Source organism: Oreochromis aureus, linkage group 17, assembly GCF_013358895.1.
Source record: "Oreochromis aureus strain Israel breed Guangdong linkage group 17, ZZ_aureus, whole genome shotgun sequence".
Lineage (NCBI taxonomy): Eukaryota > Metazoa > Chordata > Actinopteri > Cichliformes > Cichlidae > Oreochromis > Oreochromis aureus.
Window position 1 is genome coordinate 22,301,538 of NC_052958.1, and position 144,179 is coordinate 22,445,716.

The following is a 144,179-nucleotide window of genomic DNA, read 5'->3' on the forward strand; positions in this document are numbered from 1 at the left end:
GGATAATGGTCACTTCCTACGGTAGTGTCTGTTCTGATGGCCCGCTGACTTATTCCTGCTAGGACAGTTGAGACCAGAGTTAAATCCAAAACTGACTCCGTTCCATGAACAACATTACATCTGGTCCCCCTACCATCATTCAGGCACACCAAATTGCATGTATCCATCAATTCCTCAATTGATTTACCATTAGGATCTGTGTGTGTACACCCTTGCATTCCATTGAAGGATAAGTACCATGATTACATAAAAGAACATCATGTTTCCTGACTTGACTGATAATTGAGGTTTTCCCTCACTTCTTCCCATGTCAGTCCTACTAACCCCAAGTGGTTAATCGCTGCCTTAACAATAAGCTGAATTTTCTCCTGCTTAGATCTCACATCAGCTGTGGTGTTTATCACTCCTGCAATGAATGTAACCAAAGCCATCTTATCAGTAACCATACCATTCGTGTTGATCTGGGTAACTCCTTGACCCCGAGATGTACCCTGTCCTGGGTTGACGTTGACCTGTTCACTCACTCTCATCACCCTCTCTGCTTCAGCATAGGAGATCTTCTTCTCCACCCTCACTTTTGAATATGATTTTCTTGTTTCATTCTCTCACATCCAGCATACGCAACACTGTGACTCCCACCACAACTACAACACTTTGGTTGAACTCCATCTCCACATTTCCCATATTTGTGATCTCCACTACACCAAGCACATCTCCTCTTTTCCTTACAGTTTTTCGCTAGGTGTCCAAACCTTTGACAGTTAAAGCACCTCAGAGGTTTTGGAACATAGACTCATACTGGATAACTAATGAAACCCAAAAACACTTTCCTTGGCAGATTTCCTTCTTCAAAGTGTATCAGGATACTTTCACTATCTACCTTAATTCCTTCTTTTGTTGCTTTCATCCTGCCCACAGATATCACATTTCCTCCTTTGATTTTGCTTTTCAGATCATCCATTTTCACACTAATAGGCACCCCAGAAATTACCCCCTTGCATCGACCTCCCTTCTGTGCACCCACTTGCCCAACATTTTCCACTTTAAACTTCCCCAACTGCTTTAAGTTCAAAGCCTTGTTGAGCTGCTCTTCATTTACACATTGCACAAGAAGATTTACATTGCATCGCGGATTGAATTGAATCCCAACGTTGTAAACTGTAATCGAATGGATTCTAGAAATCACTATGATGATACCCAGCCCTAGTAAAGAGCCAATAATGGTGAAACCCGACTCAAGTCTTTTTGTTATTCAAATCTTACAGATATTCACTCAAAACGGAATCTAGCCACAGTTATAAAAGTCACTCTCTCGTCTGCAGAGTGGTCTTCTTAACTAAAGCACTTACTTTACTAAAGACTGTCCATTTGATGTCTCTGTGTCTGTGTGGTGGATCATAAATTTGATTAGTTTTGAAGTTGTACATCTCTGTTCCTTACATTTCGTGTGATGCCTTTATTATTTTGTTATTTGTTGTTTTGGCTTTGTTTTCGAATAGAATATGCAGTGGGAATATAGAGGGAGATAAGTAGTGAAAGTTTTGCCTGGGTTGATTGTGCATCGATCCATTGTTAATGCCTCAGGGCTCCAGTAGGTGGGTTCGCGCGCCTCCTCCTTCACTCAATACAGACGAGTGAGAGTGAGAGCTGCGTGTCTGTGCCATTCTTTCATCTCTCCTCACTATTTCCCCTGTTTAAGGGCACAACATCTGCAACACAGAGACGGAGAAAAACAGGTGAGTACATCAGGATTTATTTACAGAACTCTAACTGTCCACCTTGTTCTCCAAACATCCTGTCTCTTATATATAAGAGACAAATATTGTTCGTTTAATATCTTGGCATTACTAAATTTGGCTCAATGCTTACATATATGTGTAAAAAGAAAATGTATGAGCTGTGATAACTGTTTCTGATAGAATGAAGAGTAGACTGATATATTAAATATTCCTTTATTGGGTGAGAAAATCATACCATGTCATAACTCCTTAAGTCATACAGAATAGATATGACATAGCTTGCCATCACCAGTGTGTGAATGTGTGCATGAATGGGTGGATGACTTGATGTGTAAAGCGCTTTGGGGTCCTTAGGGACTAGTAAAGCGCTATATAAATACAGGCCATTTACCATTTAGATATCAGAGCCTTAAACAGGCTGACTTCTGCTAAATGGGTCAAACTGGGCAGAAAGTACACAAACACATAACATCCTTATAGAATATGATGTAACACTGTACATCAACTTACCTCAGAATATATAAAGCATATAAACAAACACAGCAGTACTACTAGTCCAAAATACTCAAAGCTTCATAGAACTGAAACAAACATTTATTTTTAGCTCCATTCTGCTGCTGATACATACTTTAGGTTTCTGAATATTAAACTTGTTGCTGCCTTTCATAGTGTGTAACTTGAAGGCCCTGAGTACTTTCTCCCACACTGAAAACACTGGAATGATAACATTATTTGAACATCACCTAATTAGACTGATTCAGGACAGACAATTAGTTATGTTAAACTTTCCTAGCAGTCCTTCACAAACAGGGAACAGTCTGTCTATTCTCTCCATCTGTCAGCTGCTGCTGGCTCTTCCTCCTCCTCTTCCTCACACACTGCTGAGTTTGTCCTGGTGGATCATCAGGGGTGCAAAGCCTCACAGATGATGTGCAGCAGTGGGTCCCTCAGTCTGTCCTCACTCTGGACACTTGCAGTTGTCACACATGGAAATCAAATGTGTGATAAGCTGCAGGATTCAAACACAAGTGTAACTTATAAATACATGTTCATACTTTTATTCCACAATCAGAGAGAAAGAAACAGAGAGAGTGCAGGACAGACAGACAGGTGACAGTCTCGGGTGTACACACTGCTACAAAACAGCACAAGAGAAGGAGGATTTAGTGTTTGTGTTATTACGAGTGCTAAACAAGAAGAGTTCCCAGATGGTCCAGTGGACACACGTGTGACTCCTGTGATTAAAGCATCTTTCTTTCAGCTTAACGAGTGAACCGTCAGCTCGTTCAAACACACGTTAAAGTCCGTTTGGCTCGACACCACCGAACAGAGGCAGCAGTATAACATAGCTAACATTAACAGTGCAGTGAATCCTGCTTGTGCCGTCATATTCAGGACTGCAAACCGAGCAGCATCACTGACTTTCAGCTTGTTGAAAGTCCACACCCACCACTGCGCTATGAAGTCTGGGATATGTTGGGCCATGAGGGATACACCGACCCATCCTTAAAATTCAGGAAAATGAAACAGACATGTCAGGGCCGCATTTCAAGCAGACTTTGAATTGGGACTATGGGACAGCCTTCGTCGCATCGCTGTGACGTAATCGGCCTTAAAATGTGGCCTTAAAGGCTGCAGACCCTGAATTGGGATACAGCCTTTGTCAAACGCAGGTTTAAATGCAGATGAAAATGTCTCTCATACATCTCTCAGCTGTTTTACTTTAGAAAGGGAGAAAAGTTGTGCATGAATGTTCTTGTTCCTCGTTTCATGCTCCACTGTGACAAAGTCCAGTCTGCATATTCTGTCTGTCCATCTTAGCTTTCGAGGAGAGAAACTTAACTGTTTCTTAGATTTTCAGAGTTGTTCAGTTCATACAGGAACTGCAGCACTGTTGCTGTTTTCTGCTGGGCTGGCTCTAGACAGGCATATATGAGGGAGCAGACAGAACTCTAAAGGGGGCACATGGTGGCAATGCAGGCGAGAAAGGTGTGGTATATTTTGATAGCTGTCTACTCACTGATTATTTTTGCAATTAGTCGACTAATCAGATCATGCATCCATTGAACGTAAAACGTACAGCTTATTGCACCAGCATGCATCTGCTCTCATATAACTATCATTAGCTTACAGCTTGAAGTGTTTAAAGCAGGAGTGGACAACTCCAGGCCTCGAGTGCCGGTATCCTGCAGGTTTTACATATCACCCTGTTCCAACACACCTGTATCAAGTGATTAGTTCATTCCCAGGCCTCTGGAGAACTTTAAGACATGTTGGGGAGGTAATTTAGCCATTTAAATCAGCTATGAAATATTGCTCATCAGATTCTAACAACTAAAAACATGACATTTACCTTAATTGGATAGCCTATATCGAATATATTCAAAGTCAACAATAACACTTCTCAATATTGCTAATAACAAAACTAAAAAGAGTAGGCTAAAAAACTGGGCCTCTAAAAGAACACCTGTTACAGAAGAAAAATCTCAGTATAAAACCTGGTTTGGCAAATCAAAATCTACTAAACCATAAAAATAAAGATGTCTGACTGCAGGGTTTGAATAATTTTAAAAGTCATCAGATAGAAAAAGAAGCTCAGAGTAAAAACAAGACGGATTCATGCAAAGTCATTTATTTCTATGGTTTCTATGGGCGAAAGAACCACACTGTGAAATATCCATCAAATGTTTTTAATTTCATATCGTTCACAGAAACATTAGATAACAGTGACAAGAGTGACGATGTCAGCACCAGATTCAAGTCAGCTTCACTTTGATAAAATCTGAAATGAATTTACAATAAATATGAAACTGGTGAACGTAGATAGAAAACAAGACGGAGACGGTTGTCTGCTGCAGTTAACCTGTACTATCTACTCTTGGTCTTTTAGGGGGACCAGGGTCACACTCAGTGGCACTGACACTATCAGCGTCAGGGACAGAACTGTTTATAATTTGCCTAAATGCTTCTGCCACAGATGGGTTATTAATGCACAGTGCACCACCAGGCCTTTCGAACTGGGATGGTTCTCTGTTTGAGTCACCAACACACATCCAATTTTCACTGTCAGAAACACACCATTTGGAATGATCACATCCATGTTTCCATTCACCTGCAGCAGTTTTTACTGACGTGATGGTGACTAGTTTTTTTTTTTCAGTTTCAGAAAGCGGACGTTTTTTAGGATCTTTGGGTTCGCTGCGCCAGGTCTGGATGTACAAATTGCTCTGTAGTGTGTTAGCAATGGTGACATAAAGATCTCCTTCTGCAAAAGGAAAGACAAACATCAAGAAACCATCAGATAGTTTTAAAATAACAGAATAAAAAAAGAAAAGTGTTGCTTACAACAACCCCGACTCTACTTTCTCTTTCTGAGAGTTTATGGGAAATTCCAGCTCTTGTTATTTAATCATTTCTTTTACAAACATCAGACCTCGTATGATCTCTGCTGCTACCCTGCACTAACTCTGCACTGAGGCTGGGTCACACTAACACCTTAATGAAAGGTCTCCATGGCAATACAAACTTACAGCACAACATGTGTGTTCACAGGATTTATTTTTCAGCTTCCACAACATTTTCATACCAGGATCATTATTTAATGTTAAATGTGAGTTATTTTTAGAGTTAAAATCTAAATAAAGTGAATTTTGAACAGAACTACTCTGTAAAGTTAGATCTACTCATAACCAATGTTCCCTCTAATTTTTCATGTGTCTGAGCGAACGCACAAACCTCCTGAGCGGTCCCTTGGACCACTGTGAGCGACATCAGACGTGTGCACTGTGGTCACGCCAGCATCAAATCCATCCAAGTTACATGGTTTATTAAAATAATCAAATTACAGCATTTACATTTATGTTAGACTACTTTTAATTAACTGCTTTAGCCCACTTACAATGAAAATTAAAAAAAAATCTTGTTCATGACCTGTGTAGTATGTTAACACTATTGGAAGTAAAAATAACTTGAACTCCAATTTTGAAAACACAACTTTCTTTCTTTCTTTCTTTCTTTCTTTCTTTCTTTCTTTCTTTCTTTCTTTCTTTCTTTCTTTCTTTCTTTCTTTCTTTTTTTAATAATAAAGCTCTGACTTGTATTATGAGTCTGTGGTCTGGGAGAGAGTCTGTAACTCTCTGTCTGCAAAATACAGTATATAATGACCAATGTTGGGCAATTACTTATATAGTTACTTCTTCAAAAAAGTAACTGAGTTATGCAAACAACAAAGTTTTTTGCAGCTGTTTACCTAAAAATTCAGCCAAGGCGGTTTTTTAAATAAACATTTCAAACTATTTACAGAACAATCAGCTGTTCTGTATCAAATCTGATGCCACACAAATTATTTGTGCCACTCCAAAAAATAATTTCTGTCCACTATGAGATAAAGGAGAACAACAGCCTGATACCTGCAGGCCTGACAACAGGACATGTATCACTCCTGTAACACCTGTAACATTCAGCAGTCGCCTCATTGTTCTGACACACACAACAAAACTATTGACTACACTACACACTAACTACACAAGATTTGCGCTAAACGTGGCAAATCTCTCACATCTCAAAACACCGCCGTCACTCCTAAAACTTCCCCCCTCCCTAAACAACAAATGCCATGTTTTGATTAGTCGACATTATTCGACCAATGGGAAAGGGTGGGGGGTGTTTTGGTTTTGTTTTTGCTCACAGGTGGAGAGTGCTTTCGAGCGTTTTCCTTATAAATCTCCGTTTTTACCGTTTCTTCCCGCAGTAAATATAAACAACGATAGTATTCAGGAAGAAAACCAAACATTGCAAATATTTTTATCATAACTCTGGTTTTACGTGGCCTATCAACACAATTTAAAAACTGGTATAAAGTCCACACTTTTTCCGTCAATTGTTCCGTCTGTCCTGCTCACATCTCCAATGGTTGTACACGTTGTCATTAATGTGGCTTCACTCCACATCAGCTACGCCGCTTTGCCAGCTAAAAGACCGGTGTCGGCACATAAGGACGCTGTCATAGCCTGTCAACAACGTTGATTAGCTGCGTATATACGAATGTGAATCGCATCATTGGCTGGACTATGGGATAAGGTGGCATCCTTCTAATCCCATAGTGGAGCAGCCAGTCACTTACTGACTAACACTGCAAAACAGAATTGTTAAAGTATTCATTTTAATTTCAATTCAGGTTAGATTTTTTTTTTTTGGCGCGCAACGCAGATTTTTTTCTGCGCAGAGACCGTGCCAGCAGTGCGCAATTGCGCATGCGCGCAGCTTAGAGGTTAACCCAGCTGATGATTCACAGGCCAAAACGTTAGAGACGTTAGAATAAAGGGCTGTGTTAGGTTGGACGTTTCACACCTTGCAAATAAGATTCCCAGCTCTTTGGTGGGGAAACTTCTGAAAATCACAATTATTTCACACAAGAAACTCACCGTGTGGTTTTAAGATCTATTTTCTTTAATGACTGAAGCAGAAATCTCACCTTTAGGATCCCTTTCCTTTGAGACTTGTTTAACAAAGCGTTTAAACTGCGAACCACCGGCTGACTTCAAGTTTTCATGGTAGGGAAGCGGTTGTGGTGCGGTGGAAGAATCTTTGAGTTTTCCCCGATTGTGCTCTTTAAATATATAAGCATTGATATCTTTAAGATGCTGAGCTGAAAAACATTAAAATGAGGGATGTACATGTTATTGTGTTAAGATTTCACATACACTCTAGACATGAAGAAATAACTTGGACATGCTGCCTTACCTATTTGTGCAGACTGTGCAGATTTCAGTGTTACACACATAAATATCTGTGCGTACTTTTCCCCAGTGTCAGGATAGAAATTATTGCTTTCATCTCCTGCGGGGAATTTTGGTGTGCTGTGTAAAAGCCAGACTACATTATCCTCATCCATCATCACAACTCCTGCAGAACAAGAACATGAAAGAGCACATGTAATTATTAAGAAGAGAACATCTGCTGAGTGATCTGAGAATAACAGCAGCTGTGGTTCTGATGCTGAGAGGTGAGCGTGAAGAAGGAGAGCACATTTAAATCAGGTGTATTTTTATTAGTATTTCTTGTGTTATTTTTATTAACATTAAAAAATTATTTCTACCTACCTTTGCTGTGGCCATATTCTTTTAGTGCATTACAACTTGGTGTTTGATCATTGTATGCAATGAATCCAAAATGTGGTGACTGCTTATTCTGAAAGAATCCACAAAAACATAACATAAATTTTGTCTTTCCTCAAAGGGCATACACACTAATAACAGAAACTCATGGAGTTATTCTCACTTTTTCAAAGTAGGGATTCAGGGTATTTGCCAGGACACCAGCTTGGTTGTTGACGAGCTTGTTATTCTTTTTAAGGTTCTGGTTGGTTGAATCAATGTAAACATAATCAAACCCAGACTTGTTCTTGTACAAAATAAACCTGGTGATGTCAGAGACAAGTCAGTAAATTCAAAGATCACAATAAATGATGAGAAGTGTGACCGAGCATGGAAGAAGAAAATAACAAACTCGGTTATACCCGAGTCTCACAAGCACCTGTATGAGTAAGAAGAGATATGACTGAAAACCTTTAACTATGAATAACAGAGCCTTTTATGAATAGTATTTTCCACTGACTTCCTCATGATGCTAAAATGTGATGAAGCTTGTGAAACTTTGCAAAGTGTTTTCTTTCCCTGTTTCTTCTTTTGCAGTAAAGTGAGAATAAGATGAGTGTTAAAAATAGATCTGCAGGGCTGGAGAAAGGAGGCAAGTGTCACAGTTTTGTGTGTTGTCTTCAGTGTTTTAATGCATTAGGTATGTCTAATATCCCTGTTTTAACTTCCCATTCTTGGAAATGACGTTATTTATGAAATGGAAATATATAAAATAACTGATAATAACAGTGTAAAATAGTGTTACAGTGTCTGAACATCATCTATGACTATGTTGAAACACAGGTGCAAAAGGTACCATAGCACAGCTTTGAAGCACTTGAAGACCAAAGTCACTAATGTGTAATTCAGTATATATGAATGAATAGCTCAGATGTTGTCTTACCAGTCTACATCAAAACCATTTTCATTTTTACAGGATATAGCGCCCTCACAATGTGAGCCAAGCAGACCAACAGTGAGGACAATCATCCAAAGCACATCCTGAAAGAACAGAATAATAATAAAAAAAAATCATGTTAATACATCATCTTCCCTTTAGGATAAAAAAGAATTAGCCCACCATTACAGGCTGCAGTGTCTTTACAGGTAATGACATAATGCAGTATCACAGCATGACTTGAGTTCACAGGTTATTCTGTGCTGCACCAATTGTGTCACCATCCTAATACAGACAGAAACTAACTTACCATCAGGCTGAGTGAAGAGTGTGTTAGTCCTCTGCTGAACTGACCCTTAGTTATAAAGCTCCAGAATATGATTTGTGTTAGATCTAAACTCACAGACCTCACTGTCTCAGAGACCGATCCTTGTGACCAAAGCAAGACCACAGTGCTTGTGTCTTTTACTTGCTGGCAAGGGAAGCCCGGTCAGGGTCTTAGAGTTGTAAGCCCTTCACCCGAACTCAGCCGACTCCGAACCTGACTTCCCTTACAGCTCCTTTTATTTGGTGAAAGCAGACATACATCCAAGGCAAGCATGTGTGCGCAGCATCAGCATGTGTGTGTGTGTGTGTGTGTGTGTGTGTGTGTGTGTGTGTGTGTGTGTGTGTGTCATCTCCTGTCATACCATACATGGCGCAACCCTTTAACATCTCCAGTCACTCTATTTAGGGCATGAACTTTTAACAAACCAACATATAAAAAGCAGAAGAGAGCAATCCTGCTAAACTTATAAAAACAGGAACTTGTGGTTTCTTGTGTGCAACACAAAAACTACAGCGAAGAGACTGCTTACTACATGCAAAGGCTAAAACCTAATACGGAATAAACATTTTATCAGCATGTGACTTTGCACAAATGACAATTTCAACAGAATCAACTCTAACAATTTGCACTGACTCATGGTCAAGAATTTTTAGATAACTCACACTGATATGAAAATGAATAAAACAGGAACTTCTTCATTTTGTACCAGACATGGCAGGAAACGTCTTTGCTTGCTGTCAAACTAAATACTTCATTAGAATTTTACCCATGGATGTTTAACACAAGCACCAAAAAAACTAAAAGTCATTCTTTTATAAGTGATGCCTCACTACTATGGGGGGGGGAACTACTATGGAGAACTTTAAGACATGTTGGGGAGGTAATTTAGCCATTTGTATCAGCTATAAAATATTGCTCATCAGATTCTAACAACTAAAAACATGACATTTGAACCCGTCAGGGCTGCCCCCTCAGCCCCCTCCTTTTCGTATTAGCTATTGAGCCGGTGGCAATAGCTATAAGAAGTAATCATGCCATTCAAGGCATTTCGCGGTATGAGCATAAATTATCTCTCTATGCCGATGACCTCCTGCTGTTTGTATCCAAGGCTGAGGTAACAATTCCCTACATTCTTGAACTTTTTGATACATTTGGGCTTGTGTCAGGCTATAAATTGAATTCACACAAGAGTGTATTACTGCCTCTAAATATACCTCTTTCCACATTAGCAAACATTACTGTTCCCTTCAAGACTGCAACACACAGCTTTGTCTATCTAGGCATAACTGTGACGAAAAACTTCAGTGATCTCTTTAAAGAAAATTTTACTAAGTTACACCTCAGTATGCAACAAGACTTGTCGAAATGGTCGCCGCTTCCTCTCTCGTTAGTTGGGAGAGTGAATGTAGTTAAAATGTCCGTATTACCCAAATTTCTTTATCTGTTTCAAAGCCTCCCTATATACATTTCGAACGCTTTTTTAAAGAAATTGGACTCTGTAATTACATCATACCTTTGGAACAATAAGAAACCACGTTTGCGTAAAACACATCTGCAAAAGTCAAAGCAAGACGTGGGCCTGGCTCTACCTAATTTCTGTTATTATTACTGGGCCTCCAATTTACGCTGTCTGACCTACTGGCTGCACTTTCAGCACGATTGCAGCGGACCCGTATGGGTAGAAATGGAGAAGCTCTCTTCTGGTTCTTTCTTGCTATCGTCTGTTGTAGGTGCATCTATCCCGTTACCCAAAAACCTGACAATTGAGAATCCTGTAGTTAATAATACTATCCAGATTTGCTTTCAGTTTAGAAAACATTTTAATCTTCTGAAGATTTGCTTAGGGAGCCCAGTAGCTTCCAACTATGCTTTTTCCCCTTCAATGTCTGATGCCACATTTCAGGGCTGGCAGAGGCGGGGGCTGAGATCTTTAAAGGAGCTATTCATTAACGGCACGTTTGCCTCGTTTGAACAGCTGACTAATAAATACAACTTACCCCCTTCTCATTTTTTTAGGTACCTACAAATACGACACTTTCTTTCAGGCTCTATCCCAGGGTTCCCAAATAAACCCCCTAATGATGTAATGGATGACATTATGTGTTTTAACCCGGCTAAGGAAAAAGCCATATCATCAATACTTGTTCTGATTTTGTGCCTGGGTTCTTCCTCTGTGTCTGCAATTAAGCGATCCTGGGAAGAGGATCTTAAAACCTGTATTACTGAAGCAGACTGGGGCAATGTTTTAAGTAATATTCACTCGTCCTCCATGTGTGCAAGACATTGCCTTCTGCAGTTTAAAATAGTGCACAGGGTTCATCTTAGCAAATCAAAATTGGCAAAGATGTATCCCAGATTGACCCAACGTATGCGAAAGATGTAAATTGGCAGAGGCGACCTTGATCCATATGTTTTGGTCCTGTCCCAAAATACAAAAGTTCTGGACGGATGTCTGTGGGGCTTTGTCATGCATATTTGGGATAAGAGTGCCGCTTAATCCACTTTTATTTTTATTTGGGGTCAATTCCGATGGTCTGGCACTACCAGCAGGTGGTCAAAGACTTATTGCCTTCTCTACACTACTGGCAAGACGTCTGATACTTTTGAAGTGGAAGGACGCAGCCCCGCCCACAGTTTCGCATTGGGTTAAGGATGTACTATTTCATCTTAAATTAGAGAAAATTAGGTTCGTTTTGAGAGGCTCTGTAAATAAATTTAATAAAGTCTGGAAACCCTTTTTGATATTTTTTGACCAACCATCTACGCAGGTTCAGGAATGACATTTATTTATTTATTTTTAATTATATTTGTTTGCTTATTTTTCCTTCCTTCTTGTTCTGTATACCTTGGCTGGTGTTATTTTGCACTGATTGTAAGTTTTTTCTTTTAAACTTTTGATTACTTGACGGCGAACAGGGGTGTTGTTGGTTAGGGTGGGTTTTTATTTTTATTTATTTATTTTTTCTCCCCTCTTTTACTTTTATTTGATGCTTTGTATTTTTGTATTTTTGTATTTCATTGTGGAAAATAATAAATATATTAAACACTAAAAACATGACATTTACCTTAATTGGATGGCCTATATCGAGTATATTCAAAATCAACAATAACACTTCTCAATATTGCTAATAACAAAACTAAAAATAGTAGGCTAAAAAACTGGGCCTATAAAAGAAGACCTGTTACAGAAGAAAAATCTCAGTATAAAACCTGGTTTGGCAAATCAAAATCTACTAAACCATAAAAATAAAGATGTCTGACTGCAGGGTTTGAATAATTTTAAAAGTCATCAGACAGAAACAGGGCCTCAGAGTAAAAACAAGACGGATTCATGCAAAGTCATTTATGAACCACACTGTGAAATATCCATCAAATGTTTTTAATTTCATATCGTTCACAGAAACATTAGATAACAGTGACAAGAGTGACGATGTCAGCACCAGATTCAAGTCAGCTTCACTTTGATAAAATCTGAAATGAATTTACAATAAATATGAAACTGGTGAACGTAGATAGAAAACAAGACGGAGACGGTTGTCTGCTGCAGTTAACCTGTACTATCTACTTTTGGTCTTTTTCGGGGAGCAGTGTCACTTTCACTATCACTATCAGTGTCACTGACTGTGACACATCAGTGTCACAGTCAGTGATACTGACTCACAGTCAGTATCACTGACTGTGAGTCAGTATCAGTGATACTGACTGTGACACTGCCAGTGATACTTTTAATTTGCCTAAATTCATCTGCCACACGTTTGCTATTAATGCACAGTGCACCACCAGGGCTTTCGAACTGGGATGGTTCTCTGTTTGAGTCACCAACACACATCCAATCTTTACTGTCAGAAACACACCATTTGGAATGATCACATCCATGTTTCCATTCACCTGCGGCAGTTTTTACTGACATGATGGTGACTAGTTTGTATTCGTTGTTAGTTTTAGAAAGCGGACGTTTTTTAGGATCTTTACGTGTCCTGTGCCAGGTCTGGATGTATAAATTGGTCTCTAGTGTGTCAGCAATGGTGACATAAAGATCTCCGTCTGCAAAAGGAAAGACAAACATCAAGAAACCATCAGACAGTGTTAAAATAACAGAATAAAAAAAGAAAAGTGTTGCTTACAACAACCCTGACTCTACTTTCTCTTTCTAAAAGTTTATGGGAAATTCCAGCTCTTGTTACTTGTTATTGGCAATATTGAGAAGTGTTATTGTTGATTTTGAATATATTCGATATAGGCTATCCAATTAAGGTAAATGTCATGTTTTTAGTTGTTAGAATCTGATGAGCAATATTTTATAGCTGATACAAATGGCGAAATTACCTCCCCAACATGTCTTAAACTTATAAAAACAGGAACTTGTGGTTTCTTGTGTGCAACACAAAAACTTCAGCGAAGAGACTGCTTACTACATGCAAAGGCTAAAACCTAATATGGAATGAACATTTTATCAGCATGTGACTTTGCACAAATGACAATTTCAACAGAATCAACTCTAACAATTTGCACTGACTCATGGTCAAGAATTTTTAGATAACTCACACTGATATGAAAATGAATAAAACAGGAACTTCTTCATTTTGTACCAGACATGGCAGGAAATGTCTTTGCTTGCTGTCAAACTAAATACTTCATTAGAATTTTACCCATGAATGTTTAACACAAGCACCAAAAAGACTAAAAGTCATTCTTTTATAAGTGATGCCTCACTACTATGGGGGGTATGCTCACCCCTCTTAATTCAGTATTTTACAGGTTTTAACTGTGTGGTCTTTCTGTCTTTCTGGAAAATGTAGGCCAACTTGTGAAATGAGAGCGTGCACCGCCTTTCAGAACTGTCAGTTTTGCTCGTTTCATGCGTCCTCTGTTGATAAAACTGATTTTTTTTTTTTATGGATCTTAATGTTTAAAGACAATAGCGAAGGTACTGACCTGTGTGTCTCTTTAAACTGTAGATGTTAAATTCTAAGGCTGAGTCTGCTTGGCATATGCTGTGTATAAAGGCTCTGGACCTTTTCAAAATGACGTAGAGGCGACTTTAGTGTTATTAATTTATTACAATTTCAGTTTCTGGGAGGTTTTCAGTTTTCCCTCCTGTGTCTATGGCTGGTGCAAGCTTTTTGTTTATTTGTGAAACTGAGCGTGGTTGTGGACAATTCCGACTGTGCTGTTTGATTTGAGTTTCGTGTTGGATCCCTTTCTTTAATTGTTAATTCTCTGCGAGCAGTGAAGAACCAAACTATGACTTACAAGTTTTTGCAGTGCCCCAGTGGACAGTGCGAGGTTCTGCTGCAGATCCCAGCATGAAAGCTGAGGGACCAGTCAGCTGGTGGAAAGACTGGTTGATGCCTGGACGTGTGTTGGAGTCGACTTTGCTACCTGCACAGAGCGTTTCTGACAGGCGGGCGTTGCTTATGCAAAAGAGAAAAGCAACAATACGGCGTGTTTCTCTGCTCCAAGACATCCGCGGTCCTTTCATACAGTAAGCATGTCTGTTAGAGCCTGCACTTCGTAAATGTCTGTCTGTCAGCGCTGATTATTCAAACCCTGTTTAAAACGTGACTGATTTGTTGTCCAAAAACATTTCCTCTAAATTTGCAAAGTTACTGATTTAAAAATATATATTTTCAATTTTTAGCTGGATGTCAAACATATGAGAGACTCTTGAGCATATTTATATAACAAAATTCACAATGGTATAACCATGTTAAATAAAAGATGCCCAAGTGTGCATCAATGCACTCTAATGCAAGCCTTTAAACTGTATGTTGATAAGTACATGAAGTTTATCTCTACCTCTATAGCTCATACATTGGAATAAATGTATTCTTTTCGATACTTTATAAATATGAAACTAAAGATTTTGAGTTCATGCACATGGTGAAACAAGAATCTAAATCTTTGTGTCACAATGATTTCTATAAAAACATGTTGTTTATGGGGATAATGTGACAAATCTTTTGTGGTCCCTATTAATGATCAGTGGTAATTGAAGAGGAAGCTTGAACCCAGGCTCTGGACATTTTCATGACAAGTGACAGCGCAGACATCTGCTAATGAGAGAACATGTTTTTCATCATAAAGACTGTGATGTGAAGCATCGTTAAAGTGTCACTTCAGTAATGCTGCTGAGAGAAAGAAGTGTTGACTCATGTTTTTTAACAGATGACTTAAAACACTAAACTCTAATTTCAGGGGTTTATTTTAAGTTTACAAAATATAACACCTGGTAAGACGATGAGTTTTACTTCTCACTGTCCGCGTTATGTGTATCTATTTATCATGTATGCTAATTTGCTCTGTGGACTGTAAAATGTTTCATTGTGTTCATGAAATGAACCAAACTTCCACTATCTGCATCTTTTACTGTTTTTCTGCTTTTGTTCACTCCAAGTTTGACAAAACCTACAGATATCCAGAGTTAACTCACTAACATCGTGGAGCAATCTCAGTGTACTTGGCTGCGTTTCCCCTAAACACAACGAGTTGACTGAGAGAAATGCCTGTAGTCGTCCACTTTGGTCATTGTGAACGCTGAAGGAGATTTGATCCATAGACACCTTATACTAGTGTTTCCTACACTTAATCCAACACTACTATGTTCTATTTAAATCAAGATTCCTTTTATAGTTTGCAGTGAAATTTGTTAAACCATTGCTTAATGGGCCAGAAGTCACTCTTTACTAACACATTGTAGACAAGTTTATTGCTGAACGACACAGCTCACACACTCTTTAGATTTTTGAAGTTTTGTGTGTAATGGTTTAGCCTCTCACACCTTACCCTTTTCTCCCCAGTATCACAACAGTATGACTCCCAAAGTACGTCTCAGTAAACAAACAAGGACTCTAAAGTCAGAACAGAAAGATACAGCTAGAAGATTAATGACTGCGTTTTTTATGATGCGTAGTAAACTACCCCCTCTTCTTCTCTGTGTTGTTGTTGTTCGTGTGTGTGTGTGTGTGTGTGTGTGTGTGTGTGTGTGTGCCTTAGAAGTCAAATAATACATTAGCCACACTTACAAAAAACATTTGAATTTCATTTAGAACTGAGATTCTACGTTGTAAGCAGAAATCTTATGCTCAGCCAGAATCATGTTTCCCCACTTTCACAATGCTGAGGTGTCAAATCCACGACCCCCAACAGATGGTTTATTAAATGTGGGCGAGAAGGGCAAGTCACCCTTTACTCACACAGCCTCACACACTATAGATTTTTAAAGTTCTTGTGTATAATGGTCAGTGTTGGGGAGTAACGGAATACATGTACCGCCGTTACGTATTTAGAATACAAAATATGAGTAACTGTATTCCGTTACAGTTACCGTTTAAAAAGGTGGTATTCAGAATACAGTTACTTTGCTGAAATAAATGGATTACACGGCGGTACTTTCCTGTTTCATATTCTCGCGGGTCAGGACTGTTTGGGTTTGTTTGACAGCTATGTTCTGTTGTTCCAGGCGGCAGCGTTACGGTTGCCATGGTTACAGGGTGACGCTCTCTCTCTGCGTGTTTCCTGGGTGAGAGAGCGCTTTTTTGTTGTTGTTGTTGTGCTAAGCTAATAGGCAGAGTGCTACAGGCATAGGGCTTTGGAGCGTGATGTCACGGGAGGTGGGCCACGCCCCCTTCCGCCATGACAGTAGGCTAGACACAGGATACAGCTTCAGCTATGGTTTGTGTTGTGTTGTCAGTTGCAACGTTAGATCACACGATCGTGAAGGCAAGAAGCTGGATAATGGGCTCTCTTTTCATCGTTTTCCATCCTGGAGGCAACGTGAGGGATCCCATGTATCCGATATTACTAAACAAAGACGTCAGGCTTGCATTGCAGCGGTGAGACGAGCGGATCGAGTTCTGTGCAATCCCCAGCTTTTTGTTGGTTTGGTCTCCGCATCTTCTTTCCGGTGAGTCCTAAATTAATTCATATCACTATTAAAATCCTTTTAGTGTTATTTTCAATGTGCTGAGGTCGTAGATAATGAGATAAAACATGCTAATGTGTGACGCTGCAGAACCACGTCATGTCATCATGTCGACTGAGTAGCTTATGATTTAGCATTATTGCAGGCAAACCAGCATATGAAAATGATGATGTAACAAATCCAGACTGGGCACCAACACTGCTCATGGGCCTCTAAAAACATACTAAATTGCTCTCATTGTACACTAATCCGCACATAACTTCCAGATGAATCACACACCTGTCATTGGAATATTGGTGTACATTTACCTTATGTGTATGCACTAATTTTTATCTTACAGGCTTTTGTTATGCAGCTGCAGAGTCTGAAGGTGTGCCCCGTGCAGAAGTAATCGATGAAGACCAACAACAAAATCACCATGTCATGGAGGCTGTGGACAGCAGTTGTGTTGGACAAGTGGAGGTTGAGGTACCACCTGTAAATGTGGAGAGTGGTGATCGGACAGACAGCATCACAGAAGCTAAAGGGCAGACGAAGGATTGTGTGTGCAATGAACAGGGCAGAGCAGAAATAAACACAACACTGCTTGATAAGATTGTTAAGGTTTGCTGTGTTTTGGTGAATATGTGCCCCAGTGTGGTTGTCAAACCAGCGCCAAATGAAACTTGCTCTTGTTGAGTATTCATAAAGCTGTTGTGTTGCATGTGTGGTTCATTGTAAATAATTGTACTTTGTGTGAAGTAGTTTCAATAAAACAGAAAAGAATAGTATACATGTTTTTTTTTTTTATTCTTGATCTTATCACATGTACTTAGCAAGTACATAGAAATGAAATGCAAACTATTTACATGGCAACACACAGCTGGCATCAATCTTGAACCACAAAATGAAACATTACAGGCTATTTAGAGCAGCACATTGTTTGGAGAAGTATTTCCCAACAAGTTCAGGAAGACACACTTTAAGAAAGAAGTCTTGTGCTTGCTTTAAACGTGGTTCCCAGAAATCCACTTCAGGGAAGATGCGTATCACAGCAAGGTCTCTCTGTGTCCACACAACGAGGTCACAGTGGTCGGTGCGGGTAACAAAGATTTGTGTTTGTACCTGACAGTAGTGTATCCAGTAATGGTGACAAATCCTCCAGCGTTGCAATAGGAATCTGCCTTTTTTGCGATCGCCTCCTTTTTGCCTCTCAAAGGCAAAAGGGGTGTGTGTTTATGTTTTCATCAAGACCACGTTTTTGGGCAGCTGCTGAGGAGAAGTCAATGCTATGTGCAACCTCGGGCTGTATCTTGGTCATATTTCCGGGCAATACCCAATATGCTGGCTCGTCTATTACAGTTCTGGTGCCTCTGATACGCACTGTAGCCTCGACTTTAAACAAAAGAGCAGCGACATGGGTGCAGGTCTCTGCAACTCCGGCCATGCATGTGCAGTGAGCAGCCTCAACCCTTTCATTGGTGCTCACAATGACCCATGGCTGTAATGCAGTTTCATTCAGTCGTTGTGAGTGCTGTACCTGAAACACACAAAAACCACTTTTAATAAAAGGTCTGTATAATGAACCAAGGCTAATATAGATGGTTTGGCTGTACGTGCAAATCAAAAACTGTAACAAGGAAGTTGTTTAGAAAGTTATCAAGTTCAAACTGACTTACCTATGTCCTATCGACAACGCACTCGCAGCGTGGAGGCTTAAAGATGGACAAATCTTGCACCCAGCCGTTCGTGAATTGGATGTGGGCCTCCAGGGATTTATAATTCTTAAACTGGTTTGCTGTGTATGCGATGACTCCACAGACAAGGTATGCAAAGATCGGGATAGGACAAAGGCGGTAGGTCGTCTGGGTTTCCACTCCACTTCCTTATTTCATACGGGTCCACATTACCAATGCACGCAATTTTTTCAAAGTACTGTCTCTTGGCGTCTGGGCACAATCGGTCGCGATACAGCCCTTTGTCTTTTGCGCTGATTTTGAGCATGGTTCTGGCAGTCCCGATTCCAACAATCCAACACTGCGCTTGTTTTGCTTTCTAGCCTACTGACATGGCGCCGCGATCCCAAAATGCACTGCGGCGTGACGTCAACTCCAAAGCCCTATAGCCCTAAAGAATGTAGCATGATGGGCAGTGTAGTCCGTGCTGCAGGGAGAATGGACTACCGTACCCGTTATGTGTCTGTGAGCGAGGGAGGGAGAAAAAGGAAAAGTCCGAGCTGTCACGGAGCAAAAACGGGAGCTGGAAGCATGTAAATATAATAATAACCACTGCAGCCAAGAAGAGTGCCTGACGAGCCCATTTGTAAGTAAGCTATTAAGACTCAACTGTACACTGTGTTCGTGTTTTCCTCCGGAAAAAATAAGTTCCGTTGGAGCAGCCTTTCAACGCCTCTCTCTGTCTCTCGGAAGCTGACCCAGACAACAAAGTAAAGCTAGTTTTCAGCTACCAGCCCGACACGGAACCCACCGTATTAGCCAGAGGTCCCTTTACTACGGTTCGGAGCCGCGGACCTTCAGTAACAGTAATAAATCACAGCAATAGTACATTCACGTAGTTGTAAACAGCATGATAATATATTAAGTATTCCAAAGTATTCAGAATACGTTACTCTCATTGAGTAACGTAACGGAATACGTTACAGAATATATTTTGGGGCATGTATTCAGTATTCTGTAGTGGAATACATTTTAAAAGTAATCTTCCCAACACTGATAATGGTTTAGCCACAGATGCAACTTCTACTTTTGATAAAGATCACTCCATCTGCATATTTCGTAAGAAATGAAGCGTCTTTGTTAAGCTCTTATCTATAAATGTCTACACAATAATAGACACCGTGTGCTCTGTGACATTATAATCTTCTGCTTCCATTGGTTTGCATTTTAAACTCCCAACCTTTCAGGTTGTTATGAACGGCTTATATTTCTAACATTTTGTGATGTAAAAGTGAACCACGCGGCTTTTTTATTTTCTGTATGATGGAATGACTTAAGACACGAGTTGTTTAAACAATTATAAATGACAGTGTGATGGCCATAGTACTTTATGTGGGTCAAATATGTTAAGGATGATGTTTCTCAATGTAAAACTGCAAAGAACTTTTGGATAGGATACAACATCTTGTAAACAGTTACCTCAGAACCTGCTGAACCTCCTCAGATCCTGTACTGTCAGATCTATGTAACGTAAAACTTTCCACAGCACTTCCACTTAAGTAAGTAACCAAACACATAAAGTCACCCTTACCAATAATCGACTGTTCCTTGAAAAGAGTAGCACAAACAGATTGTGTTTAGGGAAAACGCAGCTGGGATGCTGTCGGGGCAGCAATTTTTTTTTTTTTTTTTTGCCAGTGCCCGTGATGCCACCCTGGGCAACCACCCATGTCGCCCGTATCAAAAACCGCTACTGATGTGAGCACTCTGACAGCTCCACCACTTTCACTGTGCATTTCTAATATTCACTTATTTCCTGACACTGTAAAATGCTGTCACTCACTCTGAACATGGACAGATGAAGGTTTACAGTTAAGTAAGTTAAGCAGAGGTAAAGTTCATAAAAACTATGTACAGTACTCTGATTATACCCTTTGGATTAGAGCTGAAAGGCTACAGATCCATCATTATTGAACATTTGATTTAAAACACATTTTTGTGTTGTTGTACAAACATTAGAATTGTGCAATTGTTTAAATACTATTGGACCAAACTGTATCTTTGTGTCTTCGTACATTAACACAGTGACCATCATTTACTTCACACTGGAGATGCTGAAGCTCTGAAGTTAAAGAAAAACGTGTAACTGTCCAAATACTGAGAGCGTTTTTTAGCATAAGAATGAATTACAAATGGATAAAATGAATAAAGTGATCACGCTCTGAAGTCATTCTGATTGGTTGCATCGGTCACAGTGTTTGAGTGAAAAACCTTTGTGATGATGTAAGGAGGCCAAATTACACAACCCATGTCACCGTCTAAATACTGACAGTATGTACCACCGGTATCAATACGTTCTTCTGCTGTTAGAAGGCCTGAATGGCACGTGAACAATAATCAGCTTAACAGTTACAGTCAGAATCAGATTATTAATCTTTCAAGATCAACACAGACAGATCTACTTAGTAGTTACTCTACTTTCAAATATCCACTGTCAAGTTACAGAACACCGAGTGAAAGTGGAAAAAAAGGAAAAAGTACAAAACAAGAAAACATAACTGATATGAGCTCTTAATTTCCCCAGGTGATCATTTACATTAATATTTAAATTTTTCTGTCCTTCTTATTCATTATAAAATGAGTTATAATATCACATATGCACTAATTTGCATAAAGCCCAACAAATAATGTATTAAAAAATGAATAAGTGAACTGTGAAAATAATTTCTATACAAATACATAATAAAAGTGCCACATGCTACAGTTGTTGTTTTGTAATAAGGAAGACCTGTTACAGAAGAAAAATCTCAATATAAAACCTGGTTTGGCAAATCAAAATCTACTAAACCATAAAAATAAAGATGTCTGACTGCAGGGTTTGAATAATTTTAAAAGTCTTCAGACAGAAACAGGACCTCAGAGTAAAAACAAGACGGATTCATGCAAAGTCATTTATTTCAGCCTTTTATGGTTTCTATGGGTGAAAGAACCACACTGTGAAACATCCATCAAATGTTTTTAATTTCATATCGTTCACAGAAACATTAGATAACACTGACAAGAGTGACGATGTCAGCACCAGATTCAAGTCAGCTTCACTTTGATAAAATCTGAAATGAATTTACAATAAATATGAAACTGGTGAACGTAGATAGAAATCAAGAGCGAGACGGTTGTCTGCTGCAGTTAACTTAGACTACCAACTCGTTTTCTTTTAGAGGAACTGGGGCCTGTGTCACAGTCAGTGTTACTGTCAGTGTTACTGCCAGTAATACTTTTAATTTGCCTAAATTCATCTGCCACAGGTTTGCTATTAATGCACAGTGCACCACCAGGCCTTTCGAACTGGGATGGTTCTCTGTTTGAGTCACCAACACACATCCAGTCTTTACTGTCAGAAACACACCATTTGGAATGATCACTTCCATGTTCCCAACTACCTGCAGCAGTTTTTACTGACATGATGGTGACTAGCTGGTATTTTTTAGGACGTTTATTAGGATCTTCAGGTTTGCTGTGCCAGGTCTGGATGTATAAATTACTCCGTAGTGTGTCAGCAATGGTGACATAAAGATCTCCTTCTGCAAAAGGAAAGACAAACATCAAGAAACCATCAGACAGTGTTAAAATAACCCAGAATAAAAAACAAGAAAAAAAACAAGAAATATGTTGCTCACAACAACCCTGACTCTATTTTCTCTTTCTGAGAGTTTCTGGGAAGTTCCAGCTTTTTTGATTTAATTTTTTTTTTTTTTTTTTTTTTTTTTTTTTAACAAACATCAGACCTCGTATGATCTCTGCTGCTACACTCCCCTGCCGAACTCTGCACTGAGGCTGGGTCACACTGACACCTTATGTTCACAGGATTTATTTTTCAGCTTCCACAACATTTTCATACCAGGATCATTATTTAATTTTAAATGTGAGTTATTTTTAGAGTTAAAGTCTAAATAAAGTGAGTTTTGAACAGAGCTTCTCTGTAAAGTTAGATCTACTCATAGCCCAGCTGATGTTTCACAGGCCAAAACAGAGAGGTTAGAATAAAGGACTGTGTTGGGCTGGATGTTTCACACCTTGTAAATAAGATTCTCAGCTCTTTGCTGGACAAACTACAGAAAGTCACAAATGTTTCACACAGGAAACTCACAGTGTGGTTTTAAAGGTTTTTTTTTCCTTAAATGAATGAAGCAGAAATCTCACCTTCAGGATCCCTGGTCCCTGAGATTTGTTTAACAAAGCGTGTAAACTGCTGACCACCGGCTGACTTCAAGTCCTCATGGTAGGGCGGTTGTGGTGCGGTGGAAGAATCTCTGAGTTTTTCAGGATTGTGCTTATCAAATATATAAGCATTGATACCTTTAAGATGCTGAGCTGAAAAAAAGTAAAATGAGGGATGGATGTGTTACTGTGTTAAGACTTCACATACACTCTAGGCATGAAGAAATAACTTGGACAGGCTCTTACCTATTTGTGCAGACTCTGTAGATTTCAGTGTTACACACATAAATATCTGTGCGTTTGTTTTCCCACTGTCAGGATAGAAATTTGTGCTTTTATCTCCTGCGGGGAATCTTGGTGTGCTGTGTAAAAGCCAGACTACATTATCCTTATCCATCATCACAACTCCTGCAGAACAAGAACATGAAAGAGCACATGTAATTATTAAGAAGAGAACATCTGCTGAGTGATCTGAGAATAACAGCAGCTGTGGTTCTGATGCTCAGAGGTGAGCGTGAAGAAGGAGAGCACATTTAAATAAGGTGTGTTTTTTACTATCATTACAGAACGTTATGATTGGATCTGCTGATGTCAAATCCTGCTTTCCATTAAAGACACAGAGAAAGTCACTGTTACAAAATAAATATATTGTTAGTGCTTATTTAGTGCTTATTGTTACTTGTTTTTAATATAGTTTGCTTCCAGTTTAAGAGAGGGCCAACTTTGAGTATAAACTAGGTCGGAGGCTGACAGGAAACTGCATGCTTTTGCAGAGCACAGGAGGTGCAGACAGAAAGTGAAACTAAGCAGAGTGCACTCCAGATCGAAACTGTGTGTGACGATAGCAGAACTATATATATATATATATATATATATATATATATATATATATATATATATATATATATATATATATAATATATATATACTATATGTTCACCCCAACTTCCTGTTAAAAGGGAGTTTTTCCTTCCCGCTGTCGCCAAAGTGCTTGCTCACAGGGGGTCATATGATTGTTGGGTTTTTCTCTGTACCTATGGAGTGCCTTGAGGCGACTTTTGTTGTGATTTGGCGCTATATAAACAAAGTTGAATTGAATTGAATTGAATATATACGCCTTTTGGCTTGCAATGTTTTTAGACCTGGGGGTGCGTGCTCGTGTCTACAGGTCTCCGTTTCCGGAAATGTACAATAAAGATGATTTTTTGAGCTTGACCACTCTGAGTCGGAAGTCTTTCTCTCTCGCTAAAAGAATTCAAAAGAACCAAAATTTAATAGTCACTCGTGCATTTCCTTCCTGGCTGTGAGCTTATTGTCCATTGTAAGTTAGTAACAAGCTAGTTTCAGTGATCCAGTTTACAGCTGGTTTAAAATGCAGCAGTGAGGTGGGAAGCCTTAATATACTGAACATCTTTCACCTGTCCTGGTATTCTTACATTTACAACCATGTTCAGATTAAACCCAGGGCGAAATAGTCGATAAGAAAAATTTATATTATAATTTATGTAGTCTGAGGGGGAACTCAGTGTTTTATTTCTCTTATATTACATTTAAATGTGTAAAATTAATAAACCAAACTGACTTGTACTCACACAATCAGAATGTTTTTATTGTGACACATCACAGGTTGGAGCTTTGCAGCAAACCCAATTTTTAATCTTGAGAAAAAGTTCCTGCAGCTGAACTGAAGAAATTATTAAGTATTTTGCTTTCCATAAAAGTTTACTTTCAGAAATAATTGTTTCTACCCACCTTTGCTGTGGCCATAGGTGGAACTTGCAGTTTTTCCATTTGGTGGTTGATCACTGTACGCAATGAATGCAGAATCTGATGACTGCATATGAAAGAATCGACAAAAACATAATATAACTTACATATTTTCTCAAAGGGCATACACACTAATAACAGAATCTCATGGAGTTATTCTCACTTTTTCAAAGTAGGGATTCAGGGTATGTGCCAGGACACCAGCTTGGTTGTTGACAGGCTTGTTATTCTTTTTAAGGTTCTGGTCTTTTGAATCAGTGTAAACATAATCAACCCCACACTTGTTCTTGTACAAAATAAACCTGGTGATGTCAGAGACAAGTCAGTAAATTCAAAGATCACAATAAATGATGAGAAGCGTGACAAAGCATGGAAGAAGAAAATAACAAACCCTGTTATACCCGAGTCTCACAAGCACCTGTATGAGTAGAGATGTGACTGAAACCCTTTAACTACGTGACAGGTGGTGCCCATGTGTGCAGTAATAACAGAGCCTTTTATGAATGCTATTTTTCACTGGCTTTTTCACTGGCTTCCTAAAAATGTGATGAAGCTTGTGAAACTTTGGCAAAGTGTTGTCTTTTCCTGTTTCCCCTTTTTTGCAATAAAGTGAGAATAATACAAATGTTAAAAATAGATCTGCAGGCCTGGACAAAGGAGGCAAGTGTCACAGTATTGTGTGTTGTCTTCATAGTTTTAGGTATGTGTAATGTCCTTATTTTAATTGCCCATACTCCCCAAATGAAGTTATTTATGAAATGGAAATATATAAAATAATTGATAATAACAATGTAAAATAGTGTAGCAGTGTCTCAACATCATCTATTACTTTGTTGAAACGCAGGTGCAAAAGGTACCATAGCACAGCTTTGAAGCACTTCAAGACCAAAGTCACTAATGTGTAATTCAGTACTCCTGAATGAATAGCTCAAATGTTGTCTTACCAGTCTACATCTCCACCAATTTCATTCTTACAGGATATAGCGCCCTCACAATGTGAGCCAAGCAGACCAGTAGTGAGGACAATCATCCAAAGGACGTCCTGAAAGAACAGAATAATAAAAAAAATATCATTTTAATGACCCTTCCCTTTAGGATAAAAAAGAATTAGCCCACTATTACTGGCTACAGTGTCTTTACAGGTAATGATATAATTGCAGTATCACAGCATGACTTGAGTTCACAGGTTATTCTGTGCTACACCAAATGTGTCACCATCCTAATACAGACAGAAACTTACTTACCATCAGGCTGAGTGAAGAGTGTGTTAGTCCTCTGCTGAACTGACCCTTAGTTATAAAGCTCCAGAATATGATTTGCATTGACCCATGGTCAAGAATTTTAATACCGTTAGATAAATTGTATTGATAGAAAAATGAATAAAACAGGAGCTTCTTTGTTTTGTACCGGACATGGCAGCAAGTTCTTTACTTGCTGTCAAAATACAGTGGCTTGCAAAAGTATTCGGGCCCCTTGAACTTTTCCACATTTTGTCACATTACAGCCACAAACATGAATCAATTTTATTGGAATTCCACGTGAAAGACCAATACAAAGTGATGTACACGTGAGAAGTGGAAGGAAAATCATACATGATTTCAAACATTTTTTACAAATAAATAACTGCAAAGTGGGGTGTGTGTAATTATTCAGCCCCCTTTGGTCTGAGTGCAGTCAGTTGCCCATAGACATTGCCTGATGAGTGCTAATGACTAAATAGAGTGCACCTGTGTGTAATCTAATGTCAGTACAAATACAGCTGCTCTGTGACGGCCTCAGAGGTTGTCTAAGAGAATATTGGGAGCAACAACACCATGAAGTCCAAAGAACACAGCAGACAGGTTTGAGAAATTTAAAGCAGGCTTAGGCTACAAATAGATTTCCCAAGCCTTGAACATCCCATGGAGCACTGTTCAAGCGACCATTCAGAAATGGAAGGAGTATGGCACAACTGTAAACCTACCAAGACAAGGCTGTCCACCTAAACTCACAGGCCGAACAAGGAGAGCGCTGATCAGAAATGCAGCCAAGAGGCCCATGGTGACTCTGGACGAGCTGCAGAGATCTACAGCTCAGGTGGGGGAATCTGTCCATAGGACAACTATTAGTCGTGCACTGCACAAAGTTGGCCTTTATGGAAGAGTGGCAAGGAGAAAGCCATTGTTAACAGAAAACCATAAGAAGTCCCGTTTTCAGTTTGCCATAAGCCATGTGGGGGACACAGCAAACATGTGGAAGAAGGTGCTCTGGTCAGATGAGACCAAAATGGAACTTTTTGGCCAAAATGCAAAACGCTATGTGTGGCGGAAAACTAACACTGCACATCACTCTGAACACACCATCCCCACTGTCAAATATGGTGGTGGCAGCATCATGCTCTGGGGGTGCTTCTCTTCAGCAGGGACAGAGAAGCTGGTCAGAGTTGATGGGAAGATGGATGGAGCCAAATACAGGGCAATCTTGGAAGAAAACCTCTTGGAGTCTGCAAAAGACTTGAGACTGGGGCGGAGGTTCACCGTCCAGCAGGACAACGACCCTAAACATAAAGCCAGGGCAACAATGGAATGGTTTAAAACAAAACATATCCATGTGTTAGAATGGCCCAGTCAAAGTCCAGATCTAAATCCAATCGAGAATCTGTGGCAAGATCTGAAAACTGCTGTTCACAAACACTGTCCATCTAATCTGACTGAGCTGGAGCTGTTTTGCAAAGAAGAATGGGCAAGGATTTCAGTGTCTAGATGTGCAAAGCTGGTAGAGACATACCCTAAAAGACTGGCAGCTGTAATTGCAGCAAAAGGTGGTTCTACAAAGTATTGACTCAGGGGGCTGAATAATTACGCACACCCCACTTTGCAGTTATTTATTTGTAAAAAATGTTTGGAATCATGTATGATTTTCCTTCCACTTCTCACGTGTACACCACTTTGTATTGGTCTTTCACGTGGAATTCCAATAAAATTGATTCATGTTTGTGGCTGTAATGAGACAAAATGTGGAAAAGTTAAAGGGGGGCGAATACTTTTGCAAGCCACTGTAAATACTTCATTAGATTTTTACCCATGGATGTTCAACACAAGCATTTTTCCTGCTCTGCTGGCAACTACAGTTTTACAGTTTTTAGCAAATATTACTCCAAGAACTACAGAGCTTTATTCATCCCCAAATTGCTGATTAGTTGCTTTTAACAGCTGTTTTCCAACAGCTGGTTGAACTGACGGTCATCATACTGTATATGTGATCAACAGATTTTTCTTTGTCAGACTTAGAATCAAACAAAAGGATATATCATAAATATTTTTTTCAAAAAAGACATTAGATACCACCATTGGTGTGAGCAGAGGTTATAGACAACCTTCGGGAGGGTATGATGATTGTACCGGCTAATGTTAGTAGTTATTGAGATGTGACCTTACTTCCTGTTTAGAGGGTTAACTGCTGATTTTCATCAACCATAATGTATAAACATTACAGCCATTTAACATATAGACCTTGATTCCTGGTCTGTTGCTGGGTTTTCAGCCAGTCTTGTATTATCCCTGTTGAGCACAGCTGGAAGAAATTAAGACTTTACCTGCAACAGGAAAAAGTTATGTAGACAGATTCTGTTTATGTGTATGGAGGTAATTAAATCCTTTCAATTATACTTTAGAAAATGTTCCTTTTCTATCATCATTAAACCATGCTAATCATTTCCTGTGTCAGTTCTGAAACATGAGCTACCAGCATGTACAGGTGTCACGAATACAGAGTCACAATGGTGCAGTCTGTCTTATATGCAAAGGCTTCATTTTCCAGTCACTGATAACAGAGTTTTCACCAAATATCTGCAGGTAGTTTCCCCATTGGACATTTTCTTTATCTGGACAGTGAAAGCTCATTATTCCTCTTTGCCACACTGGTCATCTATTCTAACAGCCACTTTTTACCTCACCCAAGTTGTCCACCGATTATTTCTAACTGCTCACCCAAACATAGGAGACTAGATGCATTCCTAAGTTCCTTTATGCTGAATTAAATGATGAACAAATAATTTTATTGTAAATGTGTTAAGGAGAACCCCCCACACACAGCGGTTAGCAGCTTCACTGTCTATTTACAGTATATGTGTTTGCAGCAGAGTCACTTTTCTGTGCTCTCCCAACTCAGCCATCTTCTCCACGTTTGTGGGTAAGGTGGATAATCACCAGACACTTTAATAGGTACAGCTTTGGAACCAATTATTAAGATTAACATTTATTTGCACATTTATTTACAAATCTAATGACAAATTTTAAAAACTGTGTAAACTGTAACTTTGTTGTTAAAATGGGAGCTTAACTGATGTCACAGAAAGGTATGATTCAGAGTGTAACATGCGGTGGAGATGAAGCCAGCCACAGAGGTGTGCAGGTGGATGAGCACCAACTAATAATTTTCCACAAGTACTCATTTATTTTAAATATCAAAAATAAAAGTGCCAGCTCTACCACACATTACTTGAGAGCATACTAGTCCACTTACACACCGAAGAATCCATAACAGAGATGGTACACATGAAGGACAAATTGGGGGTGACCTACCAGTCATGACACAAGAGGCGCCACCATGTGGTGATATACTGCATTACAATAGCAACTGTTACAAGAGATGACTCAATGTTATACTGTGAAAAGATTTTGTTTATTATTCAAATATGCTTTGCTTGTAACTGTGTAAACTCTGAATGACGATTCACCCTGATAAAACATGAAACCTTGCCTATGCTTATCAAATGCCTGTGAAGACAAGTTCCTGTGCAAAGAGCAACGGAAAATGCCACTTAAGCAGACGTTTAGTATAGTACGGACAGAATGTTTAGTAAGATATGCATTTGTCAGTTAAGCAATATATTCTGAGAACAGGCGGAGACTGCCTCCGTCTGCTGTGTAACCTACATGCCTATATAACCTGCAATAAAGAAGAGTACTGTGTGACTCTCTCTCTCTTTAGAGAGTTCACCCATGTACATATGATTTTTTATATTGTCTCACTGTGTCTCTGTTTTACTTTGGCAGCTTTCTATTTGGGAAATTTTCCCCTGACATATACCTAGGGGGTCAGCCTACTGGGAGAGGTCACCCAGAACAAATGTGGTTTACGAATGGAAAGTTTGTTCTGCTTCACCTTTTTTCTACAGTATATAGCAATAAATAATTAGGACCATACTTACCTGATCAGAGGAGTCAACCCCAATTGTGGCCCCATTTACAAGAGCCAATGGGTCATAGTGGGTCACTGTTCCTGGTGCTGACTTTTTAAAAGTTTTTTCACTCACTCTGACCTGGGGCCTCTCCCATGGGACTCTCTCTGAAACGTTCAAAAGTCATCCATGTGGAGATAACATTAGCAAGGAAGGTTGTAATTGTAGTGTTGATAAGTAACCCAGGATGCAAATGTTCGGGATAAAGGGATCGGGCAGTCCAGTATGTCTGATAAATGGTCTATAACTCCAAAAGTGCTGACAGGAGTGCAGTGCCAGATAGCACACTAACAGCTGTCTGTAGTTTTCTGTGTGCAGTGTATCCATGTATGAGATTCCCTGAATCCAATTTTATGTAGTTTTTCACCTGTGGGGCCTATTCTGTGGATAACTTTATACTGTATATATGAGTCTATATCACCAATAGTTGATGTTTAAGTCGGTCCCAACATGGAACGCTGTAGAACTCCATAATTAACCTTAGTGTGTGAAGAGGACTTTACATTTACATGAACAGATTGGAGTCTATTAGAAAATTATTATACAAACCACTGCAGCGCAGTACCTGTAATGCCTGCAGCGTGCTCTAATCGTTCTAATGGGATATTATGGTCAACAGTATCAAACGCAGCACTGAGGTCTAGCAGGACAAGCACAGAGATGAGGCCACTGTCAGAGGCCATAAGAAGATCATTTGTAACCTTCACTAAAGCTGTTTCTGTGCTGTGATGAGCTCTGAAACCTGACTGAAACTCTTCAAATAAGTCGTTCGTCTGCAGATGATCTGTTAGCTGTTTAACAACTGTCCACATGGCACAAGCAGTAGTCTGATATAAGACCCAGGGAATCATGCTAACTGTATTACATAGCTGTATTCTCATTGTCTATGGTTACTAATTAAGAAAAGGTTTGTAAGGCACATTGGGGAGCGATGTGAACTATTGGTCATATATGCTCATCAACCTCTTGTTAGGCACAGAAAAACTGAACTAAACTGAGATGTAAAATTAAAATGAAGTATTCCAAGTTGAACAATACTATTTGCAGTATAGACAAGATATTACAGGTAAAAAAACAGTCCATGAGTCATGAGGAGGAGTTTTAAGGTTTAATCCACCACAGGTAGGAATGATTTTTCCTCCACACCCACAATGACCCTCTTATTAGATACAGCTGTTCAGTGAGGGTGTGGAGAAAAATGATAAGTGTTAGCAATAATGAAACAAAGACACGAGAGGCTGAGAGAAAGATACTGTCAAATGTTTAATCCATTCAGTACAGGCTGTTTATCTCAGTGCAAGTGCCAAAAACAACAATATGGAGCCGTGTTTGGTTTATGTACACATGTGAAGTTTGGCCGTGAGAAGCAGAGCGGTTTGAAGACAACAAACTGAAAACAATCGAACAAACAGCAGCAGAGAAACAAAAAAACAAAACAAATGAAAACTGGACCCTTGGACAGACCGACTGAAAGGTAACACAGAGAGACAACCGTCGTTTTTCTTCATTTCAATCACCCACAAACACAAGTCAATGAGCAAAATTAATGGTATATATATTTATATTTATATATCTAAAGTGCATTATGGTACAAAAATATAGAAGGTCAGCAGCACCTCGATACATTTACAAAATAAATACACCATTCAGACAAAATAAATTACTGCAAAAAACTGAACATAATTGAAATTTTAAAAAGGGAAAAGCAAGGATTCACAAAGAGTAAAATCTGTCGCCCTGCCGAGCGCCAATAAGGTTTTTTTTCTTATCATATTCTGCTATCTACTCTGCTATATTTAGAATATTTACACACAATAAATATTTTCCAATTTCTTTCCAAACAATCACAGTTACAGAGTCTGTAATGTGAGCATTTAGGAGTCCACTCCGACCGTCCGAAGGTTTCTGCAACACAGAGACGGAGAAAAACAGGTGAATCAGGGTTTATTCACAGAGCTCTAACTGTCCGCCCTATTTTTCAGACATCATCATCTCAGCTCCACAACACTGACACAGCACAGAGTCAGCGCACTGCTACACGCTGCAGTATCTGCAGCTGTAACGCGGCACACAGGTGTTCTGAAAACTCTCTAATCATGTGATCATGTTCTGAAAACCAGGTCAGCTGTTTGGACTCACCTTCGTCAGAGACTGACGGCGTTTTAATGCAGCGCCCTCTGCAGGCCGAGCAGAGACCTCCACTCCAGGTGGAGTCCGCTCCCCAGTTCATCCTCCAGCCTCCAGCCCAAAGAGCGCGCCCTCCTCTTCCTCTTTTCCCCTTCCCTCCTCTTCCCAGCCCTCGATTTCTTCTTCTTTTTGCCCGACACTTTAATCACGCCGTCTTTGTATGTCTGCGACTTGTTGGTCTCCTGTGGCAGGTTGGTGCCCTCCTCCTCCTCCAGCCGGAAGCTGATGGGGAGGTTCTTGGTGCCTCCGGGGGGTTTGGAGTGCAGGGTGCTGCCGGTGGTGCTGAGGTTGATTCCCAGGCCGACCCCCGGCACCCCGGCGTCGCTGCTGCTCCCGCCTCCCCCGGTGGTCCGCACAGGGAGGTCACGGATCTCTGCCGTGTGGACTTCGTCCAAAAGCGCCTTCAGGAGTAAAACACGCTCATGTTCCATCATCATCCGGCCTTTGTCGTGCATCAGCTGAGCGTGACTCACCGAGCGTTTCCTGAACAGAAGAAAGAGAGAAGGTTTGTTTACATGAAGCTTTTCATTCGAAAAGATTTTCAATCAAACAAAAACAACAACGTCCTTTTAAATGTTTCAGAGCTCATCTCTGCAGGTTTCTCCTTAAATAAAAACACCCTGAGGTGACTCTGGCTGGAATCAAAAGTGTTACCATTGACACCACAGGAAGCACTTCAAACTGAACCATGCAAAATAGAATAATATTTTTATTGTTGAAAAATTTGGTCTAATATTTGTTTTTACAGGCTTATTGATGAAGCTAAACACATGTGCATTATTGTGGGGTCCTCTCTGTTGTCCACATACTTTTGGCATTTTAGTGTTCACCTGACTGACCAGCAGAGGGCAGCACAGGCAAACAGTTTGAAATGAAGCAGAAACCGTATCCTTCTTCTCCTTTATAAATGTGACGGCATTTCTTGAACACAGGTTTCGCTGCTGTCTTTCCTCTCCAGTTGTTTTTGGACAGCGCTGTTGCATCCATGCAGAGAAATGACCTGATTCATCAAACCACAGCCGTGCCGTTGCTTTCCAAGCCTTTTAAAAGTGATACAGAAGATCCCCGCCCTGCACGAGGAGGTCCAGGAGGGCTTTCTCTCCTTTTAGATGAACATGAGTGCAGCCAACGCTTTTCACTCTTCATCAGCGTGGATGTTAACCGGCACATTCGTGGCACTCAGACCCTTGAGGGATTACAAAAACTGCTGCCACAAACACTTCGTGCCAATTAAATGTGGTGGAGGAAAAAAAAAAGCTGCTGTGATTCTGAAATGAAGCTGCACATTCCTCCACACTGAAAAAGTGAGTCATAAAAAATCTATCGACTCTATTTTAGCTGAAAACCCATCAGAGGAGTTCAGTCCTCAAGTCAGCAAAAACACCACGAGAGTTACGATCATTTAGGGTCAACTGCAGCAGCGCCACAGTTAAAACTCCACAGTTTGAAGAATGAAGGCCTAAAAAAATGAAGCTGCAGTTCCTCTGACGTCCAGCAGAGGCTCCAGCAGTGAGTTTACAGCCTGACACGGTGTGTCCGTGGATAATTTCGTCCTTCATAACACCTGTACCAGGGAGCACATATTTAAAACTCACCCGTTTAACTCAACTTTCATCTTAAAGCATCTTAAGCTTAAACTTTCATCCATCTTATTGATTTTAACAAGCAGTTTCATGCTGGTTTAACCAAACCACCAACACGCTGAATCCAAGCAGAGCCTGCACAATTTCACCTCCACAACATTAGTGAAGTTTCTCTCTTAAAGTTCATCAATTTTTTTTCAATACGAATCACAACGATGGCAGGCTGCTGTGTCGCAACACGGGGTAACAGCTGATTTAGGTTTACAAGTTGACCGACACCATCGTCAGGATTTATGCTTTCCATGGTGCGTTAGGGTAAATGGACCCGTTTCCACTCAGCTGATCACTCATACCACTCAAAGACTCACACACACACACACACACACACACACACACACACACACACATTCATACAGCGCTTTTATCTATGTCTCTTGCTTTCTCTTGTTTTGCCCCTCAGGTTTTTGAGCTCACATCCCCTGCAGCACCTCCTGTGAGCTCTATGCAGGACTATGCTGACATGTGTGAGTCCTCATACAGAGGCTATGATAATTACTCAGTCTCAGTTCGAGGATGCATCCCCTGTTACAGCACAGAGGTATAATCTCAAAAATGCTGAAACTTGTTAAGTTTTATAAATCAAAGATCTGCAAAGCTGTGAGGGATTCAGGCTTTGCTGCAATGTTGCTTTACTGCGAGTCTCTGAGACTAACAGAGCAGCGGACACGGGTCGAAGGCTGCACACTGCTGAGCGCCAACGCCGCCCAGACACTTCAGGTGTGTGAGCACACAAACAGCTTCAGATACCGGAGGTTCCCGTGATGCCCTCCTCCTCCTCCTGCTTCATAGAGCAAACTGAGTAAGTGAAGCCTGATGACTGAGCTGCCGCTTCTCATTCAGCTTTTCCTGCTGAATAATAAAAATATCCAGAGCAGAACACACAGGCGGCCTCAACAGCAGCTTGTGTTTATATGCATACAGATATTTCCTGTAAATCGCCGCCTTTGAAAGCCGATCTGGTTCTGTTTTACCTTTAATAACAGTCACATCAAACACTCCACAGAGAGGAGGAGGAGCGGGAAAACAGGCCGGGACATCCTGCAGTGGCAGCGCTCCAGCGCCCCCCGTCCTCAGCCTGCTGGCTCTTAATTGTTTCTCTCTGTGGGAGACGAGTGAAAGACGAGTGTTTCCTAAAGGCAGCGGCGAGTGGTTAGAGATGATTCACGACCCTGATGGCTGACGGTACCGGGCCGCTCTGATTCTGATGAATCTTTCTGATGTTACGACACCTTTTAAAAGAAATTTGCAACTTTTTTTTGTCTGGCAAATAAAACACTAGAATTATTCCTGCATTAGCCCAAAAACAACCACACCACAAGACACCCAGAAAAAAAAATGAAGAATACCACAAAATCCTGACAGTCATTGTTATTATTATTATTATCATTATTTTTATTATTATGATTGTTATTGGCTCCAGATTTAAAGGCACTTTTTTTAATCACTCGCTGCAGATTTTAACTAAAACTTTCACCACTAGGGGGCAGCACTAGCTGAGACGTGTTCTCCCTTTTTAGTCGTGCTCTGGGTTCACCAATAGTTGTTGCTTTTACTCCGTGACCAATTTAACAGTTAAAGTTTAAATTTAATCACTGCGCCATCTCCTGATTCAAAACAGTATTACAAGAAAAGCTCCAGTTTGACTTTGTTAAGATCTCTAAAATCAACAAAGAAATGCTTTGCACATAAAGTCAGCGCAGTCGAGAGGTCATTACGTCGACCCGGTGATTAAAAACGAAATAGTTTTAAGTTTAAAAGATTTGAAATACCTTGAAACAAATTAATGTGCAATCATTCATTTGTTAACGTGTAACTCCTTAACAGAAAAAATGAGACATATCTTTCATAAAACTGCTTTATGACTACCTAAAGTTCACGTTTGACAGCCTGAGAAGCACAAATTAAACATGAAAAACCATGAAAATTTATATTTTTTTAGTATAAAAGAAAACATACTGAACTACAATCGAGTCTACGGAAAACAGGGTCAGAGGTCAATAGCTCCCACCGCTGGCTGATTTTTGATCTCTTCACTGCGCTCTTGTTTTTCTTTCCACCCAGGTAGCGTGAACCCCGTCCCCCCAAAAATCCCATTAGGTACATATCACACACGGCGAGGGAAATGTCTGGAGCCCGTTAAGGAAAAGCCGGAGCTCTGAATCACTCCGCTCTCCTCCTCCTCCTCCTTCTTCAGCGTCGGCTCAGAGCATCCTCCCAACGCTTACATCCAAAAACCATCTCAGCGATATGATCTTTCCAAAGTGGAAAAAAAGCTCCTGAAGTGTGTTTAAAATTCTGGCCGAGCAGCGTGAAGGAGCATTTATTCTGCTTGGCATCAAACAGCTGAGCAGGTTTGGTTTGGTCCCAAGCCGAGCCGAACATCAGCATTATTCATCCAGCTCACTCCCAAACGCTCTGAGAGGACAGCGAGGGAGGTCGGAGGGGTTTATCGCACCGAGATGGTCTCTGCTCAGGGTAAACATACAGGTGGGCGAGGGCTAACTAAACACAAACGAGCACATTTTCCAGCCTGCAGCTCACCCACCGTGATGAGGCGAGCTGCTGGAAGCACATGAAAAGACTCAAAAATGAAATCCAGACTTACATTCTGCTGCTCAGGGCATCAATCGGCCGTCCAAAGTGCGGCACCGGAGAGCAGAGCAAGAAGACAGCAAAGCACCACTGCTGCAGGACTGTCCTGGAGAAGAACATTGTTTCTGCAAAGAGAAGAAACAAGAAAGTCATCTCTCTCATTTCACCAAACAGTAGTTTAACCCAAACACGAGAAGAAAAGTTCACAGGAAACTTACGTTCCCACAGCAGCACAGAAACAGAAAAACACAGAAAACGAGTCCTTTCTCAAACTGTCTCAAGAGAAAATCCAGGTGATGACACCTTTAGGGGAAAAAAGCAATCCCGACAAGCTAAAACTCATCCAGCAGCTCCTCTTTGGTTTGTTCCCAGTTTAAAGCCTCCTCACAGAGTGAGCAGGGAGGTCATCCAGCTGCAGCTCCAGCGGTTAAAGGTGAGCCCGACTGCAGTGCTGCAGGTCGCTCTGATGGGAGCGTTTGTTGCATGCTGCCTGAGAGCTGCTGCAGGTCAGAGACGGGAAAGGGGAGGACTTGTTAACAGAGAGGAGGGCCTCCTCACGCCTCCTTCAGGGAGGGGAGCAGAGGAGGAAACATGGCAGGAAGGTGGCGCTCGAGCAGCAACAAAAGCAAGAACCACAGCTGGAGCTACGGAGGTCAGTTAGTGCCAACAGCACAGAATCTGAGGCCACAGACGGCAGCACATACTTCATAAAGTCAGTCATTCCTGCAGCTGCATGTCAGCCTTTCACACTGTCACTGCACAATTATCAAGGTCTAAATCATCACAACAAGGATATTGTTGTGATGTAAAAAACATGAACGACATTTAAACACATTTTTAAAGCAACTTTTTATAACTTCAGACACCAGTGTATATATTCTGTGTCTAATGTAAGCTAATGTAAGTGTTGCTCACTGAGAAAATAAACATCACATCTTTTGGATTTTAGTGGAAAATCACCCCACACCCTACTCGGCATCATTTAATCACTAAATGATTAATTAATTTAATTTTTTATTAAATAATAAAAAAGTTATGTCAACCCCTCACAAAGCTCTTAATATTCACCCGGTTTTCTGTATGACATCATAGCAGGAATATCTTTGTTAGGCCATCAGAGGCACATGAGCCCACCACATGTTCTTCAAACCCTCCACATGTGAGGGGCAGCCAGTCAGAAAAACTGAAAGCAGAACATGTATTTTTTTTAAATTGGTTTTCTTCAGTGCTGATCACAGCTCGACTGTGATTCCCTTTTATTAAATCTCAATATTCAGTTCAGTAAAACCGAAAGTGAAGTCTGTGATATCAGGCGATGGCAGCGTCGCTGTGCCTGAACTTGGTGATGGTTTGTGAGTGATGCACACTGACAGCAGGTGTCAGCAGCGACCGTGAGCCATCACTGGCCTTTAGATTCGAGGAGTTAGGTGGTTTGTCTCAGGTACGATGCCTCTGAGGACAAAATCAAAGGAGGGTGATGAGGTCTGGCAGGTTCAGCCCTGACCTGTCAGTGCAGCGAGGACGTGCACAGAAAACAAAACACGTGTATGAAGACACTGCAGATCAGGACATTTTGAAACTATGAAGAAAGTTGAGCGGTCCATTATTGTTTCATATTGTTGTGAGTGAGACGTGAGAGTTTACTTTAACAAGTATGCAAAACTGTACTTTCATCTATCTTAATCTGCAAATGGGATGTAATTAAATTACATACATTTTGATAACATTTCACTGTAAAGTTCATTAACTTTTAATCCTAATATTTCATGGGCTGACTTGTTCATAAGAGTAGAAAGGGAAAGTTTAACAACCTTAAAGTTACGTAAAATAAAGATAAAAATCCTGGAAAAGTTCAGATTCATCTGTATTTAGTGTAGCTCTGCATTAGCTCCATACGCCGTGCGGGAGGAGAGCTTACATAAGAGCGATGACAGTGTTGGTGGTCTGAGGCTGTTTGATCCTCACACATGAGGAATGTTTCCAGCTGAGTCGTATTTAACGTGATTAGATCAGATTAGATCAGATTCCTGTAATCAGGTGTAGAGATCAACGTGTGGGGACGGAGCTGCTGACAGAAATGATTCAGTTTAATTACAACAGATCAGATTTATAAGTCGGGAGAAAGCGAACATGCAAATATGAGACTTACACTCTGGAAACAATACACTTCTGTATTTTAAAGCCTACTGAAGCAGCTGGTTTCCATCATGATGTTAAAAAAAACACTCATAGTAACTCCATGGATAGACTGTATGTGAAAGATGGACATAGCCACCTAGCAGTTTCTAGACTCCATTTCAAAGCGTCACCAAGGTTAAAAATAAAACAGTCACAGAGGATTTCTACCCAGGAAACAGTGTGAATCATAGTCTGTTGAGTGTACACTCTCCATAAAGCTAGGCTCCAGTGAGATTTGAACTCACGACCCCTGGTTTACAAGACCAGTGCTCTAACCCCTGAGCTATGGAGCCTGGTATGCAAGGTGAAGCTCCACCCACCACACCTGGCCAGCACTCGGGTGAGAGGCCTCCCTCTCATGAAGTCTGTGAGCTTCTAAGATTTTGGGACATGCACAAGAGCTAAAGCAACACAAGAGTGAAGTTTAAACTGATGTTTCAAAATACATGTCCCACATTGTATTAACTACTTAAGTTAGTTGAATTTGACCTCAAACTTCAGTTTTTGTTTTTTTTATGATTTTTAGACATTATAACTTCATTAAGCTAGTCTGAGAATTGGCTACACTCCCACTCAAGCTCTAAGAACAACCTTTAAGAAAACTGTTAATATTTGTGACATATTAGCAATTTCTTTGTTTTTTTAGACATGGTAGGTTTTTATTTTTCAAATCTGATGAGCCAAAATGAAGTAATGAATTTTGAATTCTATTGAATGTTTGGCAGAGGAGTTACAGCTAAAACAGGCGGCACGTCATCCTGAAAGCAGAAGAAATTTTTTATAGTTTGTGGATTGAACGGCATATTTGTTTAAAAAAGCTTTGAGTAACGATGTCTTGCAAAAGCACCAGATTTAAATGTTTTATTTAATTTTGTCCGAGAAATGTGCATAACACACCTGATGTAAGCTGAATTTATACTTTTAACTGCTGTTTAAAAAAAAAAAAAATTCATTTAATCTATGAAATACATTAACAGTGCAGTTTTGCAGTGAAACAGATAAATGTTCTGATCACTGAGAAAACTAACAGACCTGTTTTACTCAGTATGTAAACATTAGATGATCAGAATACAAATCTTTACATCAAACTTCTGGCTTCAAGTGGAGCCCCCAAGTTTCCTAAGTTAACCCCCACATACATGAGAGCAAACAAGAGTAAGTCAGACAAACACGGCGGGCAGCAGCACCATCGCCCTTCCCCGCTCTGACTGACACTCGTTGAAATATCAGCAATGTGTTCCAGCTGTCGCTTCCCACAATTAAGACCAGATCTCACAGAAAAACGCAGTCCAGCGCACACTCAGCGGGTCTTATCTCTGCGGCGGGGAAATCACTGGCGGGAAAAAATGTTTACTCAAGCATGTGGCACCGACATTTTGCATGTTTGAAGCTGAGATTTATGTGCAATTGTACAAGTTTTTATAACCCAGCGCCATGGAAACGCTAGGTTCGAAGCATGATTAGAAACAATAGACGGGAGATTGATGTTACTGACGTTTCAGCCAACTGACGTCTGAGTGCACACAAACATTTCTTGGCTTTCTCCTTAGGAATGTGAGCACCGATTCCCAAACAGGAGTTCCACTTAGATATAATTACAGTTTATAAATTATCCTTCATTGTAGCATGAATCCACCAACAGCATCAAAACCACATGATCTACACTACTGTGCAAAAGTCTTAAGCCACCCCTCATTTCTGTCTATTTCTTTGAGCCAGACTTTGTGTATTTTGTTTTTTTTATTTTTTTTTTATTTTCTTTAGCATTACTTCTCCAGGCTTTTACAGTTCTTCTTTGGACTCTGGCTGCTTTTCGACTCATTTCAAGTCCAGTCCTTGTACTGATGATTTTCAGAGGAATGATTTTTTTTTTTTTGTTAAGCCCACTAAATCTAATTCTTATTTCTTCCCATTTCTTTAGCTGAATCTGTGAAAAATGCCAACGATAACACAGTTTGACAGAAAACTGTATTTTTGCATAAATGAGGTGATTCCCAAAGAGCTGTTAGCTAAAAACCGAGCATATGTCAGCACGGTGTGAAGTGTCAGTTTAAAAAAGGGAGGAAACTGGACAAGTGAAGGACAAAAAAAAAGAGAGTGTGCGGCCTCAAAGACTTTCTACAGCAGATGACCGATATCTGAAAGTCATGTCAAGAAGAAAGAGGAAAACATCCAGCGAAGACCTCAGAGATGCATTTGGGCCATCAGCTGATCAATCCATGTGCGAGAGGTATAATAGTGAGTTCTCTAAAGTCAAAATCCAAACTGCATGTAGCCACTGTGATAAAACACAAGGGTTTCTAAGCTTCATTTTCACATCTCAATGTTAGCATTTTAGCCTTCACTAGATTGTTTTTTTGGAGACAGAAGCGTCCATGCTGACCTGTTTACAGATGGCCTAATACTTGAGAGTGTTCAGGCTCTCTGCACAGCAAACACCTCACTGAGCATGTGCCAGAAAAGTAAACGGACGCTGGTTTCTGTAACTCCTGATGTTTGTCCTGCACTCCTTCCTCCTCCTTCTCTTTTAGACGTTTCTTCTCTTGTCCAGCCAAACAGATATGAATAAATAAAGCTAAAACATCCTAGCTGGACCCTCCTTGAGTTACATGCAGACTCTGCCTTGGCTGGCTTTCTGTATTTAAAGAGCTGGACCTGGGTTTATGTTGGGACAGCTTTAATCAGTGTACCAGCTAACCCGAGCCTTCATCAGCTCCTCTAAGCATAAAGAGCAGCATGAAAGGTGAAGATTAGCCCACCGTGCGCTCTGAAAATGTTTAGCTAACATCACTGACGGCCTCCTGGAGTTTCAGAAGGGCTGTGCTCCTCCTTCGTGCACATATAGATATTTATCAGGGGTTCCCTGCAGCACGGACTCTGAGTCTAAGGCAACTGGTGCAGTTGAGTCAGGCTGTGTTTTCAATTTACCCAATTATCTCAAACATTTTGGCTTGGCGACTGTGGTCTATTGATGCGTCCTTGATTTTTACCCAGAAATAGCAGCTTCACTGTAAAGGTCACTGCATGAACATGAGAAGCACACAATGAACACATTATTTGTTAAACCTGCAGGCTGCCAACATGAGCCCTGGACGCGGTGATGCAACAGAGCTTTCTGCTGCGCTTTTCATTCATTAGTGATCATAAACAGAATCCATTGTTCCCTCCCCAGTCACTGCTCGCAGTATAAAACAAGTCAACATTTGATGGTGAATGATTAATGCCAGAGGGAATCAGGGGAGTCGTTTTCCCCACAGTTTGTCTGCAAATTAGTCGAGTTCCTTCCAGTTTATGAGCTCCTCAGGTTGGAGCTGATTCAGGAACATGAAGTCCAGCAGATCCTCTTTACACCAGAGGACAAATGGAGGAATGCCGTGGGTCTGTGGCGGGAAACACGACCTGTCCATGTCCCTCCTCCTCCTCCAGAGGCTGGAAAGAAAGCTCTCATGTGCTTTTGGCCTGTGAAAGCCACTTTACCTGCATGTAAACAGGTACAAGGAAAAAAAAGTCTTTTCCTGGCAGCGAGCAGCCTGTGGGGTCTGAGCCAGGAAAGCTGTTTTACATTCACAGAAAATTGCTGGGTTTTGGCAGAGCACCACATACACAAAACAAATGTCCGCTTTTAATCTGTGCGACGGCGCCCCCGCCTCCCCTGCCTCTCTGCTTTTGAAAACAATTCTACACACAAAGCCATGTACTGTTGGCGTGCACCCCCATCCATGGCCCTGACTCCCTCCTGAGAGCCCCTGCGTCTCCTATAAGTCGTCACAACATGGTCAGGTAAGGGGTGTCTAAGGAGATGCTCAACAGAAAACCTGCCACAACACTGAGGAAACATTTGGACTTTGCTAGAGTAGCTTTGTATGGTTCACAGCTCAAAGTAATCCTTCTTTATCTCACATCGGGCCTTGGTGCAGCCCAGTGGCTCTCCTGTCTCTTTAAAACAACTTTCTTCCACCCAAACTCTGATAAGCACGCTGTGAATTTCCAATCGTGTCAGCTGGTCATGAGGTCGGGGTGGGGAGTAGAAAACTCTGGGAATCTCTCTGCAGCAGCTCTCATAGTCAAGGAATTACTGTTTGTGGTTGGACCACGGTGGTGGAGCATGTGTTCCTGTGGTGGGCGTGGGTTGTATAAAGTGAATGAGAGTAAAACAAGAGGGTGGGAGGCTGAGAGTTTCTGTCCATCCAAATACAAACTGTACATTCCTGAATTCCTCCGGTCAAACATGTCACCGCTGAGCGAGGACGGGGCCGCGAGGAGGAGGAGGTAAGCCAGAGGTCAAAATGAGAGCGAGGGGAAGGCCACCCCTGAGCGAGGGAGAGGGAGTGACTACTCCTGGTCTCTTCATCATCGCTCAGTCATCTTCATCCATCACCCTTCCCCGCGGCCTCCAGTCCTCACGGCGAAAACTCCTTTGTGATTTAGGGCGAGTCTTACAGCTACCATCGCGCAAGTGCCATCACGTCTGTTCAGAGTGTGAGGCCAACTCTTGTTCCAGCAGTGTTCATGCCTCACTTCAAGGTGGAATAATCACAAATACACACTCGTTCCAGTCAGCTGCACGACATTACACAGCAGCACAAAAATAACTCAGTCAAACTTATTCATATGTTATTAATGCACAACACCAGCTGTAATGTTACACCACCCACCAGTAACCAGGACTGCAACCCAGAAACACCACCCGCCAGTGATGTCAGTCATAAGAAGAACAGCTCCATAATATTTTACTATTTTACTATTCAGTATCTATGATATTTTTGACATTTTCTATTTTATTATTACAAACAACACATGCACAGTAATGACTTGGTATGAAGATTGTTTCGTAGTAAGCTAATAAATAACCTGGTGATGTAAAAAAGAAAGAAGGCTGCTGCGACTAGCACTGTTAGAGCTAGCCACTCTCCACAAACTGATAGCAACACCTAAATCACAAGAACAAGTGCAACAGACTCAAATTAGCAACACAGTCTTTCACTACTTTAAACTACATAGATATGTTTAATTATTTCCATTCAACAGATTGTCTGAAGCTAATGTTAACATTAGCGGTACTATGTTGCTATTATATTTGGATGATATGCGCTTGTAGAAAAACAATCTAGAAAATTAGATTTGCCATCTATTAAAAGCAATAAAATAATTTTTAATGTACAAAGAAGAATATACAGGTAGTTGGGTTGTGTAACCACACTGGGTAAAAGCTGCCCCCTTGTGTTGAAAGTTTAAATTTTCCTCGTGTTTTTTTTACATAAAGTACCCCTACAGAGTGATTTTAATCAGATTTAAATTATGGCAGAATATTTATTCTATGTCATCTACATTTTGATTTTTTTATATAAACCTTGTGAAAAAATGCAATTGTTTCTTTTTCAGTTATTTTTCCTGCCTGCTGGATGTCCGTGGGGTTGCTGCTGTATGTTAGCTGTTTAACTGGGCACGAGTAGCCTCCACAGTTGGTTTTAATATTCCCTTAGACTGCCACTTTCTTTGTCGTCATGTAACAGCTGGATCCTGAAATATTCTAAAGACATTAAGTGAAGTTAGTATGTTTTTATAAAGGCTCCTCTGCACTAATGTACAGTTTATGCAGGATAGTTTCATATGTGTCAGGACTGATAAGTTCTTATAGTTTTTACAGAGTTGTGCTGTTGATTCTTTATAAAAATACATGGCATGGGTGTAGTCTGTGTGGTTCTGTGAGTGATAGAAAGGCTTGAACGAAGTCTGCAGTGGTAATGTTGTAGGCAAAGAGAGCAGTGTTCCTCAGTTGGCTTTGTTAATCGAAGCCAACTGCCTGTTTTCACTGATGTGTCATCTAAACTCCCAACAGGAGCCAGCAACTTAAAAAAAAAAACGATATCATACGTCAGCACAAGTAACTGAAGAGGAAGAGCAACGCTCAGCAGAAGTCATTCCTGCAGTTCTCTGGCATTAACTCTCAGCAGGATGAATGTTAGAGCAGCATAGAGCTCCGAACACCAGCATCATGGAGAGACCAGGGGAAGGCGCCTGCTGTCTGCCTCTCAGGCTCTTAGGGTGACTTTTGCAGATGTCCCCACATGGGTGTGCATAATCTGCTGGTGTGTCACTCTTGGATCCCACCAAGGCAATCAAGTCCCTACACTCAATTAGATCTGATTATGGTTAGTGCTGCACTGCCAGCAAACTGGATTAGAATATGGAGAGGACAGAAAGTGGTTTTGAGAAGTTTTGACTTGCTAAACAGTCTTTATGGGTTTGGGCTTGTGATTAGATTAGCATTTAAAGGGAGACACTGAAGGTATTTGACTCTCTAAAGCAGTCTTTAGTACCAAACTGTGCTGTTTGTGAATATGTCTATGATAACAGGACCACCTGCTTGTATTTAGTTTGGATTACAGGAAGGATGAATCACTATCGGCAATTCTCAGACATTAGGATCCAGCAGCGAACAAGCTAACCCCACAAAACAGAAAACATTTCCTCCTGAATAGTAACAAACAGGCTAACTGTAAAAAAACCCCTTAAGAATCCATTAAAACAAACTCATTAGTGATGCATTGTAGTGATCGATCATGAGCACCACAGAGACATGAGATAACAACCTAACTAAAAACCACAAAGAGCATAAAGAATAGACATAACTTCCAGGTCAGAAACGTAAAGCCTGTGCAGAAATGCCTTTAACCTGCTTTCTATCTTAAGGCCACCAGATGCTGAACGCTGTGGCTGCTGTTACACCCCTCTGCAACCCCTATTCTTTTTGCAGTGGCCGTGCAAGAGCCTGCAGGTGTTGCCTGGGCTGAATTGACCAGTGAGGTGTTGATAAAGACATGTCTGATACAGATTTCGGAGAGGCACACTAGTTTTTGTCTTTATGCTCTATGCAATACAAACTATTTTAGCAAAAGTAAAATAAAACCTATGCTTTTTGAAACTTTGATGTCAGTTTATGTTGCGGCGTGTTTATATCATAACATAAAATGGGGGCTCATCCAGGATATTTTGGACTCTATTTTGGATATTTTTGTAAACATGAAGAAAAACAAAAATTTAGTTTTTTTTCATTGGGTGAGTGATGGTTACAGTGTTCACTGTGATTGAGCAAACTCTCATTAGTTGATATGTTTCAGGCATCGAAGCACTTGTTTGTTGTTTTCCTTTATTGTTTAAGTTTATCATGTTTGGTGGTTTTCCTGGGGTACGCTTCAGAGTTTGGTGGACTACATCCCTGGTCTGCTGCCTGCTCTCAAGTTTTTGTTTAAAGTTTCCTTGAGCCGGGTACTCCACTGAAGAGTAGGTAGGTAAAGTTTTTTGTTGATGGTGTATTTGGGAGTTGCTCAAAGTAAACCAGTGGCACTGAACTCTGCAGGAAATAGAGATCAGGTTGAGACCACTCATTATTTATGGTCCTATGGTTGAAGCAGGTGGGCCTTATGTTGAATTGGCATATAGTATGTAGTTGTAGCCATGTGTGTTGATCTAGTACACCAGTGTTGATGGATGCTAAATGATGAGGTGATTGCGTTGTGCTATTACCTTTAGAGCTGTGGAGAATCTAGCTACTTTTGTTGGATCACTTGTGAGTGCTGTTGGCCAGGTGATGGAAATAACACTTTGTGGTGCTGAGCCACTCTTGTCGAGATCATCGTGTAGAAATGGCTCTCCATTTGTAGTTGGTTGCTAGTATGCTCCCCAATTGGTTGCGGCAGATGGCCGTCCCTCCCTGAGCCTGATTCTGCTCAAGGCTTTTTCCTGTTAAAAGGGACTTTTTTTCTTCCTACTGTCACCAAAGGGCTTGCTCATAGGGGGTCATATGATTGTTGGGTTTTCTCTGTTATATTATTGTCTATCTGTCTTAAACTATAAAGCTTGTTACCCACACCTGGTGAGGTGTGGATAAAGACCTGGGTGAGGCTGACTTTGGAGAGGCACACCAGTTTTTCTCTTTATGGTCTTTGTGGTACCAACTATTTTAGCAATAGTAATATAAAACCTGTTTTTTTTCCTAAACTTTTGTCTCAGTCTCCACGTTTATGTTGCGGCTTTTGAGCCGGCTCATAACACTGCAAAAAGACTTCTGGTCCTGTCAAAGTACAGTATATAAGGAAAAGAGCTCTGACTTCGAACCTTACTAAGCTTAAGGACTCTGTCACGCAGTTTGGATCATACTGAACAAAAAATAAAATGTATTTTATAGATCCTGGTCATACCGATTTTCAGAATGGAGGATAAACTGCATGCTCATTGGCTAGCGACAAATTGTTAGCCAATGAATGGTCTGTTTTACAAACAGACCAACCCATCTCATCATATCCAAATTTTTGCAGTCAAGATGGTGATGGCACAAAGCTCATCGAGATTTCAAAACTCCGCTTCAGAAATTAAATGATGAGGTTATTTTTTTACTTTTGTTTTGTCCTTGACCTGAGTATGAAAATAATGTCAAACCAAATAATTTAAAAGAAGACTCTTCACTTTTCATTTGAAATATCACGCTGAAAAACACCAAAACACTTTCACAACATTTAAGTTTTCATTAATAGTTAATACCAGAAAATAACAACTAAAGGCTAATGAGCTAAAGGCTTTTTCTTTTTCGGGGGAAACCAGAATTTTTTAAAACCTTTTTTCTCATTCAAAGTGATAAAAAGCATATCTCAAATACAGAAGTAATACAGATGAGTCAAATAAAATAACAAATATAGAATTAAAGCTGTTCTGAGACTGCAGCATGCAAGCTAACAGAAAATCTTTTGGTGAGGCATCTGTAGACAGTATAAAACATGCACATAGGTAATTCAAACTTCTCATCACTGGCAAAAGAGTTCTTATAGAAACAGAAATATGCAGTCCTAATATGAAAGTTTTTCCTGTGTGCTATGGTTACTGTTTGATGGGAAGTCTGAAAATGTTAATAAGTAAGAAAATAAATTCCATGTTTCTCAGAAGTGGAATAACATATCTTTGACTCATGTGCCAGTCACCTTTAGTTGCAAACCAGGTTTTCCCTGGAATTCACATACAGTGCTGTGTTGTGCAGTAAAACATAAATAATATGACAAGAAAAGCATAACATGAGAATCGGATAGGACTCATTCTTCGGAGAAAAGCTAATGTTCCTTTTCTCTGATTCACAGGATGAGGAAGGACACGAGTCTGGGACTGTGACGGGAGCACAGTAGAAAAAAAATCCACTCCCTTCAGTCTTTCCTTTAGTGGTGGATCATTTTAAAGCCTCCTTGTATCTAACAGCTATTTTATGGTTTAAACTGATGGTGACAGCATTTCTTCTCAATGAACACAAAAACCCTGCATTATCTTTCTGCTATGTTCTGTAAAATCAGATATTGCTCTAATGTTAGCTATGATTTCTGACAGATTTTCATACACAAAATGACCACTACCTCTTCCTCACACGGACTACATTTATATTTCATATATAGTTGGTAGTTAGTAGCTGTCTAGTCTATTCAGACTGGTACCTGTTACAGCACGCATGCTCCATTGTCCCTACTATGCTCAGTGTCACATTTTTGTACTTAGAAAAATAAATAAAAAATTCTACATGGATGTAATAAAGTCACCAATAAACACAATAACCATGCTAATATTTAAATCTTTCCAATTTCTGTACAAACGGTACAGTCTTTTGTCCTTTAAACTGTACCTCAGCATGCCAACACACTCAAAACTTTGTCCAAACAGGTTCTCTCAGTTTTAAAAGACCCAATCTTGACCCTATCAGACCGACTCAGGGGCAATAATCAGTGTTATTGGTTCTGGGTCAGATTTAAATTGTTTTTATTGCGCTTTGTTCTCTTTGGACCTGGATAATTTGCCATCAGAGTCATCTCTTTAAAATAAATGTAACGTCCACTTGGTCATTCGTCTAGATTTACAGGTAGGAGCAGGATTACGTTTAGTTTTAGTCATATATATAAAAATGGATGGATCGGTAAATAAATATGAAGATGTTAGCTTATAATACATTTCTAAATAAGTGTCATAAATAAATTTTTGCATTATATTATTTTCTGTTAAAAGCTATTCTATAGTTCTATACAAAGATTTGGACATTAACCTAACTTCAACCCCAACCCTAATCCCAATTTGCTGTTCAGAAATGTGGTGGATAAGACAGAATTGTCTTTCTATGAAGGACTACTCTGCAGACTGAAGCACAAACCCAACATCTTGGTTACTTTACTCTGTTCAAAGTCGTCTCCCTCCTTCTGTGCACATATGACAACAATTAATTGTTTTGCATTTTGTACTCACCAGTTTTAGAGTTCCTGTCTTCTTCTGATTACGAATCCAATGAGGAGTTGTAAAGAAAATCAAAATTTCCTCACTCCTCTTGTCATTAGGGGTGTTCCTCTGAAGAGAGAGGAAGGTTTGTCGGCGTCTGCCGGAGTGTTTCTGCTCCTGAAGGTTTGCAAAGCCTTATAAATAAGGTTAAGCCCTCCTGATGACATCATATGCCGGTCACTGCCATCATCACCGCCTCATGGTAGCAGCAGAAGCCATAAGGCTGCATATATAATTAGATGGATGAACTTACTCACTCTATCTGCTCTGCGCTCCTCCCACATCCCTTCAGTTTAACAGAGGAAACACAAGACACCACAACTTCACTTCAATTCAGAGTCAGAACTAATGACACATGTGAGCGCTCCTTGTTGTGTTTGGTTCCCGGCCAGTAAATTTGGTTTCTTCTACCAGTTGTGGTTGTTTTACTCTTGCTTTGTTAAAAATTTCAGTGTTTTTTACTTTTCTGCACGTCACTGAGGCGTGCCAATAAAACCTACAACCTTAAAAATATTATTCTTTCACCTTCTTAACCTTTACTTAGGCAGATTAATGTGATAATTTAACAACCAGTCATGAAAACAGAATTGAGACAGACCAGCCGAGGTGGGTGTTGTGTCTGTTTTTGTCTCGGTTTTAATTCTACTCTATTAAATAACGACCCCCTGCTGCAGACTTTTGTTTGCCTGTCCGGAGGCGGGAGGGAAAAAACAGAAAAGAGAGAGAGCTCCAAAACATGGTAGTAGTGGTTTGTCCGTCACGCCTTCCACTGCTTGCGTAGCATCCCTCCTAATCTCCAACACGAAAGCAAAGCGCTCGGGTTTCCAGCCATACCATCTGGTCTGAGGTTCTCTATGTTTAGCAGAGGGTCGTGGTTTGAGGTTGTGAACGTCAGGTCAAACACTCCATCGCAAGTCGAAGCCAGACGTTGCCTGCCTGCCATTTCCAGTGTGCCAGGACTGGCTGCCGGAGACGCCAAACAGTATTTACTGTACACGGCGACCTTATGTTCCCCACAGAAATGCAGCAAAAGTCAATTTGTGTCTCTGCTGGGAAAGTCTTCATAGTGCAACCATGAAAACTTTTACAAGGGATGTGGAAGTGTTAGAAATAAGTTTTTGTTTTTTTTTAAATAAACATCCTTTTAACATAAATTGTAATGTATGCTCATTGTAGAGTTGATACACTCCTCATTAGAAGGATACAAGCACGTGTGAAGGGTTAACTAAGAGGGATAGACACAGTTGAGTGTTGAAAGCTAATTATTATGCGCTTACACAACACAGTTTCGGACAGGACAGGTTGCTTGGCCTTCGGTGTATAACAGGGTGCTCTAGTCAAGAAATAGAGACTTTATTGTGTCAGTTAAAGCTGACATCAGCGTGGAAATAAAAGATCCTTGGTAACAACTGTAAGGTAGGGAGGAATTTTCGCACACAGGACAAGATCCCTGACTGGAGGTCAAAGACTGTTACCATGCAGAAGGACCCCGAGGAGAACAAATCAGGGACCGTTGAGTCTAAACTATCAATTGCCAATCACAAATATTTCCTGTTTCCATATGTCTAATATATACTTTAAATTATCAGCGCACCCCTGCGACCCTGAAAAGGATAAATGGAAGTGAATGGATGGATGGATTGATTATCAGTTGTACTTCACAGCTCTGTGTGCAGACTGCCTGACGTCCATAGCCTGAAGTCCACAGCTATGCAAGCCGAATCTTTAACTGCCTGATAATAAAATAGTGTGAACTGCTAGATTGTCTCCTGAACTTCTCTCAGCAACAAAGAACTCCACAGAAATACATGAATGTTCCCCAGAAATAAATATGCACCGTTTACTCCAGATTTTATACTAAATATGGCTGACGAATGCTGTGAATGGGAAATCACACATGTGGGGCTACCTGCTGTGGCGACCCCTTCTGAGTAAGCAGAAGGGGTCTAAGCTAAGCAGTTTTAAATAGGTAAGATTACTGTAAGTAAAAATGACAAAATCACAAATTAAGGATTTGCTTTGATACGTATGTACATCTTTACTGTTTTTAACTAATTTTTACTTTATTGGTTTTTTAAGGCCCTTATCTGTGGCACTTTTTAGACTGTAGTATTTTTACTCTTTATCATTCTGCTGTAACACAAACCTTGTGGGATCAGTATCTAACAGATAGAATTCCAATTTTGACTAAAATGTGTACCGTGGACACACCAACAGGTATATACTGAACAGCACACTGTGCTCAAGGCGAGCGAAAAATTCCTACAATGCTACTAACGAAGACGTAACAGGAGGAAAGCCTCTCACACTCAGCTGTAAGATTTTGAGATTGTGTCATTTATTATTTTACTATAGAATAAGAATTTAGTTCTTCCATTGGCTGTATTTATTGGTCATATAATTTTTTACACAGTTAGAAAGCAATGCTTCCCAGTCTCTTCCTCACAGTGACCAGTAACAGTTTTTTGATTTACAACCCTAACCCTAATCCCCTAACCCTAACCCTGTGCTGATACATAAGCAGATACCTGAGGTCAAGGTATCAATACTGTACAGAAAACTGGATAAGAGTACCACTGGTACCTTTGAGGCTTTTGTACTTGAGTGGTTGAGCAAATAAAGTATCTTCTGAGGGCAGATGGTGCTGGGGGAACCGTGGATGGTTTAAGGCTGAAATCATTAACTGATTAATCAATTACTGGATTGACAGAGACATAATGAGAAACTATTTTCTCAAAATCTCATTTTTGATAGAATGAGAAACGCTTTTGTCTGCTTTGAGTACATGTGCACATTTTTTAAAAATAAACTACAGACGTATTCACCTGGGACTACCATTACGTGGTGACCTAGAGTAATTTATGAAAATTGTGCAGGTCATCTGTGATCTAGATCTTGTGCAAACCTGCTATGTCTATAATGTGCGAAGTCAAAAGTCCACTGCAAATTACTTTCCATATTTCACCAAACACAGGTCCTTTCTTCTGCCCCTTTCCTGCCTGAGAACAATAGAAGCTGTGTTGACATTTACAGCTTCTGCTACATTACACCGTTTTGAGCGCAAATTTGGGAGGAATTGTGTCGCCCCCCCCCCCCATCAAGGTGACTGTTAATAGAAAGCGAGCGAATCAAGTTCAGGTCTGTCAAACAAGTAAACTCTCAGAGGATAAGCAACAAAAGTTTTATGGGGCAGTCTGCTAACATTAACCGTAAGTTGGTAGCAGATGTCTGTAAATTTGACCAAACTTTGCCCAGTTTGAATGTACAGCAACAAACAGATGTGGGTGGGTAATTTTAAACTGACACCAAGTATCTCAGTTACATGAATTCTATACAAATAAGTTTATGTATTTTAGTTTTATGCCTTTTAACAAGAAACTCATCATCCAAACATCCTGAAAAACTGAGCTTATCAAAGCTTTCAAACTAGCATCATGTTCATATACAGTGTACATCCATGAACATACAGCATTTAATAACATTTTACAGATGCCTTCAGACCGTGTTGCACCTATTTTTTATGTCATACGTCTTAGTCAGTATAAAAGAGCCGCCGTTGGAAGTTTTGTTTCATTTTAAAAACACGAATTAAGCATTTTGTCCCTTGTCATGTTAGTGTCAACTGTTGGTTGAAATATGAAATCGTGATACAAACACCTCCCACTAAGAATAATGCATAACAGTATTTACTTTCATTTTATAACACACTTCAGTGCTAACAGTCTTTTTACAACCCTTACACATTAGTAAAAATCTGGATCAGTCGGTTATTTTGGCTATATCAACCTGTTAGATGATGAGTCGAAGGGGAAGTTTGAAACAACATGTGGCTAAAGCTTCCTGTTAGCATCTATGCTGACATAACTCTCATTTTTGGCACGTCAGGGTTCTGAGAAACTAGCAAAAGCAGAGCGTTTGAAAGAAGCAAGGAGGTCCTGAAGCAATTTAAAATTGAGTGTTTCTCACATTAAATTATGCAAACCTGCAAACAATATTCAGTGATTAACAAAAAAAGAATATTCTGTAAATGGCCATTTTACCATAATCTGCAGTCAGGTTCTTCAAAAAGATACATATTGTTAGAGGGCAGTAATAAAACTAACTGCCTGATAATTTGACTGAACAAACGGTTAATTGAGTGTAACTGATGAGGTCAATGTATGAGTTCAAATGAGGAAATGAAATAGGTGAAGTAAGTTGAGTGCACAAGCAAAACCATTACAGGGAATCATTTCACATTTTTCCAGCTGACCCGAGGAATAACACCGCCAGGCTTATTATTAAACGCTGCGTTCTCTGACTTCCATCTGAACCTACCAAATGTCAAATGTACTGCTCATCTTCCCCATTCATCTTCCTCCTCGTGGCCTTCAGCCGTGGAAAAGAAACAACACCGACACTTACCCAGGATCCCTCTCACACCAGCACGCAACATGGCAAGACTCGACATCAGAGGCTCTGGAAGAACTGACGTGTTCATGGAGCAACAGATTAACAACAGTAAAAAACCCTGCAAAAATGAAAATACATTGCTTGATGATCAAGTAGAAAGAGAAGCCAAAGTGTTTGCATAGAAACATGAAGAAAACATGGAAAACTAAGCTGAAGAGTGAAACAACAATTATGAAATAACATGACAAGTGTATGTTCTGCTTAATGTGGCTTCATTTAGATCGTTTCCTCTCTCTGAACAGATGAAAATGAAGCTGTAAAACGTCTCCACATGCACACCAGTTCTGTTTATTGATTGTAAAGCTGAGAGTCACACATAAGACTGAATATTAGTGCAGATACGTCTGTATCCTTCTAATGAAGCTCACTTTGAGGCTTCAAAGTTAACTAACTTCCAGACACTTTGGATTAACTTGTGTCTTTGAATAAAAGTCTTTGAAGATAAAGCAGAAACAGAGTTTATCATTAAAAGATGTAAGGGGCTAATTGTGATAAATACATTTTTAAAAAATCTGATTATTCAGAGATACAGTCAAAGTTATAGCAGTGCTGTACATTTGAGATTTTTAGACAAACTTAAATCAGAACATGGTCTATCTTATTTAAACAGACACCACCAACTTTATCTTGGTAGTGTCAATAATTTCACTCGCAAATATCAGTTATTGTCAATATCGGTGTTAATACACCTCGCTGCATTAATTCATACTTGTTATTAATGTCTGGCTCTCTTCCACAGCATGTCTTTTGCCCCATCTTCCTTCTCTCACCCCAACCGATCGCGGCAGATGGCCGCCCCTCCCTCAGCCTGGTTCTGCTGGAGGTTTCTTCCTGTTAAAAGTGAGTTTTTCCTTCCCACTGTTGCCAAAGCGCTTGCTCATAGGGGCCATATGATTGTTGGGTTTTCCTCTGTATGTATTATTGTAGGGTCTACCTTACAATATAAAGTGACTGTTGTTTTGATTTGGCGCTGTATAAATAAAATTGAATTGAATTAAATAGCTAATGTAGAACTGGATAGCATATTTTAATAGAGAGAAAAAACACGTTTTATTTGAGTATTTTCCAGTGGTTCATGTTGAAACTGGTTATTTTAATGAGGTGCGCTCGTCTGAAATGTGCATCTACTTCATGTTCAACTGCTTTAAGTTAGTGGAGCAGGTCAGGAGCAGCTCATCTGTAGTCTAAAAGCTACTGCATGTTAATGTTCTGTGTAAAGCACTCTGAGTTGCACTGGTCTTCATAGATAATATAAAAAATAAATTTGCCTTTGTAGCAGAAACAAGATGTTATTTGATGTTCCAGAGGAAGTGATGGCTTAGAGACCAGCAGTTTGCACTGACCCCATGTGAGGTAAGCACAACAAATATTTTTTTTAAACTGTGTCTGGGTAAATAATATATAAAGTCAGATATCCACGATCCTGGGATGAGAAGCAGATGGGAGGGACTGACTTTATCTCAAAAATATGACATGAAATGCAATAACTTAAAAGCGGATTTACAGTATTACTGAACTCTCATATAGTATTGTGATTTTTATTCTAATCTCACCATGATTTGGCAGAAAAAGACACCAAAAACAAACCAACCAACAGCCAAGAGAACATGTGAGATGATGCTGGTGATGATGGCGCTTTGTGTTTTTGCAGACTGCAAACAGCTTTGTGCGGACCTGACAGCGGTTTTTCTTTTTGTATAAGTGTTTTTGACAAAGAATTTTTACACAATCTGTCATTTTCATCTCCTTGACAATAAAAACATGTTGATCCACAGAAGTGGTTATGAGTGAGTGTGTGGCATTAAGGTTCTCCTTTCTCTTCCCAGAATCCTTTCCCCCCTGAGTCAGTGGGTATATATTACTATCCTGATCCTCCCTGTCAGTTCTCATGTGTTCCCCAGTATGATTTCACTTTGAGATTATAATGTGATTCAGTTCCTCTCTGTGCAGAATAAAGGCGGGCAGTTTTTAAAATGAAAACACAATGAAGAAGACAAGAAACCACCTCCATCCTGCACAATCGCAACAGAGTTAAAGGCTGGATCCAAATACACAACATGCCTTCTTCACCACCAACATTTACATGGCAGGAAACCTCTTTCATGCTACACTTAAAGGCCTGAAGCTGCCGGCTGCAGCATGTGGGGTCTTTATGTTGCTCTGAACATGCAAATCAGCAGCAGGATTACAACACAGAACAAAAAGCCCACAAACACTTCTAAGCTGTTTTCTTTATATAAAAGGATAACAGGCTGAAAGGTGTCTATAGATGATAAAAATGTTATTTACAAATGAAATATCTCCAAGGATTGAAGGCAGGTAACAGTTTCAGTCTGCTGGTATGTGCAGACTCCAATGTTCAGTCATCTCAGAGTTTTTACATTTAAATATAGACGTATGTGTTGGTGATTATTTTAGATATATCAATGCTACATTAGGTTAGGTATGTTAGAAAAGTTCTAGTTTATTATAAACAGAATAGTACGTGGTTACTTATTATCTGCAGATAGTGAGGAGCATAGTTTGGAGATGGCAGAAGGATGTGAATAGGATGACTTTCGAGGTTTTAACACCAACCAGGACTTGACCTGAACCACGGGAGACAACTGGTAACCAAAAAAAGCTAAACTAGTTTTTCACTTTCATTTGTTGTTTAGGTTTGAGACAAATATACATGTTTAGGCTGAGTTACTTAAAACTACTTGGTTAGATTTAGGTACTAAAACTCACTCTATAAGATTTGGCCGTTAAACACTACCTGATTTGCGACACTTGGATTAGCGGTTAGTATTACCTTTAACAGAGCACCCTCACTAATGCAAAGGACACCTCATGTATAAATAAGTCATGCCAGTGGCCTCGACAGTATTACTCATCAGGAATGAATTGGTCTATACAAGAAGGGAAAATATTTCAAGGCCCTGTAGGTAGGGCTTCACGGGACCATACAAGGATATCCATTCCATGTGACATCATGATGATTTAAGAGTTGAAAAAAATGATGTTTAAAGCTGTCTGGGACATGTATTAGTCTTTTTATTATGGATTTTGGACCACTGGGGAAAAAATTGGGTCATCTATTTTTTTTTTTTCAGAATTTTGAGGTAAAAAAGGTCAGAACACTCCCCTCTCCCGCAGCTTTTTTTTTTTTAAATGGCCCTACTTCAGATTTGTTCTATAGTTTAAACCTTGACTTAATATAAACATTTGCCACTGGAACAGGAGATAAACATCAGGAGCTCGGGAAAAGCAGAACAGGACAGCTTTACAAACAGAATACAGAATATAACTATATGCTGATGATGTTTTATTGCATCTTAACGATTCTTATACTTGCATTTCTCAAGTTCATAAAGACTATATAGATCAGCAAATCAGTAAATATTAGGCTATGAAATGAAAACAAATAACTAGATTAAGTTTTATTTTTATTTATGACAAAACAATTTTAGATTCCTCGTGAAGGCAGTCTGTATGTACATATATGCTAGATGATATTAAAAACCACCACAATATATATTTTCAGTTGGCTTTATACTTATTAATTTGACAGTCTAAACAGGTAACTTCAACATTAACTGTTACTTAATGTCATAATTTTAGGTTTGAGTTAAAGTTTTCTCACAACCCCAGTGATCTTGTGTATGTTTCTTTCAGCCTTGCCCAAGCTGTAACCACAGGCTAAGAGCCTGATTTCGGCCCTGCTGTTGGCAGAGTTGCAGATTTGTGGCCACAAAAAAATGCCCTCAGAAATGCATGCTCTTTGTCAACTCAGCTCCTCTGCAATGTTTACTGTGTGATGAGCTGTTTTTCTTGTGGCCGCCTTGCAGTTGTTTCCATGTGCAAAGGTGTCCTCGGAGATTAAACTTGAAGCCCACGGATCGGTAATTCCAGCCGCATTTCTTCCACTGCAGCGCCGGCACACGGCAGGCGAGCTGCTGCAGAGGATGGCGCCAGCACAATCCTATTTTTCCAGTTAGGAGTGGGTGATTGTGAAGGCCAGAAAACAGATATATGTTCACGGAGCTGACGGAAGCTGCGTCAGAGCCAGGCCGTGAGGAGATGGATGTGTTTTTTGAGAAGGCCGAGGATGGAGAGCGTGGCAGCACCGGGCAGCCAGTAAAATGTATAACTCTGCTGCAGTGGAGCCGTCTGCCTGGCTTCACTTAACTTCAATTTCCAAGTTGACTTTCCGCCACACGAAGCAAATCAGACAAGCTAACGGTGCTATAAATAGCTCTATAAAATACTGCTGCTAATAACAGAGTGCAGCACACATGAGTTTCCATTTGTTGTGATTTGGATGCAGCATCGTCACTAAAGGAGCTCAAGCTTCATTAATGGAACGGCAGGATTAAACAGCTTAATTCATTTCTGTTCAGGTTTCAAGACCGATGGAAAACATGGAACAAACACAGCAGAGTAAAGATGTTCAAGCTGCATAGTGTGACTTCATTAGAAAAAGCAGGATGTCCCCAGTGTAGTACCTCATCAGGCTTACAGTCTGTCACAGTTTACAGGTTACTGCCCGTAAACCGTGAATGCAGTTTGAGTGGAGACCCATTCACCTATCCTGTTGTGTAAGGCTACATCCACACGTATGATCTGATATCGTCGTGTTGGTGTTGTTCCCAGATCATCATCAAAATGTTGTTCCAGGTTCAGCATTGCAAGTGACCAATCACATTGTTGTGATGTTATTCTTTTGTGCGCCAAGCCATTCGTGCATTTATGAAATTCCAATGTTGCAAGGACAATATCAATTCTGCTTACCGTTTATTAAAGGGTTGGGGTCAGGGTCCGTTGATCGGCGGACAGAGGCGGTTTCTCGCAGCTTAAGTACAGTTTTTTGTTTTACGGCGGTTTTTCCCGAAGTCGCAAAAGTATGACGTCACAACATTCTGATTGGTCACTTGCAATGTTGATCCTGGAACAACATTTAGTATGATGATCTGGGAACAACACCAACACGACGATATCAGATCGTGCCATCCACACGTACACTGACATGTTTCAAAACTGACTTTTTCCTGGTCTGTTTTGAAAAATGATCTCTTCCTACATGATATAACTGTAAACGTGTCGGATCATCAAAAGCCCAAAGACAATAACATGTTCAAAAAAGGAGATAAAGTGGAAACCTTTGATGCTGTGAGACAAAATCTCAGTTTTCCTCGTCCACGTTTAAACTTGAAACTCTTCATCCTGGCAGTTTTACTAAAGCTCCATTTTCAGTGATCTGAAATGCCATTCATGTGTGGGCAAAAGGCCAAAATAGCTAGTTCACTGAGATACCTGCGTACGTGTGGGCGTGGTCTCAGGTTGATTAAATTCTGACCGTAGTCCTGGACCAGTAGTGACAGCTGTGAGCTGTAAGTGGATGGGCAGACACCTCGATGTGCTGCAAGCTCACTGGGTCGGAGGATGAGCTGAAAATATGAAAGGTCCAACTTCCACTGAACTCTATATTTCTTGTTCTTATTTCATAAAGCCTGATATTTTTAGAGTTGCTTTCTTTTACTTTTTAATAATTTATTTTTTAGCTTTCATGGGTGACTAATTTTGGAGATTTTGTTTTTTTTCTGGTAATTAGTAGAGCGTTGTTCTCTCTGAGCTGTAACAAATTGGTTTTATAAAGTGGTGAAACTGACTTTTCTAACTTGTCATTAGTGAGTGGAAATTTGTGTTAGGCTGCCTCATAAAGACTTTGGACATCCACATTACAGCCCGGTACAGGCTGACCTCCTCTGAAGTGGAGGGCTCTGGGCTCTGGGTAACAACTGGGGGTAAATCCCCCGGGCCGCCCGGGCTGATTGGATAATGCTGTAATAAGACAGCAGGCTGAGAGTCATGGTGGAGGAGCACCGCAGGCGGACTGATCTGAGCCCAGCCACCGCCGTGGTTTTGTGTGTTCACAGCTCCAGCACTCACTGGGTTTCTGTTTGGGCTTTTCCCGCTGTAGGCGTATCGCTCTGACGCAGGGTTCCCCTCCTCCCGCTCTGTGGATCTCCTCCAGTCCATGAAACGTCAAACACCTCCAAAGTTAGAAAGAGCTTTCTATTCTGGGAGCTGCTCTCTGTGTCATTTCTCCTTTTTTTAGCGTTTCCAAACATTTAGAGCAGCGGCAAAATAAAGAGAGTGAACGCTGCTTTTACTCCGCTGCTCTGTCGTGGGCAGTGATGGACACACAAGCCTCACAAACAGTCTCTGACATATGCTCTTCATTACAGAGACAGAGCTGGACAGGAGGGTTGATTTTTCAAAGTCAGCAGCTGCTTCAAGTTCATTAAGTTCCCCAAAAAGCCTGAAAAATATAAAACAGAGTCCTCAAAATTTACAGGTCTCACTTTGTGAAAGAGAAACTCAAATGATCTGTGTTTATGAAGATGGTTTTCATCTGTTTGATCTCATGTACATGAAATTTTAAAGGGTCAAAACATCCACATGTGGAGGCTGGAGGGGTTTACTAAAGACAATTATTCAAAGATTAACAGTTCTTTTGTTTTTAAATGTGATATTAATTTTAAAATGTATTTCTTGGTTAGGATTAGGGGTTATAAACAAAGGGTTGGGGGCAGCACGTGTCAAACAGACACATTTGTAAGTAATGAATTATAATTGGAAGCATATTCCATGTCAGAACCACTGATTTTATTTTTTTTATTTTATTTTGTCCCTGTGGAAACCAAGAAAACAAAGTTTTAACAAAGTTTTTTTTTATTATTATTAAGGGAAAAATGTTTCAGCCTAGTTTTTGGTAGTTCATTGTTGATAATCAGCATCAGTTGCTGGTGTGAAACAAACTCAGGCTCAGGATCAACAGAATGGCCGACTCCTTTAAAAAGACCTGTTAGAAGTCCTCTCCATGCTACCAGCACACACATTAGCTGATACTTTGGGTTTGGACCGTTGGATGGACCAATAGAGGGTTCTGGACCTGGTTTCTGTTCGTTTGTCCAGGCACATACAGTCAGTATGTGACTGACATTAACAAAAACTTGGTCAGGGCTTTAAACCGGGACAGAAAAGCACACGCAGAACACGTAGCCGAGTTTAATTCACACCAAGTCATTTCCATCCATCTCCAGAGCCCGTCACTCATTATGCAACACACCTGCACGCTGAGCTCAGCTCAACAATGCACGACAGTCTGCAGCTGCCACGGTCAATCACAGACCTCAGCACTCACCTGGGCTGCAGAAACAGACGTCGCACAGCCTATTACTGACCTTTCATCGATCATTACCCAGAAAATCATCTGAGGAGTTGCTTGTGTTCGAGTAAATGAGTCGTAGCAGGGGGCTGTTTGTCTGGGCGCCCAACGAGCATGAGCTCATTCGCACAATGTTGGCCTTGTCGCTTCTCACAGCCTGAGTGGGCTTCATCATAATGTGCTGACATGGACTGTGCTTCTAATTCAGGTTCATACGGCACAATTAGACTCTAAATATAAACTTCTTCAATATGTAAACTCACACACTATCAAATACAGAGCTTGTTTTTTTATATGCAACATAATATATTTGTATGTACACGTCATCACAAATGCATTCTTCTGTTGTTTATCTTAGTTTTGGAGCATTAGAGCTTCATTTTCCCTAAATTCTCCTAAATGTAGAATTAGAGGAAGTGGCCACAGTTTTCTGGAAGAAACCATGTTGGCACTGGTGAAGGGGCCATTCCACCTAATCCTTTTTTATGTATGTGGGTAGAGATCAGCAACATGTGCTCGATATTGTCACAGTTACTTATTGTCAGCAGATTAGACATGCGACCGTCCGGACAGCTAAATAAGAACAGCTGGTTATAAGCTAACGTGGACCCAACTAATGTTAGGCTGAGTATCCTAAAAATCTGTTTTCCTCTGATGAGCAGTTTGACTACATTCTCATGATTCACTAAAAGTTCAACAATGTTAGATTCACTCCAGAGTTTTGCTAACACCAGCTAACAGAAACAATGATTTCAAACAGAGAAGCTTGGTTTTGTGCCATACAATAACTCACCTGAGTATCATCAGTCAGAAGTGAGCTTCACCGACTGATCGACTCCTTTCACACCCTCTTTAAGTATTTAAGACTAAATACATATGGACACTAGCTGATGTAAACAGCCTGCACACACTACAGATAAACAGCAGAGTTTTTGAGGCGACTCAGGCGTAAAACTGTATGTCACAAAGTATTTGACAAATCTATTTTGAATTCCTGATTTACTGTGCTGATATTATTGAAATATATTTAGAAATAGTGAAACAAAAATGTATCTTTTACACATACAGTAGTAGAAACACACCAGCCGTGTATAGTACGACGTACAGTCAGTATTTAATGTTTGTGATCTCTCTCAGCTGACTAAAACATGTTTGTGCTATAAAAGCTGCCGTAGTTTATGGGCTTCAGTTTGGAGGAGTAAAGAAGCATAACTCAGTTCAATCTACATTTACACACCATACCTTTAAAGTTATCCTAAATCAACCTCCAGGCTCGAAACTGAACGTGCAGTTCCTCTAACATCCAGCAGAGACAGGAGTGAGTCAGTCCCCATAGACTTCTATGTTAAACCTTGACAGCAGAAATAAACATGTTTACTGATACAAAAACTGTTTTTAACATCTCTAAGATAAATTCCCCCTCCATTAAAACTGTAACAACATTATAACTCACCTGTTTAAATTAAGACTTAATGCTTGCATAATTAGGGGTGTGGCCTCTTTGACATGGAGACACAGAGTACCTTAGCCCATCTCTTATATACAGTCTATAGTGCTGCCCATCAGCAGGTTTCCAACAGTGGCATTTCATGGAGAGGAGACAGGAACTGTAAAAAAGCAGAAGAGCTCACCTTTAAACTAATTTAAACCTTTTACTGATGAGAGGTGAGTGGGGCAGTTGCGCTAAAAAGTTAGATGAGAAAATAAATTCAAAGCCATGATCACATGGCTTTGAATTTATTTATTCAAAAAAACAACAACAACATTTTACATTCACAGTAAAATGTTGTAGATTGTAATTTTTTGAACACTGGTAGAAATGTGATATCATCCTTCTTTCATCTGCTGTCCTTCTCACCGTATCCTAGCATCCTCCTCTGTAACACCAACCCTCTGCATGTAATTACGATAATAGGTAAATTAAGTTCTGTTTTTTCACTTGTTAACATAAATAATACTTGAATCTGTGTCTGCACACTCATCTCAGCCCACTGCCAGGCCATGCTGCCGTCCTCGTGCTCATAACTTTTCCATTTTGTTCCCTCTTGTTCAGACTGGATGCAGATCTGTGAGTGTGACATGTTTACTGTCCTGTTTTACAGTTCACACGCCGTCATGCCAAACAGACCGGAGGGCGTCGGGCTGATTTACACTCATTAACAGTCCAGCCCAGAAAAGCTCTTTTTTAATGTTTTTAATTATTTCTGTATTAAAAAGCTGAAAAACTCAAACTGGCTCGGCCCGTAGGATCCAAAATGAAACGGAAAATAAAAAACCCAATGGTCAATAAATAATAAACGCCTCTCTGCTGACAGTAAAACGATCATGAGAGTGTTTCATTTCTCGGTAATCTGGGAGTCCACCGAGCCGCCCCCGGGTCCAAATCTGCTCATAAATCCTACAAATGTGTTTCTGCTGGACTTTTTTAATTGAACATTTTACAGAACATCAACTCTGAACAAACACAGCAGCTAAACTTGCGCTCAGCAGCCCTGAAATCCTGCTTGCATCCGAATAATTGGGACCACAAATTAAGGGGAACATAATTGCTGGCTGGATTATTTTCTGCAGCAGCATTTTTCCAGCGAAGGAGGCTCTGCAGGTCTGAGTTGAGCACTTTGGTTCACATGACAGAACAGCTGTACGGGTTTATTACAGCTGTTTGTTTTCAAACTAACACGTCTGCTGTCAGCCTGCTTTCAATCCCAACAGTCTCAAATATGGTCTGTTAACCACAAGTAGTCCTCTGGGGGCAGCAGGTGAGCACCGGGTTACAGCCGATAACAGGACGCTGCTGACTTTCACAGCCTGTAGTCAGGCTGATTTAAACCTAAGTTGTGATCATGGCTTAGTTCATCCAAAAACCATTTCTTAACTCACCAGACCTCTGTCTCTAACTTTGATCTCACAATGATTAAAAAATCCTGTCAGCTCCAATAAAATGATCAGCATGGCTGTTCTAGCTGTCACAACAAAGTTTAAAAAGAGAATCTATGAGGTTTAGCTAAGTTATAATTAGTAGGAAGTTTGTTAAAGATGACATCCCACGATCTGACTGAAGGGTTATACGTAACGGGCATAAACGAAGACAGAAAACTAAACGGCATTTGGAGGGTCACTGAAGACATTAGCACGGGAAGTCTTGATGTGCAGAAACAAACGCCATCACACGGCAGGAAGAAGATGTTGGAAATGGACCAAACTTCAGTCCAGAGAAGGTGCAAGATGATCCTTCCACAGCTGGAGGTCAGTCAGTGCTCTGCTGCTGTTATATAGGAGACACCTGAGTCTGAGGGCTGTTTTTACAGGCCGAGCTTTAAGACGTGCTGCACATGAACAGAGATGAAAAAAGAGGCTGGAAATGACCAGCAAGGAGTGTCTGGAAACTCATGACTGTTATAAAAAGATGAGAGGCTCATCCAGCACAGGAAACACGGTTGATAAGGCAGCAGATAACAGCAGGTAGTTATGTTAACCTAAAAACAATTAAACCTTGTGTGAAGTTTAGCAGTAATAAAGACCCACCTGTGTCAGATGCAGTGTTGCCTCTGAGTCATTATATGGCAGGTTTTCCTAAATAACTCCTCTGCTTCATTCATGTTATTATGTTGAGGAAACACTGTGTTCTTCATCCTGATCAGGTGATGCCTTCTTCATAAAATCCATACCTACGCCTTATGATGCACATGTAGAAAAAATAAGAAGGGAACATTTTTCAGTTTTCTCCATCAAAATGTAACATTAATGCTCAACCTTGAGTCCCTCAGCCTTAAAGGTTTCTGTGTAGTCACACCGAGGGAACAAGTGTGCTTCATCCATCACCTGAAACCAGTCGACTTAACAATAAAGACTGTTGCTGTAGTTTTGACCCCTGCATGCTTTTTCTTCTCCTCTGTACACCTGAGAAGAGGGTGAAGTAATCCCAGAAACCTCTGAGCTGCCCGTGAACAGCAAAGCATGTAAACCTGTTCTAGCTGACCCCTAAAATAAAATAAATAAACTGTAATGAGCACATTAAAAGACCTGGCTTCAAGAGAGGAGCTAAAGGATGACATGAGGGGCTTGACAGAGCTCAGGGTCAGATAAAGAAGGATCGGTTTGAACTGTGAACTATGCAAAGCTCCTCTAGTAGAAAAATGTGAACTGCTTAGAACAGGTCAACTTTAACGTGTTGATCAGCCGCAGAGTGTCTAGCGTGTGAGCTTGGTGTGAGATAAAGGTAAATGTGTTCATGTTAAATGTTGAGAATAAGAAGTATATTTAAGTGTAATTGTACTTCATTCTGCTGTAAATACTTTTTATGTTTTTGAGTCTAGGTTAGACGTTGTGTTGCTCTGAGCTTCATTTCTGCTCCGCAGGCTGTTTGACATGGTCTCAGTCTAGCTATGGTCACATGACCCACAACGACCCTCCTCACGGTAGCCGGCGTGTGGCCCCCCTCCGGAGGCCCTCCTGTCCCCTGCAGCTGGAGGCCCACACAGTCCAGACTCTCAGTGTTTCTGCTCCCTAAACCTCAGGCACAGCCACAAATGGCGGCGGCGGCTGCCAACAAACACAGAGCTGTGAGTCTGACTCGTTTGGCCTCCGCTAGCTTTAAACATGCCCGACTGTAATGCGACGAAGGCGGGATTCCACACGCCGCTAAATAAATCAGCCTTTTCTATTTGTGAGGCAGCAGTGATGTCATCGTGTTGTCACACCGTGGGCTCGGACGCTCTCATTGGCTGCTGACAGCGTGGGCTGGCTGATGGAGACCACCGTGTCATCACACGAGGACTGAAAGCTTTTACATCGCAGCAGGCCTCGGTCTCCTTTTCTTCTGCAGCATTTGACTTATTTTCTCAAACCGTGCTCCTCATTTATCTGAATTATTCTCAGGCTCCATTGCATTAATGCTGCCTGTCTTCCAGCAGTGTCCACATGCGACAGGCGGGCTATTAAAAGCAGCAGTGGGCGTTGTGTTGTGGATAAAGTCTGTGGTGTCGCTCTAAACCCAGAGAGCTTCACTTGTTATGATACCAAAGTAGAAAGGAATACAGTTCTGGCTCACGTCAGCGGCCTCAGAGTGAGCCGGGGCTTACCCAGCCTGCCTGAGCGTCTGCCAGCTCGGCTCTGTGGTCTCACTGTAAACACTCAGTCTGATCCAACACCAGCCAGCGCTCAGACACACTTCACATCAGCCACACAGTCAACAGCACCTCTGCAGCAGACGTCACAATAAAAGAAAAGCAATAGAGAAGGTCCTCCAACACGATCAGCTGCTTCCTTTTAATGCGGACATCAGCAGAAAGAGTCCTTGGTTCCCAGTGTTAGAAGCATGAAGTGGTGCTGACATGTGGGGTGAAACAAAAGCATGAGCCCAGAGATTAAAAGAAGAAACCCAGAGGGAGTCCAGATTTTGGACTCTAACAGCTATAACATCTTCGAACACTCTGAAAAGTGAATAAACAGCGAAGAGTCCTCAAACCTGGACCATACCTGAATCTCAAATACAGACACAGCCACCTGCAGCTCTACAAGATCAAGGTTTCAATTTAGCTTTCTGGCCGCCACCATGTTGGTTTTTGTGGAGCCAGAAGTGACCATCATTAGACAAGAAGGTGAAGAAGTTCTCTGATTTAAAGTGGAGACTTATTGGACAGCCTGTTAGTCCAGTAACCTCACAGCAGCCATATATTACTTACTTTTAGATGATCTCATTAAAAAGGCACCAACAGCACAAACATGGTTCAAAGGTGCAGCTCAGGTGAAGCCTAGCAGCCAGCTAGCATCTACAGCTGCCTGTGTCAACATCCACCTTTCAGTCAAAGAGGCCACGCCCCTAATAATGCACAATTTAAAGTGGTGAATCATAAAACTAGTTATGAAGGGAGACATTATCTAAAGACCAAGTAAGTTTCTGTTTTTTGGGGGTGTTCTTGTTTTTGTTTTTCTTGCTTTAATAACATAACTGTTAGAGGAACTGCAGGTTCTCAGCCTGCTTGGATCCAATCTACAGAAATTTTGCCAAACAGCAACAATTTAAAGAAACAGTATTCCTGTTAGATGACAAACTTTGGTATTTTTCATTTTCAAAATGGGAAACCAACACCCCCAAGTTCAGAATTTTCACTATTCTACATGGATTTTGTGACATATACAAACTTTATCTAAACATAGGTTTAGGCAGCAAATCTATTTCAAACAATCAGCTGCTAACAAGTGACAATATAATCAAACCTCCACGACTATATAAATAAATAAATAAATGAAAGAAGAACTAATTTTTCTGTCTATTATTTCAGAAATCAATAAAATTATGTTTGTCTCAGAATGTCATATAACTTTTTATACACTGTTTTTATTTTTATAGTCAAATTAAAGCAGAGATAAAATCACTGATCTGTTAGATTCCGAGATAAAACCCTATACATCCACAAATTTCTAGCACCAGTGAACCTTATAAAATGTGACTGCTAAAGCAGAAGAGTCACATATGCAGTTAATTTGTTGTAGATCTGGTTGTAAAAGACAGATTGTACTTGATGCCCTTTTAAAAGTCGAGTGTGAGGTTTATCATAATGATTTAGCAGTCAGAGCTTTAACATGAAGCCTCAGCTTAAATTCCTCACGTATTAGTTTGTCAAACTGCCTGCGAGTGTTTCAGCAGCATCTGGACCCCCCAGACACCAGCTGAAGGGGGGACTGCTGGGAAATCTGCCAGCTGGAGGCAGCAGCAGCTTCTCAGGAGGTCTGAGAGACAGCAGAGGAGGCAGCAAGCAGCTCTGACAGACTGGAAAAACCTCTGTCTCAGTCTGACCCGTCCAGTCGCACCTCTGTCCTTTTGTGTTCTGACTTGTTATGACCTGTCTCATTTTTATCCTGTCTTGTTCCGATCCGTCTGACTAAGTTTGACTTGTTCTTTATATAAATATAGCCTTTCACACTGTACCATTTTTCCTGCTCTTATGTTTGCTCATGTCCAGTCAGACTTGTCCAGTCCTTCAATAACCCGGCAAAGGGAAAGAATGGAAGTGGAGGATGGAAAGTTCCCCTCGATCAAGCAACAAGTGTGGGTTTGCTAGATCAGAAAAGCAACAAATGCCTGTTACTTGGTTAACTGCTTGGTGACATACAAAAATCTGCTTTCGTAACACAAAATAATTCCTTCTACTTGGCTGGCATAGTTTATCTTTTAAAACAGTTCCAAAATAATACTCATGAACATCTGGCACAGCTTGGTGTGCGAATCAAAATCAAGGAGAATCGCATACCTTGATTTTGCCATCAGCACCAGCTATTAAAAAATGAAGACACTGTCAAAGACAGCATTTCAAGTTAGCATACAAGTGCCACAGGAAAAATGGCAGGTAGTGACCGTTATCACACAGCTGGGTGTTGATTTGGTAAAACTGAAACAAACAGAACGGAAGCTGAGGTTGACAAAAACACATAAATACAGGCCAGAACAGAGCCCAGGAAGGAGCCTTGTGGTACACCATAAGCACATTTTGTAAACAATTAAAAAGCTGCTATGAAGGACTGCATAAAAGAATCCTTAAAATGCAGATAACCTTTAAAGGGCCTTAAAGTACCACTGACAACTTTTCAAGACTTCTAGTAGCTCTAGAGCCTCCTCATAATACTCTGAAAGACACCTTCAGTATGGATACTTAAACCTTGGCTCTCTGAAGAAAGTTTACATTTTCTATCTTTCATATTCATATTTTATAATGAGTGTTTATAAATAAACTAATTTCGCCTGGGACCCAAAGATAATCCCCATAATCTGCCTCTAATACAGTCCCAATCAAAAGTTTAGGACCACTTGAAAAATGGCAATAAATTATATTTTGCATGGTTGGATCTTAACAAGGTTCCAAGTAGAGCTTCAACACGCAACTAGAAGAAATGGGAGTGAGACAAACCATTTTTTGGGGCATGCAATTTATTGAAAACAATGCTGAACATAACTGAAACAGGCTGTTTTACAGCTGATCAAAAGTTTAGGACCACATGCTTTTAAAAGGCCAAATCTGATCCTGAGCGTTATGGAACAAAAAAGTCAACTGGATGACCCAAAAAAATTTCACCAGCACTGAGCCGGAGGATCCAATTGGCTGTCAAGACACTGGACGATCCTTGACCCAAATAAAGGCTGTTACTGGTTCCAACTGCAGCTCCATAACCATCAGATGCCATCTGAGACTGAAGGGCTTCAAAAATAAAAAATGTCTTTAAAGGCTTCGTCTCAATGAATGCCACAGAACTGACCATTTGGGCTTTGCAAGATAGCACCAAACATGGGACATTGAAAGGTGGAAGAAAGTTTTATTCTCTGATGAGAAAAAATGTAACCATGATGGTCCTGATGGTTTCCAACATTACTGGCATGACAACCAGATCCCACCTGAGATGTTTTCTTCACGCCACAGTGAAAGGGGGCGCCATAATGGTCTGGGGTGCTTTTCCTTCAGTGGAACAATGAAGCTTCAGGAGATGCAGGGGCGTTAAACAGGTGCTGGCTATGTCCAGATGTTGCAGAGCGCATCCCTCATCACTGAGGACCCTCGTCTGTGTGGTAACGACTGGGTTTTTCAACAGGACAGCATGCCCGCAGGACAAGGGACTTCTTCCAGGAGAATAGCATCACTCTTTTGGACCATCCTGCATGTTCGCCAGATCTAAATCCAAATGAGAACATTTTGGGATGGATGGCAAGGGAAGTTTACAAAAATAGACAACAGTTCCAGACAGTAGATGCCCCTAGTGTGGCCGTCTTCACCACTTGGAGAAATGTTCGCATTCACCTCATGGAATCACTTGCTTCAAGCATGCCGCAACTAATTTTGGAAGTGATCAGCAATAACAGTGGAGCTACTCATTACTGAGATCATGTTTGGAACTTTGATTTCTGTTTTGGAGGGGTTTACGGGTTGTTGTTTTTTTTGGAGGTGTGGTCCTTAACTTTTGATCAGCTGTAAAACAGCTTGTTTCAGTTTGAGGGTTGTTTTCAATAAATTGCATGGTCAAAAAATGCTTTAATAAATGTTATTCTTGTTCCATGTTGAAGCTGTACTTGGAACCTTATTAAAATCCAACCATGTGAAATAGGATTTTTTGCCATTTTTTCAAGTGGTCGTCAACTTTTGATTGGGATTGTATCTCCGAGACCTCTTCAAGACCTCTACAACCTCAGCAAGGCCTCCTAAACCTCCCTAAAGATGTCTGATTTACAGACTTTGTTCAGACTTAGTCACCTGAGTGTACTTAGTGACCTCTGGTCACTAAGTGTCACTAAGTATAATGCGTTACAATGAAGTCCTAATTCTTCCAAAACTAGCCATACAGACTGCAAATACAAACTCTGCATGAAGCAAGATACTGTAGATGTTATCAGTTTCACATAGAAAAGCAAAGGTCGCAGATTCAGATGAAAATGCCATATAAGAATATCCATAAAGACATGCACAACTTTTTTAAAGCCATACAGGTTTTAAAGACTTTAACGAGGACACCTAAAGCCTCCCAAATACATCTTCAACCTATCTGAGACCTTTATATCTCCTTAAAGACTTCAACATATATAATTCAGACTAAATAAACTCTGCAACTCCACTAAGTCCTGAAAACACACTCTGGAAATCTACAAATCAAGAAAACGTGCAGAAAGTTAAATGTCTTCTTAAACCCACTGTGAAAATATATTTACAACACTCATGGACAAAAATGGAGAATCCGCCCTTCATGTATTTCTGTGACATAAAAACAAAATTAAATGCGGTCGTCAGATTTGGGAGGAAGCCCAGCTGTCTATTTTGAAAGAAGAGACCTCCTCCTCCTCCTCTGTATGAATGTGTGTGTACTTTGAACACAGGGAGGAGTGTGTGATCAGTATCAGCAGTGACTTCACTCCATCTTCAAGTTGTGTTTGTGACTGTTTACATGAGAGCTGCCTTTCAGACACCCCGTCACTCTGGGTGATGATCCCAGCTGGTGGTTTGTTATGTAGTGATGGTCATGGTGGTGGAGGGGTTTGAGATGGTGAAAAGGGGGGCAGCAAGGGGAGACAGCAGAGGGTCTCCACCCACGTGGAGACGCCTCAGTGGGATGACGTTATGTTTGACATGGTGGTTCCATGATGCGTCTCGTTGAAGGCTGAGTCGCTGCCGATAAATTGAAAAGCTTCTTGCTAAGTCCCGCAAGGGCACCAGATCAACATCTCCTTTACAGTTTAGAAATCTGACTTATCATCCGTCAAGCAAAGTAATAGGGAGTTGTATTATAAACAACTTTAAATATTCATATTCAAAATGATAAAGACTGTACAGCATGGACAGATCACTCACTAAACATCTGGACTGAATGCAGGCCTCATGGCTCAAGGTCTCATGGATGCATACACAATCTCTTGTTGTTGCTTTGGAAGCTAATTTGTTAAGAAAATAGTCATCAGAACCCCCAAAACCTTCTTAAACCCTTGAAATTAATCAAGCACCTCTACCCCATCATCTCAGAGAACCACTGAAACCAAAGACCCCAAAAGTCCTTAGTCTACTTCTTATAAAGTAGACTACAGCCGTTACAGAAAGCTCATCTTTTTAATGTGTCCCCCTTTAATGTTTGGAAATCCAGTTTCATCCTGTCTATTATTGCCAGCGCCTGCCAATAATAGACAATGAGATTCCCTCGCATTTCAAACTGTTACATTTGACAGCTTCTTGTCTCTGTTCTCTGCAGACTTTACCATGATTGATTTGAACTCTCGTCTGCTGAGTGGAGAGCTGTTAGGTTTGGCTTTCATGGCGCTCTCAGATGGGTGTGGGTCCAAAAAAAAAAAAAAAAAAAAATGAGAAGAGAAGAAAAGAAAAGAAAAGAAAAGAAAAACCAAAGGTCTGTAAGGGGAACACTGACATGTTTAAAAATTGTTTGCAGGTTGTAGTTTTAGTCTGCAGGAAGTCAAAATGCTCCCAACTGTCTGACAACCATCCAGGACCTTGATTTACCTTTCACTGGAAGAACTATTTTAAAACATAGAAATATATTTTTATTATTTATGCTCACAGACTAGCAAACCTTTTTTGTTTACCTAAAGAGTTGTTCAAAGTCTGCTTTTTCTGGTTCACTGTCAGATGTTTTTATTTAACTTGGCCATTTAAAAAAAAAAAAAAAAAATGCATTCTGTCCAATATCCAGATGGGGGCGACTCTGATTGTATAGAAGTCTGTGAGAGGATGTGTCCACGCTTACCTGAGGGGTGAGCCTTTATTTGTGTTAGCTGGTTCAATAAAACCTAAAACCCCAGTAAGAGTCAAGGGTATCCCAATGGTGGTTATCAACTTTTCATGTTAAGCTAGGCTATGCTTCAGGGTCTGAGCGCACTCACATAGAAAAGGATTGTTAATGTGTCACCTGCACAAAATGATCCCTGTGAGCACCACCAATAAGATGGCGATAATAATGATAAAATGCTGAGAAAAATCTAACAGTAAAACAAAATGAGACATTTCTAAAGTGACGAGTGGAAGCTATTGTCCCCTTAGAGTCCCAAAGAAAAATAAATAAATAAAGCAGGGGAGGAACAAGAACAAGGATCAAATCAAGAATAATATCAAACTAGCTTATGTTATACGCTGAATATCTGCGGTACTATTGCCCTTATAGACTGAGCAGCCAATCGGAGGAAAGTGGGCTTTTAGGGAGGAGGATCGCTTCAGCTAAAAAGTAACAAGCAGCACAAGAAAAGTAAATATGTTTGTTGACTATGAAATTAATTCTAGTTGAGTCACAGAATAAAAACAGTCCCCACAGACTCCAAGGTTAAAAATTTACAGCAGAAATAAATATATTTACAGGCAGATACAGAAACAGCTGTATGTGAGTGAGAATCCTTTCATAACTCACCAGTTTAAATTGGGCTGACAGGTGGATGGAGACAGTTGTATTTACATAGCTCCAGTTTTTGCTCAACATGAAAATGAAGAATTTTAGGAAGTATGATGTGCCCATACAGTTTACAGATGCAGCTTGATAACCAAAGCAGAAAGGGCATCAAACTGTGGGGATTTAGTGGTTAGACTGTCTGCAGAGTCTGATTCAGAGGAAACTTTAAAGTTGTTTTATGGTGTGTTTGCTTAAAAAAATGATGGGACATCACAGTATATCACTCTTTCATGTTTAGTTTTTAGTCACTTATTTTCAGCCACTGGGATGTAAGCACGTTTTTTAAAGGATGGTCCTGTAGAATAATGAAACTTTAATACAAGGTTCAACTTTGTTCTTCATCAGTTTACACCACAGAAGAATCAAAGCCAGTGTAACAGACTGTTGGTTTTATGTGTTGTTATTCATACTCTATATTGAACATTGACTACTTTACAAGATTTAATCAGTTTAATGAAAAACATTCAGATTTTAAAGAGTTATTAAAAAGCAGAAACGGTCAAAATCTGCTTCTAACAAGCTGTTGTTCAGATCTTTTTCATTCTTCTCTCTGGTTAACGAACACTTTGGTAGGACGTCACAGCGTATTAAAAGCGCCTTGATCTCACGCTGCACAATAATGCATTCCAGAGCTGTGGAAGCGTCTCCGGGCCGCCGCTCGGTCCTGGCAGCTGTTTCACTGCACACATTCCTGAAAATGAGGCTAACACACACTGCAGCCACTCTGTCTAATGTTTAAATTGCTTATCTTTAAAAGAGAGCCACAAACCACAGCTTTTCCTGCTTTCAACACTTCACTTCATCCCTGAATGATGTTACTGTTGATGTGCAGCCAGTCGGCCTGCTTTCTGTCCGGCTCTCAGACGTTTCTGCACACACTGAGCAGGTCTTTATTATTATATTCATCATTGTGCAGTTTGTTATTCTGCTTCCAGCCCTCAAAAGAGTCTGTGAGCTGGTTTTAGTTTGACATCAGAGTTTCAAAAAGTCAGAAACACTGAGGAATCTACAGCTCCATCATTAAAAAGCTGGGATGCGGAGGAGAAGGATTTTACTCGAGAATCATAGAAAGACAGCATATCATATGAATAATGTTTTCTTTGGTTTTGAGTTTTTTTTATAGCACACTGTAAGTATATGGAACTTAAGGAGACCAGCTGCTGTAGCTTTAACTCTTTCCCCTTAAAGACCTTCCTGTACCCTCAATGATAAGTTTTGACACCTCAGAGTGTATCAATACAATCGACCATTCGAACAGCTTCTGGGTTTTTCCAAAGGTTGCTGCACGGGCAGAGTTTTTCCTCTATAAGCAGACCTGAATATATAAATATGAATGCACTCAGTTGAGAAAAACACTTCTAGAGTTACTCCTAGTGGGGTTTTCAGCAGGTTAAACCATTAAAGCCAAATGTTTCTGATTGATAACAGAATTCCACCTGCTCAGCGCTTGGTGCCTCATTTGTTTGTCGTATTTCTAGTTTTGTGAAGTTTCAAATATTTTCCTCACATATGGTCTGCAGCTCAAAGGTAGGTCCTTTTAGCAGCTGGACCCTTTCACTGGAGAACCATGCTTCCGAAAATGAGCAAAATGTGGTTTGGCATTATTTTTGCTAAAATAAGTAAGACCTTCTCATATAGTTTGTGCAGCGAGTTTCAGTTACTTCCTTCTGAACGAGGGCTTCGAGTCCAAAAGTCCAGAACATGCTATGAAAACAAATTTGCTTCAGCAGCCATCACTCACATGGTCAAATCATAGCTTTGATATCCTGTATGATTTGGATAATTTAGTAAGAGAGCTTTATAAAACTGCAACCCGCATGTACTAACATGTATGTGAAACGTTAGTGAATCTGACTCAACAGACGTGTGCAATCTGCATAACATCTGTACAAGGAAACATGTTTATCTCCAGGTGAAGCAGACAAGATAAGACAGAAGTGTGCATGTCTAAGGCAAGAAACCAGGAGAAAGTTTGACTGAAGACACTGAAACCAGTGTGACCGAGGAGAAGCCAGAAAAGGCAGAAAGATTTTCAAGTGCTTCCACCTGAGTGACGACAGTTGGACATCAAAGTTGATGTGAAAAAAGACTAACGAGAAAGAAGAGAAAAAAGAGAAGCTGATCTGTTCACTTGAAATAAGAAACCGACTGGAATTAAAAAACAAAACAAAATCCTGGATCTTCAGCATCTGTGGAAGAATGCCATGAAAAAAGACCATAAGTGACGACATCCACCAATAAGAGTGATTTTAATGAAAGATGAGGTTATTAAAGATGAGTTAAGGAATACTGCAATATGTTTCAATTAAAAGATTAAAGGATACATTGTTTAATATCTTATGTTTGATGCAGCAGCGTTGAATTACCCTTTCATGTGCACCGAGGCCTGACATCTTGCGGCCTAAATTCCTCAGATTGCAACAGGTTGTGAAACATTTCGAGATAAAGCTGCAGGTTTCCTGACAGGATGATGAAACTTCGCACTTTTCTGTCGACTCCTTTGTGAGGTTTAGATAAAGATTTACCAAATAATTCCAGCGGCAGGCCCAGACTTTCGAGAGGCACACTGTGGGACAAAAACAACTCGCCGTTATCTCATGCTGCACATTTCTGTGACAGGAACAATGTTTGGCTCTGGATTGCAAGAGTTATGTCAGCAGCAGTGAAAATGTGGAGCTAAATATTATCCTGAGTGACTTTAACTGACTTTATAATACAGGGTGAGCCATTTATATGGATACACCGTAATAAAATGGGAATGGTTGGTGATATTAAAGTCCTGTTTGTGGCACATTAGAATATGTGAGGGGGCAAACTCCTCAAGATGGGTGGTGACCATGGTGGCCATTTAGAAGTCGGCCATCTTGGATACAACTTTTGTTTTTTCAATAGGAAGAGGGCCATGTGACACATCAAACTTACTGGTAATGTCACAAGAAAAACAATGGTGTGCTTGGTTTCAACGTAACTTTATTCTTTCATGAGTTATTTACAAGTTTCTGACCACTTATAACATGTGTTCAATGTGCTGCCCATTGTGTTGGATTGTCAATGCAACCCTCTTCTCCCACTCTTCACACACTGATAGCAACACCGCAGGAGAAATGCCAGCACAGGCATCCAGTATCCGTAGTTTCAGGTGCTGCACATCTCGTATCTTCACACCATAGACAATTGCCTTCAGATGACCCCAAAGATAAAAGTCTAAGGGGGTCTGATCGGGAGACCTTGGGGGCCATTCAACTGGCCCACGACAACCAATCCACTTTCCAGGAAACTGTTCATCTAGGAATGCTCGGACCTGGCACCCATAATGTGGTGGTCCACCATCTTGCTGGAAAAACTCAGGGAACGTGCCAGCTTCAGTGCATAAAGAGGGAAACACATCATCATGTAGCAATTTCAAATATCCAGTGGCCTTGAGGTTTCCATTGATGAAGAATGGACCCACCATCGTTGTACCCCATATACCACACCAAACCATCACTTTTGTTGTTCCAACAGTCTTGGAGGGATCCATCCAATGTGGGTTAGTGTCAGACCAATAGTGGTGGTTTTGTTTGTTAACTTCACCATTCACATAACAGTTTGCCTCATCACTGAACAAAATCTTCTGCGTGAACTGAGGGTCCTGTTCCAATTTTTGTTTTGCCCATTCTACAAATTCTGTGCGCCGATCTGGGTCATCCTCGGTAAAATGCTGCAGTAGCTGGAGTTCGTAAGGGTGCCATTTGTGAGTAGCTAATATCCGCCGAAGGGATGTTCGACTAATGCCACTCTCCAGTGACATGCGGCAAGTGCTACGCTGTGGGCTCTTGCTGAATGAAGCTAGGAAAGCCACTGATGTTTCTTCGTTAGTGACAGTTTTCTTGCGTCCACATTTTGGCAAATCCAACACTGAACCAGTTTCACAAAACTTAGCAAGCAGTTTGCTAACTGTAGCATGGGAGATGGGTGGTCTCGTAGGGTGTCTTGCATTGAAATCTGCTGCAATGACCCGGTTACTGCGTTCACCAGATATCAACACAATTTCGATCCGCTCCTCACGTGTTAACCTCTTCGACATGTCAATGGCTGTGAACAAAGAGAAACTTGTAAATAACTCATGAAAGAATAAAGTTGCGTTGAAACCAAGCACACCATTGTTTTTCTTGTGACATTACCAATAAGTTTGATGTGTCACATGGCTCTCTTCCTATTGAAAAAACAAAAGTTGTATCCAAGATGGCCGACTTCTAAATGGCCACCATGGTCACCACCCATTTTGAGGAGTTTGCCCCCTCACATATACTAATGTGCCACAAACAGGACTTTAATATCACCAACCATTCCCATTTTATTACGGTGTATCCATATAAATGGCCCACCCTGTAGAATCACTGACCTCACAGTAAAAAGACGCTTCTGTGACCCTCACATACTGAAACCATTCAGAGAGAGGCCAGTGGCAGAAGAACACAGGATTTATTAACCCAATGAAACAGATGAATATTAATCTGGACTAGGGATGGGTATCGAAACCCGGTTCTTGTTGAGAACCGGTTCCCTCTGTTTCAATTCCTTGGAATTGTTTGCCATTTTTGCAAACGATTCCCTTATCGATTCCAGTCGCCCCGAATGACGTCACCACGTTGCAGAGCGTCATTTACCTGGCAGGGCGCCTAAGCCTATCTGTATCACGACTAAAGCACTTTCTGGATGGATGCAAACTGCATTTCGTTGCCCTGTACCTGTGACATGTGCAATGACAATAAAGTTGAATTCTATTCTAATTCTATTCTAAGCGGCTCAAACGCTCAAAAGTTTGGTTATACTTTACGAGAACGGATGACAACGGAGCAACTTGCAATACTTGCAAAGTAGATATTTCATTTAAGGGAGGAAACACTACGAATATGCAAAAGCATTTGCTTACAAAACACGCGATAACCTTAAATGAATGTCGTGATTTTAATTCCGCTCCGGACTCGTGAATCTCAACCCAGCAGCAGCGGTAACATTTGCACGTCCTCTCCCGTTAATACGGCAGGTAAATAATCAACTAACAGTGCATATTATGTTAGCGTGATCTGCCTTATTACAAAACCTGCCATTACTGTGCATTTAGGTGACCATGATGAGAGAGACAGAGTCTGGCTGGCTCAGATGCTGGCAGTTCTCGCTGCAGTCTACCGGTAGCGTCTCCTTTCAGGCCAGGATAGACGAATGTCACCGAGCAGTGACTAAGTTTGTGGTCAAAGACTTGCACCCATTTGCCACAGCAGATGCCCCCGATTTTCGGGAAGTGAATGTGTTTAATTGTAGGCAGGGACATTACTGGATATTCTTGTGTAATTGCTACAGAATAATTTATGTTATACTTTGTTATTGCTACAGAAGAATATTTATTTTATTATTTTCCATTTACAATTTTTTTCCTGGGGACCCTGTGACACCCCATTGAAGAGCCATAGACTGTGGATCTCTTAAGATCTCACTGTTGGGTTTGTAAGGCCATGTTACTCCTAAATTTCTATCTTGTTCAAAGAGAAGATATAAAACAAAGCTCTAAGCTAATCGACCTTAGTGTTCTCCTTTTTTAAAAAGAATCGATAAGAGAATCAATAAAGAATCAAATAGTTAAACAGAATCGAAAATGGAATCGGAATCGTGAAAATCTTATCAATACCCATCCCTAATCTGGACTGGGTGAAAAAGCAGAAGAGGAACCAGGTTAACAAGTCAAAGACATAAATACATTCTAAACAGCAAACTCATGTTAGGACAGAGATTAACAAAGAATCAGATCATTATTCTGTTTCCTCGGTTACCTAAAGCATACAACACGGTAATAATCTCTGGATTTAGGGAATGGATAATTAAACTGAGGCTAGAGACTAATAAATGAAAATAAATGAAGTCAGGGAAGCAATTATGGACCATTTTAGGAATCAGAGGAACCACGTTAAGGTAACAAAGGGAACAGATTAATGAAATGAGGAGGTGCTTAAGCACATCAATTGTAACCAAATTAATAATTAATGTAAAGGCTGAATGATTAATAAAAACAGATCATAGACCATAGAACACATTAATAATCTGTGGAGAGTAATGTGGAAAGTAACTTGTGAGGTAAATCAGCTGCACACATGCATATGCATCATGTGAAAGCTGCAGAGGAAAAGTAGGACTGAGCTCATCCCTCTCAGGAGCGTCCGCCTGTGCAGGACGGTTTGTTTTACGGGCTTGGTGAACCGGAGCGCTCCGGGAAGTGAGCAGTTTGTTGAAGGAACGTGACTCCGGGTCAGTCTGGCTCTCTCTGAGCTCCACACATGTAGACCAGACTCTCCACGTTTCCCACTCAGCCTGCTGCACCTGAGCTTCAGCTAACTACATAATTGGATTGGCTGCAGTGTGTGATTGAATCCTGTTAACCCATTTCCTCACCTCGCAGCGGGCAGCAGACTCCACCCTTCAAGCAATCCACCCATTCTGAGTTTCAAGGCTGAAAGTCCACACCAGCAGGCCCGCCGAGGATTATGGGTCATTATGAGCCGGTAGTCTCTCAGTTCTCCAAACAAACTCTTTAATAAGATCAGATTCTTCTGAGTGTGTGCTTCTCCAGCTTCAGCTCAGCTACCAGTTTGGTAGTTCTGTATCCCCCAACCAGTCAAGCGTCAGGCTTCATTGTTTTGTCTGGACTGTAATTGAAACCCTGTCCGCATATAAAGCCATTTATTTGACAGTTGCCTGAAGTAATTCTCCAAAACAGAAAGGTCAAAGTCGTTTTACATTGTGGGCCACAAACAGCTGAAACAGGGCCAGAGCAGCGAAACTGCACTTTTAACTGTGGACCCACTGTAACGAAAAAGAAAAAAAACAAAATTTCTGTAGTAGACAGTAAAGAAAGTGTAACCTTACTTTGGTGTAATATAAACACTCATTGAAAAGCTGAAAACTTTTCCTGCTATGAAAATACAGTTAGAAGTCTAAAACTGATCCCTTCCTTCAAATTTTCCAAAGTTGTCCAGCGGGCTGGTTTGGAATCTTTGCCGGCCTAATTCTGGCCAACCTCATGACCTCATGTTTGACATCCTGTCATTTGCAATGATATCCTTTGCTTCCATTGTCACCTTCTTCAGTCACTCCTGGAGACCTGCCCACTTTGTGGTGCTAATGGTTGCTTGCTATCGCTATTCCACGATCCCTGGTTGCCCTGAGACTCTGAATGTAAAGAGTTTTAAAGTGTTTTGCTTCTCATTTTATTTCAGTGTCATCGTGGGTTTAATCCGACCAGCAGATGATGATCCTGGTATCAATTCAGAGATTCTTCAAACACTGATACCACATTCATCTCAGATCAAACGCTGATCTGTGTCACAGACATCAAACTGCTGCACTTTATTTAAACTGCATCACAGTTGGTTAGAGAATAACAGGCAAATTTAGTCTCTAGATCGGGACTCTTGGAGTGGGTGTAAAAGACTTGGTTGCAGTTTTTAGCAGAACTAAAATGTGTTTTTCTGCCCTGAGAGTTTGATGTGAGCATCTGTGGTAATTGTGAAATTATGAAGGATCGAAAATGATGGAAAAATGAGAAGTGGGGGTTTTTTTTGCATGCAATTTGTTTCAGTCCTCACAGGACTGGGTCCAAACTGGGTGATTTCTCATTTTTCCATCAAAAAAAAAGAAAAAAAGAAAAGAAACAAACTGCATGGCATGGCATGAGGGGGTCGGATTTGGCTGGTCTATAAGGTAACAACCCTGTTAGTGGCTGATATGAAAAGATCATTTTCTGTCAGACTCACACTCTCTCCACTGAAGTCCACGTGTTATATCCAAACGCTGCTGAGGTTCCCTCCTCTTTGCCTGCGTGCTGCTGCATATTTATCTGACCGCGGCAGGTGCTGTGGATTCCAGTCAGAGGGGAGGTGGAAGCTGCTGTGGTTTAGGGGGTCTCTCTGAAGGCGCTCTCAGTCATCAGACCTGACAGGCTAATGAGTCGGTGAAGAGTCCCAACAAACCTGGAGCCCGGCCAAACCTCCACTGTTAACTTTGGCTCCCGGTTCTGATAGAGTCCAGTGCTGCTTTCATTCGGGGTTACAGACACTCGCTGTGGTTCGTGTAATGTGAAGTAAAGAACGGTTCTATGTACTTTCACTGTGTGTTATGGAGATGAGCATTACGAGCTGAAGGAACATTTACTCCCATAGATCATGTTCTGATGGATCTTTTGGAGACTTATTTTTTCAGGTTCATTTTAAAGGAGGACTGGCCATCCTACCTGTGATAGCTGTAGAAGAAAACCAAAATTGAACTTTACACATAAAAATCCACTTTTCTGTGATCTAAAAAAAGTGTGTGTGTGCTTAGATAGTACACACTCTTAGCAGTGTTTACCTCCCTCTGAATGTCTCCTCAGTCTCAGTCAGAGACTACCACACACACGCACAAATACACAAAATAAGTCTAATAAATGTTCAGGCAGTAAGGACTCAAACACAACAACAACCAAAGTTTGTGAGCTTCAGCTTCACTAAAGCAGAAAACATCAGTCGTCTCAGGTCAAAAGTAGGAGGGAGTAATACTGAGACAAAACACCCACAGCCTGCTGAAATCACCTTACACTCATCGGTGGGAGCAGCTGATTCCAGTAAACACTGAATAGATGCTGTGTTTCCCAGACGCAGTGCAAACACACAGGACAAAGACAACTTCCTACACCTGCTGACTGTGTGATGAAGCTGTTTCCAGGAAGATTCTCCATCAGCGACGGAGTCAAAGTGAAACTGCTCGGGAACAAATGATTGTTCATAGAAATGCCGGGCCCTTCCCTGTCGTCCCTTTGCGTCCTTGTCTCCTCTTCACTTACCCATCTAATGATTAATGATGAAAAGCCAAAAATAAAATACATTGCTGGATTTTGGTAGTTTTTGTTAGGAACGTTTTTTAGTATTAAAGTAAAGTTTTTTTAGGATTAAAATGAATTAAAGCCTGCTGGGACTTTCAATCTGAAAGAGATTTAGAGAGCTTTAAAATCATCAGATATCATTTTAGGTTCCCATAAGAATAATTTCCTTAAAACCCTCATTAAAGAAGGAAGTGGACCTCTGGCAGCTGAGTGTGTCCGTTAGCAACCAGCAACCATCATGTAAAGGCGCTTGGAAACCTCAAGTTCAACTGCTGAAAACTCTGATTTCTGACTCACAGATTCAGAGAGCAGCACTTTCACACAGGACTAAGTCAGACGATGGTGTAAGCAGACTGGAAGACCCGAACAGGGAGGTAAAAATGCAAACACCAAAGCTCTATTAAAGCTGGTTCCGCGAAATTGAAGAAGGCAGCGGACATGACATACAAGACAGCAGAAAACAGTAGAAAAATGATCCGACAAAGGTAAGACGTGAGTGTAGATGCTCAGAGGCCAGATTTTAAAACAAGGCACAGGTGGAGACAATCACCAAGGGGGGAAATAGTACGAAACGAAGCTTCACTTTACCATCATAACATGCTATGGTGCTAAATGTTAGCTGAGTGCCAGCTAACTGAATGGCATGCAGATGCTAGCAATACTAAAGGCAGCACTCATGCTTCATCCTGACTGCAGCAGAACTGGACTGATGATATCAATTTATTGCAGTACCACGATGAGCCACTAGGGGGAAAACAGCGTGTTTCTGCTCTATGCGATAGTCCATGGAGTCCATGGAGGTGTTGGGGGTGTTTCGGTCTCAAACTGGTAACTAACCAGTGATGAAAGGGTGAGTAGGTTCAGGAGTGCTCAGCACCCTTTCTCCTCCTCTTCCTCCCAGTAGCCATCAGCAGCTTGCAGCGGTTTGTCGAAGCAGAGCTCATTTAGTGTTTTACACACTCCTTTAAACGACTCTGAGCCTGGCCAGTTTCCTGAGCGCGACCAAACACGCCCATGGAGGCGACAGCTTCGCCCTGCGCCTGTAACCACAACACCACAACAGCAACATGACTCACGCGCAGCCTGCCAATATGAGTCCCCTCGACATGAGAGCACATAAATGTGATTAAAAACAACACTTGACATGCAGTATTTCTGATTATGGTGCAGACAGGTTCTCCAACTACCAATAAAACTTCTGCTGGGGAAGAAATCGTCACCGTACTGAGCAGCTGAATCCCTGATGCACACTTTAATAACTGTAAATGCACTTACATTCACACTGAGACTCCTCTTTAATGGTTATTGAAATATATCACTTTAATGCTCGTATCAGTATGAATGTATCAGTGAAAGAATGGAGCGCGTGTAAATAATCAATCCTGTGGAGATGTAAATTTAGAGGTTGAGTTTTGAGCTCAGAGTAGATCTGCTGCTTCTTGACACCAAAATGAGCCAGCTGAGGTGGTTCAGCCTCTGACCAGGACCCCTTCTCTGGGATGTCTTCTAAGCACGACCAACTGGGAAGAGACCCTGGACCAGACCCAGGACACACATGAATGGATGGAGTTGCAGTCGGAATCAAAAACATGGAAGTTAAATGTCCATGCAGAGTTCAATTCAATTCAATTCAATTTTATTTATATAGCGCCAAATCACAACAAAAGTTGCCTCAAGGCGCTTTATATTGTACAATAGATCGCACAATAATAAATACAGAGAAAACCCCAACAATCATATTATATGACCCCCTATGAGCAAGCACTTTGGCGACAGTGGGAAGGAAAAACTCCCTTTTAACAGGAAGAAACCTCCGGCAGAACCAGGCTCAGGGAGGGGCGGCCATCTGCTGCAACCGGTTGGGGTGAAGAAGGAAGTGACCTAGATCAGCTAGAAAAGTTACCTGATAACAAGTCAGGTGAGGTCATTATATTCTAAACAGGTGCCAATATTTTTTAACCAATCAGGAAATAAAATAAAACACATGTTATTTTGTAACCTGTATGCTCCGTATGGAGCACTGAACCTTACAGCCTACACTGCATGCCTTGTGTAGTCTATATAATTCCACAATATCTTGACGACATAAAGATAATAATGAAGCATGGGCTTGTATTCAGCTTGCCCATAATGCAGTAGCTAGTAGTTAACGTGCCAGGGCAGACATCATTTTGTCTTGATGAAGAGGATGCACTTTTATTCATCTGGAGTACTATGCTACAGATGTCAGCATGCTTCTTGACATGGTCCGAATTAAATGGTTAAATTGAGATTTGTCAACTTCTTCCTGAAGTTTTGTGCACATGCTACCTTTTTCTCTTCAGGTATTTAACACTGGTTCTATAAATTAAACTTTAGGAAGTTATACAAATGCAGCAAAGTTAAGGGAATGAAATCCCAACTTTGGAAATCCAGCTCTCCATCTCAAAATCAAGTCATGAGCATTGTTGGTCAAGTTACTTGAAAAAAAAGAAATCAGTAACTAATTACTGATTACTTCTCCAAAAAAGTAATCCTGTTACTTTACTGATTACTTATTTTCAAAAGGAATTAGTTACTTAGTTACTTTTTAAAAACATAATACACAACTGAATAGGTAATAAAGCGATAGATCTTTCAGCCCAATTCGACTTTTTCTGCATAATCCATCACATAAAATGTAATCAAATGAAAATGTCTCTTTTTAAAACTTGTTTTATTAGTTTTAATCTTTTAACTTTATGCACATTGCATCAAGCAAAAATTAAATTATATGCAACATTCTCTGACCGGAAGACATTTGTTTAACATTTAAACCTATTTTCTGCATTTTCCAGCATATAAAATAAAATATTTTTGTGTTTACTCTTTCAAATAGATACAAGTAAAACACAGCAGAAAATAAATAAAATCAAAGACTCAGCGGCACTAAGTCCTGCATAGCAGACAGGTTTGGTCCGGACCCGGTGTCAAGCCCGCACTGCTGGCTGACTTCTGGCATGGTAAGTGGTATGTCATCCAGATATGGGCTAGGCCTGGTGTAGATAGCACTGTTTATGTGAAGGCATGCCACATCTGGCCCGAATATGGTTTGGTTTATGTGGCCCAGGCTCATAGAAAGCAGGTCTTCCCCAGATCCGGCATCAAGCTGGCACTTCTGACTGACTGGTGTCATGGCAGGGTGTATGTCAACCAGATGTGGGCCAGGTCTGGCAATGATGGCACTATTTATGTCCCTATTTTCCTATTTTAGTTAGAAGACCCAAATGTCATGTTGTAATACTACACTACTATGGTAGCCAATGTTTCAAATGCAGGTTTGACAGGTTTGTGAGTGTACACTTTATCCAAAACCTAGGAAGGGTCATGTTTACTGCTGGGTTGCTGTAGCTCAGGTAGAGCAGGTCACCTACTGCTCGGAAGGTTAGTGGTTTGATCCCTGGCTCCTCTAGTCTGCATGTCAAGAGTGTGAATGTGTATGAATGTAGTTAGGAAGCACTCAGTTTAGAGAAAGTGTGTGATTGGGTGAATGTGGCATGTTGTATAGAGCACTTTGAGTAATCCGGGAGACTAGAAAAGCGCTATATAAGAGTCAGTCCATTCACTGTCTGAGCAGAGTTTTGTTATGTTGCTTTTGCACTATTACGTTCTGGCACATGTTGTTATTACATGGCTTGATTAAGGTACACATTAGGCTGACATCTGGGGCCAGAGCTGAAACTGTTCTGGGCCAGCACAGGGCCAGGAGTGTGTCTGCAACTGGCCTTGTGCTGGCACATGTGTGGGCCACCTCTGGCAAACCAGATCTGGGCCGTCATTCTTTGCGGTATGTGGCCATGTGTAAACACATTGTGGCCAGATCCGGGTCATGCCAATTTTGTTATGTGGGGTCCTGTCGCTCTTAAATCTATTTTCACCTGTTTACAAGTAAACGCATAACAAGTAACGCATTTACTTCTAACACGTTGCTGTCCATCTCTGGTCATAAGATACGAAAAGTTCTGAGTCGAGTGAAGAAGCTCCAGAGTCAAAACCAACCAGTCCTGACTCAAGATATAAAAAACATTCATGTCACCCGCTCTGTCATGTTACTGATTTTCTGTGAACGCTGGTATTAACTCCATCCTAATGTTCACATGCATGTCTGGGCATGACCGTGTGCTCTGGCGAGCCCCTGTTTAAGCAGCATTAGTGTTTTGCGGTGATGTTTCTGTCTGTCAGCTTGCAGTTTGAAAGCTCTGCTGACTCTCCTCTCCTCTTCATTAAAAACTGGGCCACTCTGCAGAGCACATTTAGAAACTCCACCGCAGACCAGGCGACTGTGTGACTGTGGTTAGGCACCTTAGAGAAGAGGATGATAAATTGCTTTTTAATTGCTTATAAATGTGTAACGGGGCTTGGCCACCTGCCCTGGGTGCTGATTGCTCTGCAGAGCCGAAGCTGAGACGGGACATCGGGTTATGAAGTGAGAGGACTCGTGTGCAGCTTTGCTCTGAGGAGAGGCCTGCATGGATACCGCTCGGACCGCCTGTTTGTGGCGGTATTATGGCAACTTAACGTGTTGCATTTCCACAGCTCCCCTCCTCCTAATTACATTTTTCTGTGCCAAACATTTTACATAATTTCATAACGCGACATGACTGCACATGAAAATCATGTTTTCTGAAACATAAACTCCACCCGAAACATAGAAATGCCCCCAAAAATGCCAAAAGCAATAATATTCAGCACAGTTGGACTTTCAGTGGGACCTTTAGTCATCTGGAGAGTTAGCAAAGCGTCTGATTGGCTCACTGTAAAGCCCTGTATTCAGTTCAGTGCAAAGTTATTGGTCCCAGGAGCCCTCATGTATAATATTAAATATAATAATGGTAGGGTTAGTAGAAGGAAGCCTGCAGGCCTACACCACAGGAAGCAGTCACTTTCCATATCTTTGTGGAAACATTTGCTTTGTTATTGTTCTGTCTTGAAATGAAAGTAACAAATGGTTGTACTGAATTTGAGTTTGATGCCAACAACATGTTTCATTAAAGCTCAGACAAGGGCAACAATGAATGGCAGGCAACAGCTCCAGCCTGTTCACAAAGACAGGTTGGATAAGCAGTTAAGAAGATGGATGGATAGACGGACAGATGGACGGGAGCAACAGAAGACTGGAATTTCTGTGCAATGCAAAAAGTCTACAAATCTGATGATTGGGTGTAGAATGAGCACCTTAAAGAGGCTGCTTGTTTCACAAGTAAAGATGTTGAGGGGTCGCCCCTCTGAAAGAGTGATTGAGCAAAAAGTTTGAGCACAAAAAAGAAAATGGAAAAAATTATGACCAAAAAAATGACCTTTCATTACATGGAAAAACTTACCTACCATGAAAAGAACAGAGAGGAACAAGATCCAGAAACTCCGCTGCCTGAAACGACACCCTAATGACCCATGTCTTCATACACACTATGGCTCATATGACCCCACTGACTCACATGATGAGAAGGAGGTACAGTAGGACCCCCTCCAAGGTAAAGGGGGTTAAAAACCTGGGACTCCTCTTCTGCTTTTAGGCCTGAAGTTAAACGCCTCATGAATCCAAATGAAGTCTTAAAGTTGTCTTTACTTAAAAACTTAAGGCTCTGTAGTATGTTAGTGTCTCTGTCTAGTCATTTTTGTGGCCGTTTGTGTCGTGTTTTTAGTGTCCTGTTGCTTTTTAGTCATTTTCTCTCATTTACTGTGTTGCTTTCTAGTCCGTCACTTGCCTTTGTAGTCATTTTATATCTCTTTGTTTTTTTATGTCTGTAGTTAATTTGTTTCTCGTGTTTCTTTGATCTGTTTGCAGTTATTTTGTATCTCGCTGGACTCATTTTATATTTTCTATCTCTTGTTTTATGTCTTTTTGTTGTTGTTTGTCTTGATGTTTTGTAGTAACTTAGTTGCACTTCAGTGTGTTGCTCTGTAGTCGTTTCATTTGTCTTTGTTGTCCTACGTGTCTTTTTGTATTTCTTTGTGCCTCAGTGGCTCTTTGGGTGTTTCAACATATATTTGGAGTGTGATGTAACACAGCCCAACATATGAAACATATCTGGTGGTTCTGTGCATATACTCATGCATAACGTGAATAAAGAAATAATGAAAAAGCTCCTCCAGGCTCGGGCCTGAGCCCCCCCCGCCCCCTCTGGTACTGGACCTCTTTGGTATGTAAACAGTGCGTTAGTCAGTGGCGCAGTGATCCAGAGTTTCCAGAGCTCATTGGGGAGAGCCTTGCCACCAGGGGCGTCTGAGCAGATGACTAATAAAGGTGTCATTAAGCCTGTTGATTTTCACAGGCAGCACCTACACGGGCCCAGGTAGACCTTGGCAGGTTGTTGTTTATAGTCTGGTGTGAGGGGGGTCACATCCTCGATGTCTCAAGAGGGCAGGCAGTGTCCGACCCTGAATCAAGGTTTCATTAAGTGTGTTGATTTTCACTGCAGCCGGTAGGTAGAGCCTGGCATGTGTCGGCCTCTCAACCTTTCAATAATTATGTTAGCTTTTGGGGGGAAAAAGTGACCGGCTGTTCCTGGACGTGGAGCGCAACATCTCCCTGAAGGGTGGACCCGCTGAGGCTCGCATCCCCTGTTGGCTGCCGGCCACCAAGATGAGATGATTCAGCTCCAGGCTCCACTCACTTGCCCTGCTGATTAACTGACTTTTTTATACAATTACTGGGGTAACTAGTGAGTGCTGGGTGCGGACGGCCTGTTAGGACTGGTGATGTTTAGATGACATGACCGATCAGCTGGGCGAGAGCCTTGATTGGGGGAGTTAAGCGAGGCGGGGCCAGCAGACGAGTTGACCGCAGCTGTCAGCAGCAGCTTATTTTGAGGTCCTGAATAAATTAAAACAAAACAAGCAGTAAAGTCAGTCATTGTTACAAGAGGAATTTGGTCATTTAATGGACTCTCCACAAATAAGTCATTTGTTATGTTTGGTAACTGTTATTGGGCTGGATGGTTTTTAGATTTAAGAGGCCTGAAAGTGTAAAAGCCCCAACAGCAATTCATAAAGGCATGGACAAGTTACTGAGTGGGTTTAAAAGGCTCTGAGCCAAGGGCCCAATAAGCAGAACATAAGTTAAACATCTAAAAATAGATCACAAAAGGACAAAAACATGCAAAACAATCATGTTGGGGTTTTGGGGGGCAGAGGTGGCCGTATTTAGGTTAAAGGGTGGAGTGCTGAGACCCAGATACCTGCTAATTAATGCTCATTAGCATCTAAATAAAATTCTTCAATTTCACTCACCAGAACTGAACCTCAGACCTACTCCAAAACGCTCCACAAACACATCAGCTAAGGTGAAGACGAGCAGACATCTAGCAGCTACATCCACCTGTCAGTCAGAGAGGCCAGGCTTAACATGGGAGTCTAAGGGGACTGATTCACTGCTGGAGCCTCTACTGGAAATTAAACGAACTGCAGGTTTTGGTGCTTTGATGTAGGCTTTTTTTATGGCATTGAAATGGTCCGAGTCATCAAACTCAAACAGGTTTCATCCTTTGAGGAGCATGAAAGCAATAAAGTCCAACTGATCTAGCATCTTTTGTGGAAGTCTCTTTCTCTGTTTCTTCTGTTTCCCTAGATTATACCTTTATGAAACAGGATCAGCAGTTTTGCACCCGCTGAACAAATATCAGAGGGACAAAGCAAAAAAGAAAAAAGATGCAAAGAAATCTGCTTATAAATGACAGAAAAAGGAGAAATCAGAACTAAGGTTTCTTTGGTATCAAGGTGTCCCAGTGATAGATACAGATACATCCACAACACACTGCAAACCTAAGCTACTTTTAATCCCACAAATACAACATCAACCCTATCTGGATTATTCTAATATGAACAGATTAAAAGTTTTACACATGTTGTTCAGACAGTCTGGACTCAGAGATCTGAATACAACAAAGCATCAGAGTAGTCAAAGTAATAAACCACTCTGAGCTCTATGAAGCAGACTTTAAAGTGAGTCCCTGATGTTCAGGAAGGCGGTGCATAGCTCTGAGACCAGGCCTGGAGAGGACTCTGGTTCCTTGCCGTTGTTTCTCTGGGAGTCTGTTTGAAGTCTCCTAAGGATTACACTGATTTCACCACCTTAGGGCTGCTGAGACCCCCCCGACACACACACACCCAGTGGTTGCAACCTGTGACACTTTTACACTTGGAGATGCCAAAAAGCAGCAAGGGGAGAGCTCGAGAGGCAAAGTGAAAGTCCAGCACATTTTTCTTGTATGGACCCGGCTCGTGTGTGGACATTTATTTGACGTGTCACGTCATCGCCGTCCATGCCAAGCAGCCCGGCCACCCTGCAGCAGCAGCAGACTCCAGGGCCATGCTTGAACTCCATGCCACAGCTACACTGCTCTCATTCATTTGTGCAATAATTGCTCTGACCTTTGAGAGTTTTCCTTGCAGTGCTTCAAAATATAGGCAGAAAATTTGGACGATCACAGGTACTAATTAAGTCGGGTATCATGGCTCTTTCCCTTCACCGCACTTCATATTTTAGCTAATTTGTCTGCACTTCTGTTCAGGCCCATTTGTGAGTTTGTGTTGAGAACGTGTGATGTAATGGCTGAATAAAGTAGGACTGATTCACCTGGATTTGTGAGTTTAAGCCATTTGTGTTTTCTTAGCTGCAGGTTCCAGTAGTCGTAAATAGTGTTTGGAGAATGACTAACATTCAGCATTGGAGCGGTCAGTCGGCTCATTGATGAAATGCCGAGCGGCTCCAGATACTGAATCAGGATAAATGATGGAAAGTATGCAAGTCAACATTTGCACTGCAGGTGGAAGCCAGACGGACGTTCAGCCCAGCTCAGATGGCTGCTGGTGGTCAGATGATCTAACCGTGCTGTACTCATCATCGCAGCCAACAAACTTTTACTTCCTATGGAATTTATGCAGGTTTTTCTAATGGACTTTAACATGCAGGACTTATTGAGGATGTTTAATGCTGCATAGAACGGATTTTTATGTTTGATTGAATTAATATGACTGAAGACAATACGGTATTACTAATGATTTATTCACATTTCCATTAACTTTTTCTCATAACTTCCCAGTGATTTTAAGTCACATTAATCCATGGCAATAAAGTTAATCTGCTTGTCTCTTTGGAAAGTCTTAAAAGACAACGTGATGCAAATCGACTACAAAGAGACAAAACAAAAACATGGATGGAAAATAACAACAAACAGACATTAAACAACAAGGAAGATGAAAAAACAACTGAGATGACACAAAATGGCAACAGACACACTTGAAACTGTTTTTAAAAAACAGGGAACAGTACAAAAAAGACACAAAATAACCACAAATAAACCCCAAACAACTACAAAAGATTCAAAAGCCCCCTTTCTGCTGATTGTCCAACTTCTGGATACCTGCTGAGGGGCAGCATCCATTGCTTGTGTGTATTAGATGACCATATATGATTTAAATACATTTGGAAAACCAGCGATGAAAGGTAGCCCTGCCTTAAATCCTCACCTGCGCCCTGCTTCTATTTTATCTCTGATGGAACCAAAACAAACTTCCTCCTCTCAGCCCCAACCGTTTGTGGCAGAGGTTCACCTCCCTGAACCTGCTTCTGCTGGAGGTTTCTTCGTGGTAAAAGAGAGTTCTTCCTTCCTACTGTTGCCAAAGTGCTTGCTCATACAGGGTTGTCTGACTTTGGGGGTTTTCTCTGTATTATTGTAGGGTTTTTGCCTTACAATATAAAGTGCCTTGAGGGGATCATTGTTATGATTTGGCACTATGTCAAAAGTTAAACTGAGTGTTTATGGCTTACCAAACCCATCTGACACTGTAAGATAAGATGGTTTTAAAATGCTGCTCAACTCCTGGATAAATGGACCAGTCCTCATGGATCTATAACCGCATCAAGGATTTCAAAGAAGACAAACTTCTTCCTTTCTTCAGTGCGTCCGACCGCCTCAGAGATCTTTCCAGTGCCAGTCCTCTCATCACAGTTTGGCTACTAAGGTGTCCAAACAGCCAATCTCTCAAAAGGAGACCTTCACACATTCCAAAATCATGATTATGGAAAATAAACTCAAACCATTCTTTTAACCTTGTCCCTTTAGAAACACTTCAATTTTTCTCTCCTTTATTCCAAACATGGCAGCAGGCCTGCATGCTCTCGCCGCTCGCTGTTTGTTGGGCCTTGGAGCTCAGCAGTGTCCTGCGGTTGCCTCAGTTGTGAGCTCACTTTTTATTTACCTACTCCACCCCCACCACCCTCCACCCCTCAAGTCTCTCTAACGGGGCGTCTGGATGCGAAGGCCAGGTGAGGAGGTGAGCTGAAAACCTGAGGTGGTGCGTCAGAGGTGCTATGAGTCGCAGACCCGAGCAGGCTTCGGGGAAGGCGACTGAAAGTGCGAGAGATTAACACTCCTACAGCAGCATGTTAATGGTCTGCAGTCGGGGATCATAGAGTTGCCACCAGCCATTACTGTAGTTATGGAGAATTCAGTTGGGATCTAATGAGAGGCATTTGTTTGAGTCTAAAAGGAACAGTCTATTAAAAACAGAGCTCGTAAATACTCCCATGTCCACACCTCCTGAAAAACATGGGCCGAGTTTGACAGAAGATAATAAGCAGTAGTGGAGTCGGTTTTAATAACGCGACCTCCCTCGCCTCCATTTTTTTCCACTCGCAGCCACAGAAACCTGCTGCTGCTGCTGCAGCAGATCCAGGCTAATGGCTTCAGGTTGTAAAAGTCAGACGGCTCTTAAAAATGTGGAGGAGGAATGTTTGATGGTTCCAGAAGCGATTAAAGAAGAAGTCCTCATCGTCCCGACTGACCTCATATCGCCATAGGAAAATGTGTAAATGTGGAGCATTAGACAGAAAGTTAAAAAGTACATTTACCTTGCTGCTGTACTTCGCTTGTTACTGTATTTCTAGTTGTTTTTGAGGGAAATGTCTCTCTGAACCACAAAACACTTCATTCACCTTTTCACTTGTGTAGGAAAACCTGCCCACTACAAGGACACTTAAGAAGATCCTTCACATAAACTTCAATCATTTTTTGAATTAAATTCTGCCCATTCTTCCAATTTTATCCAAATATTAGAATTTATCTTGTCCATATGGGCATAAAAGATGTTCTCCAATCTCTATTCTGGACAACACTCGGTAAACAGTCAATACTTTGGAGTTTTTACATATATCACATGAACTTTAACTTATAACATTTGTACATTTGTCACAGAAGTTGTCATTCTAATGAAAGTCATTAGAATGAGAATAAAGTTTCAGTCCAACTTTATTCTTATACTTGTTCTTTATTTCCTTCGGGATTAATAAAGGATTTGTGATTCTAATTCTGATTCTTGTAGCAAATGAGATGTTTGTTCAATTTGTGTGGAATGTGTAAATTTCCATTTCCCCTCTTGTTCATTTATTTATGGAGCTTTATTTAAAACTTTGACACAAAGCGTCTATTCACTGTCTATTTAAGGATTCCTGGGCTCTCACTTACATCACAGGAACATTGTCACTGACTACATTTCCAGTCATTTCCATAATTGTTGCAGATAAACTGTTAGTCTCTTCTCCAGTGTACAAAACTGTGTCATCTGCATACAGTGTTGGGTAAGTTACTTTAAATTAGTAACTTAGTTACATTACTAGTTACTTCTCTAAAAAAGTAACTCAGTTACTTCAAGTTACTCGTTACTTTCAGAGTAACTAGTTACTAGGGAAAGTAACTTTGGTTTTACTCAGAATTCTCTTGTTAATGTGTTGCTTCCGTAACTGGATACCCAGCCAGACTGCCAGTCTTCTAGCTTGCTTACTTGCCACAAGTGCACTGTGCCACCTACCAATAGAAAGGAAAAAATAATGCGCACATTTCCACGAGAGAAATCCCACGCCTGGACCGTCGTTGACCGCCGCCATGATTCTAGCCTGCTTTTTACATCCAACACAAAAACTGCAGTCGTGGTGCTTTTGATTGTACTCAGAACTTGGAAATTCTGCCTTCTGAATAGGAAGATGTAGCTAACACCAGACTGCAGATGAGCTGCATCCAGGGCTGGACTGGGACAAAACAATCGTCCCGGGCATTTTGACTAGAGACCGGCCCGCCATTATAGGAAAAATCATAAAGCCTTTGAATGAAAACAAACACTGTTGTGACAGTGATGTACACTGTTCTGATGGTATATATGTATCAATCTATCAATTGTTTGTTGTAAGACTCAGATAATTATTTTTTAAAAGCGAGACATTTTAAATGAGAATAATAAAGAAAAGTATTTCCTTGTGCCCCCTTTCCCTGTTAATGCCCTACCTGCCCCCTGGCAACACTTTGCTAGACCCGCCCCTGCACAGTTACCAGCTGTCAGCTACTTAGAAAAGGATCCTGGTGTTATTTGTCTCTCAGAAACAGTTCATAACTTCCCTTCAACTCATTCATGTCACCTAAAAGGTAAACCTATTTCTCCATCACCTGTTCAGCTCTGATGATTCAGTAAGGACATCTCCTGGTTTCATCTGCATGTTTCCTCTCACCAGATAACCAAACCGATATCATGACCAGCAGCTTTACAGCTGTGGCTCCAGCAAACATCAGCTGATACTAGAAATTAATATTAAATAAATTCTAACAACAGCTGATCAAGCTTAAATGTGCTGCTGTTGTTTAACGCGACATCCGCTGGTTTCCTCTTTCTGGCGCAAAGTGGGCGATAAATAAACAAAGAGAGAAAAGCCGATCAGCTGATCATTGATCAGTTTCGTGATTGAAGTAGAAACGGAGAGGAGAGAATGAGAGAAGAAGAGGCAGCTGTGCAGCTTCAGCTTTGTGTCTTTTTCATTGTAGCTGAAGTCCGGGACAAACTGTGTTCCTTTTCACCTCAGTACGAAACGCGTAATATTTTCTCTGAATACCAGACGATCCTGTTTTTTAGGGGACGGTTGGCAACTCTAATAATTAACCGTATGAAGAAAATAAAGTTCAACATCAGTAACATAGCACCCACCCAGCTGTATAGAAACTCCGTCATGCTAGCTAGCACGCAGTACGAAAATGTCAGCAAACCGAAAATAAACTCCAACTAAACTTGGTTTATATCTGACTCCGATAGACTGCAGGTCATAACTTCTTACCTGAAGTTCAGTTCACCTGACACGCGGACCGGCGGCCGCTTCGGGTGTCTCCTCTTGCCTCCCTTTTCCTTCATCCACCTGCTGGCCTCCACCACTTGCTAATGTTATTGAATCTGTGGAAGCTCCGATATCCACCACACGAAGTAACGAGTAACGAGCCTATCTAAATCCCAGTAACGAGTAACGCGTTCCTGGTTTTGGCATAATAACTAGTTACCGTGCTCGTTACCACAATAATAACGTAGTTACTGTAACGCGTTACTTAATAACGCGTTAGTCCCAACACTGTCTGCATATAGTGACATTGTTCCTCTTATTATTTGTATCTTTTGCTTCCACTTGTCTTTGTTCTGTAACAAGAGTCTAACATAGTTGTTGTAAAGGGTAAAATTATCTGCCAAAACATTTTGCGTATGAGCTGTTAACATGTTAATTTCTGCTGTAAAGTTTTAACATAGGAGTCTATGGGGACTCACTGCTGGAGCCTCTGCTGGACATTAGAGGAACTGCAGGCTCATTTTTGGTTATTTGAAGTTAATTAGAATTTCACGGCACCATTACTGTTAAGAACAGCAGAGCATTGGATCAGTGGAGGGATCGTTATGCTAATCTCATTTAAAAGACTTCTCATCTGTATTTTTACTGTAGTTTATTCCTGAAACTGGAAAGTTAAAGTCAAATATACAATTTATGGAGCCTTTCCTGGAAACTTTTCATCCGGGAAAAATTTAACATAACCCTTTAAAGATTAGGTTCAAGACTTTCATGTCAGATTGTTTTCTTTCTTTCATTTTTTGTACCATTTTAAAACTTTAATTTAGCTTTGATGAATGAAAACTATAAACACAAGAAGTTGAGTAATTTATCCTAATGTAATTCTGCTGAAATAATAAATAATGAAAGTGTCTGTCTCTCATGTCTTGATGCATGCTCACTGCATCAAGACATGAGAATGAACAATGGGCTGTGAGGTCAGGTCCTTGATCATTAATATGCAAACTGTTATGACTATTGATCAACAACCACTGATCAAAGCCCATTGTTCGTTCATTGGGCTTCAGTTTCAGTGATTGTGCAAATGTACTGTTTATAATGTTGGGGAAACCTGCAGTCAGCTGAGACTGAAGAAGTAACTTGGATGAGTGACGAAACGTTTCTCCCACTGAAAACGCTACGTCCAGATGAACAGAATCAACTTTTTTGGTTCTGTCTCTCATCTTTCTTTTCCTTCTTCTTCATCAGGTCTGAAAGCACGAGATTTAAAAAAAAATCTAACATCAGCCTCTCAAACTGCTCTTTTTCTCCACCCAAATTATTTTGGTTACTTGAGGTCATATTTTCTGATGAATCTACCTCACCTTTGAACATTGGTCAACATTTTTCATGTACCTGAGTGTTTGACCTGTGCTTTAATGCTGCTGAGGAGAAGCCTGGTTTACTTTTACATGTCTGAGTGTGAAAAGCATACTGCTTGCTGAGCTGAACGCTCTGGTGTCTTCATGTTCAGTAGCTGCTCTCTTGTTTATGGCTGCTTTTTCACTGGCTTGTAAGCCTGTGAGTTTATAATAAAATTCAAATTATGGTAAGGAAAATGTTTACAGAACATAGCTGGGACTTCACAGCTCCTGACAGAGTCTATATTTATCCAGACTTCACCAGACATCTGGATCTGGTGCTGCAGCACTGAGGCTGTAAGCTTACAGTAGGTGCTACTGTACAGCCTCCACTTATTACCTCTTGTCTTGTCCCTGAGGTTTGGATCGAATGACTCGACCGCACAGTAAAAAGAGAAGGAGCAGTCGTGTTGAGCGTCTGAAAATCCCCTGGCAGACGGCGGTCTGGTGGAGGACAGATTCGTCTGAGAAACAACAAAAACGTGCCAAAAATGAGCCACAATCAGACAAACTCAGTAATAAGGACAGAAACCCAACCTCAACCCACAAGACAGAAGGGCTGCGAGATCGTTTGTGCACCGTGGAAGACCTTAGTCACTTCAGACGTGATGCACACGAATTTCCTCAGGTTGAAGACATCACTTTCACCAAGATAACACCGACCTCCTGGATCAGAAACATCAGCTTCAAACAACCAAGCAGACACAAAACAACTGTAGATATATGCAAACCAACAAAAAAGAGCCAAAAAACTAACAAAGGTGCAAAATAAGTGCAAAAACACAACAGACACAAAACAGGCAGAAACAGATGTAACATCATTACAACAAGATGCAAACATCTGTCAAACTGACTCAAAATCATGTAAAAGGTGTGCAATCATGGAATGAAAATCGAGAATTACAAAAATTTAAATGCAAAATAACAAAATTGAGTGTGGTGGAATTACAGGGACACAAGGAGACTAAGAAGACCATAAAACAGCTGGAAAATCTTTCCAAACACATGTTAAAAACAACACAAGAGGATCAGAAAGCTGCAGGATCCCTGCTGAATGAGCTGTTTCAGTCATGTCTATCTGAGAGAAGGTCCAGGACATGCTGGGGAGATTACATCTCTCAGCTCTCCTGCACCTCCTCCTCCGAGAAACCAAGAAGGCGGTTGCTGAGGTGAAGGACGTTTAGGCCTATCTGCTCTGAGACTGCTGCCCCCATGACCTGAACTCAATAGTTTGAGTAAATGTTGAGAAGTTAAAAAAACCTGCATGGTTGAATTTCTCAGATTTGAGGGTTTTCTGGTTTACTTGCAGCAGATCAATCATCATTTGGTGGTTTGGGACTGCTGGGTGAAATTACAGCTGTGGGTATTCTTCATTGTTTTACTGTTTAATCAATAATGAAACTAACTCCATCCAACCTGATGTACAAACAAACGGTGGCACAGAAAAAACCTTCTGAGAAGAAAAACAAGCTGTTCTATGGAATTTAGAGTTGATTCTTTCGAATGTGATAATTACTTTGAATAATTGAGTAAACTCTGCGATAACCTGCCAAGCACAAACAGACTTCCTTGGAAGAGTTCATTAGAAAAACTTCAGCGTGGAGAAGCTGAGTCGTTTGGGAAGAAATGTTGTAAATCTGAGCTCATTTATTCAGAGTTTCTGAAGCGGCTGACTCGATTGCTTCTGGCTTCTATTTAAACACAACCATCTATAAACTTTCTAACGTGTCTATGAAAAGTGGGAAATGAGAAGTCTGTGTGGCCTCAATCTGTCGCTTCGACTTTACGGTCTTTGAACGTCTCTGCAGCAGAAGCTTCAGCTCCGGGCTGAGGGAGGAAAAAGAAGCAGGATGAAAGTGGGTGGAGAGCACAGAGAGTCTGGGTTTGTTTGGGAGGTGGGGGTTAAGGTTCAAGGGGGCGCGATGTAATTAAAGCCGATGCTTTCTAACAGACAACACGTTCAGAGACAGAACTCTTAAAACAAACCAGGGCTGGTTCACTGGTGAGTTTCTTATAGAGTGCTGCTACTCTCACACTTCATTAGACACTTTCCTCCAAGTGGACCTGCCCACTGTGGAGCTCCCCCAACTTCAGATCCTTAAGATCTGAAGTTCTGAAGGGGGAGCAGCATGAACTCCAGCCCCTGGCCCTCGTATGTTACTCCAGGAGGTTTCTCAGCATCAGAGTCTTATACTGAAAGTGATTCTTTACCATGACAGTAAAAATAAAGGGATATAAAAGTTGCACCACCCTTCACCCCGTTGCCCAAATATGGCAACTTCTGGCTCCAAGACACGATGTAATTAAAGCCAATGCTTTCTAATAGACAAGATGTTTTAGAGACAAAACTCTAAAAACAAACCAGGGCTGGTTCACTGGTGCGTTTCTTATAGAGTGCAACATAAGATATCACATTCACCTTTAGGTGCACACCAAAAGAATCGCACCAACAGCCTCTGGAATCATCCTTTAAAATGTCACTTTTTTGTATGTATATAGATAAAAATGTCACTGATGTCATTGTTATGTGGATTTATGAGACTTCCTCACTCAGGGTTTGATTCTCAATGTGATTAAACTGATGGCGCTAAAATCTGTGCAGGAGTGATTTATATTTCCACTTGTTGATTTTTATTATTATTATTTTTATTTTTTTAGGGCACTTTTCCTCAGAGAAGGCCTCACTCTGTCAGCCAGCTCCAAATCCCCACTGGGCTCCATCTCTAACTCCCCATGGCATGTTTAAAGTATCAGCTCCTCTAAGCTAACTCCCTTGTTCATACCAATTGACTGGAGAGAAGAAGAAAATGCATTTTGGCCTTGAACTTTTTCTTTTTTCTGGTATTTGGGCGTCTCTATGGAAACCGGGATTTGTTGACGGGAAGCGTTGACAGGCGGCCTCGGCAGCCAAAGACACAGAAATCCCCGCAACTCCTCATGAGGGCAATGCATGCAGGGAAAATCCTGTAAAAAGGCTCTCAGAGGGGGAGAGGAAGAGTAAAAGCTTCGTCCTCTTCTGAGACCTGCAGCCGTTCGGCTTCACGCTCAACTTCCTTCTTAAAAGACTCCAGGACAGACTCACTGTTTCTGGTTTCTCTGAAATAATACCTCTGCAGGAGAATGAATGATCACTGTTTAAATTTGGGTCAAAACAGCTCTGAAACAACACTTTCAGCTCTTTATATGTTGATTTTAATTAGGTGCACTGGACAGAAACTTTTCCTCTATTTAAAGATTAATAACTTGTCACGTAAACATTGCAGCACCTCCATTTAAAGGCTTAAACTTTACCAAGAGCACTCCGTCTTTGGAATAAATTAATCAGCCACAGATTTTTTTTATATTCAGCCTAAAATCTGAATTATTAAAAGCTTTAAATCATGTCCATATGAGCACCAGATTACAGTTTAAATGCAGCGGGCCTACACATAAAGAAAACGTAACATTTTAGAGTTAAGTCAACTGAAAAACGCATTCCTGACCAGTTAGCGGATTACTGGATCATGCTGGGTTAAATTTGTCACAACGATGGTGCCCATCGCTACCATAGTACAAGACCCTCGAAAAAGCAGGAATCGTGTCTGTTTCTGCTTTAGAATAAAAGATAATTAAGATACTTTATTATTTATTTGTAGGGGTGTCAACACGAGATAAAAGCAGCTTTAAAAAAGACACAAAAGTACTAACAATAAAAAGAACTAGAAAAACAACATGAATACATGAAGACATCGTCCTGTTGTTTTGGTGCAGACATCCGTTTGTGTACCCTTTTTTGAAGCTCCTGCTTAGCGACTGGTTGGCGAATGGCTGCAGACCAGTCTTGGTCTTCCTTGCAAACTACGGGCAGTCACAGAAATCTGCTAGTTACCCAATCAACCACAAGGAGGATTTTGGTGCAGCATGCTCTTTATGACCAATTTTCTCCCATCTGACAAACTCAGAAGGAAACATTGCTACTGCACAACTTGGTTTGAAAAATAGCATCTTGTTTAGCATGTGGCTCAAATGCAACTTAATGCTAACCTAACCTTTACACAAAAGTTTAACATTTAGACTTTTTAATACACAACAGAGTGTAAAATATAAACTTAATGTTAGTTAAGAGTCTGTCACAAATATGAAGCATAAATTCAGGGGCTCCACACTTGCTCGCCAAACCACGCTCCGTTCGCTCCACTCTTCGCGCACTTGCGCCACACCACGCCACACTGCCAGACACTCACACTCAGATATCCAGGGAAGAGGGTTACAGGACAGGTCCAGGACATCTATATACAAACAAACAGGGAAATATCAAAACCAGGAAAACACGAGAGAAGACAGCGACAAGAAACTCTGAACTACTGTCTTAAGTAGTGGCCAGGGAAACAGGATGATAAGCCACAGGTGTATGATTACTTGCAGGTGCACGGACTAAAGGCAGGAGACCGCCGTGAGCCCTGCCCGAGCATAGTGAAGACAAGAGAGAGAGAGAGAGAGAGAGAGAGAGAAAGGAGGGCAAAACACAAACAAAACCAACGTAGCCTCGCTCAGCCGACCAGGCGGACACATGGACCATGACAGGACCAGGTAACCTCAATAAAGGAAGGCAGTGAAAACAGAAACACCCATCTTCAATCTTCAAAATAAAACAGGAAGTAAAGTGACACTGGGACCGAACTAAAGATATTTTAATGCATTTTAAATATTTTAAATGTGAGGTCCATGACAGCCTCAGCTGCAAAGATGCATCCTCCACCAAAGTTAAAGAACATGCAGCGACATTTAACAGATCCTCTCTTTGCTGTTTAAACTCGTCTCATAATGAAGTTCAGTTTGATGTTATCTGTGCAGCCTCAGTTTTCACCTTCACTGAGAAATGACAGCAGGCGTCAGCATTAATAAACTCTTGGTTTCACGTATTTCTGGGTCATTAGTTGCTCATCAGCTTCCTTCCTCTGTTGTTTTAGTTTCGCTCCTATCAAACATTTTTCTTTCCTTTCTTCCTGGCATTGCGTCCTTCTCTCCTTCCTCTTCTTGCCTCCTTGTTACCTCTCCTTTCTTCACTCATTTTTGTTGATGACCTCTCGCCGACACACCTCGTTGCTGTCTCTGTAATTCGCTGCAGACCTGGCTTTGGGATGCAGGATGTTCTGGTTTCCTGCGGTGCTCAGAGAGGAGATGAGTGGGCAGAAATGGACACCAGCACCCGCCCCCACCACCACGCACACACACACACACACTCTCACACACGCACAGGGGTCTACCTGCAGTGGGTGGATGGCAGGCGGTGTTGGTCAGCTCAGGTGGGTGTTTACCCTGAGCTTTGAGCCCCGTGGAGAAAAGTTTGACTCCCACTCAGGAAATAATTGGTCTCACTTCCTTCTTCGCTGGCAGCTCCATCTGCCAGCATCGTAATGGAAGCTCTGTGTCAGATTTTCTCCAGAAGTGGATGCCTCGAAGAAAGGAGCTTAGTGAGGATTTACTGATGCACCGTCCTCCTTTTCCCCTCCTCACTCCGTCAGCCAGGAGATCGGCCGGATAACAAACCCGATTATTGACGATCGCTGGCCTGCAGCCTCCACGAGGCAGATCGGAGACTCGCTCATAACTGGAAGCTGAGTGTGTCAGTGCTGGGAAACATCAGTAGCCTCCTTAAAGGATATTTCATGTTTAACTGGAAAATTCAATCACAAATACATTACAACGTAAACTCTTCGCCCACTCCAAAGATTATCAGCAAACCACTAAAGTCTTTATTTTCTGGAATCTGCTTAACTCGCATTAAGATAATTTTTTATATAAATATATATTTTAGGGGGGCTTTTTAGCCTTTACTGGGAATGGACAGTAAAAAGAAGTGAGGAGAGCTGGGAGAAGGAGCAGCAGAAGATACGCAATAAAAAGCCGGAGAGGATTCAAACCTAGGCCTCTGCATTAAAATAACTCTTAGACATTTAGTTCTTCTGTGTTTACACCACCAGCTATCCTTTTATATTCTAAGCTGTCATTCTAAAGCAGTAAAGCAGGGGTGGTCAACTCCAGGCCTCAAAGGTCGGTGTCCTGCAGGTTTTAGATGTGTCCTTGAACCAACACAACTGATTTGAATGGCTAAATGACCTCCTCAACATGTCTTGAAGTTCTCCAGAGGCCTGGTAATGAACTAATCATGTGATTCAGGTGTGTTAACCCATATCTAAATATGATATGATATGATATCTAAAACCTGCGGGACACCGGCCCTTGAGGCCTGGAGTTGCCCATCCCTGTTTTAAAGTAAAGACATTAGACAACATTATTGATCTTATGTTGGAAAGTTCTGAATGTGGAAGTGAAAAACTTTTTGATCAAAACCAACTGAAAAACGATTACACAGAGCTCACGGTGAAGACTTTCCAGAAACATCCATGAAAAATGGACATTTGAACATTTACAGCAGCGGTCCCCAACCTTTTTTGCGCCATGGTCCGGTTTAATGTCAGACAACATTTTCACGGACCGGCCTTTAAGGTGTCACGGATAAATACAACAAAATAAAATGATACGACCAAGACAAAAACTGTGGTATTTTGTAAATATAATAATAAACGTGAATTCACTGTGTAATTGTGTAACCTTTTTAGCGGCATCCTCCTGAAATGCGCCAACAACATTGAGAATAACATCCTCCTCTCTGCCCCTTAATGCTCTCTGGTCGCTAAGGTAACGTGTAAATATTTCTTTCAAAATCAGACACACAACTACAACATGGGACCCAGGGAAACCGAGTTAATGATAAAAACCCTGAAAACCATAAATTCGACACCCGAGCCTCAACTGGTACCGGTACCAAACAACTACCGTCTATGGCTCAGGGGTTTGGGACGGCTGATTTACAACCCTTTCTGCTTAGTGCAGTTCGTCTAGCGTCCAGCAGAGGCTCTAGCAGCGAGTCAGTGCTTTGACAACAAGAGAGTGGATCTCCTAAGATTTAAACTTTGCATTAATAGGGAGCATGGCCTGTTTGACTGTAGCTGCTAGCTGTCCCTGAACTGGACCTCTGGTCTATGTTTGTGCTGTTGTCATTTTTAATGACATCATCTGGCCAAAAATATGGCTGCTGTGAGATTACTGTACTAACAGACCCTCCAAGAAGGCTGAGCTCCAGTTTTGGTGAAATTTGAGGATTTTATCTGTGTCCTTGTGAGGTACCTGTGTAGCTTGCTAACTATGCTAGCTAGCATTAAAAGATAATTTAGCAGTCCTCTCTTGTCCAAATATGGTCATTTCTCCAAAAAAACAACATTCCATTTTCCAAAAAGCTGATGCTGAGGCTTTAAAAGACATCCATCTTTTATACACACACACCGGTACATCTGTATATATGTAGCACATCTGTATATATTTAGCCTTTAGGGATCTGTATATTTGCTCTTCACTCAACTTATCTATATTTAATCTGCTCTTATTGCACTTACTGCTCTTGCACTTCTGATTAGATGCAAACTGTATTTCGTTACCCTGTATTTATACATGTGTAATGACAATAAAGTTGAATCCTAATCCATCCTAATCCTATATACAGTCTATCGTTAGCATCTGCAGATACAGCAGAAATGACCATCAGATGTTTTGTTGTCTTGTAAAAATATCTCGTGCACTTCTTTGAGATGTGCTGTTGACTTGAAACATGCAGGCTCCTAACTCTGTGAATGTGCAGCACTTTTGATTGGTCTGACGTTTTAGCTCTTCTGATCATGTGTGTAGAACATCTGACTATTGTTGAATAATAGAGCACTGCCCATGCACGCAGTAAAATGCCTAACACAGGACTCAGTTCCCATCCCCGGGGTCAAGCTGCTTGCATTTAATGTCTCCTCAAGTAACATACAGTAAAAGCTTACAAGGAACCACAAATCCAGCGTCTTTACTTAGCTCAAAAGCAAAGCAATTGAAATGTGCCAAATATTCAAGCAGACTTATCAACATACAAAAGTTCTAGCAGCTCCAAAACAAACAACAGCAAAGATGGGTAGTTTGTATCACAAAATAAAGAAAAGGCAACTAAAGAAATTCAAGACAAAGTCAGGCAATGGACAGTGTGCAACACAATCAGAACAGAGTCCTGCACATGCAATAACTAATTGCAACAACAGTGGAGGCAGCCATGAGGCAAAAAGATAAATGCCCAGCATATGGCAAGCAATGGTATAAATGCAAAAAATGAAATCACTTCCAGAAATGCTGTAAGTCATCACAAACAAGGGGATTTAAAAAGAGATCCTTAAACCCATTGAGATGCAAGCGCCCAGCAGCAATGAGGAAGTGTTCTTTGTGACTGCGGTCATATTCAATGACATATTCACTACTGTGCATGTCAATGGAAAACCAATAGTGCTCAAAGTGGATACCGGCACTAAATGTAATGTCAGACCAGCTGACCTTTTTGCACAACTGAAACAAGATGGAAAACTCCTGCCATCACAGAAAACTAAACTGGTGGCATATGGAGGTGAAAAAAGTCGAACAGCTGGCACAGCTACACTCTCGGGCCACTCTGCAGGCAAGAAATACCTCCTACAATTCTTTGTAGTGAAACGAGACGTTCAACCTCTACTCAGCCTACCAGACTGTCTCGGCTTAGACTTAATCCTATTGAACAAAGAAATCCACCATGTAGCCATAGATGAGGAAAAGAACTTTTTAGAACAGATCTTCTCAAGTATTTTGACCTCTTCGAAGATAAACTTGGTAAGCTTCCGGTCACCTATTCCATGAAAAAAGACCCAGAAGTCCTGCCAATAGTAAAGCCTGCACGCAAAACACCAGTACCAATGCAAGACAGGGTGTTACTTGTCTGCCGGCTGCATGTTTTCTTTCCCTCTCCCTTTGCTTGCCATTTCCCCAGGTACACAGACTGCAGGCTGGTGTCAATTTGGGGATCTCCAGCTAATTAGAGGAAGGAGGCTTTGATTGGACAAACCAGGAGTGCACACCCTGATAAGGAAACTCACCTGTGGCTGGGTGTGTCTCTCTCTTCCTTGCTTGGAATTGCTTGGCACATGTGTAGAGCTCCTCTGGTGCATTTCGTTTGTTTGAAGGTTGTGGTGGGAGTAAAGAGGACTAGGTAAGTCTGGGGACCCCATACACTTACTCACGTAGAATCTTTTCTGTTAGAAACATTAGGTTAAGTAGGTAGGTTGGTGCCACCCATGTAATTTTTGAGCTTGTTTTGAGTTAAGGATTAGGGCTTTTTTCCCCTCCTTGTTTTTCTAGGGTAAGAGCTCAGCTAAGTTCTGGTTTTGCCTTTTTTGGTGGGGTTTTTTTTTTTTTTTTTTTTTGGCACAACCTAACTGTCCCTTTCTCCCCCACATTTTTTTGTATGAATTTGTGTCATTGTTTTTGCGAGAAAGCTGCCATTAAACTTGTCTCAGCGTATAACACTTGTTGTAACCCATATTTAAGTACAGCTTGGATAAAATGTACCAAAACATTAAAAAAAAAAGACTATTAATCTTAGCATTTATACTAAGTTTATGGTGAATAAGCCATAGGTTCAGCAGTGAAAAAGTTAACTGTTCTGAAGTAAACGTGGGTTGCTCTTAGCCAATGAGCTGCTGCATCGTGGTGCAGTGCCCCGCCTGCCATCTCCGTCTGAGAGAGCACAGGCTTTTCCTCCTCTCTCGCAAATCCTCCATGAGCACGCTAGGGGGGAAAAAGAGATGGAGATTCACTGAAACAAGGTATAGAAAAAAAAAAGTAAACATAATAGTTAGCACTCGCTGCTTAAGAAAAATTGTTTTATTGCATGTTTACTGCTAAGACGAGTAACTGGTTTGGTTCCTTTTACATTGTTTGGTCGAGGAAGGTCAGGAATTGGAGACGGCGCCATTTCATTGTTCCTGTGCCATCTCATGCTCCTGTGCTGTTCTCTTTTTGAGATTGGTGAGCAAAGTGTTTTAATTGTTAATTGCTTATCTGCCCTTTTCATGAGTTCATTGTAAGCAAAATGTTCTGGTATTTATTGGGAAATTGTTTACAATGTTTTGTGGAAAACTTTATATTTATGGAAAAAAAAAAGCATTTGAAACCGATGCATAGATTATTATCTGTTTTACTGTTTATTTTAATTTGTAACATGGGTAACGTTACAAATGGTACATCTTAGGTGATAGTGAATTGTGAACTGTGATTATATGGGAATTTAATATGTCCTATAACACTGTCGTTGACAGGTCAGGTTTTTTTCCTTTATGTTCCTTTCGATGCATTGCAATGGATCCTGTAATCGATGGCGAGCCAATCCCGTTGACCAATTGACTTTGTTCTGTGCTGCATGGCAGAGTGTGGTAGGCCAGCTGCAACAAAGAAAAAAAACACCACACCACTTTGAACCTACTGTTCCCCTTCTTCACACACATCCCCCTGGACTTACGTACGGTTTATTTTAAGGACTTTTCGCGGACTCTGTACATCCCCATGGACAGGAAGGCAAGTGGGTCTGGGCGGTTGGATCTAGTTTTCCAACTCAATGGTTGTCGCAATCAGCTAACAAAGTCTACGAAGTTGCAGATGAATGTTGCCATTCGGATTCTGGTCATTGAAATTCTGGTTTATCTTGAACTTGAACTCTGATTGTACATTTAGAAGGGTGCACTTCTAAAGGTAAGGGTTTTTTTGCTTTCTTTTTGAAGTGATTACTGTGATTGTACCACATGGTTCTCATTGAGGAAAAACTGGTAGCAAAAAGGGATACTTTTATCTGACATGTTTTTTTTTTTTTATGTTTGTTATTAACTTTCTCTTTTTTTCTCAATGAGTAAAAATACACAAGCCGGCATTTTCAAAACTCACGGTTGCCTGAGTCTCATTCGGTTTGCCTCTCCTGTACGTAGCCGAACCTACTGGTCCAAAGCAGTGAGCTCTTTTGCATCAAATTTGGGTGAGGTACATTCTGATCTAAGCGTTTAGAGACACATTAGTGTTACACTGTTATCTCCTCCTGCCCTCGAGGGGGGCGTAACACAAGGTTAAAGCAGAATTAATCTAGATGGTCAATCTACGCGTGATCGGTCCTGTCACTGGCCAACAGAAAGGGTGTTGTCTATAGTGGCAATCCACAAGAAAAATTCAGATGACATCAGACTCTGCATAGATTCAAGTGATCTAAATAAAGCTCTGAAATGCCTGAAACACCCTATATGTACCATAGAGGAGGTAGCTGCACAAATGCCTAACTCAACAGTCTTTTCTGTCCTGTATGCGAAATCCTCCTTTTGGCAGATAACACTTGACCACATGTTATCCATGCTCACAACTTTCAGCTCTCCATTTGGCAGAATGCCATATCAACTCAGCCAGCGGGGTGTTCCAGCATGCAATGGTGCAGATCTTTGCAGGATACCCCTGTGCTATCATCATCAATGACATAATCATTGGTGGAAGAGATATGAAAGAGCATGAACATAATCTCAGAAAGGTACTTGACCGGGTGAGGGAAGTCAAACTGACACTTAACCCCCTAAAGTGCAAATTCCGCCTCAAAGAAGTCTGTTATGTTGGACATTTAGTCACAAGCAAGGGCTTAAAGCCCGATCCCGCTAAGACCAAAGCAATTAATGAGATACCCACACCAGAAAACATCACAGCCCCCCAACACTTCTTAGGGATGATTAATTATTTAGGAAAGTTCATTCCCAATTTCAGTGAGCTCTCAATCCCACTTTGCGAGCTAACATGTAAAGGCATACAGTGGCACTGGCTAAAGCGGCTTCAAGATGCATTTGCTTTAAAAAAACAGCCTAACCAGTCCATCCACTCTCAGCTACAAGTCCGTACTGTGACGTCCAGAAACCCATCACATGCATGTTCGTCACAGTACGGACTTGGAGCTGCACGCCTTCAGGAAGGCGTCCCAATCGCCTACTCCTCTTGTACTCTGGGACAGACTGACATGCGCTATGCGCAGATCGAGGAAGAGCTTCTTGGTGTTGTCTTCACATGTTCCGAATTCATTGATTACATCTATGGAAAGCAGATCCAAATCAAAATTGATAATCAGCCATTAGTCACAATGCTAAACAAACTTATACACTCAGCTCCAGCCAGATTGCAGCGCATGATGCTTAGACTGCAAAAGTGCAACTTCCAGATAGTATACAAAAAAGGCTCGCAGATGTACTGTGCCCACATTTTGTCCTGTGCTCCCACAACTTGGGCAGAGCTGCACAGTAATGAAAGGGCAGACTACGAGATCATGTCAATCCAATACATCTCTTTCTCTAGGCTGACCGAACTGAGGGAACATACTGCCTCTGATCCAGATCTACAGAAACTAAGCTCTGTCATTATGAAGGGCTGGCCTTACAGACAAACTCGGTTGTCCACAGAGATTCGTTAATACTACCGGTATGGAGATGAACTCACCAATTAAAGATGGCACTGTCCCAACTGATCCCAAAGTCTTTACAAAAGGATTATATTGCTATCCTCCACAGAGGGCACCCAGGCACAGAATCTACTAAACGCACTGTGACGTCCAGAACATGACGTGGTATCATGTTCTGGCCCACAATAACTGAAGATATAGAGCAGGAAACAACTGCATATCCAGTGTGCAACAGCACCAGGCCACATCAACAAAAAGAGCCACTCAAGCCACATCCAGTGCTGGACTTACCTTGGTCAACCGTCACCACTGACATCTTTGAGTGGAATGGCCAACATCACCTGGTTGTAGTTGACTCCTACTCTGGTTGGTTCGAGGTACACTTGCTTCGTGACCTAACACCATCATTACAAAGCTCAAAAGACACTTTTCAGTCCATGGCTACCCGCACAAAGTAATATCAGACAATGCCACCCAGTTCACTAGCCAACCCTTCACAGACTTTGCTCTGGCTACTTGTCACATGAACCAAGTCCATGTGACAAGTAGCCAAGAATACCCACAGGCCAATGGACTAGCTGAACATGCTGTTTGTAGTGTAAAGCAGTTGATGAAAAGGTCAAAGAGAGAGGGAACAGATGTCTTCGTCAGCCTAATCAATCTCCGCAATGTGCCATGAGATTAAGCTGAAAGGCTGATGTCAAGGTAGACATGCACTACCCTACCTGTGTGTAAACATCTGTTAGTTCCCAGACGCAAAAGCAATACTGTTGTTAAGACCAGCTTATATTGTTTTTTCTTAGTTTGCTTTTGCTATTCATGTAAATTACATGTAACTTGATGTTGAAAAGGTGAAATGTTGAGTATGTTCTTACCAGTGAAACAGTTCCAGGTTTGAAGTGAATAATGAATTTTCAAGCTATAATGTTATGGATAAGAATCTATTGTTAATGCATTATGCTGAAGATGATGTTAGTTGTTTATACAGCCATAAGTTAAAGAAGGGGGATGTAGAGCATCTGACTAGTGTTGTTGAATAATGGGGGTTTGAAGCAAATGGTACACTGCCCATGCACACAGTAAAATGCCTAACACAGGACTGAGTTCCCACCCCCGGAGTCAAGCTGTTTGCATGTTATGTCGCCTCAGTTACACACAGTAAAAGCTTACAAGGAATCATGAATCCAGGGTCTTTACTAAACATCAAACACTGTGGATGAGAAAACTTTATTTTCCCTGAAGTTCTAGGACAGTGAATTAGTGCGATCTCAGAGATTTATTCTGATCTCTGCGATTTATTCTATCGGGGAGGGCGGCAAGAAAACTCCTCCCATAGCTTCCTAATTGGATTTTGAGCAGAATATTCCAGCATATTCTCCACGTTTGCAGAAGAGAGAGTGGATTCTTCTTCAGACTCGGTGTCGGTTATCTCAGCCTTATTTGGAGGAACTGTTCATTCCATCCTGCTTTTACATCTTTATGGACCTGCAGTGTTTGCTGGTTTTCTTCACGTGCTTTAGCACTGTTTGCAGGAAGTGTGGTGAAGGTTGTGTCAGGGCCACTCTGGTCCTAATGGTAATACCATAATGTATGCACTGTTATAGATATGTGAGTGCAGTTATGCACTTTCTTGTTGTGACTCGGTGGTTGTAAATTGTTTTAAAATGTCTTGAGGACGGGCGGTGAAAGCACTGAAGGACGTCTCATGGAGGAAAGAAGAGGAAGGAAGCTTGTTCAGTGATTCTCCATATGTCCCCCAGACACTAGAGAAGCCAAACACTGAGGTTGGAAGTCATTAGGCAAAGGCTGGAGGGCACTGATGGTTCAAACAGCCCAGCGGCTTCAACACCCGGGGGTTTAAAAAAGTTTCACAGTGGTTTCAAATTATTCCAGTGAAATCACAGTTCACCCTAAAATGTGCAAAAATATTTGCACACTGCGCCCATATTCAATTTAGGAATCACTATTAAACCGACATCCATTTACATAAATTAAAACCACTGACAGCTACCAGTTCCAGAGTTCAGTCGGACCGAATAAAACTGCAGTTCCTCTGAGGTCCAGCAGAGGCTCCAGCAGTGAGTCAGCCCCCATAGACTCCCATCTTAAAACTTTACAACAGAAATAAACATGTTTACAGCTTGATACACAAACTGTTTTGGGGGGTGCAATTTTAGATCAATTATCAATTATACCTCAATATTATTATTAATCAGTTATTATTGCTCAGTATGAGGGAAAGAGGATTTGGGTAACTGGGCCACAAACCCTGAAATCAGCAGGTTTGTTGAGCTATTCTGGCTGATCTGTCATCACCAGCAGGTAAGGTTCACCACAAAACACAAACAGAATACCTCACAATGGAGGTTCCAGAACTGGAAATAATTCAATCAAAGCTGGTAAAAAAATAAACTTCCAAGCATATATTTGTGAATACTAAAATACTCTGAAAAGCTGCAAAGCTGCAAGAGAAGTAGATTCATGGTAGGAAACATATTTAAGGTTTGTGGTGCTTTATGGAGATGTGAATGGTCACATGAAAGCAAAAGAAATCAGCTGTGGTCCTTTGAACAGATGACTGGTGTCTTACAAAGATAACAGGATCAATTCATGTCAGCTGCTGGTAGTTTGAATATGGCAGCTGATTCCTGCGGATAAACCGTGAAAGTAAGCCGTGTGAAATCTGTTTATTTTTCACGGGTTAAATGGATCAGAGACTTTTAGGAAAATCTCTGTAATCCCCTAAAAACTGTTTCATTAGCTTATTTTCTTCACATGCTTTTGCCTCTTCACCGGAATGAGGGACTGGATCATAAGGATCACTTTGGTTCTGATGGTTGCCCAGTTTAACCGACTAACTAATCCAGCTTCAGTCTGCAGCCAGGATTTGCTGACCAGCACATAGCCCAAGTGGGTCGACCTAGTAAACCTACTAAACCAGCATACCGCCATTAAAACCAGCCGGCGTCTTAAGAAGCAGATTACGACCACTTTCCACTTTAATGTTCTGTCTGAGACAGTGCAGAAAAACCTACAGTAGACACATTTATTTACCATCATTATTGCTGCATTAAAGCATTTATCGTCTTATCAGAGGCAGCCGACCTTTCCCATGAGCGGACGCCAGCGCCCGAGGAGCCTCGCCGTGAAAGTGGCAATCTCTGGTTTTATTCACAGCCCGCTCAGATGGAAAGATGCTTCCCTTCGCTGCAGGCTGATGCAGATGTGAAAGTCAGCTTCAGTATTGATTACAGCCTCCATCTGTTGTGCGTTTTCTCAGCATTTTTCCTCCATTTTCTATTGTGAATTACTCCCTTTGTTGTGTGTTATTTTTCCCATCCATTCCCAGGCTGTTTCCATGAGTCACTCAAAGTGTTCTCTGCTGCGATCCAGGCCCAAAGTATTATTACAGACAGACTCCTTGTTTATGGTTTTCTCATCAATAAATGGCCTATTGTCTCCGGACACCGTGGGATTCAGTGTGGTGTCGTATTTTAATTTTTACTTTTAAACAGGAACACTGCTATAAATATTACATTTGTCCTCTGAAATAGTGTTTTCACAGGCAATTTCAAAAGTCAAAGCTGGGTGGGCGCCATTTATTGTAGCTTAATCCTTTCCTGCAGCACAGAGACAGTACTGTACTTTTTACAATATTACATTTATTTGACAGCTGTTTTTATGAGTTATTTTAGAGATTAACCCATAAGTGCATGCAGCGCTTGGACGCTGTGCCCCACAAGTGTGTATGTGTCTGGTTACAAAGCAGAAAAAATGTACTTTGTGTATGTTTATATTAGACAAGCTAATTAGCTTGGTTATTGGCTATTAGATAAGGTTTGGAGTACATTGTGAAATCATCCTCTGAATTTGGTCAGTTCACTTTTATTCATATAGCACCAAATCACAGCAACAGTTGCCTGAAGCCGCTTTACCAGTTAAAGGTTAAAGACAGAGAAAGTAGAGAAAGCCCCAACAATAAAGACAGCATTTTTCTGTGTGAGACAGTCTTCCACCATATTAACAGACACCCTAGTGTTAGCTATATTTGCCTGATCTGATCTGATCACTCCATGAATCAAAGTTAATGCTGAGTGTTATTAGGGCATTATTTATCGTTATTCTGGAAGTGTCCTGAAAATTGGTGATTATGGACATTTATGCTGTCATTCCAGCTCATGTGTTAAACTACAGAAACACTTCTGAATTACCTTTGAGACTCATTCAAGACTGTTTATATAAAAAATGAAAATACCTTCTGCATCTGGAAAGTGAGGCCATTGCTGAAGAGTTTTGCTTTCTCTCTAATGTTCAGCAGGGCACAACTCCACTGGTTGTAAAACAAAGTCTGACTGCATGGAAGTCTATGAGACACTGATGCTATATCTCCCCTGATCTCTGCGCTTGGTAATAATCTCTGATGAGTTTAGTGTCTTATTGAATAAAGCACATTTGGCAGATTCTCATTTTTTAAGTTATGGAGCCATTAAAGTCACAGAGGATGATAAAGCAAAACCTTAGGGAGGGGATAGTCTACACTGCCCTGTGCTACTTCCATAACACAACTTAATGGCCTCTGGCAACACTTTTGGTCAAATTTAATAATTTAGTCCCCTGAGAATATTTTTTTTTCTGACCTTTTAGTTTTTTGCACTACTGCATATATCAGCCGAAATATGGTGTAGGATGTGTGCTCCTTAGCAGTGATGTGTTGGTACATTAACCTAAGCAATCAGAATATCAACTTTTAGACTTTGGTAGTTGTTGTAAGTTTTAGCAATGAGCAGACCGCAAACTGCATCATCGAAACTGACAAACACAAAACATTTTCTTTTTTTTTCTCCAAAAAGTTCAAGTTAGACCTGTGGTTAAATCTTAAATGGTTAAATCCATAACACTCCGTAGTACTCATTACTGATACACATAAAAAATACATATTAAAACATTTTTAATCACTGTGGGCACCAGAATACATTAAATAGTTTGAGAAATGTCAGACAGCTTCAAACATGATGAACCTCCTAACCAAATAAAACCCTACCCCATTCTTAACCTTTCATGGGTTAAGAATGAACTGGTGGATTTTAAGGTCCATCTGTTTTATTTTGTTGTTATTTTTTCTTACATTTATATCCATTTAGGAAAATAGAAAATCTTCTAACAGCAAAAATGTATGATACTATTTATTAGTTAAGCAGAGGTTTGGAGTTCCTCTGGGATCCACTCTGGGTCCTCTTTGTTTTTGTTTTTTTGTTGATTTTTTTTTTGATTTTTTTTTTTTATAAATTGTTCACCATCACTGCAACCACTGTGTATGTATGATAATCTTTTGAAAACTTTATTTCTTTTCAAATATTAGGATGTGAACAAAACAAAATACAACCCTAGCTACTCTGCAACTAGTGACATGTTGGATGATCAGACCTTGAAAATCAAAAGTGTATTTCAGTTTCAGGTCAGTGCGTATGTATGCTGTATATATTTTAGATATAAATTTATTAGCATTTTCAGCCCTTATGAGAATTGTAAAACTCCAGAGAAAATCTTTTTGACACATTTTAAAACCGATGACAAAGACACTGCGAATGGCCCACTGGGGACACATTTATGTGGAAAGTTTATTCGATGGCTGTCAGCTGTTTATCTTCTGGTGTCAGATGTTAAAGGCAGGAATATGTCAGTTCACACACTCTGTGGTCAAACACACATTCCCCCTGACCACATGTTAGACTGACGCTGCTTTCACGGCACTGGATTGGGTCTGGGTGTCTGATGATGGTCCTGGGTGGAGGGTTGGGGGATTTTTGTTTAGTGGTTGGTTGGCTGGTGGATCTGGGTCTAAGCTCGGAGCGCTGCCAGCTGATGAAAAAATTCCCCGTCTGCTTTAAGTTTTAGCGAGCATTTTTCTCCTAATTACATTGTCTCGCCGTGTAGGGCTGTAGAGTTTGTAGGTTGGGGGTAAAACTGGGGAAGGTGGGTGGGCATCGTTGCAGGGCCCAATACTAAACTGGCATTAATGAAATTGGATATTGTCCTGCTCAGTGCAGGATTTGGCTCCTCGGCTATAAAAGAGGACCTCTGGCAGTCCTCTAAAGGTTTCAGGCTGTCCAAATCCACTTTTTTTCTTTTTCAGCTGAGACATGCTAAAAATAAAAACGGGCCTTTTTAAAGAGTGTGGCTTTTAATGGCAGCATGTAAAAATCTGCTATGTGTTAACAGCTTCACTGAGGCAAACCAAAGACATGCCTTAGCGGCCTCAAAACAAATTGGGAGGGCAAATGACAAAGCAGAGGGTTGCTTTCTTTCTTTCTTTCTTTTCATTTGGCTCTTTGTGCTTGTGGTTGATCAACAGGGTGAATGAAGGCAGCGGTGACGCCCTGAGATTTTACAGAAAATACACCCACTAAAAAAGACAAAGACAAAAGAGGAACACAAAGCTCCAGAGTACACATGCTCATAAAAAAGATCAGGATGTCATCAGACTTTACCAGTTTACCCTTCAGTGTGCTTGTGCTCTCCAACACATTCTCTCCTGTAATATTTACTTTATGTAATATTTCACAGTCATTGAGGGTGTGACTTTTTTCTCGCCCCCGTTATAATCATACTCACAATGAATGACTGATGATGGCAGTCAGTTCATTAAAATGCTTATTTATTGAGTTTTATGTGTTTTCATTCCAAAAGTCAGTGAGATTTTAAGTCTTTGAGGCATTTTTTTTTTTTTTAGAAAAAATAGCTAGAGCTCCAGATGACAATTGATGGTGACACTTTTTTTTTTTTTTTGTTATTCTTAAAATACTTGTCCAGTTCAGCTGCAAACACCTTTAGGGAAAGATCCAGGTTACAATACAATGGTTGAAATTAATTTTAAAACATTATGATTTTTACATTTTAACCAGAAAGGAGTCAGCAGTCAGAGTTTTGTTGACCCATACCTACACCCCAATCTCCTTCGATTGTTTCTGTCATGAATCGGTGAGGAAAAACGAACCCAAACACTGGACTCTTCCAAGAGAAAAAAACAGTGAATTTATTTACAGTGAATAATATGAAGAATATATACAGTTCATTGACTATGGGCTGGTCCGGACCTCACCTGACACCGTGGGTCTCACCTGAAACACAGTGCGAATTTTCATATTGCGTGGCAGAGTCAGCCGAACAGACACAGGATTGACGATGGCTTGAGTCACAAACGGCCCGATGAACCGGGGAGCCAGTTTCTTGGACTCAAAGGAATGTACCTGGTGGACAACCACACCTTTTGCCCCGACGATCGGCCAACCATTTGTTCTGGTCTGCAGTCCTTAGGAGCACCGATCTAGTGACTCACCAAGCTTGCTGACAACGCCTCATGTGATGCTGGACGGACGGCACCACCAACTCACCTTCCGTAATAGAGAGAAGTGGGGGTTGGTAGCCCAGGACGCCTCAAACGGTGAAACTCCGGTGGCTGTCGAGGTGCTGGTGTTGTGGGCGTACTCCACCCAGGCCAGCTGGTCACTCCACATAGTCTGTTTGGAGGAGTCAACTGCTTCCAGCTCTTGGTTGGTGCTCTCCACTTGTCCAGTGGTCTGGGAGTGAAAACCTGAGGACAGACTCAACTGGCCCCGGAGTTCAGAGCAGAACTCCCTCCACACTTGGGATGTGAACTGGGGCCCTCCCTCAGAAATGATGTCTTGAGGGATTCCATGCAGACAAAAAACATGCTGGGTGAGTAGCTTAGCAGTCTCCAAAGCAGTGGGCGATTTGGGCAATGCCACAAAGTGAGCTGTCTTGGAGAACCGATCAACAATAGTGAGGATGGCAGTATTACCTGCTGAGGGTGGGAGGCCAGTCACAAAGTCTAGGGCAATATGAGACCATGGCCATTTGGCCGTTTGCATCTTGTTCTGGGCACACACTGGACAGGCCGCCACATACTCCGGGGTATCTTTAATCAAAGAAGGCCACCAAAACAGTTGTTGGAGAAATTGAATAGTTCGGTTCTTGTCCGGGTGGCAAGCAAACCTGGCCGTGTGAGCCCAGTGGAGAACCTTTCCACAAACTACTGAAGGGACAAAAAGGAGACTGGCGGGTCCTGAACCTGGGTCGGGTTCCTGCTGCTGAGCCTCCCAAATCATTCTCTCTACCTCCCAAGTGAGAGAACCTACAATACATGAAGCCGGCAGGATAGTTTTCTCTTTCTCCTTGGATTCCAGAACAGGAGCAAACTGGCAGGACAGTTGGTTGGTATTCTTTGAACCGGGCTTGTAAGTTATGGTAAGGTTGAATCTTGTAAAAAACAGAGCCCGCCTAGCTTGCAGGCCGTTAAGTTGCTTGGCAGTTTGCAGATAAGCAAGATTTTTATGATCAGTCCAAACTACTACTAGGTGTTCACTCCCCTTCAGCCAGTGTCTCTATTCCTCCAACGCCATCTTGAAGGCCAGCAGCTCACGATCGCCCACGTCATAATTGTGTTCAGCCTAAGAAAGACAACAGGAGAAGAAAGCACACGAATGAAGCTTACCTTCCCTCTGCTAAGAGAGTATGGCCCCAACACCGGTGTCCGAGGCATCCACTTCGACCATGAACGGCTGGCTCAGGTCCACCTGGACCAGGATAGGAGCAGAAGCAAACAGCTGTTTAAGATGATCAAAAGCTTGTTGAGCAGAGGGAGATAATTGATAAGGCAACTTAGGAGAGGTAAGTTGGGTGAGAGGAGACGCTACCTTACTGAAGTCCCTGATGAACCAGAGGTAGAAATTAGCAAAACTGAGCACCTGCTGGAGTGCCTTCCGGGATTTAGGCTCGGGCCACTCCACCACGGCCTTGATTTTAGCGGGGTCGGCCCGCAGGTGCCCTTGATCCACCAGAAACCCCAGGAATACTACAGTTTGAACATGAATTTCACACTTGTCTCCTTTGACATACAGCCGGTTCTCAAAGAGGCGTTGCAGGACGAGTTGCACCTGTTTCACATGTTCAGTCATGGTTTTAGAAAAAAATAGGATATCATCAAGATATACAAATACAAAATGATTCAAAAAGTCCCTGATCACATCATTGACCAAAGCTTGGAACAATACTGGGGCGTTAGTGAGACCAAAAGGCATTATCAAGTACTCAAAATGGCCGAGTTGGATGTTGAAAGCTGTCTTCCACTTGTCCCCCTGCCGAATACGCACGAGGTGATATGTATTACGAAGGTCTAGTTTGGTGAACACAGTTACTCCTTGTAATAACTCAAAAGCAGAAGAGAGAAGCGCAAAAAGGATACTTGTTTTTTACTGTGATCTTATTGAGACCACAGAAATCGATGCAGGGAAGGAGAGTTTTGTCTTTCTTTTCCACAAAAAAAGCCCCTGCACTGAGGGGGGATGCACAGGGACGTATGATCCCTGCAGCAAGCGAATCAGTGATGCAGCGCTCCATAGCTTCTCTCTCTGATTTGAACAGGCTATATAAGTGACTCGTGGGCAAAGGAGCACCGGGAAGCAAATCTATCCCACAATCATAGGGACGGTGGGGAGGGAGCGACAGAAGCAAGATCCTTACTGAAAACCTGAGACAGGTCGTGGTATTCAGTAGAAACTGCCAATAAGTCAGGAGGGCACAACATTTCTGGGCGCCACGACATTAGGAGTAGCTGACTGTAGACAAGGCTCATGGCACCATGTGTTCCAACCAGCAATCCAACTTCACCCCAGTCTATTTGGGGATTATGTTGGTGGAGCCACGGGTATCCCAGATCCAGAGGGGTATTGGGAGCTTTAAACAGGAAAAACCTTATCCTTTCAACATGATTCCCTGACAAAGTCAGCTGAACCTCCTGGGTGCAGTGAGTCAAGTCAGCACACCGGACGCCATTAAGAGCGGCTACATGTAGCGGCTCCGCTAGGGGAACTAGTGGGATGTTTAACTTCTGAGCCAGGCCTTCATCTAAAAAACTCTGCTCTGCCCTGGAGACAATTAACACATTGCAAGAATGAATTAATGTATGATTGGAGAGTTTAGCTGGGCAGGTAAGGTGGGGAGACACACTCTTTGCCGCGTCCGTCAGTATCCCCACAGTTACTGATGAGCTAATTCTTTTCCCCATGAAAGGCAAGCATCAGTGAAAAGACCTTTCTGCCGACTCACCCATCTGGTGTCTTCTTCTATGCCCAGACGAACTGAGTTGTGGCCATCCGAGTTTGCATGCGTTCCTCCTCCTTGTCCTCAGGCTCGCTCTCCTTCCTCTGCCATGCCATTGGTGGAGGCCTCGCCCGTGACTCTCCAGACCTTTTTCCATATTCCTGCATATTATCATCCAGTCTAATACACATGTCAATCAGCTCACCCAACAATTTAGGCAATTGCTTGGTTGCTAACTCTCGTCTCAAACCTTCATTTAGGCTATTCAGGAATACTCGCTGGAGCGCCTTCTCCTCCCAGCCTGATTCCTCCGCCAGGATCCAAAAGTCCACCGAGAAATCCACCACGCACACTGAGTCTGTGGCTCCTCCGAGGCAGCTCCCAGAAAGTTCTCTCCACAGTGTGAGTGTCCGTGCAGTGAAAAAACTGTTTCAGACAATCTGTGCTCTTATTTACGATGCCATGCTCGTGCTCTGACCTGTGGCTCCTCTCTTGTACTTCTCCTGTGAATCTGCGCTCGTGAAAAGACACTCTCTGCTCCCAATTCCTGACGACAAAAAACACACACACATTGGCAGGCAATTCTAAACAATAAGCGAGGTTCAAACACGGTTAATCGCGGCCATAGTGACGAGGATAAACTCAACGATCCAGTGTTGACTGCAGCTTGGCTGCACTGCTAAATAAATCACTCTCCTGACGGTAATCAGCACAGCAGATGAATGTGAATTTTGTGTTTTGCATGTTTAAAATAATGAGGCAGTTAAAGGTAAGTTAAACAATTAAAATATGCTAACCATCAGTTCAAACCAGGAAAGAAGCAGCAGTCTCAAATCCTTAACTTCAGTTTTATGTTAATCCATCCATCCACCCCAACATCCGCCCAGTGCCAGCTTGGTAGACTCAAAACTGTTGTTTCATTTCTGTTCAAACTGACAGTCAGAATTTTTAATTAAACTTGACTTTAAGTTTAACTCATTCTTCCAACCCAACCACCTCCCAATGTTACAATAATGATTTTGTAGGTTTGAATGTCACGTTAAAGGTAAATTCGAACCAGGAACCAGCAGTTTAAAATCTTAATCCAAGTTTTTGCTGACCCATTCACCCACCACAATCTTTTCTCCAACGCCAGCCTTTTGGGGTTTGGATCAGGAGTTATTATTATCATAATAATGAGGCAGTTAAAGGTAAATTAAACAATGCTGACTGTCAGTTTGAACCAGGAGGGAAGCAACAGAAAAGAACCTGTAGGGTTTTATTGACCCATCCATGCACTCTGACCTCCTCCCAGTGCTTCTCATTCCCTGTACACCTACATCAGTCAGCTTTGATGTCCTTTGCAGGGTTTTCATTAGAAATAAAATCAATGTAGAAAACACTGGGCACAATTTTCAGGCTGCATATCTGTGCACTATCAGGGCTTTATTACGCAAAAAATTCACACGACGCAATCATATACAGTACCATACAGGTATTATTGGAACATAATTGTTGGATGCATTCATGTGTGTAAATATCCCTTTAATGTTCTAGCTGTTGATGACTTTAATTGCTGATATATTGCTGGATACCTTGTTCTGCAATAATACAACAATCTGTAAAATAAGAAGTAACTAAAATGTTACAATAAAGTTTACAAAGTATAAAATATATAAAATGCCGGTTTAATACACTCTGCACTGTATTTATTTTCAGATTTGTAAGTTATACCTATCATTTTCTCTTTTTGCTGTTACCTGCACAGCTGGATTCACTGAAACTTATACGAGGATGTGACCCCTGACCCTCTGTCATATGAAAGTCCCACTAAGTTACAAACGAAAAACAAGTAAAAATGCTCTTTATCCGGGATTTGTATGAGACACCTGCTGCAGTATCAGCAGCAGGCCTGTGAGGGATCAGACAAACAGAAAGTAAAAGGACGGATTCTGTTGGATGAATAAGATTCAGGCCGGCAGGTCGGAAAACGCCTTGGCCAGCCTCTGAGACAACCAGGGAAGGTTTAGGCACATTAATCCGGATCAAAACACAGCAATCTGGCACTTTAACAGGCATTCTGACATGTTTGGCAGCACCACAGTCATCCAATTACACCCCCTCTCATTTTTCCCCACTGGCTTTAATAGTTAAGTGTGGACCAGTTGACCAGATGACTCCATAACGAAAAACCTCATCATATTTAACTTAGTTTGCATTTTGGCCTCCTGCTTGGTGAGTTTCCGGGCTGGATAATCAGGCTGAGCTGTTCAGGAGATGTTTTTCTGTTATGTGCTGGGAGATTTGGGAGATTTTACCACCATGATTGGATCAGGCCCACAGGTCTGCTCTGTTGTGGTTTGAGCCTCTTCAAAGCCTCGCTCTGTGCTCAGCTCACAGGAATGCCCATTACCTTGCGGTCGCTTGTCTCTCACAGAACTCCTGCAGCCAGCAGGTATCCCATCAGCCACTGCAGGCTGTTGTCAGAGCTCTGTGGTTGGGGTGGTGTATTTGATGGGGATACAGAGGTGAACATCACAACACTTTCCTGTGTGGGCCTCTGGAGCTGCAGGGTTTCCTTTGCGACTGACGCAGTATTTTGGTGTTTTTGTGGAGAAAATAGGACTTCAGCTGAAGGCCACACATCTATTTTTAATGCTCCGGCTCTAAATATACAGCGCTCTTTCTTTCCTCCGGGCTGAAACAATGCGTAAGAAATGTAAAAATGTAAAAGCTTTGTTTGGTTTGTGGCCTGTGGAGCCCCATGTGGCATGCACCGTGTTATTTCCGGAGCTGGAATGAGTCGGAGTAGATATTTTGGATGTGTCATGCAGTGGGCCGCCGCCCACGCCTGCAGCGGGATGCAGGCAGCGTCTTGTTTGATGTTGCAGCCGTGATGCAACCGTCGCTGCAGAAGGGTGTGCCCTCTCCGGCCCACGGCCTGACGCATTTCGCTGGGAAACTCCTTCCAAATTCCCACAGCTCCCAGTGAGCTGGGCTGGATTTGGACAACCGCCACGGCCCTGTGGGTCCGGCCGCTGTGGTCAAATGGGATTACAAACCACAAATCTGTGTTTGTAGTTCCTTCAGCTAAAGTTAAAATCTTACCACATTTGTGGCCTGTTAGTTAAACGTAAACACGAGAGACGTTCAAACAAATAAATGCTTATTTTAGTTTAAAGCAACTCCACAATGAAAAAAATAGCATTACAATGCTTTAGGTAAGCCTGGAGGCCCATTTTATGCCAGGACAAGTAAATAAATTAACATTTAAAAAAAGAATTAACTGCAACACATATTTTGACTTGCTGTCTTCAAACACCACTCTTCAAAACTAAACAACCTCATGTGTTTAAATATCTGTATGGAAGTCAATTAGTGCCAAATAAGTAAACTACATAGATACTAACTGGAAGTCATCATCTTTATTGACTGTGTTCAGACAAGACACAGTAAGATTACACATATATGCAATTTGCAACTGTATGGCAAAAAAATCTTTTTAAATATTCAAATATTCAAATGATTGAAAAATGTCAACATAAATCACCCAAAAAACACATAAATGAGGCATGAAAATTAATCGATTTTGACTTTGTTCATTTATTTAAAGCCAAAATACCAATAAAATCACCTCACTCAACTGGTTTTTGATTGTTTTTTGTTTTGGTTTTTTTGTTTTTCAGAATTTTAGAAAGCTTAAATAGAACATTTACAGTGATAATAAATACCTTAAATACAGAAGGAAACAACCAAGCCCTGAAGATTAGACCCTTAAGTAAGTGTTTTAAATGTTTAAATAGAAAAAAGCCCCATCCCAGTTTTATGTTATCAACACAGCTGAGTTTCCGGAAACATATATTTTAATTTGAACTAATGACACAGAAACAGCTTTTAAATGGTGATTAATTGATGTTTGTCATGTGAAATTTTATGCAACAGAAATATTTAACATCTCTGAGGCACTCTGTGGTTTTGTACATCGATTCATCCTCCAGGTTGTCATGTCATCACATCTTTGTCTTTTAGTGCTAAAGGCAGACGGACGGCTTTCCTCATGGTCGTAAAAGGGAAGCCGAGACACAGCAACGCCTCTTATGAAAAAACTAAACGAGGCACAAACTGCTTCGAGGTGAAAACAGCCAATAAAAAACAGGAAGAAGCACCGACGAGAACATCAAAGCTGTTTTAGCTTCACCCTGACCCGGTTTGTAGTTTATTTGCATTTAAAGCATTTTAACTTTAGTTAAAAAGTCTGAAGTCAAAAGAATCCCAGAGCTTGAAACAGTCTTTACACCACAGCGCAGAGAGGTGGAAGACATTAAGAAGGGTTAAATTGGCTGTAGGTGTGAATCTGAGTGCCTTGGAAGGGTTCCTGGATAAATCACAGTGCCGGGTCACTGTAAACGTCCAAACAGATCAAAACGACCTTAAAAACAACGCAGAGCTTTTCCAGGCCATGAGCTCTTCTCTGCAGAAAGGATCCAGCGGACAGTTCTGTGAAGGAGGTTATCTAAGCGCTGAAATAATGGAATGTGTAATTTCGGGATACATCCTAATCCTTCGCCTCTGTGTCGCTGCCAGAGGAGCGTATAAATCCCTTTCCTGGTATCAGAGCCACTGATTGATCCGCGGATCATCATTCATCATGATCACTGCGCTCTGTGTTCCTGCTCCATGTTCCAGCTCTGGCTCTGAGCCAAAAGGGTTTAAGGCTCTAAAGTATTCCAGACCCTGAAGGACTCAGTCCTTCCAAGCATGAATATCATGGGAACATTTCAGCGTTTCTAAAAAGACCTCCGCATCTACTCTATGTCTGACCTCACTGACCAAACACAGAGGACATTTGTGATTGTTCATCTGTGAAGCACTCAGATCAGAGTTCCTTTAAAATGTCACCACAAGCACCAGACCTCCCATTCCACTTCATTTATTTAGTGCAGTTTAATGTTACCTGTGTTCACTCTGTGCAGGTGAGCTGCTATATTCAGCTAAATGTGACAGAAATACAGGAGTGAATTAAACAGGATAATTTTTTCAATTATTTCAATTCCTTTTAGTTTTTTAATATAGCGCCAAATCACAAAAACAGTTGCCTCAAGGCGCTTTATATTGTAAGATAAAAACCCTACAATATACAAAGAAAACAATGAGATGACCTCCTATCAGCAAGCACTCCTATGGGGTCATCACAATTAAAGGGAAAAGTTATAAAAAAGTTAATTATAATTATTCTGACTGGCCAGCTTTTAGAATTTTACTGAGAAATAACGAAGACGCATCCTGCTCTGATATCCAAACCACCTCAAGTGGCTCCTTTCAATGTGGAGTAGTCTCTACTCTAAAAATTAATTAATTAATTAACTAACTAATTAATTAATTAATTAATAACATCCCTTTTTAAAACTATTTTGGCATAATTGAGTTTCCATATAAACCATCAGGACTTGAATTAGTTCAGAAAAACTACAACAATAGTAATAGCCTTTAAACAATAAATGCCTGATGCATGTGAGGGGTATTTTTTTCATTCTTACGTGATTCACAGTTCATAATAATCCTTCTTTATTCCACACTGGGCCTCCTCTGTCTGAAACAAGCTGCTTTAAATGATTCCTCTGAAGCGTCACCATTTCACTGCTCTTGTCTTAATTTTGAACCCTCTCTGCTGTTCTGTCACCACCTTCAGTCTGAGTTTGCTCACACTGAACTTGTATTAATCCAGAGCCTGTTGAAATGAGGGTGGATCCAGATTTATGGCCTTCATGGAGCCTCATGTTTCCCTCAAAGGGTTCAGGTAGCAGCTAATGGGCTGTGCAGGAGCTCCATGCAGATCGGGGAATTCACCCTGACTCGTCTCATCAAGTGGAAATTCTTCAGCAGGGATGTTATCAGTGTTTTCTTTGGGCGTGTATCTCCAGTTTGAAGACTCAAGTCTATTTGTGTCATAACATTGAGCTGTTTTTAGACTCTGAAGTCAGGCTGAGGCGGGAGTTTCCAAACAATCACTCAGTGTCATCATTAGCGCTGCAGGATAGAAACATGATGCAGAGGAGCTGCGCCATACAACTCACGTCAGACATCAGAGAAACACCACCTGCTGCTCCTGCATGCTGCACACTGGACGGGAGGCGGGCAACAAAGCCCAAGAGCTCATTAACTTGCTTGTTACAACAATTAAGCACACAGCAGCCATATTATTGGTCACATAATGTCATTAAAAATACTCCAAAAGCCTCCAACAGCACAAATGAGAGGTCCAGTTCAGGGTCTCTGGACCGTGTAGCTAGCAGCTACAGCCGACTGTGTCACCATCCACATGGTGGAATCAAACAGGGCACGCTCCTTATAATGCAAACAATTTCTGCTGTGTTGGACACAAACGCAGATGAAGCTCTCATTCTCTTAATCCACCTGTTGCTTTTCAAACCTTCAAGGTTTATTTAGGACTCTGGAGTTCATCAAATTCTCACAATGAATGAAGGCCAGTGAAGCAGCAAAGCGATAAAAGAGCTTCAAAGCATCATGAGAATGAGTCCGAAGCAAACTCTCACAGAGATGATTCACATTTAAAGCTAAGAAGAGTCTGAATAAATAACCCAACCAAACAGGAGGAGGCCACACAGGCAGCGAGCATAGTCCACACTGAGCAGTCTGAGCAGCAGCGTTTGGTCAGGGATCATTGTTAATGAGTAAATCATTGCAGTTTGATTTCAAAGAGGTTTCACAACCATGAATGAAAGCTGCAGGCAGACTGGCGCGGGCATCCCGATCGGTGGATTTATCTAAGACGGCTGTTGTTAGAACCTGATTACACACAAAGCATCAACTGAGCTGATTTTCACATGTATGTATATTCAACATTATTTTCCTAGATGTCTGTAGTTAGTTATAGAAGACTAGCTATATGTTTAACCTAGCACAAAAGCTACAAAAGTATATCCAATCACTGTTCAAGCTATATCTAGCTAGACATTATAGCAGTAAATATTTATTAGACCAAAGCTGTTGAATCTAGCCAACCCTGGGAGCTTAGGTAATTATCACTGTAGTTATCCAGCTGATGCTGATTGCAGTTTGCTACATATATAATTATATGTAGATGAAGTGAGTGTAGCTGTATGTAGCAAGTTATTATTAGCCATCTCTAGGTGTAAGTGTTTATCAGGCAATTAGCTTTAGCACAGTGAATATTATCAGTATTATTAAGTTAAACTATATGTGTTGATGTAAGATATCAAATGGGGTTTTTTAGCTGTAGGTATTATGCTAGACCAGCTTACTGTAGCAACAAAATAGCTCATGTCCATATTAATCAAAGTACTATAGATTATTTAAGCACAGCAAATATTTATCTAGGTGTGTGCAGCATACTCATATGGTAGCTGCTTGTAACGTACATGTTTTATTTAGCTTATTCCAGTCTACCTTAAATTGCTAGCTAATGTAGCCATAAACATTTTCAGTGTTAACTTTTAAGTGCTAAAGTTGATGTTAGCATTTTAAGTTTTCTTTTAGCTATATATAATTTGTTCATAGAATGGCAATGTGTTTTATATAAGTAGTTATCCTTAAACCACAAAACAGCAAGCATAATCAATATTAATCTATAAGGATATCAGATGGTTGAGTTGTGTATAACATGCTTATTGTGGAAACTAATAGTTTCACTTGATAACAGGCTGATGTGTCAGTTGTTTTCCTTTCAGCTTGTTCTGGATGTCCTTGGCCCCTTAGTAAAATATTTATGGATTATATAAATATCAAGCACACCATAGTTTGTCTTCCCGCTGTTGGATCCATCAGAGGCGGCATACAAATTTACGCCGCCGCACACACATCGGTAAATTACATCTCCCAGCAGGCCGAGCAGCCAGGGTGCACATGTAGGCTTAATTACAGAGAGAACCCTTGGAAGAAACTAATCCTTCCCCATTTTGGAGAGCTTTGAGCTCCAGAGGAGGCTTCTCGACTCATCAGCCTGTAAATCAGCACTCCGTTGGCGCGAGCTCCACTTCCTGCCCCTACGGCAGGCCTCGCACTCTCTGAATCACTGTGAACCCAGAGGACTGGAGCTGCAGGGAGGCCAGGTATATTTGCTTATCTTGCACTGTTGGACATGCTGGAATCTGTGCAAAGAGTTTCAGATGGATACTCTGAGCTTTTTGAAATTCAGAACTGTAAAAACTTCCAGTCCCACTCGGACAGTGAAGACGCCGACTGTGGGATTTTTCTGTCCGTGCGCGAAACATGTGGCCTCTCAGACCGTTTGAAGTCTTTTCTTTAACATTTAGAGCTGACAGAGATGATTACTTACAACATGAAGAACACTAATCAGGGAGACATTTCCCTTTTTTGTTTTAAGTTAGTGGAAAGAATAAAAACCGACTGTTGGCCTTGTTCCCGTAGCAGGAATTAATTCAGCAGATGGGATTTGGACAGTAAATATGTGCAGCCATGAAAGGATTACTGAAGCTCTGAAGAGGCTGTAAACATTTACTGCTTGAAGGTTAATCAAGTGACAGCAGAGAGACACAAAACCCTACAAAAACACAAACTTTTCCAACACAATCAGGCCTTTCTTCCCTCCATCAGCAGTGAAAACAAACTCACTGCAGCTTCACCTGAGCAGGTAATAATCACCTTTGATTCATTCATTTCAGATTCCATGAAGACACACCTTGAATCAGACCCTGCATGTAATTGCTGAGCTGTCGGGTGAGGTCTTTGGTGTTGGGGGGAGCATTTGTTTCGCTGATCGTCATCATTGTTGGGCGCTGAGCTGCCGAGCGCGACATAATAACAGGGAGGCCGACACATCCTGCAGGCAGTGCTCACTGTTTATGATGTTTAAGGCAATTAGAGCTCATCATCCAATCAGACTGCAGTCAGTGAAAGCATTGTTCAGGTGGTGTTTGATGGATTTCAGCACAGGTAATGTACTGAAATCTGTTTACAGTGCAGAACAGCCAAAGACTGCTGATGACTCCTGAGGGCCGAGTTACGGGAAACTGTAAGCAGTGATTTAGATTTTTATTCAGACTAACCTTATTAACCATTTCCAGGATCTACATAAACTCTTTTCGGTAGAGACAAATGCCATCATACGACGGGAAGAAATGATGATGGCAATAAAATGGAAATGATGACTTCATTCATGAAGGGAAAGAGCTATCTAAAAAGTCATTGCCTCCTAATCCTAATAACTGGTTGTGCCACGCTTGGCAGCAAGAACAAGTATTTGTTATAACTGAGAGTCTTTAACATCACTGTGGAGTAGTTTTGGTCCACTCTTCTTTGCAGAATTCAGTGACATTGGAAGGTTTTTTAGTATGAACCGTCATGCCAAAGCACTTGATTTAAGTCCAGATTTGGGCTAGGCCACTCCAAAACCTTCATTTTGTTTGTATCATCTATTCAGAGGTGGGTTGCTGGTGTGTTTTAGATCATTGTCCAGCAAGTATCATTACATCATCGAGCATCTTTACAGCAAGTCGTCCAAAAGCAACAAAGTAGCCTGATACCATCACACTACCACCATGTTTGATTATTGGTACAACATTTCTGCTTTTGTCTCGTCAGTCTGCAGAATATTTTACAGGTAGATGTGAGACGAGTGTTTGTGATCTTTTTGGTCAGCAGTGATTTTCTCCCATGGAGGCCATTTTTACCCAGTCTGCTTCTTATTGTTCTTGGAGCAATTTTGGTAGGCTGGTCACTCCTGACATCAGGCTTCCTGGTCACAGTATACATATATATATAATATGACACGTCAGGATGTCATATTAATGTAATCATATAGTTAATTCTTGAAATCATCATTAATAAATTACATTTAGAATTTGCTCTGGTTTTCTTTGTCTGATGTTAAAATTAGTTTGATGATCTGACAAATATGCAAAAAAAAAAATTAGGAAAGGGAGAAAATACTTTTTAAGGGCACTGAGAGTTTTTAAAAACTGAGCATATTGACATAGTGACTCAGTGACATTTGACCAAAGATGGTTGATGTTTGTAATAAACTTTTTCACTTGTATTTCCCAAACTGTGAGGTTGTTGCTTATTTTTTTCCTTATTAAACAAATGTTTACTTTAACCTGCAACTTCAACAGGTCATCAACTTGAGTGAAGCTTCAGGTCCTTGTGTTTCTAGAACTCTGACTTTCTTCATCTCATTTCTGTTTTTAACACAGAAACTGCAGCTTGACTGGAGTCCTTTTCCACATGATAGTGAAGAAGCAGGTCTACTCTGAGTGTCAGGCTTCTCCACCGTCAGCTCTGAGTTTGAGCACATTTACATTTCGGTTTCCTGCCATAAAAATCCGTTTGAGGAGTTTATGTCAAGTATTTCTCCGACTGTCGCTCCATAAGTGATGAAATATGGAGGATAAGTGGAGGAAGACAGTGACTGACCACAGGCACACCGCCGCAGACCAAAATGACAGAGGTCATAAAAAGCATGGATGTCAGGAAATAAAAGCAGCGTTTAAAGGACGCGCGCGCGCACACACGCTTGGTAAATTACTGAGCTCTTTATGTGTTTTTCCAGCTCCAGCAGAACTTTGCTGTGGTCTCCCAAAATTTTCCTGCTGTCACTTTTAATGCAGAGGAACAATAGAGGAGCTCGTGGACCTGAGTGACATCACAGAGGCCTGACAGCAAAACCTGCTGACACAGAGGTGAGTCAGCAGGTAGACGTCAGCGTGGATGACGACACATAGCAGGGATGATGCCCAGCTGTAAATCAGTCCTAGGATGATGGGAAGACATGACACCCCAGGGATGGGTTTAAAAAAAGACCGCAGAGCCCAGAAGTCAGAGGAGCCAGAAGCTCTTTTTGAAGTGGGTTGATGTGACTGTCACATAAACAGAGCACTCATGGGCTTGGAAATCCTGGAAAAGGCATGGAATCTGAATGTTTTCCAGGCCCGGAGACAATTGAGTAAGACTTATATTATTAAATCCTGAATTTAAACAGGACTTGTGTAGCAGACAAAGACACACGGCAGACGATCACACATTAGCTGAAACATAAATAAAATTTAGTTTGTTCTTGCCAAACGTTTTTCCAAATATTAGTATTTTTATTTTATATTGGATTTTGTTTATTTATTTATTTTTAATCTTAATATTTGCCATCATTATTATTATTATTATTATTATTATATTTATTTTTCCTCTTTTTCATTTTTTTTATTTTAGTTTGTATTAAGTTGTTTTTTTATATTTTAATATTATCATTATATTTTAGATTTTGGTACTTTATTTTGTTGTTGTAGTTACTTTTCTATATTTATTCTTTTATTTTTATTTTATTATATGTTTATATATATACGCTTTATGTATATATAAATTTATTGGGGATTTTGGGGGGAGGAGGGGTGATTGATGTCACGTGTGGTTAAATCTGACTGGTTGCGCTCGGTCGGCTCCTCTCGGCTGTTTTACGTCTCCTGTGATGGAGGTTTATGGAGAAAATCCTTTGACTTGTTTAGAAAAACATGAGCTAAATGTTAAAAACAGCTGGACTCAGATCGGCACAGCGACACCACGCCGCCGCCGTCGTCTGCTGCTTGGTGTAAATGGCGGCGAGGCGTGGATCTGTCCCCACTCTCTGTTGTGAAACAAACAATCGTTTGATCTTGTCGAGTCACCGCACTCTCATCCCCAGACACCCAAAACATGCATTATAACATGCAGGGGGAATTCTGTGCGGGGATTGGCTGGCGGGGGTGGACAGGTATGCACTCGGTGACGTGTTCAGACCACACAGAGCCGGTGTGCTCGCCCTGCAGGTCGCTGCAGTTTCCTCTTGTAAATATTTGGCACTGTGGGGAGCTGAGGCCTCGGGTGAGCTTTAATTACAGCACAGGACGCTTTCATGTGGTGCATACCTGAGTGCAGGTATTTCTGTGGGGAAGGGGGTGTTTATGAGCCTTCTTTGGTTTCACAGCAACAGCGGCGGCGCGAGCCCCTAAGGTTTCACTGACGGTGAATCCGTCTGATCCCTCCAACAAACACAGACTGTCGCTGCATGATGATGCTGTGATGTCATCGCTGAATAATCGTTCCCACACCATCGAGCTCGGGTGCTCTGTCAAGAGGAGGATGGTCACAAAGTGTCCTCTGCATTACAGGAGAGGTTAACGTGGGCAGGAACGACATTTCAAACGCTACGATGTGGATTGCAGTCAAGTTTCGTGTACGATGACTTCCCGTTCCCTGAGCTGCAATCAAGGAGTTTTGTCATTTTCACCCCACAATCCAAGTCCTTGTTCTTCTATCTCTTTAATTTTTTTTGCAGGCTGAAAAACAAAGCACCAAAACCTGCAGTTCCTTGACTGCCCACTAGAAGTGCCAGCAGTGAGTCAAACTTTTCAGTAGAAATAAATATGTTTACAGCCTGATACACAAAGTGCTTGGTCTCTGGAGACCATTTAAAGTTTGTATTATCAGGGGCGTGGCCTCTCTGACAGGTGGATGGTGACACCGGCAGCTGTAGCTGCTAGCTTGCTGCTAGCTTCACCTGAACTGGACCTCTGGGCTGTGTTTGTGCTGTCGGAGCCTTTTTGAGCATTTTCAATGACATCATCTGACCAATAACATGGCTGCTGTGAGGTTACTGTACTAACAGACCATCTATGAAATGTATGTCCATCGTTGATCTACAGTCTGTGTTTCAGTCACATATGAAAGTATAACTTTGATTCAAACCTGTCTCTATTGTCTGTCTGTTTATATCAAAGCTCAGATGTTTATCTGCTCCTAACTTTAACATTTGCCACGCTTCAGTAAAACTCTGCTTCCTCATATGTTTAGTGCAGTTTGGTCTTCAGTTGCTGAAGTCTGTTACATGTTTTATGAGCTATAAAGTGAAGGCAAAGCCAACCTCCACCTACGGAGGGTGTGCATGACTTATATGCACTCTCTTGGTTAATTTCAGAGGATGAACTCAGCACAGAGAAGTTGGATTTTATTCTGAATATCGTCTGTATCTCGCAGATCTTTTTATCTCTGAGAAATTAAAAACACAGCACTTCCTCTCCTCCGATTGAGGGCGTCTTAAAATAACTGCACGCTGAGGGAGAGGCGATTAATTTTTCCACACCAACACTGAACAAAACTTTCCAGGAATTATGTAATTTCATGTGAAGGCCAGAAAGCTTGGCCTCACCTTTGCACACTGCCCCCTGATGGAGGGAGACTCACACAGCAGGCGGCTGAGAAATGAAGCTCACTGATCTTTTCTGCAGGCTGTGCACTAACACAACTATAACACATGAACAAATCTGCCCACTCACATCGTCCTCTTTCGCTTTCTCCTTGGCGTCTGTTTCCTGAGTTGATTTTGGGAAATAAACTCTTGTGTTTTCAGTTTCTTGTTCATGCTTTGACTCGGGTTGAGTTGACCTGACACCGGTTTATTTTTATTCTTTTAATTCTGCAGATCAGACCAGAAGCTGCTCTCAGCTCAACCCTCACACACTCCAGAAAACTCCAGCTGAGTGTTTCCTTCATGAGGTCAGGAGAGAAAACAGGACTGATGGGAAACCAGCCATCGCTCACAGGGACTCTGAGTAATCCGCTTCACCACAGGATGAATCGACACTGACGTTAGAGGAACTGCAGCTTTTGGTTCTTTGTTTTGTCTTTTCAGAGAGCAGCAGTCAGTAAGATGAGCACTGACTGATCATCATGTCTCCTGATCGTGTGCCTCCTGACAGGCCTCCACCTCTCTGACCGACCTCTTCATGCCTTGTGTTGTTTTGACCTTTCTGTTTTTTCCTGCCTCTGAGATCCACCACACCCACCTCTCATCCAGCCACACTCGCTCTTCAGCCTTCCTCCATCTTCATCTCCATCTTCAGGAGTCTGAATAAGTCTGAGTAATGTGGACAATCATCACTCCTGTCAGACCTAAAAATGATTATTTGTGTTTAAGAAGGTTTTTCTGCGGGATTTGTTGAAAGTCTAGCTTCATTTTGTCATTTTAAATTAAATATGCCCAAATCTGAATTTATTATGACTTAAAAAACTGTAAATTCTAGAAGCTGAGATGCTGGAGACATCAGAGCTTTTAAAAAGTGACTCAGCTCTCTATAAAAATATTATTAAGGTCAAATAATCGATTAATCAGCTTATTTATGTTTAGATTGATATAATAGGGCAAATCCAACATGTGGAAAAATATAAGAGAATTGTTAGTTTAGTTTCATATTTAGGAAATTCTTTAAATAATTTATTAGTGTCATATATGTTATATGTAAGAGCTTATATTTCATTTAATACATTAATGTGTGCACTTTGTATTCTCTTTAGTTTTTTTAATTTTTAAATAAAATTTGTAAACATTTGAGCAAAAATATTCAACATCAACAGATTCATCTTAGTTTGATTATTTTTTTTAATATTTCTTTATCCATTTGCCCTGTTACATTTTATATGACTGATGCTGTTTCAAGGGGAGGATTAAATTGTTTTTACTTGTTCTTATTATGCAGTGTATATTATATCCATGATAAAGATTTTTAAAAAAAGATTAAATCAAGTCACTTTAACCCTATCTGGGTTCCTGGGTCGGTAATCAGGAACCCAGTTTTCAGTTTTGACTTTTGTCAGTGTTTAGTTTCCATGTGCTTCCTGTTTTATTGTGTTAGCCTTTTGTCTGTGTGCATTATGTTCAGTTCTTCTTACCATGTCTCATTGGTCAGATCCAGTTCAGCTGTGTTCTTATCTGATCATCCAGTGTATTTAAGACCTCAGTTTTTCTCATTTCGTCATCGTCTATTCAGTGAGTGTGTTTCCAGTTCAGTTACGTTCAGACCAGTCGTTCATGTACATTTCTCTCAGTTCTGTTAATAAACACTGTACTCATCTTCAACCAGCCTGCAAGACCTGTGTTTGGGTCCTCTCTTCCCTTTCTCCTCGTCCACGCAGTGACCATGACAAAACCCCTTTCAGATCTTTTATCCTTATTGTCATTTCAAAACTTTGAAACAGCATTATCCTCTAATACAATGTTTCCCAACCTTTTGGAGCCACAGCACAAATTTCACATTAGAGAAATCGCAGTTCCACCAAACAAAATCATCACAAAAAGCACACTGATCATTTTTCCCCGCACACCAGGTAAAGCGGAATTGGTTCAGTTTCTTCTTCGTCTTCTTCTGTTTTACTGGCAGTTGGCAACCCATTTAATTAGAGCAGGTAGTTGTACTGCCCTCTAGTGGAAGAGAATAGTTGTTCTGCCCGTTACTCAAGCCAGTCACTCAGTATCAGGTGGAACCAGATAATCTTCCACGGCACACCTGATCATTTCTGACGGCACGCCTGTGTGCCGCTGCACAGTGGTTGGGAAACACAGCTCTCATATGACCTAAAATGATTTTTTTTTTTAAACAATAAAGGTTTGAACTTTATTGCACATTGTTCTGTTTCCTCATAGTGAGTGTTGATAAAACCTAAAAACTCTACAGATAAACGTTGAGCTCAGGCTGAGAAAAGCTTTATTCTCCGTCAGTGTGAACATCACGTTAATCTAATGAACAAACTGGAAACTGTGGCCCCTCAGAGTTAAAGCGTAAAGGATGTTTTCAGCAGCTGCTGGTCCTATGAGGCCGTGGTTAAACAAACAGGTGTGTGAGGTGAAGACATTTCTTTAAATAGAAAACAGGATCTGCTCGAGTCTGTTTGGACTCGATGGGAAACACATCTGGGCGGTGGTGGTGACCCTTTACCTCGAATGTCCCACGAGGTTAAAACCCCTAAAAATAGAAAGCTTGTCTGTGTGTGTCCTGCTGTGGGTGAGGAGGGTTTAATGAAGCGAGGTCAGTTACAGGAACCTGCCGAGGGACAAAAAGGTTCAAGGGAACAAAAAGTATCCGAGACATTCCCATAAACCAGAGACGGGACAGACACTGCCTGGCTCATTTCCTTTCAGAGTAACACTGGCCTTTATGGTCACGGAGTGAACTGAAAAACTAACGATGAACTGATGGGAAGGAAATAAAAAGGTAAAAAAGTAACAGGAAAAATATATAATTAATAAAAATAAAAGGTTAATATTAATTAAAGGTGCTGAGGGAGTTGGAAGGTAAAAATACAAAAACTAAAAATGAGGACGGTGATGCAAAACACCAAGGAGAGGGACAATAAGGCACAGGTGAACACTAACAAGGCCAGGATCTAACAACACAGACAACTACACAAGGGGATACCTTTCAAAATAAAACAGGAAGAAACAGAGAGGCATAAACAAAAAAGGAACAAAAAAACAAAACAATAAAAACTCCAAAAAAGACAGTAGAAACAGGAACAGGAAGTGGTTCACAACATGGTCACTCATGTCGTCTAACAGTGGCTAACAGCAGCTAACAACTACAAAAACAGCAGTGCTTACTGAGAGAAAGGTTCAGGATGTCCTCAACAACCCACCTCACTATCGCTGTCATTAGACAGCAGTGAGCATAAAATACTGTAAAGTATTTAATTAACCATATGTGTTTTTTTCCTTGATTTATTGCTAAGTGTTGATGTTATTCAAATATCTTAAAATTCAGTAAGTACAGAAATGTATGTTTTACATAAACAGTAGAAGACACTCAGTCTGGCCATGATGGCTGTACAGGGTACAGTCTAAATGTTTCTGACCTATTGGCTGACTAAAACATGTTTGTCCTATAGCACTCGCCGTAGCATCACACAGGCGCGGTAACACGGTGCAACCTTTCCACAATGGAACAGCAGTGTACTTGATGACATGATGACATCACAGCTCAGCTCCACATGTTTTTACTGCCCTAACCCTACCCCGCTGTCCCCCCTATCCCTGAACCCACCCACATTTTCATTAATAATATTTACAATGGAAATTGCACATGATACACATAACTATGAGTTTTATTTTAAGTAAGGTTGCATTAATGACTGGACTGCTGTGTTCATTATATATCATATATAGGTGTGCCATATAAACTGATTATTCTATTAATCTGGTTTTGAAGATCTAAAGAACACTTTCCTGCCTTTATCTTACCAGTTTCATTGGGTTTAATGATTTTCATACAGTAACATGACTGAAACACAAACTTCATCTCTCTAAATAAACATATTGTACATGTATGCACAGCTCACGCTGCTCATTGAATAGCAACAAATTATGTGAGAATGATTTTTTTTTTTTTTTTTAGTATACACCCAAAACTTAGAAGAGACAGCTGGTGTTTGGAAGAGAATTGAATAAATATTAAAAATATATAAGTTGTTCTTCAGGATCTTCACGCCTCTGTAACACTTATATAACCATACATCTGTGGAAAGGTTTCCTTTACCTGATTCGTGCTCCCGTCGGCGGTGACAGCAGCAATCTGAAGTTCTGTCATCGTGTCGCTGTTGGGCTGTCGCCACAGAAGGCCAACGGTTGCCAAGAGCAAATGTTCAAGACGTTTCCGTCTGCAGTGACGTGAGGCAAAAGGTCATTACGTCACTGCTTTCTCCAAACCCACACAGGAAAACATCAGCACAGCGTCCAGCCCCAAGACCTCCACAAGAAAGGATGAAGGCTGAGGACAGATACAGTAAATCTACATTTCACTCATTTATATGAAACCAGGAGGTTTTAAACAATAAACACATTTCTCATCATGGATCTTCTTGGTGGAATGTGTCGGGTGTTTGATATTAACATTCTGATTCTGATTTGGTGATAATTAGCAGGTTTTTATTCCAGTAAAAACATTAAAAGCATCTCATTGTGAGTCAGTGAAATTTTCCACATCTGTAATCCAGATGTTTGATCAGACTGAGATGAATCCATTGTTTTTTAGGTATCACACAGTCATCAGTGCATCAGTATGTTTCACTGAAGCAAAGGAAACTTGGTTGTGGAATGATGAATGATGAAATTTAACTAAATATGAATACTAATAAAGGTCAGATCATACAAAGTGACCACAAACAGCTTTGTATGATCAGAGGACTTAAGCTGACCATTCAGGACTTCTGATGTTCTGACAGAGTAGATTAGAGATTAACATCTACTCCAGCATCTCCATCATGCTAAAGGAAGCGCTGACGCACCTTTCCTCAGTGTGAAAGAGAAACTAGTTGCTCTGATCACGGCCTGGTCCACTGACCTCAGGCTCACACTAGACTGAAGTTCAGGTGAGATGTAGGTCAGGGTGTAGCTCAGGGTGTAGGTCAGGGCCTGGAATTTAAGCCGGTGTCCTGTCTGTGAATCTGTGTTTATGTGTGTGTGTTCTGGGTGGTATAATAAACACTGACACATCTTCCCGAGAGTCTGAGGGCTTTGAAGAGGCTGTTTTTGACCTTAAATAGACCTCCATCCATGCCTCCGTCTGGACTCGGAGGGTGCAGGTATCCCGATGCAGCCTGGATCCACATTTAGATTTACAATCACTGGCCTTTGTTTGGACTTGCACTTCCTGATGAGCCTTTTTCCAAATAAATGGATTCTGTGGAAAGCAGCTCAGAACGCCTGCACCAACTGGAAAATTCCTCAGAGCAGAGGTCAAGTTTGGTGCTTTGTTTGTCAGTTTTTTAGCAGATGTAGAAGGAGGTAAAGATACTGCACTGTGGTTTATTTACCGGCTGTTTCTGAGGAAAAGGGGAGAATCTACAATCTCTGAGTAAAAGATAACAAGAATAAACAGGTTGCATGAGCTCAAGTTTACAAAGTCAAAGGAGTGTTCAAAGGAAACCTGACAGGAACTCCTGATTTGGGATTGTAGGAATAAAACAAGGTCACACAGGTGCAAAAAGAGCTGTTCTGCATGTTTTTGACAGGTTTTAACCACAAATGTGTCCAATTTTGGACCAATGTTCCCACAAATAACACATTCAACCTTTTTCACTCATCTATAAATGTATAGTATAGGGAGGTATGAAATACAATAGCCATCTTGTGGGGGGAAACAAAACACCAAAACACTGAATTTGCAATTTCTGATCTGAAAAAAAAAAAGAAATTAAAAAAAAACAACAGATCTTTCAAACAGGAGATAAGTTACAGACATGGAGTTTCTTCGGGTAGACCACAAAGTCAAACTCAAACCCAGGCCACATCAGCCCATGGGTCAGATAATTAACCTCTGCTTAAAGCTGCTTTAGCCACTCAGCTGCAGCCCCTGCAGGCCACTTTGCAAACCCCGCCTCCTCACACTGTTACAGGGTTGTATCTGCTCTCCTCAATGGGTTCCATGTATGAAAGTGGACGGACGGGTTTGCAGTTCAGGTGTAAATAGAGTAAATTGAATCAACAGGAAATAAAGTGTTGTTCCTCCGTATGTTATCCATCTTAAAGCCTCCTGGGAGACTCGAGTGGCGACCCTGAGAGAATGAACGTCTGATCGATGGGCGGAGCCCGTCGAGGAAGATCTCATGGCTGAGCCAAGGATTTCTGTGACATTCGTGAACTTCGTGCAGCAGCCAGGCTTGTGCTTTAAAGCTTCTGTTCCAGCTGCTTGGAGAAACGTTCTCACGCGTCACCAACAGCTGGATGGGAATCAGAAAAACAAACAATCATTGCCAACGAGCTTTGCTATCTTTCCTGTCCTCTGACAGGTGGAGCATCGGCATCTAACTCCATCTTGTTGAAGGCCTGTTTGGCTTTCCTCGAAGCTGCTCTGTTTTGTTTTCCAGAGGAAAGTTCACACTGGCTGAGAGTCGGCCATGTGCAGATGGAGCTGTGAGAACAGACCCTGCAAACAAAAACTGAAATCTGCCTCACTACTTCACCGCTGATCAGCAGTGTCTCTGTTTTTGGTTCTCAAAGAGACAAAAACATGTCATGGACCAAAAAACATGGACCAACATAATAAACCACTGCCTGGGGATATTTCAGATATCCAGATTTTATGGGTCACCTTTTAGAAAATATTTTGTTATTACAGGACATAAAATGTCTAAATCAGAGGGGCAGATGGTTAAATGATCTTTGACCCTCCTAACTTGAAATTTTGTGCGACATCTGAGGTCAGCGTGTGAAGGTGAATTCACAGCAAGCTAAACATAGACTGTAAATAAATGATAGAAGCAGCCACAGTGAGGTCACCCATTAGTTTCTAGATATTTGAAGCTTCAGCCTCAGCAGTAAGTGCCCATATTTAGATGAAAATCTCTAAAATAGTTTTTGACTTATTGCAGTTTTTTCTTATGTTTGCTTCCATCAGATTTCCTCCATCTATCTTTGGCTGATTTTGTGTTTTTGTCATGGTCTGGGTGAGTGGCTGGAAATTTCCAACAGGTTCCTGAGCTTCCTTGGTCCTGCTCATGTGGCCCCTCTCTCACCTGGAGCCGATTGAGGCAATTAGGCTGGGAGAGTTAAGCTCCATGTTGATGTCCGTTCCTTGCCAGTAACTGTATGTTGGTAAGCAGGCCTCATGTTTCATATCTTCTATTACTTACGTTGTTGTCTTGTAAGTAATGCATTTAAAGACTCCTTTGACCTGAAGGTCACGAGTGATTCATATATGTAATGTTAAGAAAACCACTTTTGTACTCATTTTTACAGACTATTTATTAAACTGTGATTTTGTAAGAAATAAAGAAATGAATGTGGCTATGTCTTGTTTTGGGAGGGGGGGGTTGTCCCAGAACCTCCACGGCTCAGAACTCCTCATCTCTTGGAATCTGGCTCACCTACCCGCTCTCTGGAAATCTCTCCATGCCTCACCTGCCTGTCATCTCACTATCTCGGAACCAACAGAACTCAGGTCAGCCATTTCACGCCATCAAACTCACTCAGACCTACGACGCCTCTCCCTCAATGCATCTGTCACTCTTCCAGCAAAGTAAACTGGAAAAAACTATTATACTCACCTTTTCTGGAACTCACCGCTTGCTGTATTCTAATTCCATTCCCCTCTCTCCCCAGTGTGACCATACGTACCAGTCACACTCCCACTGCTTTCCCAGTCCGGTTTCCCTGTTTTGCCACAGCCACGTTACCAACCACTGTATATTTTGTCACTGCCAAGTGTTAGTTGTGTTAGTTAAATAAACATTGTTAAATCATTCCTTCTGCCTCTGCTCTGGGTTTCTGCACTTGGGTCCAGTTCAGTTACCAGCCTCCGGCCTTTTGACAGTTTTTTTTTCTCACTGCAGTACATTTTTATCTCTCATATTTTTCTTCTCTTTGAAGTTATGTCCATTTATTTTTCATCAGTTCATGCCCTGTGTACTCTTGTGATGGAGAGTCCCTTCAAACAGGTTCAGGGCCCAGAAGGTCAGAGGCCAGCTCAGTAACCTCCTGCGTGTTTCTGTATTTGTTTGTGTGTTGTGTGTTTTTCTTTAATCCTTGACAATTTGTTCAAACTGCTGAATAAACTCCTTCAGAGCTGCTGCAGATTGAGGTCAGGACGGCCCCTCACAGCAGCTTTTCTTCACCTCCTTCTAAACACTGTGAGATGAATCACTGATGAATATCAGAAGTATAAGCTGCTGTTGAAAGCTTCAGACGTCCGTCCATCTCCAGCTTTTGGAATGAAAGCGAGCAGAGATGGCTGCTTTGATACGATGTGTGTTATAACACTGCTTATCTGCTCGAGCTCCCCGCCCTGCGCTGATACATCAATAAGGGAACGCCCTGTGGGTAAACACCCGGCAATGTGGCCTTCAGGGGCCCAAGCCCTTCAACATGACCCATGCTCCGTGAAGGTGAGCCTGTGGTGTTTGGCACCACTGACGGAAATCAAACCCTTCCATTTATTAGTTCTCAGAGCTGGTGTTGTTGTAAGGACCAGAGATGAAGAAAGAGTCTGGATTAATGCAGTGAGAAGACAAACAGCCATCGGGCCGTGGAAGATGTTAATGCACCGCTGAGTATTATTTCCAGTCTTCAAAGGCCGCAGCTGATACCTGCAGATGAACTCTTTTTGTCCCTGATCTCAAACCTGTTTTATGACTTCAGACTCTTAAAGAACCAATGTTATAATGTCAGAGGCCGTTTGAGTTTTCACGTGTACTTTTTCCTTTACTTAAAGACAGATATTATTAATTGTTGTAAAATTATTAATACAGTTTGTAGTCATTTTTTTTGCAAGAAAGAAACTCAAAAACATAAATTGCAAAAAACATTAGTTATTAACAGCAAGCGAGAGAAAACGTGTTGTATGGCTCATTCAGTGACTCAGAAATGAAAAACTTTAATAGCTGTATTACTGATACAGCTGTTTTTACTCTTTTTTTGAATTGTGAAGCTGGGGTTGATGGCACGTTGGACTTGAGGGGGCAATCTGTCTGCAAATCTGATGGGAACTTGGGATTTCTGATTTCCTGCTTCAAATCAAACGCAGTGCAAATAACCAGAAGGAGGGGAGCATAATAAGAAAGAGGTGAACACGATCAGACACCAACAAAGGCAGGAAAAGAACAAAGGAAGGAAGTCAAAACAGAGAAAATAAACCTAACCTACAAAATAAAACGGGAAGTAAACTAAAAGAGGGACTGGGACCAAAACCATACAGAACAAGGAATCATCCACTTAGCGAGTGAAACGTGGCCCAGAGTTCCTGTTCATCAGTGAAGGAAGACCAGAAGACAGGCATATTTCCAGTAATTCAGACACTATAAAGGAAAACTGTGGATTCAATCTACGTTCCTACCCTAACGCATGAGCACGAGCTTCAGGGAGTAACTGAAAGAAAAACAATCGAAATAAGCTTCCTTTGAAGGATGTCTTCCTTAGAGAGAACTTGAGGACATCCAGAGGAGCCTGTTAATGTGGTTTCAGGATACCTCTTGGACTGGTTTGGGTACACCTAAGTGTCCGGTGAGAATAAGAGAGGAGGTGGTGGGAAGAGGGAAGTCTGAGCAGCTTTGCATAGACTGCAGCTGCTGTTACCTGGACCCTGACAACCATCAGGAGATGGATGGATGGAAAATTATGGGATTTTCTTAACTTTTTAAGATGTTTTATTTTTTTTAAAAAACATCTATTTATTAAATGTTTTCACATAAATGTAATGGGGAAGGCTTTAGGACCCAGGGGACCCAAGGGTGGGTATAAAAGAGGAAGTAGCAGCAGGTGCTCTTCTTCTGTCATTTGCACTGATGAGCGGCTGTGAACAATGGTTGTGTGAGTAGGTGAAGAGCCTGAGAAGTGTTAATTGTCTTCTACACAAATGGTTGTTTTAAACCTCTACAGCAGAGGTTCGAGGTACAGGCTGTTTTTCTTTTAGTGCTTTTTTTTAAATTCGTTGAAATGTATTTGATGTTTATTGTATTTTATGTTTTTAGTAGTGATTTTAGAAGACAAGCCAGGTGTGCAGAGCAAACAGTTGTCTGCTGGAGGTATGTTAACTTAATATATTTGACATTAAAAAAAAAAGTATATTTATTCACTACAATCTAATTTATATTGTATTGCCTCCTGCAGGACATGTGAATTTGTCACTGTTTTTTCCTCCTCCTTTTGTTGCGTTTTTCTCCCATGTTGGTTTTAGAGTAGGGTCACCTTTTAAAACTGTTTTTTATGCCGGGTTTGTTTTTATTTCTACTGGGCTGGTGCAATATTAGTCGGGCAATGTGCAATCCCTGAGCTGGGTTTTTACCTTAGGGGAATTAGGTCTTTTAGAGGGGCTCCGTGTGGATTTGCAGTGAATAAGTTTTATTAAGAGTGATTTTAGTGCCACCAATTATTGCCTGAACTAAAACACTTAGTGCATACGATAAGTGTTCTGTTGGGCTCGTATTTATTTGGGGTGGATTTGTTTCTTTTAAAGCAACGAGCATCTGGGACCACCGGGGTAGAGCAAGCCCTCAGGTGATAATTGCATTGCTGGCAGGTTGCACCAATAAGACTATATTGTGGTCGTTAGTGACCTTTTCCATTTTGATGTTTTAGGCCTTTTGCAAACCCTTTGTTTTCTTTTAAAATAATAAATTTTAACGTATCTGACTGATATCGACCCTCTTGTCCCGTTTATTCTGGGCTCGTTCCTGTAAGAGCTCTGGGCCTGAAAGTTTGTACAAGTAGTATAGAGGCCCTTAGCGGTTACTTGGTGGCTTTTACTCGCTACGTAAAGAAGGGAATGATTTGAAGTTTTTTAAAGGCTCATTGGAAATAGCTGAGCTGTGCATTTGAGTTCATTAATTAAACTAGGTTGAACATGATCCATAAACTGAAACGCGTTTGGTACCCCAGATATTTTTATTAAAAAACTAAGACATTTTTAAAGTGATCTCTGTGCAGTCAAAAAACATACATCGGTAAAAAGTTCTGAAATAAAAATAGCCATTGTGGGGGAAAAAACAAAAACAGTATATTTGCTGCTTCTGATCTGCTTTTGAGAGATTTTTACAGTAATCTGCTGCTTTAAAAAGAAAATATGTGCTGTTTGTGTAAAGGTTTAGAACTAAGTTCAAGGAAGAAAAGTGGATTTAGAACAGAAGGAAGAAACTCCTCAAAAACATTCAAGGTGAGACTTTCTTCTGTTATTATCACTGCAATAACACACGGCTTTTGGCCTACAAAAACCTTCTTTCCAAACTGAGCTCAGCATTAAAATCAAAGCGCAGCAGCAGCTCCTCGGCCGGCTGTGCCAGCAGGCTCTGTTGGTATGTAATGGCCTACACACCCAGTCTAAATAAACCAAGGTTACCCACAACGCCACTGCAGCGCCTTCACCTCTCACACCTCTTCAGTTTGTGATTTCCAAGAATGTCCATTTTCCGTCCACCTGAAATTTTCCCCCCGAGCTGTGATCGGATGTTCAGGTGGCGGAAAAATATTCAGCCAGGTCACATCTGCTTCAAAGATGAGGCATTAAAGGACCAAAACAAATTTCCGAGTGCTCTTTCTTCCTGATGGTGTGATGCTGTCAGACTGGAGCGACAAAATGTCGTTCAGACGGACACCAAAAGCTTTTATTTAGGAGAACAACCTGCGCTTTTTAAAGTCAATTTTAAAATGTACAAGAAAATGATAAGCAGACAGGTTGTATGGTATCATTCCCAGAGTTTACCTGGAATTTTAAGTAAAATCTGTTGAATTCAGTTTAAGGTTTACTTTCCAGTGCCTAAAACTTACCAGTAGATTCAGTAGAATAAAGAGTAGAGATACAGAGAGAGGATTTTGAGGAAACTTAAAAAAGGAATGAAGCCTCTCCAGATCAGATTTTACCTCCTAAATAAGAAAAATGAGCCTAACTGAGCATAAACCTACCCATCAGTGGTGCAGCAACAATATGCACCCACAATGGTTTCTGGTCTACTGTCTTTAAGTCAGGTTTAGCATGGGGTTTGTTCCAGAAATTATTGGGAAAAAAAAGGCTCCTTGACTAAAAGGTCTTTTGGGTTTTTTAAAAAAAATAGATTTTGTATAACTATTTTTAAGGGATATATACCTGAATATTTACATGAAAGTGGTGTGAAATAATGCTAGCGGACCTCAATGTAAATGAGGACCCAGGATAGAACCATGAGGTGCACCACATTGAATTAAATAATGTTACTACTACAAGCTGTATACCAACAAGTAAATTACCAACAATGCATCCCACTGGCTTTTAATTGTCAATGGCAGCATGTTGAAGGAGACTTTTTGCCACAATATGCACCACAACTCCTCCTTTCCACGTATCTCCGGGGGCGGGCATTCTTATTCTTTATTTAAGGTATGGTGCTGTGTTTTCTGGAAACAAGTTGAGTATTTCAACACCATGAATAAAAACCTGTGACTTTTTATCAACTCAAAAATTAGTGGAAAGTCTGACCATTGTCCCTGTAAACCAGCTCGAGGTGCAGAAAGTTGACGTTCATCCAGTCGATGACTCGAAGCAAAGGTGATGAGTCCCAGTCTGACTTTTCACCAGCATGACGTCGCCCTTAGAAAATGGACCACACAGGCTGAGAAGAAGAATGTCAGACATCTTTCACCCACTGGTGGAAAATCATGAGGAGCATGAATGAGTGGATGTGTGTTTTTACTTAATAGTCAGGATGTCCCT

The 144,179-nt window shown here is 41.1% G+C and overlaps 3 protein-coding genes, 1 long non-coding RNA gene and 1 other non-coding gene across 7 annotated transcripts; 1 reads left to right on the forward strand and 4 right to left on the reverse strand.

Moving 5' to 3' along the window:
- Positions 1-4,413: 4,413 nt before the first annotated feature.
- On the reverse strand, positions 4,414-9,375 carry LOC116317948 (deoxyribonuclease-2-beta-like). Of its 2 annotated transcripts, none has more exons than XM_039600887.1 (7): positions 9,082-9,375; positions 8,778-8,875; positions 8,019-8,157; positions 7,841-7,928; positions 7,482-7,643; positions 7,213-7,347; positions 4,414-5,004 (listed from the first exon to the last, which is right to left on the reverse strand). In XM_039600887.1, the coding sequence occupies exons 1-7, from the start codon at positions 9,082-9,084 to the stop codon at positions 4,598-4,600; spliced, it is 1,032 nt and encodes a 343-aa protein (XP_039456821.1). In that variant the 5' UTR covers positions 9,085-9,375; the 3' UTR covers positions 4,414-4,597. The 2 variants fall into 2 exon arrangements, with proteins under 2 accessions (XP_039456821.1, XP_039456820.1); XM_039600886.1 differs by having other exon boundaries at positions 7,213-7,386.
- A 7,565-nt stretch (positions 9,376-16,940) lies between these two features.
- Positions 16,941-17,589, forward strand: LOC120433900. The gene is made up of 2 exons (XR_005608828.1): positions 16,941-17,005; positions 17,364-17,589. It is a non-coding gene; the product is annotated as an uncharacterized LOC120433900 (long non-coding RNA).
- Positions 17,590-21,615: 4,026 nt separating this feature from the next.
- Positions 21,616-25,985, reverse strand: LOC116317947 (deoxyribonuclease-2-beta-like). The gene is made up of 7 exons (XM_031736845.2): positions 25,908-25,985; positions 25,608-25,705; positions 24,827-24,965; positions 24,649-24,730; positions 23,143-23,304; positions 22,879-23,049; positions 21,616-22,259 (listed from the first exon to the last, which is right to left on the reverse strand). Exons 1-7 carry the CDS (start codon positions 25,983-25,985, stop codon positions 21,865-21,867), a joined length of 1,125 nt encoding a protein of 374 aa, XP_031592705.2. The 3' UTR covers positions 21,616-21,864.
- A 5,143-nt stretch (positions 25,986-31,128) lies between these two features.
- Positions 31,129-48,869, reverse strand: pthlha (parathyroid hormone-like hormone a). Of its 2 annotated transcripts, none has more exons than XM_039600892.1 (4): positions 48,754-48,869; positions 36,320-36,431; positions 32,024-32,554; positions 31,129-31,789 (listed from the first exon to the last, which is right to left on the reverse strand). In XM_039600892.1, the coding sequence occupies exons 2-3, from the start codon at positions 36,424-36,426 to the stop codon at positions 32,047-32,049; spliced, it is 615 nt and encodes a 204-aa protein (XP_039456826.1). In that variant the 5' UTR covers positions 36,427-36,431; positions 48,754-48,869; the 3' UTR covers positions 31,129-31,789; positions 32,024-32,046. The 2 variants fall into 2 exon arrangements, with proteins under 2 accessions (XP_039456826.1, XP_031592731.1); XM_031736871.2 differs by lacking the exon at positions 48,754-48,869 and adding an exon at positions 36,525-36,809.
- trnat-ugu lies at positions 38,705-38,777 on the reverse strand. The gene has a single exon. It is a non-coding gene; the product is annotated as a tRNA-Thr (tRNA).
- Positions 48,870-144,179: the final 95,310 nt, after the last annotated feature.

Bases quoted from the DNA above. Each gene is read 5' to 3' on its own strand.
- LOC116317948 (XM_039600886.1), bottom strand. The intron at 7,929-8,018 runs GTGAGAATAACT...GGATTCTTTCAG, and splicing joins TGAATCCCTACTTTGAAAAA to AATAAGCAGTCACCACATTT. The intron at 7,387-7,481 runs GTAAGGCAGCAT...AATGTTTTTCAG, and splicing joins TGCACAGTCTGCACAAATAG to CTCAGCATCTTAAAGATATC.
- LOC116317947 (XM_031736845.2), bottom strand. From the start codon at position 25,985: ATGCAAATCATATTCTGGAGCTTTATAACTAAGGGTCAGTTCAGCAGA. The intron at 25,706-25,907 runs GTAAGTAAGTTT...CTGTTCTTTCAG, and splicing joins ACTCTTCACTCAGCCTGATG to GACGTCCTTTGGATGATTGT. The intron at 23,050-23,142 runs GTAAGAGCCTGT...ACTTTTTTTCAG, and splicing joins TACAGAGTCTGCACAAATAG to CTCAGCATCTTAAAGGTATC.
- pthlha (XM_039600892.1), bottom strand. From the start codon at position 36,426: ATGTTCTTCTCCAGGACAGTCCTGCAGCAGTGGTGCTTTGCTGTCTTC. The intron at 32,555-36,319 runs GTAAGTCTGGAT...TCTTCTGTTCAG, and splicing joins GATGCCCTGAGCAGCAGAAT to GAAACGCTCGGTGAGTCACG.